The sequence below is a fragment of the Amblyomma maculatum genome, chromosome 2 (assembly GCF_055883805.1).
Source record: "Amblyomma maculatum isolate TAMU_Amacu chromosome 2, ASM5588380v1, whole genome shotgun sequence".
Classification (NCBI taxonomy): Eukaryota; Metazoa; Arthropoda; class Arachnida; order Ixodida; family Ixodidae; genus Amblyomma; species Amblyomma maculatum.
In genome coordinates this window covers 142200531-142344709 of record NC_139345.1, presented here as the reverse complement: position 1 = coordinate 142344709, position 144179 = coordinate 142200531, and the positions used below count along the sequence as shown (strand labels likewise).

The following is a 144179-nucleotide window of genomic DNA, read 5'->3' as shown; positions in this document are numbered from 1 at the left end:
TGATGCCCCACCAACATCGTGGTGGCCCATGATCCGGCGAGGTGGTACGGCTCCAGGAGTGGATCACCATGCCTTTAGGTTGCTTGAAACAGCACTGCTTTTGATAAAAACGTGAGCGGTAAACCAAAAAATGATTGTGTGCTTTATATAGCATAAGCCTCTTTACCGCTCTGGTCCATGTTACGGTGCTCGGTTCGCAGTTGTGAGGCCAAATTCTGGTGTTTTTGAAGGTATTTATTTTTCTTTATGTTGTGTAATCGTTGCTGTCATAAACTGTAGACAACGAAAATTAACCTAAATTCGCATTTTTTATTTGAAATGCCTTCTGGCGGCTTATCGGCGCCTCTCTAGGGGACGAGCAATTAAATCCCTCGCAGTTAGTCCCAAAAGGACACTTGTCAATGCCAGGTCAGTTATTCAATTAGCACGAACCTCTATGCCCCTTTTTGTACCTTTTTTTCAGCGTGACGTCGCACGATTGTTAAGACGTCGGCGTTAATTTCGTTGCACCAGCTAGTGTTTCATCCTAAGAGGCTGGTAGATGTAAATAAGATTAACCACGAATAAATCGATTCTCAACGAAATCATGGAAAATTTTAATTGAAGGCCTCACTTGAGGAGAATTTGCAGTTGAGTTCATGAGTTGTGTTCGACTCTCGAGTCAATTTAAGCAATATACCAAGCTGACGATACAAGAAATTGGCTCACTTGTACCAACGTCTGTCCTTGTCCTCGCTCGCATCCGGCAGTATGTCGTATGATGAAACACCACCTTGACGAATATGCTCCTGGCGGTAACTGTCCTGTTTCTAGCCGTTTCGAAGCGAAAGCTTCACTAGGTAGAGCCGATCTTCGCGTGACACGAAGTTTGATCTACAAGTGAACTTGAACTAATTGAGTGTGAGTGTCCACAACTTCATGGTGTCCAAGCAAAAGTATACTGCACCTTCCTTTCCCGAAACCTAAAGACAGAGAGGTAGCCCCGCCGCGGTGGTGCAGTAAAGATGTCCGGCCACCTGGGGGGCCTTTAACATGCGCCGCATCGCACAGCTTACGGCTGCCTCTCCGTTTAATAATAATTGGCTCGGAAGAGCGCTGTATCTGCCACACTCGTTCTATGGACACGTGAACTACAGGGAACTAGAATATATTCTAGTTCACTGTACCTGAACTATGCCGTGAGGGAAGGTAGGAGTCAAAGCGGAGAAAAAGAGTTGCCGTAATGGAGGACATCGGAGTAATTTCGACCACCTAGGGATCTTTAACGTGCACTGACATCGCACAACACATGGACGCCTCTGTGGTCGTTATCATACACGGGTACTCCGGCACCTAGTCGGGCATCTTAACCACTGCACCACCGCTGCGGGGCTGCCTCTCCGTTTATTAATGTTCATTATTAAATGGAGAGGCAGCCCCGTCGCAGTGGTGCAGCAGTTAAGAGGCCCAAACTTAGTTATTTCGACCACCTTGAGGATTTTTAACGTGCACTGACACCGCACAACACACGGACGCCTCTGTTTCGCCGCCAGCGGTCGGTATCAAACCTGGGTACTCCGGCACAGTGGTCGAGCATCTTAACCACTGCGCCACCACGGCGGGGCTGCTTCTCCGTTTAATAATTATCAATTATAAAACGGAGAGGCAACCCCGCCACTGTGACGCAGTGGTAAAGATTGATTGATATTTAGGGAGGGAAAGGCGTGGTAACTGTCTCACTTGTTTTCTTACGCCTCAACCGCGCCGTAAGGAAAGGGAGTGAAAGTGGAAAGAGAGATAGAGGAGCCGTAGTGGAGGGCTACGGAGTAATTTCAACCACCTGGGATCCTCTGGCTGGTTGTCAACGGACTTCAGCAAGGCCACGCCTCTTCCACAGCACAAAATATACACAGGCGACTACTACCGCGCAAAACACGTGCGCTGACATCGCACAGCACACGGGCGCCTCTTCTACTCCGGCACAGTGGTAAAGATGCCCGACTACTGGTTACGGCGCTCGACTACTGTTCCCAAAGACGCGGGATCGAATCCCGGCCTCGGCGGCAGCTTTTCGATGGAGGCGAAAGGCAAGGCGCCCGTGTGCTGTGCGATGTCAGTGTACGTTAAAGAACCCCAGGTGGTCGAAATTACCGGAGTCCTCCACTACGGCGTCTCTCATAGCCTGAGTTGCTTTGGGACGTTAAACCCCAGAGACCAACCAACCAACCAACTGTTGCGACTGTAGGAAGAAAGAAAATAAATGCACGGGCCTGCTACTGGCTCTGTAGCTGAGCCACCTCCGCTGCCTCGTGCCGACAGAAGAAAAAAAGAGGGCGAGAAAGACGCACCACAACAGCCTTCGTCCACCACCGAAGCGGCGGCGGGCGCAATGACGGCCCACAACACATAAAATTCAGTGACAGGCCAGTCTCCGCCGCAAGCGGCGGCGACACACCCGTCCCAGCCCTATGCTGTGCGATGTCAGCGCATGTTACAGGCCCCCAGGTGGTCGAAATTACTCCGTAGCCTCCACTACGGGACCTCTCGCTCTTTCCACTTTGCTCTTCAAGGCGCGGGTCAGGTGTCCACGAGAAGTCTGACAGATGCTGCGCCTCTCTTTTCTTTAAACGAGTTTAGAAAAAATAGCTGTGGAGGCGCGCGGCGCGCCTCTAAATATACTCGAGATTGATGTCAGCGACCTTGTATCTCGCCACGCAGCTGCTCATGCGGTAAGCTACTTCCCCTGTAAATTTATCTTTGAGCTTGGCCTCGAAGCTGTTTCAACGTCAACAGAAGCATAGGGATGGTGGCTGATCCTGGCCCTGGTGGAGATGGGACAGGCAGGTCACCGCCGCTTGCGGCGGGTGCTAGCCTGCCACCTAATTTTATCTGTTGTAGGCTGTCACTGCACCCGCCACCGCTTCGGTGGTGGACAACGGCTGCTGCGGCGCGCGTCTTTCTCTCCCTCTTCTTTTTTTTTTCTGTCCGCACGAGGCAGCGGAGGTGGCTCAGTTACAGAGCCAGTAGCAATCCCGTGCATTTTCTTTTCCTTCTTCCTACAGCCACAACAACAACAGAAACATCCGGGCTTACCTTCCACAGTGAGGAGGAGGAGGAGGAGGAGGAGGAGGAGGAGGAGGAGGAGGAGGAGGAGGAGGAGGAGGAGGAAACAACTTTATTTAACGCATTGCATTAAGCGTTAAGAATGTCCTGGGCCAGGGTCACCAAGGCCAACTGATCTTGCAGCTGGTCAGAGGCTAACCAAGCCCGCCACGTTGGGGGAGGAGGGTGTGGAAAGTGAGGAGATTGGAGGGCGACAGGGCATGAAAAGATGCAATGCTCCAAGTTTGCATAGTGATCTGGGCAATTCGGGCATGCAGGGGAATGTATGATTCTGTATAGAAAAGATCGGGCAGGAGTAAGCAGTGTGTTTAGTTGTATGTGTCTAAGAATGCGTATTTGCGTGGTTGTGAGAGATTTATCAGGAAGAGGAAGTGTACGGAGTGTTTCTCTAATGTTGTCGTAGTGAACGTTGATTTCTTTTTTGTAGTGAAGAGTAGTGTCCCACGTTGGTGGATAAGGCCAGGGAATCCCAGGCGCCCGGTGTTGAAGTTCGCGGGCGAGGCGATGCACTACCTCATTGCCTGGGATTCCAGCGTGACCAGCGTGACCTCAGTGTTACAGTGTGGGGACGTAGTTTAGTAAGAGCTCTGTGTAGATCATCGTGTAGTTCTTCAGGAATGCGACCCGTGTGAATGGCGCGTATAGCTTGTATTGAATCAGTGTATATGGTATATCCTGAAGGGTTAGGGGGTGCTTGTGCGAGGTCTTGAATACTGGTAACTATTGGTAGGGTCTCGAGAGTCGCTGTAGGAGGAGGATCTATGTAAGGACCGAGGGTATGCGTCACTACATCGCTACAGCTCTGAATTGAGTAAGCAGCCGCTCCGACGTTAGTTCGTGATGCATCTGTGTAGATGATCGTGGAATCTGTCGGGTGAACATAGTTGGAAACGCGAGCGGAACGTCTGCCTGTGTTAGTGTCGGTTGCAACGTTTTTTGGAATGGGAGTTATTCTGAGGTTATCCGGGAGCGAAGAAGGAAGGGTAATTATAGGGAGGTCTATAGGTTTGAGTGCAACCTGCTGTAGTATCCAATGTCCTTGTTTGGTGCTAGAAAGACGTGACATTTGCCGGTAGCGATGTTGTTGTATGAGGTCTCCCAGGGGCAAGAACAGCCCCGTAGAGTATAGGCGCTCCGTGGACGTATGTACAGGACGTTAAGGGCGGCCTTGTACAATATGTGAAGCGCAACCTCAATCTGATGTCTTTGGCGACAAGTTAGTGTAAGGTAAGGAATCGTATATAAAATTTTGCTAAGTGCTAATGCATGGACAAGCTGCCTGACTTGACCCTCTCGTAGCCCGGCGTGCTTATTGACTATGCGGCGAACTAGATGCGTAAGCTGATTGCAAACTTTAACGGTTGTAGATACATTGGCCTGATTGGTTGACTCATGGATATGAAGTCCGAGGATCCGGCAGGATGATATACGAGGGATGGGGTGACCTGCCATTGTGAGATTGATCAGCTGGTTATGTTGGCGTTGATAGCGAGTTTTTGCAATCAGCAGCGATTCGGATTTTTCAGGTGCGGGAGATAGCCCTACTTTATCAAGGTAACTAACGACTGCATCGATACCTTGCTGTAGGGTCTCCTCTACTGCTCCAGGAGACCCAGAAGTGCACTAAAGAGTAAGGTCGTCTGCATAGAATGTGTGTTTTAGGTTTGGGATAGACGCTAAAGTACGAGATAGGGGAGCCATTGCAAGGTTAAAAAGGGTGGGTGACAGAATAGCGCCCTGAGGAGTACCACGTGTGAGGGGGAAAGGATCAGATATCGAATCGGGGAGACGGAACTTGGCCGCACGGTCGCGGAGAAATGATGTGAGGTAGCCATATATCTTTAGACCACAGCCAGTAGAGGCAAGGATGTTTAATAGAGGATCGTGGGTAAGTTTATCGAAAGCTTTTCGCACATCAAGGGCCACTATGGCTTGGATCTGGGAAGTGGGCGGAGGGTCAAATTCGTGCATGAGGAGAAAAAATAGGTCCTGAGTAGACACACCTTTTCGGAAGCCAATTTGTTGAGGGGGAAAGAAATCTATGGATTCAAGATGAGTCTCGAGCCGATTGAGCACCATCCGCTCCATGGTTTTTCCCAGGCATGATGTTAAAGAAACTGGGCGGAGGTTTTGAAGCGCAGGTTTTTTGCCTGGCTTTGGAAGTAGGGTTATAAGTGATTGTTTCCAAGATGCTGGGAGTGTGCTTTCTTCCCAATGTAAGTTTATAATGCTCAGAAAATGTTCTTTGTCCTTGTCAGAGAGATTTCGAATGAGTGAGTATGTAATCTGGTCTTCACCTGGGACTGACTTCCGCTTTAGCTGTTCTAGCGCCCAGTCGAGATCCCAGAGGGTAAACAGCTGATCGAGTTCTACATTGGAAGCACCAGTGTACGGAGTATCAAGGCTGGGTAGGGGAGGAGGAATGTAGAGATCGCGGAGTTGGGCTGTTAAGGCATCCGCGCCTATTTGAGAATAGTGCTTCTCGAGAGTGGGAACAGGCGCCGGTTGAGGCCCGAGTAGTTCTCGGAGTAAATGCCAGGTTCTTTTTTGATTTAGTGTGCCGTTAATGGTGTTACAAATTTTGTTCCATTGATTGGTGTCAAGTGTAACGCAGTGTTCTTTAACCTGTCGCGTCAATTCGGTGACTCGGTCGGAGAGGCGAGCATTGTTGGGCTGAGTGCGAAGAGTGCGCAAGAGTCGTTTCCGCCTCTTCCAGATGCGTAAAAGGTAAGGGTCCGGATTATCTGACGGGGCTGAAGTGGAACTCTCCTGCGTAGCTTGTTTCTGAGCATGTTTGAGTGTTTTTGTCCAGCTCTGAAGACTGCCAGTAGTATGAGAGGTGTCGCGTATAGTGCGAAAGGTATTCCAGTTTGTGTGAGAAATTTTACGTTTACGCGGACGGGTACGGCTAGGGACAGTGATGTTAATAATGTAATGGTCGCTGAGCAATTTTTCATCTGTAACTTGCCAGGTGACCTCTCGCAGTCCGCGGCCCACTGTGAGGTCTGGCATGGTGGATTGTTGGTTCCTGTAACCTTCCCGGGTAATAATGGAGTTTGGGGTGTTATAAACAGTTAATTGAGCTCCGTTTAATGCGTCGTTGAGTATACGGCCAGGTCGGAAGGTGTGTGGGTAACCCCAGATAACGTGCGGGGCATTAAAATCACCACCTATCAAGAAGTCGGAGTCTCGAAACAATCTTGAAGTGCATTAGCGGTTTGAAAAACGTGTACTCTGTAGGAGGGTTATAAAAATTTAGAATGGATAAAGGGCGAGATAAGTGATCAGAATACAGTGTAAATGCAATAAGGTGACGTTCAAGACGACTGGGGACTTCAATGGCCTCAAATCGGATGTCCCGACGAATATAAATGCTCACTAATGGGGCACAGTCGCTGTCATGCGCTGTATGCAGGGCACGGTAGCCCGGAATACCTTTAAGAGCACGCGATTCTTGAATGAGAATGACGTGGCTGCGAGGGTAAAGTCAGGAGCCATTGGATAAAGAGTGTTCGATTGGTACGCAGGTTTCTGCTATTCCACTGTACAATGTGTATGTGATTGTTCCCTGCCATTCTTAAGCTACGTTAGCGCGCTTCTCGGGAGGGACAGAAGAGGATGCAGCAGTTGCTTCAGTGGATATAGATGGACGGGGCCGTTTAAGAGAATGATTTAGGAAATCCATGCGTTCGTCATCCTGCAGGAGATTGCTAAGGAGGGTATGCATGAGTTCGAATGCTTGGCGAATGGCGGAAATTTCTTCTGCAAGGTACCAGATAATAGGGTCATTTCGATCTTTTATCTGCCGCATATAATTCTCAGATGTGATAACTGGTGTGGAATCGGAAGATGTATAAGAGAAAGGTTTGGGAGGGGAAATGGGAAGTGGCGGGCTCGGCTTACCCGGTGGTGGGAGCGTAGCTGGCTTGAGAAGCGGACGTGGGACAGCTGGCAGTTCTTGAACTTCTTGATGCCAGACATTGGTCCGAGGGGGTGGTGCCGTCTCTTGATTTGCATGTGACAGAGGGGGGAAGTCCTCGCGAGTCGGAGGATGATGGGGTGGCGTATTCTTCTTGTCAGGGTGACCAGACATTTTTTGTCGCGTAGTCAATAGTCGCTTTGTAGTGGGACGCTGGGAATTAGATGGCTTTTTCTGTTCTTGGACAGAAGGTTCCAGCTGTTCCCTGAGACTCTTCCTTCGGTCATATGCAGCCTTGTGGCTCTTTTGGTCTCGTTGTTTTTGTACAGGGCAGGTGAGGTCAAAAGTTGGGTGGGTTCCACCGCAGTGGAAGCAATAGGCGGAGCAACGATGTGGTTCATCTTGTTGGCTGAGCTGGGCTGAGCAGGTGGGGCAGCGTTGATATGTCGGAGGGTGAGGGCAGTTCAGCAGCCGATGACCATATTCACGGCATCTGCTGCACTTCAAAGCATTTGGTCTTTCAGGCTTGCATCTGTACAAGACGCGGCGGAACAGAATTTGTCGAGGTACATGGGTGCCTTCAAAAGTTAATACAGACTCGGTCTGTCCCATCATACGAGCGGACAGGATCGTCGCATGCCACGATTCAAGGCTTTCTAATGAAAGACCTTTCTCGATTCCATGAATTACGCCCCGGCACGATGCCACCGGGGCCGTCATGTAAGATTGGATGTTATGAGTTTTGGCTCGGATGGATAACGAGGAAAGTGCTGCTACTTTTCGGGCGGTCAATTCGTTGGTGGTCTTCACAAGGATGACATTCTGGTGGTATTTGATTTGTAGAGTCAGAGCCTGTCGCTCATGTGACGCCAAGTCTGCTGCTGAGGAAATTTCTTGAAGAATTTCGTAGGGTTTAACCTGGGAGATATTGAGTGTACTTGGTGCCCTGATTACGACAGTTTTCAGCGTTGAGAAATGTGTCGCTGGAATCTTTTGTTTGCCTTTCCTCTTTGGGGTAATCCAGTCAGACGCATCGAAATCTTCAGAGGTATGAGCGCGTTTTTCTCTGGCGTCTGAGGCATTGGCGCGTGCTTCGGCAGCGTGGACACGTGTTTCTCCAGGAAATTCATCGACGGCACGTGGCGGCGGCGGTGTCGTTGCCATGGTAACACAATCGAGATCCGTGGCAAGGCTTAGCGAGCCTCGGGCATCATCGGAACCTATATATGGTCGGTTCTTAGCCAAAAAGCTATCAAATTAAGCACATGAGGAGTCAGAATGATCCCAGGTACTTGCCGAATGACGTGAGTTGGGCGATGGAGGTCCCAGGGTTGATGGTCTGGCAAAAAGAAGGTAAATTCAGTGAGGTTATCTCATCAAAATATGAAAACATGACCTCGATTGGGTAGGTGTAGGTGTCCACTGTTCCGTGCTAACCACCCAAAGGTATACGGCGTCTTTCATTACTCAAAATCAAACAAAAAATTCGGCTGAAGGCGTAGCTTGGTTAAGCCTGGTGATTGCGAAAGCAATACCGTAGCTACGCTTAGTTCAGCTGGTAGTGTTGCTGGTGGTGGTGCTTGTGATTGGACTTGTGGTTATGCAGTGATATAACCTGGTTATTTTTTGTACAACTAGTAGCGATGCGAGAATTTCTGTGGCTGCAATGATATACTTGGTTGTAGGCGAGGTTAATGCAGAATGCACAACTGCTGCTCCGGCACAAACAGGTTATTCGTGAAACGTCTATTAAAGTCCCTCGTGGCTGACTCAAACTTAAACACACGTCGTTGGTACTCTTCTCGACGCTCTTGTTCAACATCACCGCTAGCTTGCATCAGACTAGCCTTGGTCAAAGCCTTCTCCCTTTGCTTCATCCGACGTTCTTCTCGTTGTTTAGCAGTTTGTTCTGCACGTCGTTTTCTTCGGCTTTCATTTCCCCTGTCCCGAAACGCACGTTCTTTATCGAGTTGCTCCTGTCGCTGTGCCCCAATCCCGAAAAACATGCATCCAGACTTTAACGCGGGCCGACAGCAGGCCCGTGTACGGGCACTTCAACGTACATTAAGAAATAAATTCGTATTATACACCGACGCAACAAGCTACTCCGGCAAACCTGCTGCGAGCCTGGCCATAACGAACGATGACGGTCAGGTACAAATAACAGGCTCCATCCTCACGACCTCGATCAGAACGGCGGAAAAGACAGCCACAGCCCCCGCCATCCGATACATCTCATCCAACCCCCTGGACAAACACTTGAAAACCTGCACTGTTGTCACAGACTCACAGACAGCATACCGAGCCTTATAAACCAGTATGCTGTCACCCAAAACTCACCAAATCCTTCGTCAGTGCAAAGAAAACACGCACACGCCGCTTATTCGAATATTTTGGTCCCCAGGTCACGCATTTCTTTCTGGCAATGAGCGCGCCCACGCGCTCGTCCGCAAACTAACTTGCCGGGCACCAGGAGGGAAGACTGAACACGGCCGATTACCAGCTAATACGGAAACCGGAGAGGAAGATATTCCGTGGCCATCATCAAGCTCTCAGCTATCAGCCACCACAGAACCACTCACGTACACACTTACCCTCGAATACTACAGACAACGAAGAACACTTCCCGCACCGCAGAAATCCCTCTCCAGAGCAGATGCCACTACCTGCCGACAACTTCAAACGCACACATTCCCGAACCTCTACCACAAACACATTTTCTTTCCCTCGCGGTACCCTTCGATCTGCCAATCATGCGCCAGCACCAAACCAACACTTTAACACTCTGTATGGGCGTGTCCAAAGCCGCAAGGCCTCCCGCCCATTCCCCACCCCACTATCTTCTCTTGGGAAGCTGCTCTGTCTAGCTTACACCTGCAAGATCAGCAACGGCTGATCGAGCGGGCGCGCGGGATATCAGCAGCTGCCGACATCCTGGACTGAGGAGGCCGCCTGAAATGGACTCGACCACCTAATCACCAGTGCCTAGTTATTGGGTTTAAATAAATGTTTTTTTCCTCCTCCTCCTGTCGCTGTTCCGGAGTTTCTTGGGCACGTCTCTGCCGTTTTGTCGCGTTCCGGCGTTCGGTCCTCGAGAGAGATACGCTACACATTGCAGTATTGCTATCCATGGCGTTTAGCATACTCATAAAGTCAGGACGCTCGTCCATAGATTCTTCAGTAGATTCTGCTGTCGAGGCTGCATGTTGAGCTAGAGATGCGCTGCTCCTTTCTGTACTGTATCGTCATCCATGTTGTTGAGCATACTCATAAGAGTAACTTCCGTAGAGGGTTGCCGTTGAGCTAGAGATGTGCTGCTCGCTTCTGTATCGTCATCCATGGCGTACGCATACTCATAAACGGAACTCCCGTAAAGGCTGCATGTTGTGGCCGAGCGGCATACTGGGTACGCCGCTTAGGAAGTCTCTGCTCACGCTCTTCTTCGGTCTCCGTAGCTCGCCGCTCTTTTCTCTTCGCATTCTGCCGAGGGGCTTTCGTGGTAGGCGGCATCGCAGCGTCTGGCCGGCGGTTGTTGTTGTTGTGGTTGTAGGAAGAAGGAAAAGAAAATGCACGGGCCTGCTACTGGCTCTGTAGCTGAGCCACCTCCGCTGCCTCGTGCAGACAGAGGAGAAAATAGAGAAGAAAGAAAAGGGAGAGGGAGAGAAAGACGCGCGCCGCAACAACAACCGTCGTCCACCACCGAAGCGGTGGCGGGTGCAATGACGGCCTACAACAGATAAAAATTCGGTGGCAGGCAAGCCCCCTCCGCAAGCGGCGGTGACCTACCTGTCCCAGCCCCATCAGGGGAGTGCCATCCTATGTCGGCGCGGCGCGTACCCGGTTTTACAGCAGATGGCATGACGTCACACCGCTAGGCGAACCGTGCGCGGCGGGCGCAGGAGTTAGGCAGCAGCCACCACGCGCGGCCTCGCCTCGCGAGGGCATAGAAGAGGTCAAGCTAAATGTCAATGGTAGCTACCGCGGCTTCGCCACGCAAGGAGCTGAAAGTGAAAGTAGTATTGCTTTCGCAGTAAAAATTGGCAGTGGTGTAGCTTCGGTTAAACCTAGTTGCGAAAGCAACGGCTGCATGGCTACACTCAGGATAGCTAGGATAGGCCCTGAGCAGCAGCCGGGCTTTTCTCCTTAATTGGTGAATTCTGGCCGCGCGACCTTAGCTATATATACACCACGCACACCTCTTCTCCGCAGAACCAACGGCAAGAGTGATGCACAGTTGTCGCCGGCTGTGGTTATGACGTCACTTCTCCGGCACCAGCGGCCGCATGAGGGAAGTTGCTGGAGCACGTAGTTCAGACGAGATTAACGTGCTTCATGGAGCAAAACGACTCGTGGCCGCACGAAATGGTCGGTTTCCGACCACACTTGTGCACGCAGGACGTAATGCTCCGACTAAAGCATATCATAGACTCGCGATCGAAAGACGCCAAAGTGATCCTGGGCCTAGACCTCACCAAGGCCTTCGACAATGTCAGGCTCGAGGCTATCCTCGAAGGGCTCGAAGTGCTCGTAGTTGGGGAGCGAACGTACAACTACATAAAAGACTTCTTATCAAACAGAAAAGCCTGCATAATATTTCAAAATTTGGAATCTCCCATGAAAGAGTTAGGAAGCAAAGGCACGCCGCAGGGCTCAGTGCTATCGCCTTTCCTATTCGACGTGGCGATAAGAGGCCTCCCGGGTAAACTTAACTACATCAAGAAGCTAAATTTTAGCATTTATGCGGACGATATCAACTTCTGAATTAGCCAAGGGAGCGATGCTAATATCATTGTCGATTACGCGGCTGAATTCTTTCGGGCTCCCAGCAAAAATCTAAGTTGTTCGTATATAACCCAAAGTACCTCCGCTGCAAGAATAGTGGGGAGTTGCATATTCAGGTAGAGGGCAAACCGGTGCCAAAGGTAGATCAGATCAGGATTCTGGGGATGGTCATCCAATCTCATGGCCATAACGGAGAGATCCTGAAGAAATGAGAAAATTACGCGATTCAAACCGTCGGGCTCAGGAGAAGGGTCGCCGCTAAAAGAAGAGGTCTCAAGGAGAGAAATTTACTAAAACTAATCCAGGCGTACGTAATAAGCAGAATCAGTTACGCCACACCCTACCTGGACATTAAGGCAGAAGAAAAATAGAAATTAGACTGCTTGATCCGAAGATCAGTTAAAAAGGCGCTAGGACTGCCCATGCCTACCTCAAGCGAACGACTGCTCGACTTCGGGATGCATAATACGTGGGAAGAATTGGCGGAGGCAGTGCGAGTCTCCCAGTTAGAGAGACTAAGCACGACCGAGACGGGCAGGGTAATCCTTGCAAAAGTAGGCCTCAACCCAGACAGAGGAGTAAAATAAAAGTCACAATTAGAAGGGAAAGCAGGAACGCTTTAGTAGTTCTCCCCTTCCCTAGAAACATGCATCCAGAATTTAATGTCAAAAGAAGGGCCAAACGAGCCGAAGCTCTGGAGGGACGGTTCAAGAAAATGGGAGCGAAGGAAGTAGTCTATGTTGATGCGGCAAGTGGCAGAACAGGTGCGGTGGTAGCCTCGGTAGTCGATGGCCGAGGGGCGCCGGTATCCGTGGCAGCCATCAGAGGCCGCAACATAGAGACAGCGGAGGAAGTTGCGATAGCGCTAGCTTGCGTAGGAACGGAAGCCAAGCTCATAATTAGCGACAGCGAAATTTTAGAAAAGGGAGGATATTGCCGGAGGCAGCCGAAATCCTCACCCAAAGAACGCTGAATACGAAAATTCAGTTAATTTGGATACCCGCACACGCTGCTGTCCCTGGTAACGAGACGGCTCAAGAGCTAGCCCGAGCTCTCTACTTCCGGGTAACCGTCGAGCCCCCCCGAACACTGGACGTACGACGAGTGTCTTCAAAATTGCGTGGAAATCATCGACCATTATAAATTTGGACGTAGTCTCGTACCCCCGCCAGATGTTAACCTAAATAATAGAGAATTGATCTGTCGTGTGGAGGCGGTTACAAACTAATACGTTCATGAACCCGGCCTGGGCGTTTCACGGACAATGATCTGTGTAAACACTGTGGGGCGAGAGGCTCTCGACCGCATAATTTGGGAGTGCCCACAATCGTCATGGATAGGACAAAATATTACAAGTAGAGAAGCCTGGGATACCCTGCTGCGGAGCGAGGACCCTGCGATCCGGCACCGCCAACCAACCAACCAACCAACCAACCAACCGACCGACCCCTTCCCCGAGCATTTCACTCCAGAAGAGCCGAGCATCAGGCCGGGGGAAAGCTTCTACCCATTGAAAGACCGGTGGGTAATCGGCGGCACCAGGGATCGAACCCGGTACATCCCGAATGCGAGGCGGATGCTCTACCACAAGGCCATCGCTTCGGTAAAGGGCCACATAATGGGCTTTTGCCGCGCGAGGCGGACTTATTGTTGTCCGATAGCGAAACGAATCACTACCACATCGGCGCAACTATTTGGGCCGTGACCCCTTTTCCAAGCATTCCACTCCAGAAGATCTGGGCACCAGGCCGGGGGAAAGCTTGTACCCATTGAAAAACCGGTGGGTAACCGGCGGCACCAGGGATCGAGCCCCGGTACCTCCCGAATGCGTGGCGGATGCTCTACCACAAGGCCACCGCTTCGGTAAAAAAGGCCACATAATGGGCTTTTGCCGCACGAGGCGGACTTATCGTTGTCCGATGGCGGAACGAATCACTGCCTCATCGGCGCAACTATTTGGGCCGTGACCCCTTTCCCAAGCATTTCACTCCAGAAGAGCCGAGCACCAGGCCGGGGGAAGCTTGTACGCATTGAAAAACCGGTGGGTAACCGGCGGCACCAGGTATTGAACCCGGTACCTCCCGAATGCGAGGCGGATGCTCTACCACAAGGCCACCGACCGACCGACCGACCGACCGACCGACCGACCGACCGACCGACCAGTGGCGTCCGCCGCCGCTCGGGCTCGCCCGACTAAGGCCCGTTGGATCTGCAGGTCAGCCGAGAAGGGTCGCCACCAAGTCTTCCCGAATTGGGTTGGGGTGAGGGGGGGGGAGGGAAGCGAGATTAAAGGGGCAGACCCACACTATATGTGGTAGATGTCCGAACTCACCGCCCCACAGTGCGGACAGGGAAAGCAGGTTCGAAATGTTTGAGCTGCCAGGTACAACAGTGTGCTGGTATATAGACGGAGTAGGAGCCGCTCATCCGCCTTTGAAAGGCCTTTACATGGGCGGGGGTAAAGGCTGTAGCCAGACTGGTAGTAATTTACGATATACTTGAATGATTGACTGGGCACGGCAGTACCACAAGCGTGCGGACCACTAATCCGTTCACCTTCCTCGTGCAGCTCGTCCTCGCTCCATTGTTGTTCCCGGCTGAATATGAGCGGCTAGCCTGTACACCGGCAATCAACTTCACGATTGTTATTATGAGAAATGGACAATCGCTACACTGCCAACCTTCTCGAATACATAAGCGCTACTGGACTTCACTCCTTCTTTTAACTTTCTATCTCTTGCATCCCATTCCCCCTTTCTCAACTTATGCCTTGTGGCAAACTTCTGGAAAAAAAAAAAAGAAACTTCACCGATCCAGTCTTCGACCACAGCTACCACGTGTCTACTGCGGCGATAAACAGGTGCGGCGTCAGTCAGCGTGGAACACCGAAATGGACTGCGCACTACGTTGGCGCAGGATTCAGCGCTACCCTGGCGGCAGAGTGGACACCCAGAGCTAGAAAATGAGTTCACCTTTCTCGTGCAGGTAAGCAAGCGGTACACGAAATGTTTGCGTTCGAACACGCTTTATAGTGCTGCCGTGCTCAAGACTTCTCTTTCCTAAGTTGTAAGAATTTGCATGTTTCGCTATGAATGTACTACTACAAGCTGGAGACGTCGGAATCAATCCCGGTCCAGACATGGACCAGTTTTTAAAACAATTGGAAGTCATTGCAAAACACATCAAGGAAATCAAGGAGGAACGACTAGCTTCTATTGACAAAAAGCTGAACAGTCTTACAGTCACTGAAATAAAATCGCATCTTGTGTGGATGAATTTACAAACCTACAAAACATTGTAGTATGCACATTTGAGCAAAAAGTAGGCGATCTCGAAAATCGATTTCATAGATCGAACTTATTTATTATACTACAGAGGACCCGATATAAAACGATGCGTCACTCGAGGCAGTTATGAACAAAGTAATCATGTTTTAGGAAATCCTCTTGAGTTAAAGTTCAGCGCACCTACGTGATTACCGAAAACAAACTAGCCGCCATTACAGCATTGCTTAAAGAAATCACGGAAATTCTGAAGTCCGAATGTGTGGCGATTGAACGGATTCACAGACTAGGAAAACCGACAGAAGAAAAAACTAGGCTAGTAATTATGAAGGTCCTTGATTTCCGAGACAAGGCAAGAGTACCTAAACACTGTAACACGCTTAAAAACACGAACTACGTAGTCAGCGAACATTTCTCAGTCCGTGTATGAGATATCAGAAGAAAAAAGCTGTGGGATTTTGCCAAACACTTAGTCTATAATATGCTGCTCATAAACGAAATTATACCGCTGGGGTGGTATAGAAAGAAACATTAACATCCCTGCGGATCCTGACACAAGGACCTCTATATACTCTAAAAAACCAACTACGCAATTCGCATGCATTACGCCCTCGTCGCGGCGCACAACGTCAGAAATAGCTTTTACAAATATAAATGCCCGCAGCATCGTCAACAAGACTGATTCTCATCACTGCTTCTTGGTATCGAACCAGATTTCGTGGGTATAATTGAAACATGGCTAACAGGTAACAGAAGTGATGCCGAAATAATCCCACCAAGCTACAAATTTGTTCGAAAAGACACACTAACATGAGGAGGAGGAGTGGCCATCCTAATAAAATAGGGTATTCATTTCGTGAATATGCCTCCAGTTGGAGATGCTGAGGCAGAGTTTTGTAAATTAATCTTGGGTCACTCACTTTCATTGTAGGGTGTATACATCGTAGTCCTGCATGAGATGGCGACGCCTTACACCACCACGATCGGGGCGCATTAATGCGTTAGTCACGTGATATTTTTTTTTTTGCATTTTGCGGGCTTTCTTAGGAGCTTAGAAACACGAAACACATGAGGCTTTCTTTATTGGAAATAAATAGAATGGGGGTTTCAGAAGGTGCTCTCCAACTTTGCAAATTACATTTATTCCCTAAAAGCAATACTTAGCAAGTTAGAAAAATTATCTCAATACTAATTAGGTAGTTGCAAAATAAAAATTGCCTGTGGTGCGCCTGATGGCTAGCAGCTGTATACAAGGGGTTTCTCTGGCCCATCTTACATGTTTAATTTTTTAACCGTTGCACACCTGGTATATAATCCTTAAGCATATAACAACGTTCTCGAACGCAAGCACATTTTCTCACCCTTCCAGCATGGATTTCGAAAAGGACTTTCAGCAGTCACTCAGATACTTGAATTAATACACGACATATCCTTCTGCACAGACAATCAGAAACAAGTCGACCTCATATTTTGGAGTTTTCAAAAGCTCTCGGCCGGATATCGCACAAAACCTTATTCACAAGCTAAGGTACATTTAGGTAACAATTTAGCTGCCACCTGGATAGAGCACTTCCTAACTAACCGATCACAGTTCGATCGCAGTTCGTAGCTATTCAACGAAGTTTCTGCTTCAGTACCCGTCACGTCCGGCGTTCCCCGGGGGTCTGTCCTGGCTCCTATACTATTTTATGCGAAGCATACTAGCCGCACAACCGAGCTCTTCCTTGCTGCGCCGCGCGCGGCCGCGTAGCTACCACTTGACCTACATCGGCGCACCACGTGATATGACGTCACAACAGCTGGGCTCAACTCGTGCGCTCGCTTGCGGACGCGCAGCCTCCGCCGGCGGCCTAACTCCCGCCCCTTTACAGCGCGAGCGCATGGGCGCTGCCATATTTGATCATGTGACCCTTCCGCCATCGCTGGCCTTCGGGCCTTCTGGTTTGACGGCTTTCGGCGCGCTAGTACTCGGCTGCACGGTGCGGCGTACCCGCTATCGCTGGGGACAACGAGCTTGTAGACAGGCAATAAACTTCATGTGAATGCCTATAGTATGTGTAGGTGCTAAAAAAAATGTTTAATTTAACCACGTAGTTCATTTATTGCGTCCTCCTAAATGTCTGCATTGGCTAGAACGTTTCGACAAACCCGTCGACTCTTTTTTTTTTTTGCTTTTTTTTATCAATTCCCTCTCTAGTGCTCTTTGTAGAAAACGTGACTTTCTGTAAAACTGAATAGATTACAAACTGATTATTCCCTCAAACCTTTTTTTTTTTTTTTAATTTTCTTGCGCAAAGGGCGAACGCATGCTGCAGACTATGCTGGCTGAGACGCATTATGAATGTTCATTTAACATTGTGCACAATACTTACTGCTCAATATGGACGCGCGTGTAATCCCCGACAATTGATAAGATATAATTTTATCTCCTGTAAACGTCCTGGCTTCAAAAAACTATTACGCTGCTTGAAGGCCGCATCAGGCGCTCAGCGGCGTTCACCTGCGCTCGGGCGAAGGTGACTGGAAACTGCACCGGAATTCAGAACGCACGGTACGCAGCCCAAGCAAGCGGGGATATAAAAAAATCTTATCATGGTAAATTTCATCATTGGCCCGTGCATTAGTTTCATAAAAGCAGCAGTTATATTGCATGTATTTCAGCAGTACTTGTCTAATTAAAGTTTGGTTTTGTTTTGTTTGTGTGGTGTTACGTCCCAAAGCGACTCAGGCTATGAGTGGAGGACTGCGGAAATTACCATCCCTTTGGGGTTCTTTAATGTGCACTGATATCGCACAACACACGGGCGCCTGGGTTTTTGGCTCCAGCGAAAAGCAGCCGCCGAGGCCGAGATTCGATCCCGCATATCCTAGGAAATAGTACCTAATTAAAGTAAACAGATTCACTTAAATGCCCACACTAACTTTCCTTCTCTGCGCAATCAATTCGTATAACTGCATAGACATTAATAGCAACGTCAAGGTACCTCTTAACGCCCTGCGAAAAAAACTCGGCAGCAGTGCAAAGACTCAATATCCAATTCCTGAGAAAACGTCAGAGTCGTTCTCGCATTGTCATGGCTACTGCCGGTGCTAAAACGAGCTGGGGCGGGAGGTATAGCCATTCTCTTCAATTCCCAGGCGCTTTCTTGTCCCAGAAAGGAACATGAGCTTGATACATCTCCCAGAAAAACGGTTGCCTAGGCCATAATGTGCACCTTACCGTCTTCTGTTCTTCCGCCATTAAACAACAGGGTCATTAGCTCTACTTCCTCGCAGAATAATTCGATAATACAGATGACACCTGCATCAAAGCAGCGCTGTTTAAAAGTCAACTGGCATTCTTAGACAAGATACACAGCAGCAGTTAGCACTGCGCGCCGATGCGTTCCGAAGGCCAGCAATGACGGTCGTCCTAGTGGCGCCACCTGTTAGGGAAGAGTTGAACTACTCGCTGTAAACGGTCTATACCGCTAGGAGATACTGACGTCACGCAATTGTATAAAAGGCGACGCACTCGTTAAGTCAGTTGAGCAGCGAGATGTCGGCCAGGGAGAGGGTGGCTGGCCAGACCGCAAAGCGCAAGTTATAAACAGCCACGGAAACGGGAGAAGAAAAGAGCCATTACTTTACTGATCATAATAGTGCATTTATTGGTTTGAGAAAAATAAAGGAAGCAGAGTAACACATGAGTTGTTCTTGTCTATGAAATGGCTAACCAGGTATAGCCAGGCAATGTCTTGTCTATGAATGGCTAACCAGGTATAGCCAGGTAATGTTTAATTTTTTAGGCTAGTATGCTTCGCATTATAGGCTTAACCATAAGCTAAGCCAGACCAATTTTTAATCTTCATTAATGATCCGGCTTCCTGCATCGGTGTAGACATTAGACGCTTTGCTGATCACTCTGTACTATATCGTCAAATTCACTCTTTTCAAACCATAAGCTAAGCCAGACCCATTTTAATCTTCATTAATGATTTGAAGTGGAACTCAAGAGACTTCTGATGCGCGTACAAGAAGAGAGTGAGAAGTTTGGGCTTAAACTGAACATTAAAAAGACGAAGATCATGGCGTCTTGCCCTATCAAGTCCTGGAGCATCAATGGACAAGAAGTGGAAGCTGTGACAGATTTTCTGTTCTTGGGCGCCAAGATTACCTCGGAAGGAGACTGCAGCCATGAAATTAGGAGACGCCTGCTTCTGGGAAAGAGAGCAATGGTTAGCCTTGACCGCCTAGTAAAGAGCAGAGACATTGGTCTGCCAACCAAGATCCGTATAACCCGTGCTATGGTCTTTCCAGTTGTGATGTATGGATGCGAGAGTTGGACTGTGAAAAAGGCTGACCGCCGAAGAATTGACGCGTTTGAATTGTGGTGCTGGCGAAGACTCTTAAGAGTTCCTTGGACTGCCAGAAGGTCAAATCAGTCGATATTGTCGACCATAAACCCTGACTGCTCATTGGAGGGTCAAATTCTAAAGTTAAAGCTCAGCTACTTTGGTCATCTGATGAGAAGAGAGGAGTCGCTGGAGAAAGATTTGATGTTTGGAAAGGTTGAGGGTCGCCGGAGAAGGGGTAGGCAGCGAACGCGATGGTTAGATGGCATTCTCGAGGCATTGCAGATGAAGCTATGTGATGTTAAGAAGATAGTGAGAGACCGGAAAGCGTGGCGTGACATGGTCCATAGGGTCACGAAGAGTCGGACACGACTGAACGCCTGAACTGAACTGAATGATTTGGCTTCCTGCATCGGTGTCGACATTAGACGCTTTGCTGATGACTCTGTACTATATCGTCAAATTCACTCTTTTCAAGACAATTTAGCACTGAATGGCTCCTTGCAGATCGTGTCAAAATGGTGCACTTACTGGAAAATGATACTTAATGTAAAAATATGAGCTGTATTAACAATAGCAAGAAAACGAGAACGTTCACATTTACAATACAGTATCAATATCACCCTACTGAATGCAGTTCACGAATACAAATGTCTTGGTGTGATTATATCGTAAGACTTCAGGTTGGGCTTTCATATAAGTAGCATGACATCAAGCGCCCTAAAACGACTGTTATTCTTTAAAAGACGCCTTCTATAGGCACCGTCTGATACAAAACTATTAGCTTACAACACGCTCGTCTGATCCACGCTAGGGTACGCTAACATAACCTGGTTATCGTTTACTAAAGAACACATTCACAAACTAAAGCGAGTGAAAAGAAAGGCAGTAAGTTTCATCTTTAATAAATTTAACTGACTCTCCTACTGAGCTACTCAAGAACGCTAACATTCTAACCCAAGAAAGCAGAGCCAATTTAGCGCGCTCAACTAATTCACGAGCAGACAAACATAGATACTTCGAGGTACGCCCCGCCGGGGTGGCGCTCGACTACTGTGCCCGAGGATGCGGGATCGAATCCTGGCCTCGGCGGCCGCTTTTCGATGGAGTCAAAAAGCAAGGCGCCCGTGTGCTGTGCGATGTCAGTGCACGTTAAAGAACCCCAAATGGTCGAAATTTCCGGAGTCCTCCACTACGGCGTCTCTCAAAGCTTGAGTCTCTTTGGGACGTTAAGCCCCACAAACCAACCAACTTCCGAGGTACCTTTGCTGTGATACAACAAGAACCACAAGACATAGGCATTCACAAACACTAACCGAACAACCTTTTCCGATTGCTTCAAATTTTCATATTTTCTAAGAGCCATAAGAGAATTGAATAGCCTAGATATATTAATTCTTACCAGTCTATCACTTGATACCTTTGTTTCAGTGCTTGTGAATAATTTATAAGAAACATCGCTACAAAACCCAATGCAATTGTTATTTTAATTTTCTCGGTGTTTTTCCTGTGATCTAGTTATGCTTATCTGTTTTTTCTCACATTGTATAAATAATACGATTATATACATCTGTAAAGCCATCCTCCCTTTTTGTGCTTTATTACGACGTAGTGCAAACCGCTACAATTGCCAAACCTGGCCCATTCCTATAGGCAACATGTACTTGCCAATCTTATATGTGTCCTTCCTGCAGTAATTCCGGATGGGATTGGCACTATCTGTAAATAAAATATGCCGGATTAGTATCAGCGTCCTTACCGAAGCAGGAGGAAACTTCCCGGAGAGAGAGAGCGAGTGGGCAGCAGCGTCGGCAGCCTCTTTTCCGGCCAGCCCCTGGTGAGCAGGATCCCAAAATAATATATCGGCGAGCGGGATACCCAATGTAGCAGCTATTAAGGGTTTGATCGGCTTGGTAAGGGGTCCTGCTCTGTTCGATCCGTTCCGACAGGCCCTTCACGAGTCGGAATTTCGATTGCAAAACCTCTTTTCGTCGCTCAAGCAGGTCCAAGGGAGACGTCCTAGATGGCCGCTACTCGATGGCTGGCGGCGACCTCATTAGCCCGCTCGATGGCCTGCTGTTGGATCTTCGGGTCTGAGCTGACCAGCACGGCTTCCCACCGCTCGGGAGAAGGGAGCTGTATTAATTCCGCCGCAGGCGGATCATTTAGGCAGTTCCAGAGAAGGTGGTCGTATGTCGCTCTTTCGCCATATTTATTGCAGTTTGGGTTCTACTGGCCAGGGTACATGAGAGCAAGCATCGCCGAATTTAGGAAGGAGAATGTTTGTAGTCGGTGCCAGGTAACTTCATGTGCCTTCTTTAAGGATTTACGGGGAGGGGGATACGTGCGCCTTTCCAATCTGAAGTGCTGGTTAATATCATGAAGAGAAATTAATCCGTCCCTCGTGAAATTCGGGCCGGAGGGCGCACTCACTGCCCGGTCGACGAAACCTCGGGCTTGCGCGTGAGCCGCCTCGTTCCTCGGATTAGACGAGTGGGCCGGTATCCAGATTAGTTCGAATTCTCTAATTGGAACAGGGGTGTTTTGGAGAATGCGGATGGAGGTAGATGTGATGCGGCCCCTCGCGAAATTGCGAATGGCTATTTTAGAGTCACTGAATGTATAATCAGCGGACGTGTTTGCTATAGCTAAGGCTATGACCGCTTCCTCCGCCGTCTCGGAGGAAGAGGTTGCGATCGATGCTGCCGCCAACGGAGAACCTTTCCCATTCACCGCGACCAGTGCGAACGCTTGTCTCGGGGCTTGCCGATATTCCGCCGCGTCCACATCTGCTGCATTGGCGTTTCCGCCGTACTTGGCAGGTAGAGCGCGAGCCCTCTCCATGTGTCGACCTTCGTGGTGCGCGGGGTGCATATTCTTGGGCAAGGGTTTAATCAAGATCTGTCCTAATGTGTGTAGGTAACTGTGGTTTCGTATCCGTGTCAGGAGGAGGAGGAGGAAACATTTATTGACAATGAAAGGATTTGGTTTGGTTTGGTTTGGTTTGTGGGGTTTAACGTCCCAAAGCGGCTATGAGAGACGCCGTAGTGGAGGGCTCCGGAAATTTCGACCACCTGGGGATCTTTAACGTACACTGACATCGCACAGCACAAGGGGACCTTGCTTTTCGCCTCCATAGAAAAGTGGCCGCCGAGGCCGGGATTCGATCCCACATCCTTGGGAACAGTATAGTCGTGCGCCGTAACCACTGCGCCACCCCGATTTGTAAGTTGCTCGCACATGTGTAGTCTGTATAAGATGGCCCTTTCCGCGTTCGTGCGAGTGAGACGTCCGAGCTGGGATACAAGGTGCGCCTCGCACAGCTCCGAGAGCGTGTTGTGAACCCCAAGGGCCAGCAACCTTTCCGTAGATGTGCTGAGCGGGACCCCAAGGGCAGCTTTGTAGGCCTGCCGGATTAGGTCCTCTATCTTCATTCTCTCAGCGAATTGCAGTTACAGGTACGGAAGGGAGTAGACAATCCTGCTCCGTACAAAGGCCTGGACTAATCGACAAAGATGTTTTTCTTTCATGCCTTCTCGTTTGTTGGCGATCTGTCTGATGAGCCGTACAGTCTGACGGTGGCCGTGAGTGCGTTGATTGTTTTGGTGTTTTTACGATTGCTTTGTATGTAAATGCCCAGTATGGGTATGGTTTGGACCTCCCTGACTGGTAGTCCTCTCACACATACATTAAGGGTGTCGGCGGGATATGGTTTGCGTTTCTTCCGCGCAGCTTGGCCCTGAAAACCAGCTGTTCTGATTTCGGGTGCGAGCATTCAAGGCCCGCTCCTGACGCGTAAGTTTCGATTATATTGACTGCCTGCCGCAGCGTATCCTCTATTTGATCGTCATTCCCCGGGGTTACCCACAGGGTGATGTCGTCCGCGCAGGAAGTGTGCTGCAGCCCCGGCAGGGCAGCGAGCTTGGGGGGTAGTGTAGTGATTGCAAGGTTAATGAGGAAAGGCGAGAGCATCGAGCCTTGTGGCGTGCCGCGGCTTCCCACAGGAATGGGATCCGATTTGAGGCCAGTGAGCCCTGCTGTCCACTTAGATAGGAATGATCGGACATAATTAAATGTCCGTTCTCCCGGATACAATTTTGAAAGGTTAGTGAGGATTGCCTCGTGCTAGACGTTGTCTAAGGCTTTGCTCAGGTCTAGCCCGAGCACCGCCTTCGTCCCAGTTCCATGTTGAGGCTCCAGAACGCCCTTCCTAAGGTGGAGAATCACGTCCTGCGTGGACAAGTTCGCCCTAAAGCCAAGCATTGTTGGAGAAAGTAGGTTGCGGTCTTCCGCGCAATTCTGAGGTCGTTAAGAATAACATGTTTCATTGGCTTTCCGATGGAAGGCGTGAGGGAGATGGGCCGCAGGTTCTCGATTGAGAGTTTCTTGCCCGGTTTAGGAATGAAGGTGACCCGCGCGTGCCTCCATTCCTGAGGAATTTCGCCTTTCCTCCAGTAGGTGTTCATTAGTGCCGTCAGGGCCGCGACAGACGTGTGGTCTAGGTTTCTGAGCGTTTGGTCGACACTACGTCAGGTCCCGCCTTGGTGGTGGTACGGAGCTAACCCAAAGTAAACCTTTGGGTTCACTTTGGGTTAGCTCTGTAAAAGCGGGCCCTTGAACTTAATAGGTCTATGTGCGCCGGCACAGGTAGTAATTTACCTCTGCATTGCAAGAGCTGCGGATGTGACCCCTGTCTGAATAGAACCACCTTTCTCGGTAGGGCAAGGGACAAAACTGAAAGGGAGGTCATCGCGGCCTTCCTAATCGCCAAAAAGAGTGACGACTGCATCAGTTCGCCGTCAGTATCGCTATCAAGACAGGAGATATAGTATATGGAAGGGCATGTTCGGGTTCCACAGTCGTTTTGATTCTACTATAATGTGCTGTTGTAACTGTCGAGCGTTTTTGTTTTTCTCGATAGTGTTTTTGTCTTGTTGAGAGGCTATTTAAGCCAGCTGTTTCTTGAATAAAACTAGTTGGAAGTCTGCGCCTTGTTTGTGCCTGTATGTTTCTTACGTCCCGTCTTTTTCGCACAGTTTTACTCGTTCAGGTAGCCGAAGTAGTTACGCATGCCCGTTATACTCGGCTGTGCTCAATTTGAAATCGGTGAATGATAAACTAACTCTGATAAAGCGGCCAAACAAAACCACCACAGTTTGGAACAGCATGGTAGCAGATCGCGCTTTGTTGCAATTATTCGAGATAAATATCTTCCCACCTTTCAATACTATAAGAAATGGGCAAATAAAGCTGCCTCTCGGCGGCTCTGAGCACGAACAAAGAGCACGCAGTTCCTCTGAGTGCTACAAGCAAAATGACAATGCTGCATGCCAGTAGCAACAAATAAGATTCCATTATTTATCGGTAATTTACACAGCAACGATCTTGTATGCGCACTGTCGCAGATCATGTCAGTACTGTTCTCTTTCAGGGGATTTGTAAGTGTCAAACCTTCAGGACATTTGACTTTGAGGTCGACTCCCGCCCTACTGTTCATCTCTGCTTGTTCTTCCATAGCTTTTACCGCGCACAGCTCGTCACGTGATTCAAAGCGATTCTTGTGCTTACGGCAAATGCGTTGTACAGAACACTTTTGATGCATTTTACCACCTGTCTCATCATTGAATAGCTCAAGCCAAAAGCTTGATGCACCCATCGTGTTAATAGTATACGCGCGTTAAAGAGAGAGAATAAACTTTAATTGGTTCACGGAAGTGCTTGCGTGATTTTTTCGGGGCAACCTCTACGCAGTTATTGGTCTTGGCCGATGAGCTGCTCACCTCTCTTCCGTCGTGGTCCACTGCACAGCGCGTTAAAGAAAACACTTGACAGCTCTTAATCTCTTGACATGTGATTAGTACTCTATTTCGTCCTGTATCCAGGTGACTAAATCATCATCATCATCAGCCTGACTATACCCACTGCAAGGTGAAGGTCTCTCCCATAATCCTCCTATTAACCCGGTTCGAACTGCATCCACTTAACCCCTGCGAACTTCTTAACCTCATCCGCCTACCTAGTTTTCTGCCGCCCCCTGCTACGCTTTCCTTCCTTGGAATCCAGTTTGCTGCCTTAAGAAACCATCGGTTATCCTTTCTTCGCGCTACATGTCCTGCCCATGCCCATTTTTTCTTGATTTTGCACTAGAATGTCGGTAACTTGAGTTATTTCTCTTACCCACTGTGCACGCTTCCTATCTTATAACGTTATCCCGACCAGTTTTCTTTTCATAGCCCTCTGAGTTGTCCTTAACTTAAATAGAACCCTCTTTGTTAGCTTCCACGTTTCAGCCCCATAGGTAAGTACAGATAAGATGCAACTTTTGTATACTTTCCTCTTGAGCGATACCGGTAAGCTGCTAGTCATAATCTGGGAGTGCTTGCCAAATGCGCTCCACCCTAGTCCTATTCTCGTTGTTATATTCCTTGTAATTATTATCCTTGCTGTGATGTAGGGGGACTAAATAGTCACCCTATATCACGTATCCAGGTGAACACCTGGACACGGAACGAACTTGATTTCCATGAAGGTACGTGAATGTTTTTCAGAATTTCTTTCGGATTTTTGTTACCTTTTGGAGCGTTTAGTGACACTTCTTGCGGCTGTTCTGATTTTCATTTCTGTTTTTGCATTATTTGCTTTTCTTTAGCCTATATACTATATACACCCGCATTTCCGAATAAACATGAATAACCGTCAAGCGCTTGTGCTGTTGTAGTTGGCCTCTGTTGTTGTCTTCGTTTTTTGTGCTTGTTAATAATGCATGGATGTGCACGTGAGTGCCACTGACAAGCGTTGGACTGCTGTGGAAGGAGGGCATAGCGTATGTATACGTTTAACAACGGTGAAGTGCTGTGTGAGTGCGCCGCCGGTGGCGTAAAATTGCGATTTTATTCTTTATTTTATTGCGAAAGCAATACTGCTATCACTTTGAGCCTTTGGCGTGTCGTGGCGCCTCCATACATGACCTTTCACGTGACCGTGTGATGTCACACCAGACCGAGAGACGGGGCTCCAGCTCGCGCCATCGGATGGTGGCGGTGAGTCCTTACAGGAGCCCCAGCGGAGTCGTCACGCCATTTTCACGTGACCGTGTGACGTCAAGCCAGACCGAGAGACGGGGCCTCAGCCAATAGGAAGGTGTTGCCCCAGCTCGCGCCATCGGATGGTGGCGGCGAGTCCGTACACGGCGCTGTGTCGCAGCCGAGAGAGGGTGCTCGCTGTTTGTGACGTCACGCTAGGAGGATAAATGGGGCTGTGGCTCGGCTCATCGCAGTAGTCTGGGCGCAGCCGCCGAACAAGGCGCAGCCAAGAGTATTGCTTTCGCAATCTTCCAGGCTTAACCAAGCTAAACCTTCAGCCAACTTTTTTTGGGAAATTTTGTCGGGATGCATGATTCGCTTATGAATTTTCAAGTTGAGCCAGAAGGCAGATAAATTGAAGTAGTCCCTTTCAAATGCCTCGTACATGTACATCCTTCAAAACAATTATTAATATCAAGTGTGGTATCGCCAAATGCAGCTTGTAAAATGCTTTCCTGCATCGCTTGTTTGATCATGCTGTAATTTGACGCGTGACGTGGCAATTGATGGTCTTTTTTCTCTGTTATGCTGCTTGCCTGTTCAGTCAGAAAAAAAGGAAGAAAAAATCGCATCGCCCGCTGCTACAAAAAGGCAGACAAAATCAGTACACACCGGAACGATTCTTGCGGCGCATCTTCCTCAGGAGAATTCACCCTGAAAGAAATTTATTTCTACTTTAGGGCGGTCGTTTACCCAGAGGAAGCAAGGTGGACCAGTACCACTGCTGCTTATGCTGTGTGATCTGGGTCTTTTTCACTGAAACGGATGCAAGTTTTAGTTATTTCTGGCTGAATTAAGCAGCCATTCAACCCTAACGTGTCCTTAGAGAAAAGGGCCATTAATTATCACATTATTGCTGAACGGCTGCACTAACACGCGACCTGTGCAACGGAAACATTTTACATGTGTCGTGTTTAGGGATGCGAAACGTGACATTTACAAAAATTTGGAGACGTGCATACACCTAACTCCCCTCCCCCCTTTCCTTTCGCCCACTTGTCAGTTTTTACTTGACCAATTTAGCTGACATGATTACAAGTGTTTCGTCGCCTTTTAAACGCACTCTACTCCAAGCCAACTAGTGCAGTGGAGGAAACCATTTTACTCTGCGCAGCTCGTGATATCATCAAAAATTTGGAAAAGCATAGACATAACGTATCCTCTCTCTTTGAACCCCTTGTCCATTTTATCTGACGCCTTTACAGGAACATGACTGAAAGCGTTGCATCGCCTTTTAAGCGCTCTTTACCTCAAGTCAACCTCTTGACATGCCATGTCAAATATAGTTTCACTTATTTCGTGTGTTCATAACCCTGTTTAATGCGCACACTTACGATGACAGAGGAAGCAAATACCTCTCCCCATTTTTAGGTTTCCTATTAGAGTTCAAATAGCAGCGTTCTGGATGCACAATGAGTCATCATCGTACGGGGGACTGAGATAGGACAGAAAGAAAACTCATACTCCTGTTATACTAGATGAACGTTCAGGAGCATTCCTCAATAATGTAGCACATCGACGCCGTCTCTGTCCACAAATTACAATATCAAGAGCTAGAACCATGTTCTCATGACCTCAAACCTATACATATTAATCTGAAAACGAATGTCCCGCGCCGAATGACCCCGGCCCGATCGGACGTGTCAGCGCGGCCAGACAATAAAAATGACGTGCACCCTCAAGGCAAGTACTTCTGTTAATCCCAACCACCTACAACCTGAGCTTCCCCGCGGTGCCCAAGTTCTCGTACATAGGTCTCGCCTAATATACGCACTCGCTGCAGATGTGATTGCCAAATGGCTGTCTAGTAAGCAATCCAGAGGAGGAGAAGAATAAGAAGGAGGAGGGAGAAAGACAGGGAAAGAAACCCAGGCTTCATGACCTTGCAGCTGAGGCAGACGATCGCCAAGGATACGATGACGAATAAGTGGTAACAGTTGCATGTAGAAAATGCAACATGGACGGTCGCCCAACGGTGCAATACATTTTGCGGGACTGCCCTGGTTACCACGACGTCATAAGAAAATGCTTTCGAGGCCATGTCACCACATTCAGTGCTTGGGCTACACCGAGAAACGACGTCGCTCGGGCCCGACCCATGCTGCTATCCCTCTGGGAGTTTGCATTTGAGGCAGACATTGAAGCCAAAATGTGATCTCCCTGTCCCTAACCCCCTCCCCTTCTATCTTGAATAGACCTTCGGGCCAGCTCCACTTAAAGATTACTCAGTCACTCACTCCCAAAACGAGCATGAGAAGGCAATGCATGCACACAGAAGGAGCCTTAAAAGAAAGACAAACTGGCAGGAAATACACAGAACGGTGTTAAAGTGTCCTTTCTTGCTGTTTATAATTACACTGCGCGCTTTATTAACTATTTATTCCTTTCTCATGACCAAGGAAAGTACAGTATCACGAGTACATCGTCTCAGGAGAGAAAGAGAGGAAGTAATTTATTGAAGAAGAAATGTGCAGGAGAAAGGAGAATGTGCAGGATCGCATTTGGCCACACCCCTCTCTTTGTACCTTATATATGTGTCCTGCTTCGGAATAAAATTTCAGTTGTTAGTCAGCGCCTGTGTCTTTGTCTCCCTTCCTTCGTATTTCGTCCCGTTCCTTGCGCTGTTTTATTTCATTATGCAGTACCAACTAGCCCGGCATCTTGCACTTCTGAGAAATCGACATTATCAAAAATATGTCACCTGCAACGAATTCTGGCCAATCCCCCACTGTGGGTATGTGCCATTACAACGAGGGAGAAGAAGAAGAAGAAGAATTGAGTACAGTGTGCCATCTACGAAAATTTAATGAAATTGACCCGTCTCCGCCGAAAGCGTAGGCGATAGCTAATCGGCAGAAGAAGAGAAAGAAAGAAGCGTTCTCAAGCTCGTTTCCGTCGAGGAGGGAACGAGGTCGTTCTGAAAGGTAGGCTTGCAAGCTGTATGCTGGGTAGCAGGCCTTGAAATATCCTGCAGATCTTGCCTTCACAAGCCAGGAGTAGTTTGTGAGTACGCCAGAGCTTTCATGTGTCCTTGCTCTGCCAGCGCAGCGTTTGCGTTGCTTCTGTTCAGCGGAAACGTGCCAATCTTTTTTATAATGTTTTCGTTGTTGGAACTCTATACTGATTGCTCCGTGGTCTTGAAACCGAGGCATTGATAAGTTTCCACGTCAAATGAAGAGAGAGAGATCAGTGCTTTGTGGGCTCTGTGTTTTCTAACAGTGCGGATGTAAGTGCAGATCTCAGAGGTGCAGATTTTGACGAAGCAGTTTTTAACATTCAAGACAAAGGAGATTTGACTGTTGTCAAGATAGCGATCCGTTAACGGAACGCTGCCTGCAATCTTTTCAACCACAGGAAGGTACTCAAACTAAAGAAAAAAAAAAAAGAAAAAAAAAGCCGACAATACCATCCCATTTGCCTATTTTACTGTTTTACAGACACATCTCTTCTTATCAGCTGGATTTTATGCGGGGCGTGCTTTACAAACACAACTGATAGGCAGATGTATTGCGATAGTAGTAAGGATAGCGACACGCACGCTAAATTTTCCGCTGAGTGCTTGTTTCTATGTTTACACCTGAGCAACTATGGCTATCATGCACCAAACCTATCAGTGTTGCAATGTTTGCGTGGTGGTGATGTGCCGTTTTTCTTTTTCAAAAGAGTAGAGGGGCGGTATTATAATTTTTATAGCGTTCTATTTTCCCTTTTGCATCCACTTCATTGTTAACAGCAATGGTTAAGTGACAACGCCATAGCCTTCAAACGGTGTGAGTATACCTAGATGGACCATTGGCTCGATCGTTAGCGACCACACCTCATCACTGGCTTCGATGTACGCTGCCGTTCACTCTAAACATAATGACCCCATGAGAAAATAGAAAAAAAAGTGGTAGCATGTTTTCTAACGCGCTCCTTTGTAGGGCCACGACATGCCCTCCAAGTTCTGGGGTAGATTTTATCGATAGAAATGCACAGGATACCTATGGTCGGCACTGAAATCCGATTTTCACTTCAAGACTCGCGAATCTTTCGCAGTTATCAGGATTTTAAACAATGTTTTAATACCTTCTAATTGTTAACCTCAAAATTCTTGGTACAGCCGTTAAAAGTCTCCTGCCAAAGCTAATTGCCTGAAATAAATTTTTTCTCGGGAGGGAATATCTCTGTGTTGCCAAAGGTATAGCATTCCGTGCATTTAGTGGTAAAAGTTTGCGCCCGGGCTTGGAGAAAAGATCTTGCCCCTACAAGGCAACGTGGACATGTTACCCTCTTTTTACTCTCTTTAGGGTTTTTTTGCGTTTAGATCGAATTGGAGCCTGTGACGAGTGGCGATGGCTTCTGCTGACGGCAAGACCCTCTGCCTTGTCATTTCTTTGACTGGCCGCTCGGTTCTTTCGTCTGATGCTGCCGTAAGACCAAGTGAAATGAAAAAGGAAGGTTTATGAAATACGACCCCAGATGTAGAGTTTTTTTTTTTTTTTCGTGATGTCACTGGTCATGTCACTGGCCGATGTCATTGGACGGTGTTTTTTTTTTTTTTCTGTACCAATGGAAGCATGGACTGAAAAAATTGTTTCCATACTTTCAGTTTCATTTTAAGACCAACGAAAACTTTGAGCGGAGTACTCTTACGACTTAGTCCATTTCACATTCCCCCTCTTTCCCTCCTGGTAGTTGACTCCAAATATGTTTATACGGATGATACAAAAGCTGCGATCAGCCCCTTTGACAGTAAAACACTGACACTACTTTCTTTACTGGCAGTGATACCAACCTTAGGGATTTGCATGCTGATTTTTTTTTTTCATTTTTTTCAGAGGAGTCCCCACGTGCCGGTTAATTGTGTGTGTATGTGATACCATACCAGGCTGCACGTAATTGTTAGACGCAATACACGTACAGTTCTCCTCGAGAATATACAGCTCAAGAGCTCCACTTCTATAAGGTATTTGACGGGTATCCCTGATTCACACATGGAATACCCGAGCTCGAGAAAGATGAGTACGAGCTTACTCGTCACCTGCGAGATGACGAGCGATTCAAATGAGCGACGAGCCCCGTTAAAGGACTTAGGATCCATCCTGTTCGATTTTATACTTGTGAGAAAGTCTGTACACTCACACTATCGGAAAGTGCTTGAACACATGTGAGCAGATCTTTTTTTTTCTTTTTTCTTTTTTTTTTTGCACCACTGGAACAGTTTCGCGTTTCGTTGATTTTCAGTGAGACATTTTCGATGGTAATCGATTTGCTTAGTGCAGCCGACGTATACAACAGGCATGCAGAGAAATGGAAAGTGAGTTGAGGGGACTGAAATCGCCAGGCATATCGCTCTTCTGGTGATGGTCAAGGGTTGCGAAAAAATTGCAAAGTCACGATCGAACGGCCGGTAGTGTTGTACGTCTGTGGTGTGCATGACGGGAGCGCGCGGTAGGCATCCAGATAAGGACATTTACTCGAACGAAGTAATGCTTCGTACTGCACCCAACTAACTGTAGCTCTTAACATAACGTACGTCTTGCTAGCCCATTGTTCAACACGTCACCGCTCAGCGAAATGTGCTGAAGCGTATTAAGTAGATTTTGTGATAAGGGAGCAACTGAATATTTGACCAAGTAGATTTTGCATGCTTGTGAATATGGGCAAGCTACGATGACGTTTTTGCCGCTGACTACATAGACAAATTTATTGGTTGACAGTTCCCTACCCTTTTCAGCGCATATTCTTGGGGCAGCCTACCGCACTTGAAACGATAGGTCCAGTGCTCAAGGCGGTCATACGAAAGACATCATGCGCTCATCGCCGTCGTTATTCCCGAGCCCGCGGTTTTCGCCAATATCGCCAGACTCTCCAAAGGTGGCCTTCGGAGGCACCGGGCCGGGCAGCATCTCCTCGCTGTCGTCACCTGTGCAGTCGCCGCTGCCTGAAGAGACGGAGAGCGCTGGGCCCAACGAGCCTAATCGTGAGTGCTGAAGTGTGTGGCTTGTCAGCCTCTCTTGGATATCAACCACTGCTTCTTAATTTGTTAGGTTTGGTTTGGTTTGTGGGGTTTAACACCCAAAGCAACTAAGGCTATGAGAGACGCCGTAGTGGAGGACTCCGAAAATTTCGACCACCTGGGGTTCATTAACGTGCACTGACATCGCACAGCCCACGGACGCCTTGCTGTTCCCCTCCATCGAAAAGCTGCCGCCGAAGCCGGGATTCGATCCCGCAACCTTGGGAACAGTAGTCGAGCGCCGTAACCACTGCGCCACCCCAGCGGGAAGGAAAAGCAGAATGATAATTTGTTAGAAGAATTATGATATGTGTATAGTGTAGTGTCCACATCTTAGCGTGGCTGCCAGCCATCATTGCGCATGCGCTGACAGCGCTGACGGGCCAGCTGCAGACTAGCTGCGGGTGCACATGGTGCCTTGGGACCACCTCCGTATGCTTGTGCTGTCGACAAGCGAGTTTGCTAAGTGGTGTCAGTAAACAATATTAGTTATGCTAAAGCTCTGTTAACGATGACCTACAGATTACGCGTGTTACTAAACAGTGTCATGGCGTGTCTTTCTACCTTGAATGAGGAAGAAAAATTAGTTGTATGAGGTTTTACGTCGCATAAGAATGGGAAGGAAAACTGCATATATCACTGTACTATGTTCCTGCATTCGCCAAATAAAGAAGCCTGAAGTTCAGTGCTCCGTTCTCCCAGCGCACCCGTGAGTAGGAAGTGTTAATGCATGCACGTGTCAACAACCTTAGGAAAAGTTCATTTTCATGTATCACAGGTATTCTGTGAAGTGAAAATAGACGGTTTGTGAGGATATGTGGTTGTCACGTAAACCATAGATACAAATGGACCTAATTTACTTTTGTCTACTTTCACCCGTTTGCGCGTCCGGCGGCCTTCAGAGGGGCTGTCAATCTCAATACCAAGCGGTTGAGGAACAAACCAAACTCCTGCCTCATAATATTGTTAGGTGGTGGCATGAGAAGCGATGGAACACGGCGACACAACAGAAACAGAATGACGTGATGACATAACGATGAAATATGCTTTAATGGCCAGCGGGCCTGGCGCGAGCGCTCCGCTCCGCGCCACTGCCCGCTCGCGTCATCTTCGTAGCAATATGACACAGCAGTAAAGCTTTTCCGATCGAAACTGGCATGACCGCATTTATCGCGATTCTCTGACATGTGGAGCAGAGTATATACCAATGTCGGCAAGAAAAGGCGTCGATCGCTTTTATCGATTCCCCGCTAACAGGGTTCGTAGGGCCATGCCAACTTTTTTTTTTCGGCCTGACACATGCGTGACCCCATTTTCTTGCTGAAGCCTCGCGTGATGCAAGCGAAGCCACAAACCGCGCTGTTTTTGTCACGGGAATCTGCCAGCTGCTCGGCAGCATCGAGGCGGTCCGCTGTTTTCAAGCGCCCACTGAATGCGCTGATACAGGTGCACGTGTTTACGTTTTCCTATGATTCTTTGCTTGGTCGGGTGGGCACAGAAAAATGCTCTACAAAATGGGTCGGATGAGGGGCGAGCGCGCGAGTTCCATGGTACGATATATGCTACTAATAAAATCAAAAAACAAAGAACAGAAAGAAGTCAATGCGAAGACGATGTAGACTCTTAACTGTTCCTTTATTTATAGAAAAAATAATTTTATACATGCTACCTGGTACCACGTGCTCCCCATTTTTATTAAGTTATCGTTAAGCACCACCATAGCCTTTTAAAGGAGGCTGTGGCATCACACGCTGTATATGTCATAATTCTGTTCTGAAATGTTGCTCAGTATGCGAGAATAAATGGCTCCTTGGCTTTGATTGCGCGAAGGGAATTGCGGTTGGCAACCGCTTATTTTTTTCCAAACATCCACCTGACGTTGGCAGTACGCGATAGCCAACGGGGCGAGCAGCAAGTGCTTAGCGTATGCGACATTCTTTGATGTGACAAAGTCTAGCATATTTCGGCCGGATTTCGGGTCATTATGTCCTAATGTCTCGCATCAGTGGCCATATAGTGTCAAAGCGGCATATAATGTCATGAAGGCGAGTAACTGTCCAGCATCGGCATCTGTATAAGGTCTCCAAAACGTGGCAGGCTGTGCTTAGGGGTGCCACCTGAACAGCTAATGAAGATTCGGCACAAATCATAGGAGGACTCAGCAAAAAAGTAAAAGAAGCTGTTGGGAATAGAGGTAGTAATATAAGAATTGGAATAAACTGCCGAGTGAAAGAAAAATATTCTCATTTTCCTTCGGCTCAGTCAAGTTGATCCCCCTAAATATTTTTTCCGTCTGCGCTGATGGGTACTTTGATAGCCCGTGCGTTCGATCTCTTCAGCTCAGTACCGAAGCGGGGCTTAAAATAGCTGTGTTTCGCTTGGTGCTTCGCAGAGATATAGTAGAATCGGTTGTAGGTACTAATCGTTAGGCTGTGAATTGGAGACGCCTGGACGAATCTGACCACCCCGCACATCTTGTGCGCCGTTTAATATTTAGACATATATAAAAAAAGCCGCAGAATGAAAAGTTGGTGTGAACTTGACCTAATTAAATGTAGGTGTCCTCCCAAAAGTGAGACAGATCATGGACCCTCCTTTCCTCAAGAACTAACTTTGAAAAAATATAAAAAAAAGCTGAATGAAAAGGTTTTGTTACAGGGACTATCGCGTCTACTCTCAGGGCGAAGCTTGGGCGTCCCTTACTTCAAATCATCAGCCTATGCACAACCTTACTATACCATACACAACCATGCTTAACACAGCTTTCCATCGCATCACTAAGCTAACCCATATTAAACCCCCGTAATTTTTTTATAATGGAGAATTGATGTGTGTAGCATACATACAAGTAGCCCGATGGTTGGAGACAGTACGTAATCGATGCTTGTTTCTTCAAGGGTTTCTTTGCTGCTTTCGTACACAGTTCCTATTAGATGCGACTCATATCGCATCATGTGCGTGGCGGCTGCGATGACGGACTCAATGAGACATCCTCAAGCTCGTATTGAGGGACAGGTATTGAGCTACTGAAAACCCTCAAGAAGTTCCTTTATCTGCATGCGTCTGGCTTCTTATCCGAGCACTTGTGCAAGCTGGGTGCATGGACCTGTAGCACAGACGTCCAGGCGAGTATAACAACGAGATTAACCGGTTAAAGAAAAAAAAAGAACGTCCGACACTCTCGAAGACAGCCGACGGCCACCCTTATGTTTCTTGAAGCTCCAACCTCGTTTGATGAGTGCACCAATAAAATTTCATTTTCAAACATTGCATTATATTGCGCCTTTCATGACGTAATTTAAGGCCCCCTGTTTCACAGGTTGTGCCGTTTAACAAATACAGTAACACCTCAAGGGAGCAATGTCATCTCGCTTACTTCTTCTGAGGGGTTTGACTTGGGCTTACTTATACGAACAAACTAAGCATGTCATCTTCAACGCAGCGCCAATTTTACGTCACGCTACTTTAAGAGATTTAGCTTAACACGTGCGCAGGGTCAAGCGTAATGAATAAAGCGCTCTAGGGAACTTGCTACAAAATGCAGGAAAGGGGTGACCAACGGGAAGAGAAGTCACATTTCTGCCTTGCACTTAAATAACCCCATATAGTGAATCGTAGTCTTCGCGACATTTGTGTGATGAGTGAGCATACGTGAGCAGTGAGCACCGAGCACTGACGTCCGTCTGCTTCATGCAATAAAGTGTCGCTTCCTTTGGGGCTCCGCACCTCCAGGCCAACTCCGCGCCCTCAAGTCCAGTATAAAGAGGATGCTGACGGCTTCGTCGAGAAAGCAGTACTCGGGGCTGGACTTCAAGAAACGAGAGCTGACCAAGCACAGATTCGTCTTTCACCCACGTTCCAGGTTCAGGTAGGTGAAAATATAACTGGGTCCAGGGTACACTGTTGTTCTGGAGGCAGCGTTTCGCACAAAAAAAAAAAAAAAAAAAAAAACCCGAGTCGAGATCTGGGGTAAAATAGTTACGGACGGACCAAGTGCGCCTTCGCGGCGTTGATTCCTTGTGAGTGGTAGCACAATTCTTGCCTTCGAGAGGGGAATGAAGCATCGTAGCGTCCTGAGGCTGATATAAGTGTTGTCTGGCGGGCTGCTTGGAACGTGAGCTAAAAATAACGCGACGTTCAAGACAGTCGAAGGAAAGGGCGCCGGCCTCTTCACGGGAGGTGATAATGATATTTTGAACGAGGGTCAGTAAGCGGGGTGTACTATAGACGGTTATTGTTTTAGAAGAAGTGTATAGAGATTATATGTTTGCCCTCAAAGTACGTGACCTTTTCTTGTTTCCTGTATTCGAGATCGGCAACCCTGAGATCAATGGCATCCTTTTAAGACCTCTGCCTTGGAGCTTACGGTGGATCGAGTATGGCTGCGGAACCGGGCGTCACATGACAACGCCGAGTATTACTCGAGTGCTTTACTGAGTGCTTTACCGAGTGCTTTACGCCGAGTATTACTCGAGTGCGCCAAAGTTGCTTTACTTTCAGGCTTCGAAAGCTCTGTTACTGAGATGCTCAATGTGAATATATATTAGAAGAAAGTGTCGTCTAGATGCTTTAGCTGTGGCGCTTGAAGCATACGAGGCCAATAAACCAATCAGGGCGAAGGAACGCTCATATAATATGAAAGCATGTACGTAATATAAACGCCCAGCACGCACTGGTATTGTCAGCCCCAACCAGATAGTAAACAAATGTCTGCGGTTGAAACCATTCAGTGAGTACCAAAAACGCGATCCCTTCAGCGCTGAGTTATATCTCTGTATGAATCGCGTTCACTACTAGAGCAAAAAGAAAACAAACACGAGGGTCACACACATCCCAACTTAAGCAAGGAAGAAAACTTCAAATGAACGCATGCGCAAAGCACGCAGCAGACGAAGCACAATTGTAGATGCACAACAATTCCGTTTTGTACTAAAAGCGCACTGACACGACAGCAAAGTCGTCATCCCTGCGGGTAGCAAGCCAACGAGTGGGCCCATAGGTTTGACAGGATCAAAAAGGAATGCTGAGAAACCAAGTATAACGTGTGAAAGAATGAGCTTGGTAGATGGTGTTGTCACTGTCATCTCGCCCGCTGTTGTACACGCCGCTTGGCACCCTGTGTCTCAGCCTCCGACAACTACCGCGAAGGACCAGGCTTGATATCCATTTCAAGGCAGACTGAGTTCACCTGGCTCACCGCGTGACTACGGCTGAACCACGTGACACACATGTGACACACAGAAACCACGTGACACACAGAAACTGTGGACCACTCAGTGTCTGTCCATGTCACCTGCCAGCTGGCTACCAACTGCCAAAGCCACCACGCTTGTGTGGAGGACAGTGGTGTAGGGTGCCCAAGATGCTAGGGTCTTAGGGATGATATAGATTTAACCGGTTTGTACAAATGTGCCCGCGTGACCTATCACTCGGGATCCAAGTGTCTTGGAAGGCTAGATTCGGATCTCATCTTCCCATATTACTGATGAAGTCCGAGTTGGCAGCGCCTGACATTTCGGCCATGACACGTGGCTTCATAGAAGCCACTGACCATCCACCTGCCACAGGCATCCTTAATGGTAGATGCTTCGCACGCATTCCTGAAAAATCCAGTCTGCCTCCAAAGGAGGGGACCATGAGCAGAACGAAATGGGAGGCAATGATTCTGATCCGGTCTGAGATTCGGCGCCGGCCGCTCAAAATCACTTAGAGGCGTGACGTTTGCCCCCACGTGATAGCGCTCCGCGCTGATAATGGCGCTGGAAATTCCTGGTCTGGTCCACCCGTTTGATCCCATCTTACAGCCAGCGTTTCATTGGTTCATTAAGCTTTGTGATAGTTCCTCTCCTCTATGTCATCAGCTGCCATGTTATAGTGCGAAAGCACTAATTCAGAGTGTAAGTCAGAAATTATGGGATATTTGTGAGGCCTCGATCTTCGAACATTAGAGATGCCTCTGGCAGATGACAGTTGACAGGTGGAACGGCAGGACGCTGATTGGTGGGCAGTTTCTGTGATGTTATCTCGCAAAGTTGTCTTCGCGTTTGCTTACCTTCAACGTCTGCGTGGCGTCAGCAGTGATGCACGCGTCAACAGCGGGTGAGAAGATAGCGACAACGTCATCTACATATATGGTCTCCCATTATCTTCTCAAGCCGCTACTAGGTTTAGACATGTTAAAATTCAGATTTTTGTTTTTTATAGGACTGTTTCTGAGCTTCTTGTGTAATCTCATTTTTTTTGAACAACTGAATTATCACATCAGAGCGTGCACGTACGGCATTGTTTGCTATCGGTAGCCGGTTATCAACGCTGGCATCACATGGAAAACTACCAAACTCAGAAGGGCAAAATAATGAGTTGAAAAATGAATCATTACAAAAAACGAGCCCTGGGGATTACACTCACCATAATGCATTGAATTTATTATATGAAATCTGCCATGATTGTTTTGTAGGCGCGAAACACAATATCTGCCCCTTCTCTTAGCGGTAGTGGTGCTTTTCTAAACGCGTATAGTAATGCGTGGTCGACATTTTCTTTGCGATTTCTCTATAGCGAAATAAAAATTACGGGAGACACTTAAGCTCTGCCTTTAAGGGTATAACGCAAGAGCGTAGGTTGCCAACGCACATATATAAAGCCCCACTTTAACCAAGCCGTATAAATGTGTCGACGTGGCCTGTAGGGTTAACGTGAATGCAACGGTCCTGGCAGGATGGTTCTGATATCATCCTCCCATAGCAAAGAGGCCCGAGTTGGCAGCTGCTGCCAAACGTTTCGTCACGGCGCAGCCGCGCTGATGACTCTAAAACCTGGCGTAATATAGCTCGCTACAAAAAGTGCAGACTCTCTCTGGGTTCCTGAGTGGCTACAGCTTGCCACGGAGGAGCGATGCCGTAAGGGACGCTCTCGCTGAAGACAATGCTGTGCCGAGTCCGTGTCTTACCGTTGTTTTTGTGGCAGTTGTTAACGTGATAGCGTTAAATGCCCCCTTCAAATATATGGAGTCGCGGTTGTGAAGTCAAGGGCATGCCTTTGACAGGTGGTAGGTGGCAGGTGGTTGACAGAGGACGGGCACAGACGGCTCGTCGAGTTGCGTGGCGTCGCAAGCCATTTCACGTGGCTGCATTGACAGGGCGCTGCGAACTCGAGCCTCCCCTTTGAGATGGGATCTCAATCCAGCCCTCCATGATCCTTGGATCCCAAGTTAGGCACGATGCCCCCCAAGCAACGCAAGCATGCTCGTAAGGCTTGGTTAAGGCGGGGCTTTAACACCAATCAAGCAGTCCAAGCCACCCGATACCGCTCCCTCTGACCCATTGCGGGATGATCAATTAAACCTCTCCGCTTTGCCCTCTCCTAGCCATGACAGGTACTGCTTGGCCCACCTGCCACGGCTGGCAGGTGGCGCATTACAGCTACTACGTCGACGTCGACTACAACGCGGAATCCATAAACGTGCGTCTGAGAGCTGCGCTCTCGTAAAGGCGGCGGAGCCCACTGTGAAGGTTGAGTGCGCTTTCTAATTGGCACATCACAGGCGCTGGTGGGATGGCTTCATAGTGCTGACGCTGCTGATGAACATGGTGCTGGTGCCGCTACAGCTGGGCTTCTTCCGCGTTCACGGTTACGCCTGGGCGCTCTACTCGCTCCTCTCGGACGCCGTGCTCTTCTCTGACTTGCTGCTCAATCTCACGACCGGTACACCTTTCTTTCTTTCTTTCTTTCTTTCTTTCTTTCTTTCTTTCTTTCTTTCTTTCTTTCTTTCTTTCTTTCTTTCTTTCTTTCTTTCTTTCTTTCTTTCTTTCTTTCTTTCTTTCTTTCTTTCTTTCTTTCTTTCTTTCTTTCTTTCTTTCTTTCTTTTTTTTCTCTTTCTTTCTTTCTTTCTTTCTTTCTTTCTTTCTTTCTTTCTTTCTTTCTTTCTTTCTTTCTTTCTTTCTTTCTTTCTTTCTTTCTTTCTTTCTTTCTTTCTTTCTTTCTTTCTTTCTTTCTTCGACAGTGCACTGCAGCGCTGACCTATCGCATCCCCTCGTACACGGCAGGAGCGGGTTCCATCTCCATAGCTGTACCAATCTGGCTACCGACCGGTTTTACAGTTTGTAAAGAGCTTGCGCATCCACCTGCTGCAGTGCTCGAGAAAATAGGTCTTCGACCCCACTTCGAGCAGTCCAAGAGCATTGGAGTCAGCGCGCTGCTTGGTCAGGCTGTTCTTGCTCTATTAAAATAATAATAATAATAATAATAATAATAATAATAATAATAATAATAATAATAATAATAATAATAATAATAATAATAATAATAATAATAATAATAATAATAATAATAATAATAATAATCGTCATCTGCCCGGGTGTCGCGCTCGCGCAGGCATCGACGATCGCAAGCAGGGCGTCGTCATCATGGATCCCGAGGAGATCACCGTGCGTTACCTCCGCGGCTGGTTCTCCTTGGACCTTGTGAGCAGCATGCCGCTGGACTTCATCGTCTGGATGGTAGCGGTGCTATTGGGGCGGGCCAACGAGTCCAGCTCCACTCTGTGGATCCTGGCCAAGCTCATGAGCCTCGTCAAGCTGGTCAAGATTAGCCGCCTGTTCCGATACGGAGGACGCACCGAACAGATGATGGTAGGGTGCGCACTTTTAGTCTGTGTCGCGCACATGCGAGTGCGAGCGTTAATTCTCTAGCGCTGTGTGGGGCTCCGCCGCAGTAATTTGGCAGCACTCGGCTGAGCTGCGGGCAGACGCGAGGCACGAGCAAGGGAGGATTGAGTCGAACAGCTGTTACAAATACAGCGTGTTTTAACGTTTCCAACGTGAGTTCTTAAGCAAATGTGCCTAACGTTGGGTTACTGGCCCGACATTTGCGTCGTCCAACTTTGTGTGAAAATCTTTTTCTCGTACGTTCTCTGTATATTATATATATATATATATATATATATATATATATATATATATATATATATATATATATATATATATATATGACTTTTAAAAGTGCTGAGTCATGACACACTAGGAGTTACTAAAGAGCAGCCAACGCACATGCTTTCGCATTTCTCCAATGCAGGTCTCAGCAGTGCAACAGTGTGTGTGTGTGTGTGTGTGTGTGTGTGTGTGTGTGTGTGTGTGTGTGTGTGTGTGTGTGTGTGTGTGTGTGTGTGTGTGTGTGTGTGTGTGTGTGTGTGTGTGTGTGTGTGTGTGTGTGTGTGTGTGTGTGTGTGTGTGTGTGTGTGTGTGTGTGTGTGTGTGTGTGTGTGTGTGTGTAGTGCGCTGTAAGCAGTAGTGGAGAGCCAACTGACAATGAGCTGTTTACCACTGCTAGACCTTATTTATAAGCCTATTGATAACTACCAATTATTATTGCATGACTTGTAATGTATGAAAAAAACAAATAGTTACGGAAGCCAATGAAAACACAATACAGTTTTGTTTTTCATTTGTCGCACTCAGGCTTGGGAGATTAGTCCGGCCGTTTTTTACGTGAAAGATAGTTTATGAGAAAATACACGAAAATTTAGCCATATTACGCCAGTAGGATCTGAATCCGCCGACTTGGCATATCGCGTGCAATGCAAAACCTGTGTTAGAATTAGACCCTGCGTATAAGCTCAACTGCGCTAACAGCAAACGACTAATGCCTGCAGTCTCTATGTCTTATTAAACGCGGAGAAACTAGTTCTTTTTTTTTCTTTCTTTGGAATAACACGTAGTAAAAATTACAAGGGTTCAACGCTGCGGAACCAAATATTGAGCGGAAGCATTGGCTGCGCGTGACCGAGCGTTCTTCTTCTTCTTCCTCAGCCCACATGTAAAGCACCGCTTTAACCAAGCCGCATGAACGTGCCTTAGTGGCCAGTAGGGGAAAGGTGAATGCCAGGGTTCTACCAGGCTGATTCTGACATAACCGTCCCATGTGAAACGAGATACCCAAGTTGGCAGCTCCTGCCGACCACTTGAGTTGGTAGCCCAGCTCTCACCCTAGTGTCACGTGGGGTGTGACGTCACAGCGTCTCGTGGGTAAGACGTGGCTACCGGCCGCGCTACGCTGAAGGCTCGAAACCTAGAGTAGTATTGCTTTCGCAATAAAAGGAAATATTCATCTGGACTTTGAGTGAGTGCGTTTTCGACCAACTGCTCATTGCAGTCCTTAATAGTTTAAGAAACCAGCAGCTCCGAGATGCATTAAAGCGTGACCTTGGGCGACGTCATTGTACGCTGTGAATGCATCGAGTCAAATCTGACGACGGCTGGAAAAGGCTCAAACGAATATCCAACAAACAACGTAAGACGTTCTCAGGATAGCGCTTTAAGGTCCTTTCCTGAGAACACCGTTTGAATTCAAGCGATGTTCTACGGATATGCATGCTCTTTATTTGTTTTTTTTTTTTTTTTTTGCTTAGCTTGCTACTTTTGGGGGTATGAGATACCATTTGCCACGGTGCATATGCCCCAGAGTCCAGCTGCCTGGTTTATGCGCATGCAGCGGTTATCGGTAGTGACACTTTGTTAATGTTAATATGTCATATAAGTACTGTCCTTCTGTAATAGTCTGCTCTGTCTGTACCGCGCGCTGCAGTTCTACCAGACGACGGGCGTGTACCTTCAGCTGGGCAATATCCTGGCGCTCATCTTCCTGGTTGTACACTGGCACGCCTGTCTGCAGTTCTTCGTCGGTTTCATGATGGGCTTCCCGCCGGAATCGTGGATCTCTATCGCCAATCTGCAGGTCTCTCGTTCCTGGGTGATTTTCGCCCACTTTAATTCATTCCCTCGCGGTCAGGGGAGGAATTGTTACTGCTTCTTTTCTTTCCTGATAGCGGCCGGTTTCACGTCTTGCTTGTATGCGAGCCGTGTATCGCTTGCAACCGTGCCGCGGCGACCGCGTTTCGATGGAGACGAAACACAAAACGAGCTATTGTGCTACAGCAGCCTTTTCTTCCTTCCTTCCACTCTCTCCTCCACCGCTTCCCTCACGGCAGTGTTGAGGTCTCTGTCAACTGAGATGCGAAGCAGTCACTATACTTTTCCTTTTCTGGAAGCGACTCTGCGTTTTTTTTCGAATGCAGGTAAAATCATAAATAGCGCTTCAGAGGAGGTGATCTGACCGACTTTCTCCGATAAAAATTCACGAGGACCAATATTAGTATTGTTACTCATTCTCGGCAAATGGCCTGGGGCATGTATTGTAACGAAATCGGGCCTGGAAAAATTTTTGTTTATAGCAACCAGTCTTATATTAAATTATTTGGCACTGCCCAGAGGAACCGCGCAAAGATGCAGAAAACCCTACACTTGTCAAAGCAATGGGATAGAGGCCGTGTTGCTCAGATCCGACCTAGTCCTGTAATGGTAGGCCATCGCACAAGAAAGTTACCCTCCAGGAAACGACGTCTCCTTAGCGCCTAATCAGTCACGCCTCATGACTATGAAATCTCCTTAAATAAACGTTCTTACTAACTCACGCACTCGGTAGATAGTTTGTCACGGCTGCTCGATACCCCTGCATGACACGTTCAGATTGGTGTTAAGTCTTCGGAGACGCAGTGCGGCGATACCGACTGGCCGTGTGGTGCGCGTCTGGGGTGCCGCAGAATGAGCCCTGGTGGGTGCAGTACTCGTGGGCGGTGCACAACACAGTGTCCCTGATGATGACCAACAGCTACGGGGTGGCCCAGAAGACGCAGCTGCTGGTCGAGGAGTGGATCCAGGTGATGGGCATGTTCTTCGGCGCCCTCTGGCAGGCCCTGCTCCTGGGGTACGGGGCCAACCTTCTTGCTCACAAGGACTACACCAAGAACGTGCAGAGAGAGAGGGTAAGTCGAGCTTCTCTTGTTCCTTTCTGCCCTCTTCACTGATTAAACGTTTGCGTCATGGCGTTGTAACACCAGCCTGTTTCTTGCGGAAGCCTCAGCCAGCGAGTAAACATCACTAAAGAACAGCAATTTATTGAAAAAAAAAAAGACAATAAAAGCGTTCATAGAAGACAAGGTGCGCGCTGAATGCTACATCAGCAAAGTGTGCAATTGGCAAAGAAATTTTACGGGATCCTGTTGTGCGAAAAAAAAAAAAACACACACACATAAAGCTTGGAGCAGTGACGCCAGCTAAGTCCACGAAATGTCCCCTATTAGTACGTAGGGGAAGCACAGGATACATCCGCTGATATGAATACAAATTACTGTGCTGCGAAGCAGCGTTTACATCAATTTATTCCCGGATACGCGCATCCCTTAAACTTCTTGTTGACGATCGCGCATAGCAGCGTTATAACTTATACCACATGATCACTGGTCATACAATTGATGGTGCAAACAATAAAAATAAAAATAAAATAAATCGGTCAGAACGAATTGCTCTGGGAGATAAGAAATGAACTACCTAAAACACGATAGCTTTTGCAGTGACACAACAGGACGTGCAAACAGAGTACGCCAACAGTAGTAAGCGCTAGAGCTTTTGCAGTGCAACACGTGTGCTCCAGAACCCATGCAAGGTTACACAGAAGGCAAGGAAGGCAAGGAAAAAGAAATTAACGTCAAAAAACTAAACTAATTTGTAACTGCATGAATGGTGGGCCAAATGGAACAAAGTGATCATAAAAGGCGTGTGCATCTGTGTTCACTTGTGTGCAAAAACCTTATTTGAGACAACACTTTTAGTGTCTAAAGTTGCCCAAGTGTTGTCTATGGCAACGTCTTTAACCTGAACCGCTGGTAATCCAGAATGTCTGACCTGCACTAAGCCGCCCAAATGAAAGAGTGAAGATAAGAGATGTGAGAGAATAAAGTTTACGCTATATTCTGAAAAAGACGGTGTTAAGTGTAGGTTTAAGAGCAGCACACTTGAATCGGGCGGAGATCGGAGCGAACGCGGTAGAGAGACGCGGGCAGCGTAAGAAATGTGTGGGGCTGGACTTTCTGCAAAAATGAGTTTGGGAAGTGTCCAGCTCTGATTATGGGAAGGAGGGTTAAATAACCCTAGAATGCACGATGCAGCCTTGACGATGGCAGGGGAGGGAGGGATGACAAAGGGCCGGCTGTATGCAAGTAAGGGAATGTGAGTGTGGAGGGTAGATGCACGGAACTTTCTGCTGCGCCGAGGTCTCTGAAAGCCGCAATTAGAGGTATTCGTGCACGCTACGGTCTAACAGTCTAAGCGAAATGGAAAAATTGAAAACAGTGAAACGATTAGAGGCAGAGTTAGTACAGAAATCCTTTTAATAGGCGACTGCGCTTTGCTAATTTTGCGTAGAAATGGATTTCGAATGACAAGACGGCACACAAATTAATTGAACACATTGTTAATGATCAGCATGACAGGCATACGGATAATGAATTGTGATTATGTAAATGCATACAAAACATAAGCGGACAGTTTTGATAAAACAGCGCTTTTCATAATGCGTGTGTTTGGGTCGGAAACATTTACTTGTGAGGCACTTCAGAATTTAGAACCTGCACTGCCTAGCCGTCGGTGCAGTTCTTCAAATTCACGCTAAAAAACCGCTATAGTCAATCGCTTGCATCGGGATAAGTGCGCAAGAACATTACTGAGGTTTAACCCTGCTAAACCTAGTTTGGCGAAGCGAAAGCGTCGTTTTGCTTTGGTTAGGTTTGTAGGTTTATTCATGGGCAGAATCGTTTTGCAGCAATTAAAATGGCGAGACAATGGAATCGAGGACGCGGTCATTTACAAGAAGGGACACATGATGCCATATCCGCCATCAAAAGTCGAGTTGTGGTACACCATAGGTGGTACCATAGGTGCACTGTGACCTCTGGCTCATTGAAGGTCAAGCTGCCGGACAGGTTGTCCTTGGCTGATACATGGCATAGTGAAGCTTTCAAGGTCAAAGACTAGGCGGCGGAACACCAAAGGTGGTGCCATGGTTATGCTATATAGCCACACTGGTCTCTGGCTCGTTGAAAGTCAAGCGGCCGGACAGATTGACCTTGGCTGATAAATGGCATAGTGAAACTTTCAAGGTCAAGGACCAAGCGGTGGTACATCATAGATGGCACCATGGTTAAGCTATATAACCACACTGTGATCTCTATATTGTTAATGGTCAAATAGCCGGCCAGGCTGAGCTTGGCTGATACATGGTGTAGTGAAGCTTTCGCTTCAATCGAAAATTCCGTCATAGGTGCGCGTTGGCCAATAGTCCTCGCTTATACACCATTTCGCAAGTTGATCCCAACGCTGCGGGGGGTATGGGAAACCTAGGCCAGTCGGAATGGCACCCGCAACACGAATCTGCTCTCACGCTTCTGTTACCAACGGTGTCACAGCAGGGTATGTAACACAACCGTGAAGTGCGCCTCATCATGATTGGTCCTGATCACCTTTATACCCTTCGTATAGCGCTGCAAACAGCTAGCAAAACTAAGTATAAATTAATTCTCTCGAGCCTCAGATAAACCCAATTAGCTGACGCACGCCACGTGTGGCTTCGACAGTGGGCACGAACTCACACCTGTAAACGCGAACAGGTGGCGTAAAAAAAAAGCACTATGGGCGTGCTCATAAAATGCATACTCGCCTCGCTTGGCTCTGTGTTGCGGTTATGCTATCCATGCGGCAATCTGCAGCGCAGGTTTCCTATGCTCAATATGTCAGGATGCGAAAGCAAGACAACGTCAACGTTTTCATGACGTCGCATTTTGTTTTCAGAATGAAATGACACACGAGAATGCAAACCACAGAAAGTAAATGTAAAGTTAACGAAAAAAAAAGTTTTTGTCAGATGGTCTGCATGCTTAATTACAATTGGTGACTGCTGATTTCGAAGCAGCAAAAAGCATGAATCACTTTACATGGTTCACTTTTTAGAACGTATTTTTTTTATTTTCCAAAATCGCGAGTTTGGTCCGTGAATCGATATGTAGGTAGGCGCTGCTTGCGGTGTTGTGAAACGGCACAGCCTTACATTCAAGATATTTTAGAATGAAAAACGCTAGCAAAACGATTAATTTTCGTTTAATTTCATCAACTTATTGAACGAGTAAAGCTGCGCGAAAAAGACGGGACGGAAGAAACACACAGGCACAGACAAGGCGCAGACTTCCAAGTAGTTTTATTCACGAGACAGCTGGCTTATATAGCCTCTAAACAAACCAAAAACACTATCGCGAAAAACGCTCGACAGTTACAGCACATTATGGCAGAATCAAAGCGACTGTGGAACCCGAACATGCCCTTCCAGATACTCTATCTCCTGTCTCGATAGCGATACTGACGGCCTTGTTTGTGCCCGTGTGTTTCTTACGTCCCGTCTTTTTCCCGCAGTTTTGCTCGTTCAATAAGTTGATAACGTTACCGCCAGCAGTATGCAGTATCACAGATATCTGATTTAATTACCATTGTCCACTCGATAAGCCATCCAAAGCAACGCCGAGGAAAGTGAGGCGCGTGGGGACACTGATTATGCTGGCGTTTACATAACAGCACAAAAAAGACGTGTTGCATAATTACGCGAGAACTACCATCACGCTCTCTGCTGTCATGTATTCTTCGGTATTCGCCCTTTGCCTTTTATAGAGAAAGCATCTTATCAGCTACTTGATAGCTGTGTTGGCTCTCTTCTTTGTTCTCACCGGAATAATCGAGGAGCGGCTGGATTATCCGAAATGAGTGCAATTTATTTCATTTTTGCGGCTGATCCTTCAACGATTTCGCCAGAACAGTCATAAGGAGAGCGCCGCGCTAATCAATCGCATACAAAATTGAGTAACCAGATACAAGTGCGGTCTTAGCTGAAAAAATAACTTTCATCGAACACTGCGAAGCCATCTTTGCACTTTTGCAAAACCAATATGTTAAATAATACATACTTGCTCGATTTCTTAAGGCGTGCATACGCACAAAAGCGGCGATGCACATGGACACGCTAGAAAGGCTACAAACTGTACAAAAAGCGCCAAACTTGTTGAAGCGAGAACAGCGTCACTTTTGCTCATGTTTGTTAGGCTTGATACGAATTGAAGAGAGCAAAAAAAAAAAAAAAATGACGAACATCGACATTTCGAAGAATCTGCAAGTCCCATACCCTGAGCCCTTTGTTGTGTCATTGTGTTTTTCGCTATATGTCTTCTAGAGGTCCTGTAGATGTATAAAATAAATTTTACAGTCGTCTACCGCTTTGACTCTTCCCTCTGGTTCTGGGGCAGTGTACCTGAATGAGCAGGTGTACCCTACACTATGCCTGAGACGCCCTGGCGCCATTAAAATCCACCATCATCATCATCATCATCATCAGCAGCAGCAGCAGTATGCACTAACACGTGCAAGAATTCTGAAATGATCAAATGAAACATTGGGCATGAAATTAAGACAGTTGTAGCCGTAAACTAAGCAATATGATCATGTGAGCTGTAATAAAACTTTATTCGTTGAAAACCGGCATCTAAAAAGTTTTATCTATTTGCAGGATCTTTGCAATCGGACCGTGCTTAACGCGCTCGCCATTTTCCTACTCAGTGTTCGCTTTGCCGATTAGTTTTTCTACCTATAGTGCGTTGCAAGCGATAGTGTGTAGCAAGGTATGCAGTGCTTTTAGCGATTTCCATAAGGCACTGAAAGTGGCAAAGGAACATTATGCGGTTTTGTACAGTACGCTAAAATACTCAATGCTCTAATAGAGAAATAGTGGCATTGAAGGAGCAAAAATTTGAGTTCCAAAGAGCAAGTAAGCAGAGCCTTATATATAAACCGGGGTGATTTAAGAACATGAAATGATCAATTAACTTCAGAGCTGCTTAAAAAGTTGCAGATATATTGTGCTAAGAAAACTTTCCTCTGTTTCTACACTGTCTCAGTCATAACCCAAAATGTACCAAGAGCATAGACGAATGCTCACTAAATATCAATCCTCAAAAGGAAGTTTGTTGAAAACGTCAAAAATTACTGACCCATATTTCCTTACGCTTCGTTGCTTGCAAGATCAGTGGTGTTACAAATCAGGAACTATTTAGTTTTCAAAAGTAATAGTAGAAAACGAACCACATTCTGATAAAAAGAAATACAATGACATTTATATTTTCATCGTGCCACGTCATGTTTATTCCCGTCAAGGTTTTTCGTGAAGGCGCTAGCATTGCATACGGGGTGCGTTGTAACCGGGGTGGTAGCCGCCTCTGCCTCATTTGAAAGGAGGCGCTATTATAAGACGCTCTCGATGCACAAGGGGAGACGAAGTTCGATACATATGGAGGGGCGGGGTAGCACAAGAAAGCACACAACTTGCAGTTTTACGCTATCTCCACCCTAATGTCAAAATAGCGCTTGTAGGCTGTTTATACGATTAAGCGATCATTATCCAGCAAGCATAGATATTTACTGTATTAGCGGACTAAACATGCACCGATTCACTATAAAAACATTTATAACGAATAGCTGTGCCGCTCCAATGAAAGTGCTCTCGAATGCATCCCAAACTCCTTTTTTTTTTTTTTTTTTTTTTTTTTTTGCGAAAAATAATGTTTCGCTTGCGCCTGTCTTCTAAAATTCTATGATTTTTATTTATTGGGGCTACACAAATCCGGGGAAACGTGCCAAATTCTGGGAATCGATCGCTTACCTGTCACAGTTCTCCTAAGACACGTATCGAGCCGTTTTGACCATCAAAAACAAGCTTCGAGTGGCGCATCAACGTCTGATAAACGCTACCGGACGGTCAGCCCGGCGACGAGAACACAGAGGTTCTTCTCGCTTGCAGCTTGATATCTGAGGACATGGTACGTGAGAAAGACTCGTGCTTTAGAGGGATGATATACTATGTACAGCAGAATGGGTAGGGCAGACAACAAAAAACACTGTTGGCATCACTGTTAGCCTGTTGTACCTGTGTCATGTTATCTTTTTTAGTCTTCCTGTTGTGAGCTCAGATCTTCACACAATGGGCTTAGGTCCCTTGTTAGCGTTTTTCCTCGGGGAGACATGAGGTGTTGGTGGCCTTATTGCAACGCAAGTGTTGTCAGCAGATAAATGCGGTTGTTGATAACCTCAGACAAATGACTGATGGGTCTGCCACACCTGTTACTAAGGTATGGCGCTATCTGTGCGCAATATGTTTTTAAAGAATGATTTGCATAACTGTCACGTTAGTAATTTTTCTGCGCAAGATTGTATGTGTGACACCTTGCCAATTTTTGAGCTGCTTTATTTTTTGAGCGCAGGGTAGCAGTGGGTCTCAGCAAGTCAGGCGGGCGGATGAGGCTATGGAGAACGCAAGGGTCAAGTTAATGAAGCTTGCATATGACTGGTCTAATTGGATGTATACATGGTATAGACTTTCGTCTTGCAGTGGGTATTGTCCGGCTGATGATGATGATAATTCTTTAAAAAAATATAAAATGCCATGATACAGCTGCGGAAACATAAGGGTTTCTAAACGGCGTGCATGGAGCTCTAGCCCGAAGGCAGATGTTTTAAAAATTATTTGTTATCTCGGACTCCGTTTTCTCTAAAGAAACTTTTGCACCTGGAAACGAGGGCAGTCATCATCATCATCATCAGCAGCAGCAGCCTGACTATACACACTGCAGGGCGAAGGCCTCTCCCATATTTCTCCACTTAACCCGGTTCAGAACGAAGGCAGTACTACTTTCTGAATGAACTCTGTTTAAATTAGACGCGTAGCTGGCTGCTTATGGCGCACACGATGCAGCCTTTCGGCGCCTGTGATTCGCCGCTTAGCATGTGCGCACGCACGCACGCACGCACGCACGCACGCACGCACGCACACACACACACACACACACACACGCACACACACACACACACACACACACACACACACACACACACACACACACACACACACACACACACACACACACACACACACACACACACACACACACACACACACACACACACACACACACACACACACACACACACACACACACACACACACACACACACACACACACACACACACACACACACACACACACACACACACACACACACACACACACACACACACACACACACACACACACACACACACACACACACACACACACACACACACACACACACACACACACACACACACACACACACACACACACACACACACACACACACACACACACACACACACACACACACACACACACACACACACACACACACACACACACACACACACACACACACACACACACACACACACACACACACACACAGCTTTGAGAGCACTGCTTAGTCCTGCATCGGAGAAATGCGAAAGCATGTGCGTTGGCTGCTCTTTAGTAACTCCTAGTGTGTCATGACTCAAAACTTTTAAAAGTCATGCCTGAACACTAGTCATGGTCATGACTTTGACTCCATAGTCATGTACATTGGCTCTCTCACCTGGCTGGCTTATGACAAGTGACTAAAATATTCTTACACCGTGCTAAAATATGACTCATATGACAAGAATAGGCATGACATGACATTTATATACCACTTGCCATTACATACATATTCATGAATACCAGCCTCATCTTAATTTGAAGTTACATCACGCGTTACATTTTGCTTCTATATTATGCATCTATGATTTTCTGCTACGTTTTGCGGACACATTTTCGTAAACATAGCCAAGTATGGCTTTCGCCTTAGCAAGGCATGGAAAGCCGTCCTTGTCAGCAAGTAGCGGAACACGTACTAAGCAGGTAAAACGTTCTATTCACAACTAAGATTTTAACGGATAATGAACAATATGCGTACAGTTGGCCGCGCGTATTACAAACATCAAGAAGCAAAAAAAAAAAAAAAACACGATACAGGACCTGCAGTCTGTGAAGTTGTCAAGGAACGCGTGCTCACGTGTGGTGCCAAGGACGACCTGCTTGTACGAATTTTCATTTTTTGTTCCTTCTGATATGTAGAGCCTGCTGATGAGTTAGGCTTGAACCAACAGCGACATTCTTAAAATTAATCGCGAGAGCTATCACGCAAGGTACACTCCGGTCTCCAGAGCAAGAACTACTTTTTCATTTCACAGACCGACGGTACTGCAGGGGCACTGAACAAGAGGACGGAAACGAGTCGTCTTCGCAAATTGTTGGTCAGCAAACTGAGACACCCCCTTTTTCTCCTCTCCTCTCTTTGCTGACTTTTGTTTTGCCGACAGCATATTCATGGGACTGTCGAAGGTCAGGGCCTTGTTGTTATAACAATGGCGTAGCCTCGCTGTGCTTGTTCCTTAAACGTGCAGTGCGTGCAGCGTGATGTGAGGATTCCCGGCTCATTCAGCAGAGAATATGTACTCCGTGGTGTGCTAGTGTAACGGCTGCCGGTTTCATGCACTAGAATCTTTCCCCGATCTCGCGTTGCCAAGAGCACTAAGCGTTGTTCGTCATCATCCGTCGGCCTGAATGGATGCAGTGCTCCTGTACCGACAGAGGCAGTAAGAAAAATCGTGGTGAACTGTCACGTGCAACATGTGAAGAGTCCACATGCAGAGCTCAAACTAGATATCATTGCTGTGAGCCACGCGCTATCAGTGTTTCCTGTGGTTAAACAAAAATGTCACGCATTGTTGTCGAGTATTGCTTCTTTTTCCTCTTCTCTCGGTCATGCGGTAACCGCTGGCGTATTGTCCGCCGAATGCGCGAAGTGTCAGCAATGTTTTATAACCTCTTCGGATACCGCTTGTCAATTATTTCAAAAATAATTTGTTTTTTCTATAAAGAATTTTCCGAAGAATTCCAGCTTGTAACGCATAACAGCAGCTGCTTTCTACGGGAATTTCCTTTGTGCAAGACTGCATATATGTTGTGAACTGGAACATCGGAACCACCACACGGTTTATCATTTGAGCGCTCGAGGAATAGTAGTCACTTATTTCTTTCTGAAGATGCATGTGCGATGCTATAGAAACCCAGTATGAATTGGTACTGTTGAGGATTGTGAAACCTGTCTGCACGACCATGTCGGGGGGCGCGATACCAGACCTATGCTCTTTTGAACATTGCGTACTGCCGTTCGATACAGATAACACTACGTTTACCCCAATAGAGGAGGGGTGCGAAGAGAGGGCGCTGTATTCGTCTAAAATAAGAGAATTCGCTCCTAGGCGTAGCGCATATTCTTTGGAAGTGCTGCGAATTCGCTAAATACACATATCTGCACATGGCGCCTGAGAAAGCTAAGCGTAGCGCTTTCCGCATTGGGATGTGCCTCAAAGTAACAGGTGCGCATGTGCGCTTTTCTGCATGCGCCTCTGACTCTTCACGGCTGCCGCTAACGCTCAACTCACCCAACACGCTATCGATCGAGGTCAGCGGAAATTGCCGAAAGTGTCATTGTAAAACAGCCGAACTTTAAGTGGCATTTTTAGGCAGCGCGCGCGAAAACACGGTTATGCCTCTACCCTGGATGTGCAAAGCCATGGATGCGGCTATCGAAAGACCGTATGTTTAGGTAGTTACATAACTGCAAATGCTTCTCAGAAAGTACTAGTTTCTGTTGGGCGAAACTCTCTGTTGAAAACTTGTGTACTATATAGTGCATGCCTCCGTGAAGTCGTAATTATCGGAACCCTTGCTAAGGTACAGAGCTGGGGGAAATGTCTCCGGGCTTGCTGAGTTTGCTTTTCAGCCGCGTTAACATAGCATTTGCGATGTCTCCGAAGCTTAGTGCCTGAGCAGGAGTCTCATCTTCAGCTCTGTCTTGCTAGCACCATAGGCGCCGAATATACCCAACTCTATTTTTGAAAAGCAAATCACGTGACCTGGTAACTTCTGATCTGTCCTCTAAATAATTTTCTTCCTGCTACTTTGAAGCAGGCTTTCTTATTTATGATCAGTGTGATCAGGAGCAGATCATTTTAAACAGACGCAGGTCGCTAGAGATCATAAGTCTATAGTTCATGCAAACGACGAGAAGGGGTAAAGGATAGGATTATTTTAGCACCTTTGATCTTAGATGGGCTACGCAGGAATTTATACTCCTTGATGAGAAAAGGATGACAATTGCATTTATATCCCCTGCCGTCGGCTTTAACTATGCACGTAGCTTCTGAAGGCCATAATATAGTTTTGCAGCCTCCAATTGTTAGACTATAGTAGAGTTACCGCAGTGAACGAGAAACGTGGCCATTCATTGGCTGTCATATGCTCCGCCCCCACAACGCAGTTGCAAGAAGTAGAGGAGTTCATGGCCTTCTACGATCTTCCCGAGAGGTTGCAGGCGCGCATCCGGTCGCACCTGACCGCTCAACAGATGTACCTGAACGACAAGGACATCCTCTCCTCGCTATCCGGCACACTGCGAGAGGTGAGCACAGCCGAAGCACAAGGGTCAAGCGGGAAGCCGCACGGGCCGATGAGAACGACTTCATGTTTTAATAACGTCCCAAAACAACTTAGGCAACGATTGTACGGAAGATGGAGGCGAAAAGCTAGGCGCCTGTGTGCTGTGCAATGTCAGTACATGTTAAAGAACCCAAAGAAGTCGAAATTTCTGGAGACCTTCACTACGGCGTCTCTCATAGCTTGAGTCGCTTCGGTAAAAAGTTTTTAAGTAACTGGTAACTATTTAACCGCTTGCCTTCCATTTGGAAAGAAAATACATCTATACTGTTATTTGAAAAAATGAAGGCTTTCTTTTTCGGTTTTAAGTGCCCTAAGTTAATGCTGACATCGCGTTCGTAGACCATGTGAATTCTGTGTGGGGACAGCGATAAATGAGCGGCCGATGCGACACGGCTTCGCCGTTATTAGTACGCATCTTAGGTGACTTGGCGTTCATCACTCATTCACAGAAGAGTGTGCGTTTTATGTTACACTCACACTATAGACGGTCGTTGGGCGATATCACCTTTTGAGTTGTCCGTTGTCTCCTGCCCAGCCTCACTTTGGTGCAATTTAGCGGTTCCTCTCACCCAACCTCGTGTTAATGCTGCGCTTTTCATGCATGCATTCGCGAGCCCTCCCTCACCTTTTTAGGTAACGCCCGCGCACGATGGCTTTAATTGGTATTGAGTGCTTAAAGCCTGGCTCCGTAGGAGAGAGGTCTCTAGTGACTCAAGCACAGGTGGAGAGGAAAGTAAAGAGAGAGAGATAGACAGAGAGAGAAAGCGGCTGGTGGCCTGCGTCACACACTTTTGTATATAAAGGAAAAATATCTTTCACCGTCTTAGGTTTCAGAAAATGTATTAATGGTTCGTATTAAAACTCACTGACAAGAAAGAATAAAAGATGACAACCACTGACAAGAATACGACATGACACACCCTGCTTCGTATTCATGCAGTCCTACGACATACACGATCACGGGAGGGGGGGGGGGGGGGTCAGACTCCTCTTAAATTCCGGTGGGAGGTCTCAGACACCTCGAAAACCCTCTGACTTTACGCCCTGTTGGTACTGTAATTAAAGCAACAAGCATATATAAACAGTGCTCATTGCAGTTCTTATACGTGGCCCCGAATCTACAGAGCGCCATTGCTCTAGTTCAGTCATGAATCCGTGCAGAATAGCGTACGAAAAGAGGGAACTATATAGTGCTGGCGCTTACTTTCACCTGCCACTTTGCTTGACTTTCTCACCGGCTTGGATGCAAAGATGCTCCGCATGTGTTCAGCCACACGGAGCCCTGTTAGAGATAAGTGACCCTGCATACCGCACGAGGTACAACGGGCGCCATAGTGCTGCGACACGTCATCAGCGGGCATTGTGTTTCCATTGAGGTTCCTACCAATGGTTTCCCTACGCACCCCTTAAGAGTGTGTACACTCTTGTTCTATTTTTTTTTTTCGCACTAGCTAAAGGTGAGTACTGCTTTAACTCTACGCTCAACACCCCCTTCACCAAATTGCAATTCCTGGGGAACCCCTTTTTTTCAAAGCCTCCAATGCGCTCTTTCGGAAAAATGCGCCTGGTTTTCTCATAACTACCACTGGCTATAATCGTCAAGCTGGGTTAATTATAAAGTTAACTGGTGATTTTATAAGCTAACTGCATATGTATGTATAGCAATCCTTACAGTAAACTATGTCTTCCGCGCAAGGAGTATGCTCTCGAAACCTTTTTTTTTTTGTTTATAACTCCCTTTTTGTTTTAGGTAGATTAAGCTTAGTTTGCTGAAAAATCTGGCGTAATTTATAGTGATTATTCTTATCCTTGTCCCCGCTTTGAACGAATGTCTTCGAAGGATCTTGCTGGTAATGTTATGGTCACCTACAATATCACTGCTTAAGACAAAGTTTTATGCAGCGACGATAAGTTAGAAGAAACCAAAGCGCTCTATTTTACTTGCAGCCAGAGGGTAAGCAACCCAAGTAGCCGGCCAATGGCGCGGACGCTTTCAATGGAACTTTGAGAAGCTCTTCTTGTTTCCTGTGAACCACAAAGCTTAAAGAAAACTGCGTACTTGTTTCTCGTGAGCGAAGTAGAAGTCATATATTCAAGTCGCGTTTGCAATAGCGATTTGGATAAAACAGTTTAATGAGATCAGAGCCCCTATTCGACAAGCTTATATTATCCAATCCGGATCTATCTGGTCCACTTAAATTGGTTGGGTAAGCTTGCAAGCGTCCGTTGGAAGCAAAGGAATCATTCGCTAATTAGGGATCCTACCTCAGCATTGGCTGCATCATGTAGCCAGTGGTTATCCGACGCGTGTGGCGAGTGGCGATGGTTGTCGCCGAAGGCGGAACCCGCTACCTTGTGATTTCTATGAATGGCAACTCGCTGTGTCATGTTGCCGTCATACTGATGTCCGGCCAAATGCAACGGAGGTGGGAAGCTTGTGGAATACTGCCCCTGGAAGTCGTCAGGGGCCCGTCTCTTTGGCATAGGTCGGCGGACTCACTCATGAGTCAACACACTCTGGCTCACTCAGGCTCACATTCAGATCGTGATCTGAGTCGTGAGTGAGTCCGGACTCGCATTTCAGATCATGATCTGAGTCGTGAGTGAGTCCGGACTCACACCCAGGACTCGCACTCAGATCATGATTTCCGGACTCACACTGAAATCGTGATCTGAGCCGTGAGTTCTGACTCACACTCAGATAATAATTTGAGTCGTGCTCAGTCCGACCTAGAAATTTCCTATGAAATCAAATGAATTCTTGCTCAGAGGTTGAAGAATCATGATCTGAAGTGATCGTGGGAGTAATGGGCACAAGTCGCTAATTAGATACCAGCGGACTCGAATTGCCTGTGTAATTCTAATAATGAATAACGTTTCTTGGTGAGCTGATGATGTAGAGCAATTTCTTTGTTTTTTGTTACGCAATAATTTTTACTATGGCGATTAATGCAGGTTAATTGAACATTTGTTCTCATTTGCGAGTTGTAGTGCGGTAGCTATATAGTTCTTCCCTTGCTGTTTATTCATTTCGGAATATATCGCAAATGATTTCACGGGTTGGCTGCTCATTGGTGCACAGCGATGCGAACGAGCCAGGCTAGCTGTGCATAGCTAATAATATCAGGCTAATGAATTTCGAAGACACCATTGTGTAACCACATTTTCTAATATTCTTTCTTATTGCGAGAGAAGTCATAGGCTGACCACCACAGACCAAGAATCTTGTCCGATATTTTTTTGTGTGTGACATTACTCTAATAGGGTAGGTTATTTGAGGTAGGGTAGGTTAATTTACCCACGTGGCTACGCACGTGGGTAAATTAAGCGCATTCCGATATAGCTGAAATTTTGCTTCGGTCGATTTGGTCCAAAATCTGTCCGACTTAATCCGCCTATGGCGACCACGATGGTGACCTCACCGGCCGCCTTAAAGTTTGCCCACCCACCGCCAAAATGTGACATCGACTGATTCAGGCAAAAATCTGTCCAATTTAATAGGACTGTGGCGAACAAAATGGTAATCTCCAAATTAGACCGGGCCCACCGTCAAATTTGGTCCACTCATCCTAGTATGGATTGACTTAGGCCGATTTTGGACCAAAATAAACGTGCAACATAATTCGTTTACGGCGAACACGATGGTGACCTACAAATTTTGGTTCGGGTCACACACGGTTACCAACTCTCGAAATTTGATTTTGGCCAATTTGCACCAAAAGTGATCAGTTCCTAATTGCATTGACCATACTCGACACTATATGGTTACCTATAAAGTTGGGAATGGACCATTTCCAGAATTTGGTCCAGGTCACCTTCGAAGTTTCACCTTTAAAATTCGTATCCAACCATTAATGACTGTGCCCGACAAGACGGCAACCACCAAATCGACTATAGCCATTTCCAAAATTTGACCCGTGCTGTAGCCAAAAAGGCCGTGCTTTCATACTTTAATCAGCTTAAAAGAGATAATCCCTACCATATTTTTTCCTTTTCCTGTAACCTTTCAACTCATTACTGAAGAAAAAAGTCTAATCATGTAATCATACACTATTTTTTTTTTTATTTATTTCCCGCGTTTTTCTCTGTACTGCCTTCCGCCTACCGCCTACCTATACGAGCTTTACGACCGTCACTCGTTGCTTGTCGAGAATGGAAATGAGTGAGTTCATGATGAGTGAGTCCCGATGAGTCTAAATGAGTGAGCTCAATGGGTGAGTGGAAATGAGTGAGTCGAGATGAGTCCGAGTTCAGGTGAATCATCAGTCGAAGTGAGTGAGCGCAGATGAATCGTGAGTCAAAAATGAGTGTGTCGAGATGAGTGAGTTCAAATGAGTCGTGAGTTGAAATGAGTGAGTGAGCCCAGATTAGTTATGAGTCTGAGCGAGGAGGCTATGGCCCGAGTGAGTCCTCATCATGCGTGAGTTTGAGTTCATGAGCCTGAGTGAGCCGGACTGAGTCGTCATCATGCGTGAGTTTGAGTTCATGAGTCTGAGTGAGCCCGAGTGAGTTGCCAGCTTGCGTGAGTTTGAGTTCATGAGTGTGAGTGAGTCTGAGTGAGAGTGAGCCCGCAGATGGACCAAATGTTTCTGAGTGAGCCTGAGTGAGCACACTGATTTTGCCGACCTATGCTCTTCGGCGGCCGGGTGACAAGAAGGCCTTGGTGGGAATAGCAGTTCACGTAGCACTTTAATGGCTGGCTTAAATGTTGGGGGCGCGTAATTTAGTTCCCAAGCTTCGTTACTCATGCTTATCCACCATCTGCACGAGTTGGGCCGTCTCGACTTAGTGACGTCATCAAGAGAGCGAAAAACACAGGGAATGTTATGGGTAAAAAGGTTTACAATTGGGCTGTGAGGCCCACTTGTTATTCCCGCAAAACGTCCGGAACCTTCCATCGTGCAGAGCACTCAAATTCTCACAGTGCTAAAGGGCAGATGTAACTAGCCTAAAACTATATTGTCATCAGCTTGCTCGTGATAAGCTTGCTCTATGATGAAGAGCGGCAAGTTAAGTGCCATAGCAGTGCACGAAAAATAAGCTGCACCGTGGTTGAAAAGAAGAGAGATATGCCTGCATCATTACGTGGCGGGTATCCGGACAGAGGCACTCGAAATACTCGTGAATGTTACAGGACGTCTGCGAAAAGGCAACGGCACAGCACAAATGTTTAGGACTATATTTACTACTTTCGCATGCTCTCGTTTCTTATCCCTCTTCGCGGTTACCGGAAACGAAATATGAGAGACGGTTTGGCTGCGCCAACCAACGTGTTATCGCGCGAGAGTGCATTCGAGAGACGTTTCAAGATTTTGGTAGGCAACTGAACCTCCGGAGCTGTGGCGAGAGGTTGAAGTGAGGAGGTGGGAGACAAGCATGGCATGCAAGCGTTATACGTTTTTGCTACGCTCTGAAACCCAAAGATAGCGAGGAAAGAGGGAACAAGCCAAGATAGAAACGTTGGACGATTTTGATGAGCTCTGACCGTCCAGATTAGTGTTTTTCACTTAAAGCCATGAGTGTATTTTAGTCCACTTGATACCGCAGTCAGCGCGCCTTATTGCTGAGGCCACTGGCAGACTTCCACAACTTTCACCTTCTTCATTTAGTGTGCATATTACTAAGACGAGTCAACGACAGCTGTAATAAAAACACCAGCTTGGAGTTGTATAAAAATATATATTCTGAGAGAATCATCACAGGCGCAGTAAGGCTCTTGCCACAATATCACATGACACAAGTACACATTTCACGCAAGTAAGCAACCTGCACTTCTCTCGAAAAAGTAGCGGAGGCGGGGGGGAGGGGGGGGGGAGCGACTTTTTCATATGCGTGTTAATGAAATCTTTAATGAGTTTGTGTATCTTTTTCGCACTACGCTTTGGATTCTCAGCCATTACGAAAAGCAGCCCGGAACCGTCTCAAGGGCATAGTAACTATGCTGCGATTAAAATTTCCTCAATTTGTCGCTGTTCATTTAATAACGGCAACTATGAATGCAATCGGTACATGGCGCGCTACAGTTAAGTACTGTATAATTTTGTAGTCACAAGCTGAAGGAACGAGGGGCGGGGGGAGGGTGCGCTGCGTCATGTCCTTCAGGAAGAGCTGGCAAAGGGCTTTGCACCTATCCCGTACTACGGATTTAAGCCATGACGTTGAAAGTTATGACCAAGAACTACGACTGCAATAACAAGATTACTGAAAGGCATTTCTATTGCCCAAAGAAGAAATTTTTTAACTACATCGATAGTGGTGAACCCGACTACATTTTTCATAGGACAGCAGTACAGTACACGCCGTGATCTTTATGTATGCCGTAACCACACAGATAAATTCAGACTTTATGACGAGATAAAAGCACACGTCATGATACAGAGCTCCAAATATCATGCTGTGGTCAGTCTTGCGGCTTTCATTACAGGTTTAAGAACCTTGAAGAGTTGCGTTTGGCATAGATGGGATAGTCTAGAAGTTACAAAGCGCTATCAATGGACGTTTCTCTAACAATGGGGTGATTTAGGGCTAATATAGTAAAAATTACCGCACGGAGAACATGTCTATCTTGCCTGGCAACCATTTAGGAGCCCTGCATGGTTGTTGTTGCACACATAATTCCGCACTTTTCACGATTGTCTCGAAGGAATGAATGTGTTCTGTAGCTGGTAGCTTCTACGAGACTGTCCAGTAGCCGTCCGTTCCTCGTAGCTGGAGCACCATGTCGGGCTCCCATCCTTCGATCTTGCGTTCGTAACTGATGACAGCTACATTGATTCCTCGTTTCTCACACTCTGCGTACAACGTGGATGCGAGCTCTGGGTCTATAGCGGCTGTAGCTTCATCCATCAAGGCGAGCTTGGGCCGCCGGTATAGCAGGCGAGCCCAGCTGAGCCGCTGCCTCTCTCCCGGAGACAGCGTGTCGTACCACGCGGCGTCCATTTCGCTGTCCAGATTGTTCGCGCTGTCCAGGAGATGCTTTAGGCCCGTGAGCTCCAGTAGCGAGACCATCACTGCTTCCTCTGCGTCTTCGTCAATGGTTCCATCGTGCATTTCATCGTAAGGATAGCGGATTTGCTTGCGTAGGCTGCCCGGAGTCAGCCACGGCGACTGCGGGAAGAACTCCAAGGAGTGTGCGTTCCTCACACGCACGCATCCGGAGTCGACGTTCCGCAGACCCTTGATGACTCTCAGCAGGGTGGTCTTACCGCTTCCGCTCGCGCCAGTGATGAGAGCCTTTCGTTTGTCGTCCAACATCCACGTCAGCTTCTCAACTAGAACGCTACCGTCTCGCGGTGAGCTGTAGGTCACGTCCTGGAGCTCGACGGTCGGCCTGTCGTCGTCGCTGTCATCTCCCGTCGGACGCCCGTTGCTTTCGCCGGAACCCTTTTGGTTGCTGGTATCGTCGCACTTCGTGTCACGCAGTTCTTCAGAGAGAGCTTGCAGTTTTTCCCGGAGAGCCATGATCCTGTGCGTGTTTCCTGCGATGACCGCCACGCTTCCGGACAGGTCTACTAGGCTGCTGTAGCAGCTTATGAGATAGATAGACACGAACGCATTTTTGCTGATGAGCTGCGACAGTTCACCTGGAGTGAGGGAGTCGTACACGCCGTTGAAAATGGGCACGGCAATGACTAACAAGCTCAGTATTGCTCCGGTGTAGTCGAAAAGATGAATACCGAAGTTCAACGGGAACTCCCTGTTCACAACGGATTGCTGAGCCTTGACCACGTCGCTCAGAATGGCGTCTGCATTTTCCTTCTCCACGGGTTCGCCGTCCAGAAAGGCGATCGACTCGGAGTTGTCCCTTATGCGCGCGTGGGTGTGCCTGAACTGCCCCTCTTGTTTCTGCTGCTGGTAAACGCGAGGGACGACCGGTGACAACAAGAACTTGTTGAGGACTGTGAACACGAGGAAGAAGACGATTGTGGACACTGGTCCTAACCAGCCGGTGGCCACGTACGCCTGGTAGTTGTAGTATGCCGCCGTGAAGGGAGCGATCAGCGCTGGCGGCATTGTCTCTGCCAGAGTCCTGCAGAAACGGTCAACGTCCTGCGTCATCCGTTGATCGGCATTGTCTAGTTCTCCCTCCACGACATTCACGTCGTAGTGGTTCTTCCCCGCAAAGTAGAGTCCGTGCAGATCTGTGGTGATGAGCTTGCGCCAGTGCACGCCGGCTGTAGATGCGAGGAAGGTCCGCAAGGCCCTAGTCTTGGATATGGCGAACACAAGACTGAGACCGAGAGCAGTTTGGATCCAGAAACCGTGCAGGTCTTTGTCCTGCAGCACCCGGTAATAACGACTGCTGATGAGACCCACCTGATACGAGATGAACTCGTAGGTGACTACGACGAACATTAAAGCAGCAAGGAGAAGTACCGCTTTCTTGCCCCTGAACAGGAGCGAGCACAGAGTCAGGAAGCGCCTCACGAGAAGCCCGTTGAAGCCCACGCTGTACATCGTGACGGGACGTCGACGGCGGCGAGCTGTCAGAGACTCGAGCTGTAATGCTTCGCTATTAGTCGAGTCAGTACTACTTGCGAGGGCGCTATCTTCCAACGGGGATAATGAGAGACAACGAACCATACTTGAATGTTTTCAGCGCGCATATCTTATCGCAGCTTAGAAGCCGCCGCGCGAAGTTAGCGGCGACCCAACCATCCTCAGTATGCTGTCTCCGTGGCTGCGGGCTGCTCTCGCTTTCCACACCGATCACGTTATCGGGCGCCTTTGTTTCCGAGCGGCGGATACGGTTGCAGCGTAGCAGGTCCGTCGAAAGTGCAGCGCGTCGCGTGCCTTCGCGTACGCCTCTTTCAGAACGCATCAAGGCTGGCTGCAGAGAGCAGGTGCTTACTTTGCGGCTGCGGTGGACTTCCATGCCGCTTTGCGGCGCTTCAGCTTGTAATGTTCACCAATGCGTGGTCAGGATAGCAGTTTCAGCTTACCGATCCAAAGGCTGCAGGCTTCTGCAGAAAAAGCATTTGCTTGGCGCAGCGCGCCATCGACGAGCATTGCAATCAAGACAAGCTTGCCGCGAGCGTCACATGCCAGCGAATGCGCAGCGCAGCACGCCGTCGAATAGGAAACCTGTTTTCCGCTGCTGGTTCCGCAGAAGCGCAATGAACGGCTATAAAGAAAGGCAGCGTGTCTACCTAGACACGGGATGGTAGGGGCATCTGTGGGCGCTTGTAAGAAAAGCGTTGTGACGCGCTTAGCTGGCGCGAATTTTGTACGTGGGCTCCAAGGCTGCTGAGTCTTCGCTCTTTCAGTGTCAGCTCAAAAATCGATATTTTCCCCCTGCTTTAAGCATAAAGCACCGGCAGGCGTGTCGTGCTGTTCCCCTCAAAAGCTTCGTCTGGTGATCACACCGATATTCCGCAGCGACGTTTATTTAAAAACATCCGCATGTGGCAATACAAACGACGGACAAGAGTTGGTGATGAAAAAAAAGCACACATTAAGCACGTCCTTCGAACTAAGTTTGGTCGGAAAACATCTGAAGTGGAGGGCTTCTGACAAATCCACAGGTTTTCTTCTATAAGACCCCACAGTAGGGAAATTCGTTGTTTCTTTTTTTTTTTCTTTTTGAGTCCAATGACGCTTTTTCTTGAGCAAAATTTGGAGTCCAAGTTCGATAAAAGTTTTTTTTTTTTTTAAACTCTGTTGAGACAAAAACTCTGGAGGTTAGTGATGACGCTGAGTGTCGTGTGTAATTTCTTTCAACTTTTTTCAGTTGTGAGATGAAAGTGCACTAACGGTAGCGATATTCGATTAATGAGGCGGTAATATCCGCCCTTGGTTCATTTCAACACGACATCTCTCCAGATGTCACTGCAACGTTCTTGTGGAAACAGGTGGTGTTGGCGGCACCTGCCTTTCGCCCCCCCCCCTCCCCCCCCCACCCCTCACCCCCGCCTTTCTTTACAGCTTAGAAAGCCCTGTTTTCTTCTTCATAAAGTGGTCGCTTTGTGTTTTAAATGATGCATCAGTTTACACCAGCTATACACTGGTGACGTCGCTGGCCTTTTAAACACTTTTACTTATCCTAACGGTACAACCACTTTCAACGAGAGCAGTTGTATTATACAAATGCAAACAGCAGAAATGATGACAGCAGCAAAAAAGCAAAGCGGGGGCGTCCACCCTAAAATCGCCCCCAAAAAGATCTTCCGTGCCCTTTGCTTTTTGGTGCATGGATACCCGCCGATATTAACTCTAACCACCTTAGTGCTTTGGCTCCTATATTGAAAGCAAGCATGAAGTGCTCGAAAGACTATCCTTGTGCTCAAATGCACGCACTTCACATAGCAGATTCATTTACACAATATACATGCGCAAAAAAAGAAAAAAAAAAAACAGAAAGAACGGAGAGTGTCGTGTTTGTTCATTTTCTCCGTTGTCCTTGCCTTTGCGCTGGTATTTCCAAAAATGACCTATTCCAACTAGCACAGCTCGCTGCTTGCTCATATTACAAGTACGCTCATTATACGCAATCACTGTCCACATCATTTTTGTCCCACTAATGGGCAGTCTTTATCGCTCTCACGTCATCGATGCGTCTTGTTGCGCCCGCAAAATATCAGCCAGTACCTTTGCACAGGTTTATTGAGTCCTCATTCTGAGGCATTATCGACTGAAGAACCCTGATAGACGATAACGTTCGTTCTACCTAATATTTCGTTCCACCAGTTTCTTTTTTGTTGCTGAAAACTGTAGACGACCTCGGCTCGCCTGACCACTTCAGTGCTAAGGGGAGCGGCGTACGATATGCTGGCATGTGCACGCAAGTATGGGCACGCTGAGAAGGATTTCCCACCAAATGTGTTGCATAATGTACATCACAAACATACGCACATCCTCGAGTACATGTAAACATCGACTAATGGAAGTGAATTGTCAATTTGCTCACGTAACTCGGTCAAATGCACAGAAAGCCTTGGCTCATTGAGCTTCATTTCGGCGTTTAAAGTGGGCATGGTGTAAGGACGGCAGCTCGAAAATTGTTGGCAAAGAAGGTGGGGCACAAGGAAGTACCTAAATGACGTGTCGTCAAATCGCATTGTCTGGTCTGGTTACAGGTGTCCTGCGGGAATTCGGGCCATGGCGCCTGTGGTAATCTTGTATTAACTACCGTTGTTTGGTTTGAAGGGACACAGAGATGTCTAAGGCTATAATGGTTGATTTTTTTTTTTTTTAGGCAGTAAACGATGGTATTTTCAATTGGAAATTTCGATTAAGCTCTGAATCATTGTTCTTCCTGCCACCCGATTCTTCAGTAACAAAATGAACTCTGCTATATCGTCTTTTGGATTTGAATGTTGGCGTAGCCTACCGTTACAGCGCCAACTTCAAATATAAGTCCTGTTTGCCCCTTTAAAGCTGGCATGTCTTTAACGGTCACGTTAACACAATTTTCGCTCGCTAAAATTCGGTGTGTTGACGAACTAGGTGGGCCTGGTAGCGCCTGAACTCGGAGAGTGCGGATGAGGTGTAGCACAACTATTAAGAGCATAACTGAATTGTAGAAACTAACAAACACTATTCGGCGGTAATTATGTATGTCGGGGCAATCGGACATGCTTCACCATAGAAAACTTCGTTGCGGACGTTGCATTTTTATTTTTGTGTTTCATGCATGTCGATAAGATGCTGCGTTACGCCTGGCTGGCTGAAGCCGTTGCTGTAATAATTATCTTCATGGCGTTGAAACTTTAGCTGCTCTACCGGCACGCAACGTTTGCTTTAAAACTATCGTTTAGTTGGGTACTTCAGGCGGTACGTAGATCGGGAACTCGAGTTTGAGAGCTATTAAGAGGTCGGCAAGGAGTCGGCTTTCAGATATGTGCTGCAGCCTAGATATAGTGGGTAGCGGCTTCCGTCACTCCTGGGAAATAATTTGGCTACTGCACAAGGAAAATTTGAATTAAAAGTGCTGTCGGTGTTCAACTTCTTGAAGAGGCGTATGAGCTGTTAGGAGCAGGCTCTGAATTTTTCTATTTAAAGAAAAAAACAACAACAAAACAACAAACAAACAAGCAAACAAACAAAAGATTAAAGTACAACAAATTCAATCTTTTAAATTTATTTTTTACCAAAAGTCTAGTATTCTTTATACCGGTACCGCTAGTGGCCTGCACTTCGGTGCTAAACTCACTTGTATACGAGAGAATTGAGTGTGGAAGCCAGGGTCTCGGTGTGACGTCATACCTTGTGATCGGGCAGCGCAGCTGTTCATCTTGGGGTATCAATCTGCTACCCCACATGCCTGTTCAAAGGCTGAATACAGTCTAGCGCTGTTCTTTACCACTGCCCGCCTAGGAAATTATGCATAATTGACGGGATTTAAGTGTCGTGTTTTGGCTACTACAACAGTTAAGCAGCAGTTTCATCGCCGTCGTCAACACGCAAACCAATTGCTCCTTTGATCACTGTCTAGCTAAAAAGCCCAGCGTTAACATGATAATCGACATTTTAGAAACAAAGTTTAGTCTTTTTGTTTTTGTGAAGGGATTTATCATTTAATAATACTACTAATAATAATTGTTTCGCAGGAAGAAAACGGCGCTGCATCTGTCTGACTTGTTTCTGTGGACACCTGAACCGCGCAGTAAATGAAAGCATTTAATCACAGTTACTTCCTTTATTGGCGAAACCATAAGTGCTTTGAGAGTTTCTAACCATTTGGGCTTTCATTACTGGTAGCTTGCACTCAGGCTCGCAAATAACACTAGCTGTACTTAGGGTAACTTTGTTCGTGCAGGAATAATTACAAAACACGCACATGCACACACAACACATACATAAAAACTGTACTTATGTTGCCAACTTAAATATTGTCTACCGCACAAAACCGAAAACAGTGTTTTGGAGAAAGCTCTCTAAAGGTCCGCCGAGTTTTCGAGAAATAAAAACCGAAAAGTTAAACCAAAAGTATAAAGGTCGCTACAGAACCTGCACTGGGAGAATGCGAATGCATTAGTGCTGCCGTGACGTTTTTACTATCTGACACTAACCACGCGCTGTAAGCTGGGGGACCGAGCCTTACTGGTAGTGCCAACAATAGCGCCGAAGGTCGATCACAACGAACTAACGCTGATGATGACCATACAAAAATGAGGATGTAATTCATGTCAAACGAAGGGTGATGATGGATAACCGCAGACTTTATAAAGTTCACGAAGAGGACTCGCAATATCACTAAATATCATCACTTATTAGCTTATCACTAATTATCATACTGTAATTATCTTACCACTAACTACCTATCACTTATTACTTAACACCAGCAGCATAGAATTATCTTATTAACTACCTATAAGTAATTAACTTCATTATTACTTGTTATCACTAATTATAATTTTTATATTTCTATGTTTATTATAATTAATTGTTACTATTAATGACCAATGACTCGGTGTGACATCACCAGGTGATGACGTCACATCCTGCGACACATTTTGTTGGCAAATTTTGCGGACACCTCATAACCTAGTAAGGATATTGCGTTAATAATTTTTAGGCAGACCATAGTGGGTGTCACTGTATTAGCTTAGATCGGGGTTCTTTAGTGTACGCTGACACAGCGCAGCACGCTATCAGACAGTTGGAAAACGCCTTGCGGAGTGAGCTCAAACGATCGATTGCCACGTCAGCAAATCTCAAAACGACCGCAGCGCCCCTCCACCCTTGTACAGTGGATGACTAAGGTGGTAATTTTAAATGCTACTAATCCTTTTCTTTCAGCGACGCAACGCATAATAATAATGCAATTGGCTCAGAGGAAGGGAAAGGCGCAGCATCTGTCACACTTGTCTCTGTGGACACCTTAACCGCGCCGTAAGGGAAGGGATGAAGGTAGGAGCGAAAGTGGAAAGAGAGAAAGAGGAGCCGTAGTGGAGGGCTACGGAGTAATTTCGACCACCTGGGGATGCTGACATCGCACAGCACACGGACGCCTCTTTGTTTCGCCTCCATCGAAACGCAGCCGCCGTGATCGGGTTCGAACCCGGGTACTCCGGCACAGCAGTCGGGCGTCTTACCACTGCACCACCCCGGCGGGGAAGGGAATAAAACTGCGTTTGCGTTTTTTAAACATAATTTTGTACGCATGAAAAGGCACCGCGTTTGCAGACGTATCTCAAGCAGCAGGCAGGCAGCAGACGACGAGCCGCATCTGCAACCTCATTGTTTCAGACGCGTCAGTAAACGCGATGGCTTTCAGGTGCGTACAAAAGTGCCCTTTTAAAATGTGCGCGGTGTTATTTTCCATTGCGTTGCTGAAAAAAGAGGGTTAGTAACATTTAAAATGTCCGCCTTACCCATTGATTGATTGATTGATTTATAGGAAGGTAAAGGCGCGGTAACTGTCTCGTTTTGTGCGGGCACCTCAACCGCGCCGTAAGGGAAGGGGATGAAGGTGGGAGTGAAAGTGGAAAGAGAGAAAGAGGAGCCGTAGTGGTGCGCTACGGAGTAATTTCGACCCCCTGGGGATCTTTAATCTGCGCTGACATGGCAGAGCACACGGACGCCTCCTCGTTTCGCCTCCATCGAAACGCAGCCGCCGAGGTCGGGTTCGAACCCGGGTACTCCGGCACAGTAGTCGGGCGGTCTTGCCACTGCACCACCCCGGTGGGGCAACCACCTTACCACTCCACCGCAGTGTGTGTGTGTGTGGGGGGGGGGGGGGGGAGGAGAAGGTGCGCTGCGGTCGTTTTGGGATTGGCTGTTGTCATAGGGGCGATTGCTTGGGCCCACTCGGTAGCGCTACACGTCAGCGCAGTTTTCTAAGAACGTTGTCTATGGCTGCGAATGACCGGGGGTTCAGCATCAGGCTTTCACTCCTTTTGATGCGATAACATCAGCTGGCATATTTCCGGAGCAACCCGGTGCCGTCTTGCGTTTGTAAAAAAAAAAGAAAAAAATCCTTATTTAGTGCTCACTCAAGTCACATGACCTATAGGAAGGAAAGAAGCCAACAGTCGGCGAGGCCAAGGAAAGCATTGGGAATTGTACTTTGTCTTTTTATTTTTAATTTTTAAAGTTATAAGCAGATAAATGAAGGGAAAAAGGGCACTCGTTATAATACATGAAGGAAAGAAGCCAACAGTCGGCGAGGCCAAGGAAAGCATTGGGGATTGTACTTCATGTATTTTTTTTATTAAAGTAAAAAAAAAAAAAAACATACATAAAGCACAATTCTCAATGCTTTCCTTGGCCTCGCCGATTGTTGGCTTCTTTCCTTCAAGAATTAAAAATAAATACATAAAGTACAATCCCCAATGTTTTCCTTGGCCTCGCCGACTGCTGGCTTCTTTCCTTCGTGTATAATAACGAGTGCCCTCATATCCCCTTCATTTATCTGCTTATGACCCTATAGGAGGTATTCACTGACGTGCCGTGCATTGCACGATGCATTGTGAGTAATTGTGGTGCTTTCGGCCATTTTTGTGTCCATAGAAAGAACAAGGCGAACGTACGCATCAATTGCTGTCGTTCGCGCGTGCGGTTTAATTCAGAAGCAGTGGTATCCGCAGCCATGGTTTATTAAGTTGTCATAGACTGTAATAGTCGTGCACGGTGCAAGCAACGGAAGGTGAAGAGCTGCGCGAACAGCTTTGGCTTTTTTAAGGTTCCGAAAGTACACACGAACCACACCGCCCGGACGAAACAACTCACCGAGATGCGACGTCACGTATGGCTGTCACTGCTCAACCGCACAATTGTAATGGAAAATACGAAATATGTGTCGAAAGTGGGCTGAGCTGGAATCTTCCGGATGTTCCCTGGCAGCCAGCTATTGCCACGATACGGGCACGGCTGCTCTTCACGCACTCGCAAGCCATATTTCAGGTAAAAAAAAAAAAATCAAGGCTACAACGTGACAACATGCATAACCATGTCCAGCCATACGCATGCAGTGCGCCGCCAACACCTCCTCGTCGTGTTTTGCGGCAATTCAAGCCTTCGGAGGGCTCGGCAAACTCTGCAGTGTGTGGCTATACCTACGTCATTTGATCAGAAGTGTGAGGTTCGCATCGTCTGGGTCGTCTGCGAAATCAATATTCGGCGAAAGAACGTAGGCTGGCAGAGTTGTTTTGCGGAAGGTTTGAAGAGCTTTATGAACTTATTTATAAATAATAACTAGCGAAACTTAGTTTAATCAAACCTGCACTGTATTTAAAGAGTTTTATTGCAAAAAATGACTTCGAGTCCGCAACGCGACGAGATTGTGCAACCGGGGCCATCGCTGTGGCAGCGGCTTGTTTTGCTTCGTTGCCGTCACAGATGATGTAATGCCATTTCTGTTCAAAATTTGAGCTACAAGGACTCAGCCGTTTAGCTGTGAAAAGCATTGTACGCACGCATGTAATTGCGCGAAGCGCTAGTTTGTCGGCTTCAACCGCGGCTCTTTATAACCAGCCGCTTGTAACATAGTTTTGTCCTTCGAATGGTCCGTAACTTTTTAATTGGTTTCTGTTGACGAACCTCGTCCGTAGCACAAGGAACTCATGAATGTCGCGCATATTTGTGTGCGGCCACAGGTCGACGGCATCGACGCAAACGGGTCTGTCTCACAGTTTTCTTTCTTTTTTTTTTGATGTACTGGTCTCTGTCCACATCGCGCACACTTTGCAGATAATTCAAACTGTCGCTCATAACGCCAATTGAATTTTTATTGCACCAGTGCTGGCATAAGGCAGAATGACAGAGAAAACGGACTCACACAAGCAGCTAAGCCACCGACCGTAGAAGAGGACGCAAAGATGGCGTCGGCTGCCTACTGACGTCAGCTTTGACTTCACGTGAATAACCCCCTATAGTGACGTCAACAACATCTCGGCCTACGAAGGAGCGTTGTAATCGAGGTCGGAGATAGCGTGACAAGTAGCGATCAGTGCTCGCAATGGCTCTACATAACTGAGGAGAGTCCTGTAAATGTCATAGTTTAGAGGCCGAAATTTCTGAAGCCCTCTGCAACGGCGCCCCCATAGCCCGAGTCGCTTTGGGTCACTTAACAAAACCAAATGAAACCAAACCACCCAGTTTAGATGTATGCAGCAGCTGCACATTGCACGACAGCAAACTTAGTTAAAATGAAGACCATTATATTCACCACTACTCGGCAGTCGCTCAGTACACGCAAAATTCGACGAATTCATTTAGAATTCTAGAGGCGCGGATATGTCGAACCATGATCGAGGCAAGATAACTTCTGCCAAAGACAAGTAGCTAGCAATAGGCAAATGTTCGAAACACCTCAGCTTGCGTACATGTAGCTGCTTTGCCTAGAAGGTTCACTCGCTAACTTTCGTTGTTTAGCACATCGCATACAAAACCCATTCCCTCGCTATATTGTCTGGTTGTATACCCTATTCGGGAAATCTTCTGTGCAGTGCTGATTGCTTGTTTTTTAGCAAACGTGAAAACATAGCTTTGAACACCTGTATAGCTTTCATCGTTCGCAAGGAGAATTCTGCTTAGTTGAAGCATCAGCAGTAACGTAGACATAGCGTAGGTTGGACGGGAAAGAATACAATAAAACAAAACATCTACAGGAGCCGCACAGGGACCATTGTTTTGAATCGAAAGGGTGAGGAAACACCGAGAAGAAAGAAAGGGTGTCAGACAGTGGGCCCGCCATCCCTTCGCTCCTATTCGCCGTGCCAGTTTCATAACCCGATATGTAAGAGACTGCGCACTGTGCAGCAAGTGCTTCGACACAACTACACGGCAACACTGACGCGGGTGGCCTTCTTCGCGGATGTGGACCCAGACTTCACCACGGCCATCGCGGAGCGGCTCAACGCCGAGTTCTACCAGCCGCGCGATGTGATCGCGCGACGCGGAGCCATGGGTCGCAAGGTGTACTTCATCCGCTCGGGAGTCGCCAACGTGGTCAGCGAGAAAGAGGAGTTGCTGGACACGCTCACCGAAGGAAATTACTTCGGCCGTGAGTATATTTGAGGCGAAAGGCTTGCTGGACTTGTGAGTGGAGCGGACAGGAAGTGTCTGCAGCAAGACGAAAAAAAAAAATTGGCAGTGGCTTAGCTCTGCTATGCCTGGATATGAGTAGCGTAAAGCATGCGCAGTAGCGCGCGGCGCAACTGTCATCAACACGGCTCCGGCTAAAGGTCACGCGCCCGAGAGGAGCGCAAGCCGGCGGCGAGGAGCCCGCACCGGCTACGGCGAGGAGGCGACGCACCTGCGCCTCTCGTGACGTCACGCAGCTCTCGCGCATGCACATAACGGGCGGCGCACACTCACGCGAAACTCGGCTCTGACCCGCGGAGTGTAGCTTTGCGCTACAAAAAATCCAGACGTGGCTGGCTCGCGTCACAGTTGCCGTAGAAATGTGACGCCAGACGTCGAGCCACCGAGCCGGCAAGTGGGACGACGGCATGCACATCACATATTACTCGGGCAAGGCTGGGTATAAACTTACTTAGACCGGTTTTACATGTTATGTAGGTTAGCCAGGAAGACGTTGAAACGAAAAGTTAGGCGAACATGTCTACAGCGTGGACAGCAGAAAAGACGCTTGAGTATTCATTGCTCATCTGTAAAGGAAAGTGTACTTGCTCTCCTGACTTTTTCTTTAGAAATGCGAAGTTTTTTTGAAGACCAAATGTAAAATCACGCTGGAAATTTTTGAAGTTTTTGTAAACAGCGCTAGCTGGGGAAGATGGTATATGTGATTTGATTCTACTGTCTGAAAAAGAAATACTTTTTCTTTCATCGGGATCTGGGGCTCTTCAAGAAGAGAAAAAGAAAGAAAAGAGGAAAAATCATTTGCCATCGCTTTGCAGTAGAAGCTTTATATTCATGCGCAGGTGAAAGCCCAAAGTATCACCTTCGGCTTCCTGCTTAACAAAACCAGTTGGAAGCGCACTGCTCGCCTGTCTTTTGCTGTGTCCTTGCCTTCTCAAGCGTTTTCAAAAACTTAACATGCTGTACTGATGCGTCGAGCTTCCTTCTCTAATGCTCCCTGGGCCCTAAAATAAATAAATACGTAGATGCACTGTCGTAAACCTTACGGGCACTGTTTCGACGAAACGATACAATAGGATTGTAGAATGCCATTGGTGTTAGCTTTCATTAGTATCTGTCACTGTTTCCTCCCTTCTCTATACTTTTTTCTGTTCCGTTACGGTCTGGTTGTAGATTCGTTTAAAGAATTAAAGGAAAGGCGCAGTAACTGTCACAATTCTCGGCGGACTCCTAAACCGCGCCGCAAGGAGAGAGTAAGATAGGATTGAAAGCGGAATTAGAGAAAAAAAGTGTCGTAGTGTAAGGCTGCCGAATAATTTCGACAACCTGGGGATCTTTAACGTCCACTGGCATCGAACAGCACACGGACGCCATTTTGTTTCCCCTCCCTTTATTCAGTCCTTGTGGTGATGCCGCAGAGTCGTGCCTGCTGGGCTCCAAGGTTCGCCAGGACAACGTGGTGGCGGTGAGCCACTGCAACATCCTGACGCTGCTGGCGACCGACTTCCACGAGGTGTTGGACCGTTTCCCGGCTGTACGGGGAGTGTTCCAGACACTTCTCTTCGAGATCAACTCTCAGGAGCGCGAGGATCGGAGATGGAGCGAGCGCAGGAAAGCGCTGATGCGCAGGCCCTCGTCCGTGCTTATGCTTCCCGAGTTGCGGCGCATGGGGGCCGTGACGCCGTCCTCGGAGGATCGGAGCAACAACGAGCCGTCACCCGCCGTCAGTGTCCTCGATGCCGGACCCACTGCTGGGACAAAGTAAGTGGTCCTCTCTCAAGCTGTAATGGCAGAGTGTCAGTGCGACGTTCAAGGTCACTTTGATATGGCCATGATGAACGGCCATGAACAGTGTTTGAAGCACACAGATCTCGCTGTGTCTTTAAGCGATAGCTTAACTGCTTGAGGTGAAGCCAAGGTCACCGTGCGCTTCCGATGACCTTCAAACAGCTTCGACTTCACCACTTTGGGAAGCTATGTCCCTCCAACAATCAAGGTCAGGGCCAAAGGTCAATATCAAAGGTCAAAAGCCAACTGACTTAGGAAGCAGTATAATGTGTGAGAAGCTTCGCGGCGAGACACATGAATCTCGAGTATATGTAGAGGAATTCCGCGCACTTCGGCTGGCGTTAATGAAGAACATCGGGTTGTGTCGAAGCGATCGCTATATCGCAAGAGCTGAGAACATTAACGTCTAATGAAGTAGACGAGGCAGGAAGAGTATTGACAAGTGCGGGATCAAGTTCTTGAATACGACCGAGACACTTTCTGCGTAGCAGGACGGACGGGCACGAAAAGGGATTTAAGACGTACATTGCCCTAAGGCCATCAGCTTAACCGCGAAGCTAAGCCACGGCACATTTTTTAAAGGCGAAATACTTTCTTGGCTCATGGTAAAAATCTCGCATGCGCCATATCTGTTCGCGAGATTTCGCGAGAAGTGTTCTTTTTTCTCTACGTGAACAATAAAGGAGAGGTTGGTGCCGCATCGCTGCATCGGCTACTTCTTTTCACCAAATTTATTAGAAACACCCGAGCTGACGATATACTGATTAACATAACATATACACAACGAAATAACAATACACAAATACAAACAGTGTACAACGTATAAAACAAAGTACAAGCGTCAGGAGAGGTAACACTAATGTGCAATATAAACACTTTAAATGTGTATGTGCAACTCACAGAGTACTACATACTATAATATACATAACAGATGTGAACAAACAAAGTGAATAACAAAGCTATTGAAAAACCCACTAACAGTAAAACAAGTCATAATGATCTTGCATGCGCTAACACAGGATAAGTAAAATAAGAATGGTAATAATTCATTGACTCACATGAAGGGAGGAGCTCTAATATTGACTGGGTCACATGTGGTAAATTAGTAGTTCCAAAGGATGCGTTGGTCCTCTTTGAATGTTACAAATGCCACAAGTGCTCGCTTCTGCAGTGCACATGTCGGCCTAATAGCTTTCGTAGTCTGAAAGTTCTTTTATCTAGAGTTTTCAAGTCTGTCTTCAATCGTAACCTGAAGTAATGCACACGGAAGTCCAATCACAGATAAGCCACATCCTCAATTTCGACCCCCCCCCTCCACACACACACACACACACACACACACACACACACACACACACACACACACACACACACACACACACACACACACACACACACACACACACACACACACACACACACACACACACACACACACACACACACACACACACACACACACACACACACACACACACACACACACACACACACACACACACACACACACACACACACACACACACACACACACACACACACACACACACACACACACACACACACACACACACACACACACACACACACACACACACACACACACACACACACACACACACACACACACACACACACACACACACACACACACACACACACACACACACACACACACACACACACACACACACACACACACACACACACACACACACACACACACACACACACACACACACACACACACACACACACACACACACACACACACACACACACACACACACACACACACACACACACACACACACACACACACACACACACACACACACACACACACACACACACACACACACACACACACTTCTAGGCCGTGAGCTGCTAGGCCAATTCTATGAAGGAAGGGCTTAGCGGTGCAGGAGCGTTTCTGAACTGCTAACAGAAATCGGTATATTCAGCCGCAACATAGGATCGATGAAATGTAGATCTGAATTTTTATTGGTTTGGTTCCAACCACATCCTTTCATTGATTTCATTACGCATGGACTTCAATAAGTAGCGCAATGCGCTTCTCGAGAACTGAAGGTCAGAAGAGAGGGCATTAGAGTGCGCTTGTCTAGGCGCCGCATCCGCCTTTCTGTTTCCAGCAGGAATGAGACATTGTCCGGGTGTCCACAGGAAAACTATAATACGCTTCTTTTTGGTAGCCTTGGAAAATTCTTTAAGAACTTCATGTTCCAGTCTAGCCTTCCATGGTATGGAACTAGCGCTGTCAAGAAATTTCAGTGCAGACTGAAAGTCGCAAAGGTTACCCACATATATACGCAGGTCGTGTACTGATGAGATGAGCTGGAGAGCCAAAGAAATAGCGTCAATCTCAGCATTCGTTGATTCTGTAGCGTGAACTAGTTTACATAACCGTCATTCATTCATGTGCGGAATCACAAATACAGACGTTGAGGGATTTTGAAGACTGGAACTGTCAGTATACACACGAATATAATCTGAATACTGCGTATCTGGTAAAGTGCTAAATGCTTAGCAGCAAATGTCATCACGTCACGCTTTCGAATTATCCCTTCGACACTGCAGGGGTAACTAAAAGCCATGGGGGATATTCTGTGTCTTGTTTCCGATATTCATAACTTGGAAGAAGCTGGTGATGCTGTTTAAAAACTTGAAGGGTACGACTTCCATCTCGTTCATCAAGCGCGGAAGGTAATTGGTGCCTTTCGGGCTTGGTTATCAGGCGGAAGATATGCCTGAAGATCTCTGTTGTCCGTAGCACTTCAAACGAAGGCTGCCTTGCCTCAGGAATTACCAAAACGCTGGAAGTTGCTTGAAGAACTCCCAAACACGCACGGAGACCCCTAGCTAACAATATTTGCAGGCGTTCCTCTGAGGTTCGGGACAGACATTGTAGGATCGGCAAGGAATACGCAATTTTTATATGAGTGCATTGTGAGCTGTGAGCAGTAATGACGAAGAACCGTGCCAACAAGCTGCAAGCCTGCGGAGGACGTTCACAACAGTGTTCATTTTGGTCTTCAATAAATTTTATATGAGGAGCCGAAGAGAGTAGTTTGTCAAGAACTACACCCATGAAAACGGTGCTGCTTAACCGGCATTAAGGGTTGACCGTTAATGCAGAGTCGGAAATTCTTCAGATTCTTTCGACTGAAAGGCAAAACTGTTTTTGCATGATAGAGCATCATCGCCATCTCTCTCTTAAAGTGCCGTCAATTGCATCTAAGCCTGCTTGCAAGGTAGGCTGAGTGAAGTTGGCCGTTTTGCCAGGAACCCAAATGCAGACTTCGTCATATAGTGAACAGCGTAAACCAGAAGGGAGAGTCCGTAGCAAGTCCGCCATCACACAGGTGAAAAGAAAACGGCTAAGCGCGCTGCCCTGCATGAGGCTATGTTCCATGCTTATTCCATCACTCGTGTGTGTGAATATTTCCCTGCCATCTAAAAAGCCAGAAATCCAACGTAGCGATCTTCCACTCACGACGAGGTCAAGTAAACTTCAGAGGACATGAATGTGGCTAACAATACCAAACGCACGCTTGATTCCCAAAAATACTGCAATGGTAATATTACATTTACTACGTTCATGCTCTACACATGTTACTACATTAGTGCACCTACGATGACGAAATCCACACGTGAACTGAGAAAAAAACTCCCGTTTCTTCACACCATCACTGTAGCCTGGCGTCAATCATCTTCTACATCACTTTGCATAAGCAGGTCGTTAGGCTTGCGGGGCGGGAGGAGTCAAGAAGCAAAAGGAATTTACAGCGCTTTAAAACGGGAATGACACGCGCAACCTTCCATGACTGGGGAACGAACTCATTAACCCACAAATTATTAAATATCCCCAAAAATACTGCGGTGTTCTTGGGTTCAAGATTTTGAAGCATTCCATAAGAAATGGAATCAGGCCCAGCAGCTGTCCTTGAACGGCACGACGCAAGAGAACTGAAAAGTTGACCGATTGTGACTACAGAATCCAAATATGCATGTTCAGATTGGGTTGTGGTTTGTAGGGTTTAACGTCCCAAAGCAACTCAGGCTATGAGAGACGCCGTAGTCGTGGCTGAGTGGTTTGGGCGTCCGTCTCGACTGCGGGAGGTGGTTGGTTTGAAACCCACCGCCGGACACCCACCGGCAGAAATTGGGTACAAGCGAACCCCTGGCCTGGCCTTGGCGCCCAGCTCCCTCAGAGGGTGAGCTTGGAAGAAGCTTCGCTAACTCCGCTGTGTCCTCCGGGACGGAATCAGTTTCGAACACTTCAACCTGTAAAGGTGGTTCGAGATTACCATCGGTTGGAACTTGCAGAGTTCGACGATGTGTTGTCTGTGACCCAATGTGGGGCTGTTGGAACTTTCGAGAAGTTCAGTGATGAGTTGACCCCAGGCTGACGGCAGCCCGACCTCGCGAGACGGGTGTTGACTCGAGACTTTGCGCAGTCGTCGAGTTGTTGACGGGCTCATGCAGACGCGTGCCGACTAAGCAAAATAGAAACAAAAGGGGCACATAATGGGCTTTTGTCGCGCGAGGCGGACCTATTGTTGTCCGATGGCGGAACGAATCACTGCCACATCGGCGCAGCTATTTGGGCCGCGACCCCTTTTCCCAAGCATTTCACCCCAGAAGAGCCGAGCACCAGGCCGGTGGAAAGCTTGTATCCATTGAAAAACCGGTGGGTAGCCGGCGGCACCAGGGATCGAACCCGGTACCTCCCGAATGCGAGGCGGATGCTCTACCACAAGGCCACCGAAGCGATGTAAAGGCCCATTATGTGGCCCTTTTTTTGCCGGAGCCCTCCAGGCTCCGGAAATTTTGACCACCTGGGGTTCTTTAACGTGCACTGACATCACACAGCACACGGGCGCCTTTCTTTTTGCCTCCGTCGAAAAGCAGCCGCCAAAGCCGGGATTCGATCCCGCACCCTTGGCAACAGTAGTCGAGCGCCGTAACCACTGCGCCACCCCGGTGGGGTGCATGTTCAGATTGAAGCATTCACTAATTTCTTGCTGCGCGTATGTAGTTTTAGGTTCCTCGCTTCCTTATTTCCTGGACTTCTTTATCTTTTTGTGCTTTTCTTTCGCTTTTTCACTCTTTCTTTATCCTTTTTACATTTCATATATCTGTCTATTGTAACTAGGCAGTTGTGATCTTTGTTTCTTTTTGTATCTTTAATGTACATTTTTTACATTTTTATGTCTATGTTTTTTTTTCATCTAAATTGTTTTTTTTTGTATTTTGGGCGTTTAGCTCCTTTTCTTTTATCTTAAATTGGATTAAGCCTGGCAAAGCTTTGCTGGTCCGGGCTCCCTCTCTCTTTCTTTTACATTTTTTTTCTTCATATTCTGAGAGGAATAATAAAAGGTAAAGGTTCCTCGCAGTCTAATGAAATGCCAGGAGAGAAACAAGCTGACAAAACTCATCAACCAGGACTGTTTCTACACTTTTCCGTGCCATTGCAAGAGCTCTGAAAGGGCTATTTTGAGCAACAGGCTGCTTACAGAGCGAACGATATTTCATATCCTTGGTACTGGATTGTGTGTGTATCAGTCGAGACGGGTCAGTGAACGAAAGGCGTTTATTGTCAATGCACAGCGCTTTTATACCCGAGGCAGGCGTGGCCGACTAAGACACTAATCTTGAACTTGGTAATGATGATGCACGGTCGCGGCGGGCTTGGCACGTGCGTCCTTACGATACAGTGTGGGGTCAATATACTGCAGAAGTCACACCATTTTGCCTTTTCTAATTGCTGTAGACTTTACGCATTAACCAATAGGTTTTTTAGCCTCAAAATAGGATTCTAAAGACGTGGATCTACGGTAATCTCTTTCCGCTTTCCTTCGAAGTGCCCTCAGTCGCTCATAATCTCCATCATTGCTTATGAACTCATCAGGTATGGGGACATTGTTGATGCCCCGACTCAGGCTATCTTGCACCAACAATGTGAAGTCGTCAATACTAATATCCAGGAAAACTTGTTGAGGTATGTTGTGATAAAAAGCTTCCTAATTGACCACCATTACGTTTAAGCTAGGATGATTTGTCAGAATGGGATAGTGATCACTTCCATGTGTCATTGTCTGTGGCCAACTTCACGTCAGACACCAGACCACGTGTGCACAGAGTCAGATCTGTACAAATCGAATAACGAAAACTTTGTAGAAAGGTCGGAGAACCATCGTCAAAAACATAAATTACATTTCTCTGCGGTGCACTCAACAACCCTTCCATGGTTGTCACAGTGGTCACAACCCCAAGCAGTATTATGAGCGTCTGCAAATCAGTAAATGAGAGCCTGCTATTTTAAAGATATTCAAAAGAGCATCGATGGAGACGGGACAAGATGCTTGCAAGTAAATACTTATAACAGTAGCACAGACCTTACCAAAGCACACTTTGCAAGCCACGAACACCGGGACGACAGAGTCACTTGACTGTATGAAATAGGAGAGAAGGTCCTTCCTTACACACAACACGGCCGTGCTGAAGCCAGAAGAACGGAGTGATTTGTATGACACGTAGTTTTAGTGGCGTAAATCGTCACTCACACCAGTTTCCTGTATGAATAATTCAGGAAAATTGTTTTGCTCAATAAGTCTTCGAAAGTCTGCACTTTTTGTTCTTAAGCTGTTTTGCAGTGAAAAACAGCAACATTGTGATAACGGTTATTCATAACAAGTTTCGCCAGTGGAGAACCGAGGAAGCTGAGCTAGCAGAGGCTCCACCGAAAGCAAAGCCTGTTCTTCTGGGAGGTTGCTTAAGGGATGGCCGTAAGAATAGCTCGAACTGCCGTAACCAGCATTGGCAGAATGAGCTGCAGCGTTGAAAATTAAGAATTGACTCCTGCAATTGGCGCTGAATCAGGTGCCACTTGTGTGGACATCTTTCAGTATTCTTTCTTGCGTATACGTGATGGACTATGCAGCGCCAGAAGTCGTCAGCAGTGGCACGTTGCAGCGGAACGAAGCGCTTTCTTCACGGCAATCAGATGGTAGAGGGGAGAGATAGAGATGCCCTCCATTCACATTTAGGGGAGAGTGAGGAGGTAGAAAGGGTGTGGGGCAGTTTACGTGGCTTAGTGGCTTATGCGTTATGGCGAGAGCGGAAGAAGGCGCATCTCGAATGTGGCTGCCACGGCAAGGAACTGCAGGGTGGCTACCGTGGAAGCAGGAGGTTATGATGAGCGCACGAAGAATGCACAACTTGAAGGCGACATGCAGTTAGTAACTCGATGGCTTTTATTTCCCCAGAAGAGGCTTTGACAGGTGGTGCAGTTGACATAACAGGGCACTGATATTTCGAAGGGTTGTGTTATGTAACGAGACCACATGATATAAGAAAGTATAGGGAGGAGCTGGCCGTATGATTTGGGAGGGCGGTATAGAGATCAATCTTCCAGTGCTCTTGGATGCTGAGTCAGGCATTAAGGCTGTCGCATCATTTCAAAAGAATCTCGCTCAGCTTTAGTGCGCTGATGCGTATTATGCCGAGATGTAATAAAATCGCTAGAGAAGCGTGTCCACGTTGCCCGCGCATGGTCGAGACGGGATCGACAGCTGTGACGACTTCGCGAAGTTATGCGCAGACATTACCTTTAAAAACTAGGCAGCACCTGGAAAACAGCTCCTGCTAGTAGGCATAGCACAATACCTCCTTTATAACTATCAAGAACAGCGAAGGAGGCGTCAGTTTAAGGATGATTATCGTTGAGAAACTGGAAGGTATTGTGTAAGGGCACATAAGGGTTTTCCAGCTATGTTGCCCCCCCCCCCCCCCCCCCAAAACAACAACAACAAACAAACCTTGAGCGTTCTTTGAAATTGAAATCAAGTCAGTGTTGTAAGGCCTTCTAAGGTGCCGTTAGCATTTTTTAGTTCCTCGTGCTTAAATAACTTTGCGACACTAATTAGCTTTTCAATATATCTTTAAACGCAGTGGTGCGAATAGACAAGTCGCTGAACGCGGCGAAAATAGTCCTATGCATATGCTTCCAAAGATATAATCTTGTCGTAGTCTCTTTTATTGGACAGAAATGAAAACCCGTGAAGCGTCAATAACACCAGTTTACAAAGCTCTCTCCCCCAAGTGCGCAGCCATTACAGCGCTTTCACAGGTGACTTGATGAGGCGCTGTCAGATGTGCGCCTTGAGCGCTGCCCAAGGTCCAGCACATGGTCGCGTTAATTGGTGTCAAGCACGCGCGAAACTGATTGTCAGCGGCATCAACTAAAACCGTTCGCTTGAAAGGACATCGATATAACGAGTTTTAAATATCGGAACTAATGCGCAAAAACAAATTTAAACATAGCCACGTGTTTTAATAAATGCGATTGAGTTTATTTATTAAAAAAGACGAGATATATTTCTTACAACAGTTACGCTCCAACTTGTTCTTGAACGGCGTATTTTCCTCTTGTAAACGCGTTGTAATCTACCCTAATTGTGCTTTGTGGTTGGGAAGCCGGCGGTTCAGCGGTGCCCTCGTCTTTCTATTGGCTGGGTGACAACTAGAATGACGTACACACCTAGGTGCCAGGCTTCGATGACGCGAGTTACTATCTATAATAACAAGTACGCGTAGCCGCCAGGAGATAAAAACAAACAGGAAGACAGTCTCAAAGTGGCAGCTCCATAAGGGTTGCACAGTGTCGCCGCGAGAGCTCTTGATGACGTAGTGCTATGTGTTGCATCACGGGATAGCCATGATCCGTTGCCATAGTTTCCGGTGGGCTCCTCCCTGATTGAGGGCGCGCGTTGCGCCAGGCTTTCACTGTTCCCTAACTCTGTTTTTCTCCTTTCTACGCGTTATGTCCCGTGATGCGGCATCGAGTCCACCGTTATAACCTCTATATTTGGTTCTTTAACAAGGTCACTTAAGCTTCCGCGTTAGTATTTACAGCTCATTTAGCTTAGCTGTGCGCTAGCACAGGGCACGCTTGTGGAGCTTATATTTCCTAAAGCGTGGCTCGTTGTTGAGGCGTTTCAGTTGTCGTAATAGTTCTCGTTGAATCAGCTCGAAGATGTCGTGTCCCCTGTTTTTATACCACCTGCGAACCTGCACCGCCTCTGGCGGCCGCCCCTACGTGTCATGCTGCTAGCTCTCTGATTGGCCACAGTTGTGCGACGGTGACGTACAGTGCACATTACGAGAAAGTGATAGTAAACAGGTGGGGTATTCGGCTATGGCAATGACACAGCAGTACAGTGACGAGCGAAGCCTATCTGTTCGCTCTGGCGTGGGATCAAACCCCAATTGCTGTGATATATCTATTCTATTTTACGTGAAGGTCGCTGAGGTACTCGCACATACTAATGAATGTGCGTTCTAGTGCTAGCACACACGGGTGCTTAAACGGCACAAGTTTCTGCAACTGACCGAAGCGACTTTGTCGACTTCATCGCAGCTTTGACTGCAAGTGAAATGAAATGTTGAGGATGGTTTTTTGCGTTTGGATAGAACGATGTCGATGAAGTTGATACTAATGTGGCGGACGGTGAGCTAGAAGACACGAAGATTTGACATCTCAAGGTATTACAGGAGGCGTTGGAGCAGACGCACAGTTTCAAGAAATGCAAGATGGCGCAACACGTCCATAGGGCACTGCTGGGGTAATGGTGAGGCGTCGGGAAAATTATATTCGCCGAGCAGGGTTGGTGCGTTTGAAGTGGTCGATAATCCCATCAATTGCTAGAAGTTGGTGTTCCACTCCTTGCTCTGCGTGCGTGCAGGTCTTCAGCGGCCCCCTCCCTCACTGGATCGAAGATCAGCCGTGCCTCGAGCACGTACCTGGTGACGGGTCAGTACGAGGAGTCGTCGCAACAGTCGGCAGGTTCGGCGCATGTCGCCGTTGCTGTCGAGGCCCCCGAGTCGGACCACGAAGGGCGGCGACCAGACACGGCACACTGCAAGCAGTCCTGAGGACGCCGCGCATGGTGTCACTCGTGTAATTGACCTCGTATCCGTTCGGAGAGCGCACAGATGTTTCACTATGGATGGCGACTTCTGTGTGCGCACTGGTACTTTCTAGCTTTCTAACTGCGATTAAAACATTCCAACGCTTTGCTGTTTCAAGGACACGCCCTACACCTTTTCACCTTTTAGTTCATTCTTGGCGGTGGATGTATTGTCGAGGAAGTACCGAGAACAAACGATCTGACCACCGATATTTTATTTTAGGCTTAACAAATTTGTTCAAAGGCAATATATAATGAAGTTTGCCTGCGTTAGGATGTTTGTAATAACGTCAGAACTCTGCTGCAGAAACCAGCAGAGACCTGTGGGAGCTTTGACGTATGGCTACGTCACGACCCCTCTGCGCTGCTCTCTAAAGTGTCCTTCGTGGTAATATGGCATCGTTGGCGTCATCACTGTCTAGACCAGTCAGGGAATTCCGTCTGAGATGGCGGCGGGAAGTCTTTGTCACAAAAATTTTAACGCTGTCTCATTAAAAGCGCGTCCATATGTGCTACGCGGTGTGTCTGCACCTTCTGGAATAAAGACTGCGCTGTTCGCTGCGGCTCCCTGCTCCAGCCCACGTCATGTGACATGGGCTGTGCCAAGTTCGTGTAAGACTTGCACGATGGAGTGGGGTCGTTCCTTTCAGTGTAAGTTTTGCGAAAGCCCACGTCTCTGGGTGCGAGAGAACCAATATTTGTTCAGTCAAAGTGGCGTGGGTAATCGCGTTTTCGAAGTTCTAAAAAAATCATATGCCTATTTCAAATTGCCGGCTACATACATTTAATTGCAATTAGATGTTCAACTTTTAGAGATATGTTATCCGAAATAGGCAAGCAGCTTACTAATTACCTTTCATTTGCTTTCAGGTGTGCTAAACACTTTTACAGTTGTGCCGCATAAGCCGTCTCCATATCTGAAATCTGTTTCTTAAAAATTAGTGCTAGGTTTCCTTGAATCAATTGGTATAAATTTTAGAGATTACAAAAAAGAACATTACGCTCAGTCGATTCCACGACAGTCTGCATGCATAGTGGAACAAGAGTGGAGTGTCGAAGGGTGTGTGGATACATAGATGTCTATAGCGACTGTAAACCACCACATTCCTCTATAAGTAAACAAACTTCCGATAAAGAAGGGTGTCAGGCAGAGGGTAGGGAGATTTAGAATAGGGTAATCCTATCAGTCAGGAAATAGGGTAATCACGGAGTAACAGTGAGCACGCGCAGATTGCTGCGATGAAAGGGCGGGGATTGTGGTAATCACTCTGAGCATGCGCACTCGCGCCCCGCTATTACCGTATTCCCTTAACCGATAGGGTCCCTCGATTCTTAAACTCCATAGTGACGACCTCTTCAGTGCTGTTCACTGCATGCTTATAGGTATTAAAAAATCTTGATTAGGAACAATTGGGAATGAGTGTTAATCTCAGTGATCTACTATTCGCTGATGATGCATTGTTAAGTAAATCATGGCACGAATTGCATTGCATGAAATATCTAGACAGACAGGGCTGAACGGGGCGCCTAAAAAAAAAATGCCGAAAACTAAAGCATTGTTCAAGAGTTTCGGGGAGGGAACAGCATTTTACGATAGACAGCCAAGCATGGAAGTAGAAAGAGAATGGGCCTGTTTAGTTAGGGCAGGTAATAATCAGTGAAATAACTACAAGAACATGACTGGCGGGAATCGAGCGCATTTGGCAGGCAGTCTCGTGTCATGAATGACAGTTTATTGGCATTCCGGAATTGATAATTGTTGAAGCCGTGTATGTACTCGGTAGTCACTGGTCGGCTACAGGACAGAAACTCGAATGGGTAGCGAAACGGTCTGAAAACAGTTCAAGACAACGTAGTGAGCAAGGATAGCAGACAGGATGGGAGCAGAGTGACGCCACAAAAGGAATTTAATGATATTGTAGTTGAAATTGAGAAGAGAAGAGGCATGGACACCACATGTAATGCGAAGAGAGGATAACCGATAGTCGCTGAGGGTAAAAAATTTGATTCCAAGGGTAGGAAAGCGTAAGAGGGGCTGCAGAAAGTTCTGTGGAGGGATGAGATTAAGAAGTTTGCGGGGAGCAGGTGGCTGTGTCGGGTACAAGACAGGGTCAATTGAAGAGGTATAGGAGTGGCTTTTGCCCTGAAATGGTTTTTGTTAGGCTGATAAGGGTGCATGGGCTACTTGACGTGAAGGAAACACGTGGGAAAGTGGGTGCGCCTGAAGAAAACTATCTTCGTTGGCAAAAGCTCCATTTCTGGTCCGACTTACCTGATCTACACGCATATCGCACAGCTCCTCTACGCTGTGTATTTTAAAGTGAAATTGTGCGTTATTGATAACGTCGAAGTACGCGGTACTCCAGACCTGTAAGCAACTGCCCAGTGGTGAAATAATCGCTCTAAGTCTTCTGCAAACGTTATTGCTCTCACGGACTACTTGAATCAGTGCTGGGAGACAGGTGCTTTGATTTTTGGGACAAAAATCAAGATTTTTGTCCCAAAACCCAACAAAGAGATTAACCTCAGTAACCTCAGGCCGATCTCGCTTATCTCCTGCTCAGACAAGCTAATGGAGTACGTTGTGCGTAATATACTGCAATATTATGACGAAGGCTGCACACTTCTACCGCACACCATGGTGGGCTTCAGAAGAGCACTTTCTACTCAGGATGTCATGCTTCAGCTGTCACATGCGATAACAGATCTAATAAGGCAAACACGCAATTGACACAACGAAAAACCTTTGATAATCTCTCCCATTATACTATACTAGAGCACCTAAGTGAAATTAACCCTGGACGAAAGGCTTACAATTATATCAGGGCCTTTCTCAATGAGCGCACGGTGGAGCTTCTGAGGCACCCCTCAAAGGCAGTCCTCTCTCTGTTCCTCTTTAATATGACACTATCCAAGATCCTGGATGGACTGGGAGATATCCGAAGCAACAACACAGCTTATACGCTTAGTATATTCGGTATGGGCAACGAAAGACCTTCAGGGCAAAATTGAGGCCGCTTTTAATGTGGCTGCAGACTTTCAGTGATGTAGAGACCAGGATAGAAGGTCTTGATTGATTGATTGATTGATGAATTAAAAAAAAAAATTTGCCATTAGAAAACGTTTATTATCCTTGCCTCTGCACGCAAGCCCGGGAGACCGGGGCTACCGCGTTAAATGGTGGCTGGCAGGCCTTGAACTATATATCTGCCTTTTCTGCCAGGTGGACGTTGTTTCACTGCTGCCGTCAAGGGCGCATTTATGATTTGCGGAAAACTATTTTCAAAGGAACATTCAAGACCTAGTTGCTTCCTTCGTGGACTCTACATTGCGTCCATGTAGGGTGTAGAATTCAGAGGTACAGAAGATTAGCTGCAAACAGACTCATGTAACGCAGCAATGCTCAACCGACTAAAATGGGCGGTACACCATACAGCCCACTAATAAATATGATTATCAAGAGAAGTAGATTCACGAAAGAGCAAGACCTGTTCGAAAACATAGACGCCTTCAGCATAAGCAGGATTACGTATTCTCTCCCATACTTTTTAAGTAAGGAGGGACGAGGTGGGTAGAGTCGACGCCATCATTAAAGTGGCTTACGAAGGAACCACAAACCGGACTCGCTCGACTCTTAACGAGGAGCTGAAATTCAGAGTCCACCATACATACGAGGAACTCAAAAAAGCAGAAAGAAGTGCCCAATTCAGGCGCCTGCCTATAGTGCTCCCGCAGGTAGGATCTAGAATACTCGACAGTCTAAGGATTGAGGGTGAACAAGATCTCTTTCACGCCTTCCCAAGCAACATACGAAAGAGCATCGCCGTCTAACCTCTCCCTTAGAATATGAACTGCCTCGTATCCTGTTCTCTTCCTTGTGTGTGTTTTTTATTAGGCTGTAGTTTCACATTTGAACCAACATGCTCAGATCTAGATCGTCCTGAATATGAAACCTCAGGTGCATCAAGGTCGAAGAGAAACTCAAGCCTGCGCTGCAGGATGTCTTCTACGTCGACGCCGCAGAAGATGCGCAGTACACTACTAAGTGTTTTTATGCGAAGTTACGCACCCGGACAGTCAACCAGCACCAGCCATTGTCTTTGCTTACGCTACTACCATAGTAAGCGACTCGAAGTGGACGGTCAGCAACTTCGCTAGAGGTCGGGTCTCCGATCCCGCCGCACAGATGCTCACAGATGTGAGAGAATCGCATCTCTTTAAAGCTCTCGAACTGATAAACTGCGGGCAATTCAGGAAATGAGGCTGCCAGCAATACACTTAAGAAATAGTAGCCCGAGAGGTGGCGCCGCCGGGAACCACAACCTTTCGATGAGGGAGATGAGTAGCGGGTCCCTAGTCCGGGACTCAAGCTGCTGCCGGTGCTCTTCCGAGCGCGTGTCACGAATGCCCGTTGGGCACCTACACATCCCTCTCCTTTATCTCTGTTCAATAAAGCTTGTTTCAATCATTCAGTTGGTGAGGCACTCACATTCTCTCAGGAGCTCACTGCATGTTGCGAAGTAATAAGAACACTCTACCTCATAAAACACTGACCAGACACCAGTAGGTCATATGGAAATAACTATATGTATACATACAAGGACCCTCCTCAACCGAAACTACATATCAAAATTCACAAACATATGAATCTTTTCTACCGCTTATATGGCGAGAAAGACAAGTTATAACACGTGATCTGGGTGCGAAAAGTTCAATAAGACCCTTAAAACTTTTACCTGATCACTCTGAAGAACCTTGGGATAAGCAAACGTCCAGCGATTACCTGGACGTTCAGTCGAAGGCCATGGAATGGGCCGGCGACGCCAAAGGCTTCCACGGCCTGTGTCACGCTAGCTAACTTGTTTCAATATTGTACCCCCTCAATAAAGCTTTATGAGTATTTTAGAAAATTTGCTTGTGTTCCGATGACAAGCTTGGCCCATAGAGTGTTGTTGTGGCTGTATGAAGAAGGGAAAGAAAATGCACGGACCTGCTACTGGCTCTGTAGCTGAGCCAGCTCCGCTGACTCGTGCGGACAGGAGAGAAAATAGAGAAGAAAGAAAAAGAAGAGGGAGAGAAATATGCGCGCCGCTACAGCCGTCGTTCACCACCGAAGCAGTGGCGGGTGCAATGACGGCCTACAACATAAAAATTCGGTGGCAGGCTGGCCCCCGCCGCAAGCGGCGGTGACATATATATCTATCCCAGCCCCATCAGGGCCAGGACCAGCCACCTTTCACCACCTTGTACCGACACTGAAATCTTATGCCTGTAGAAAACCCCATCTTTGCCCCCTACCCCAAACCCCACCCGAGAGAACTGGAAGGCTGCTGCACTCTAGAGGCCCAAAATGTCTTAAAGCAGTGCGCCCGGGCTGCGGCAAACGCCAATGGAGTGCCTGTCTAGGCATCCCACCTAGTGTATACACCTCTATGTATTATAATAAATGTTTTCACCACCACCACCACCTACCTGTTGCTTGAAACGCGTGCTGTAGGACACCATCTAAGTAAGTTAATTTAGTGCTTCAATGTGCATCAGTAAAAGCAGTTGTATGCAAACTTAGGTATAATTAAACGTGGTGTTTGTTACATTACATGCGTGATGTTCATGTAGTGCGCGATAATATTTAAGAACGCATTTAAAATATCCAAGCGAAATGGTTTTTCGGCACGTGCATGACAGCGCTTGATAGCGGTGTATGCTGTGATTCCGTGTAGGAATGAGGCTGTATGTACTGCAGCGACTCCTTGCGAGCTGTCTCGTGGCAGTCACCTATTGCACGCATTAACACGCCACCTCCGCCGTAAACAGTTAATTTTCCCTGATGCCATATAATTTAGGAACAGCCTTCCCAGTAACATAATTACAGGTCCCGACCACCATCTATTCCCGCAAAAACTGGCTTATCACTTTTCATAACTTCGGCAATCTTTACCACTGAACATTATAACACACATCAGACTTGTTAAACGCACACTGCAAGTGCTAGCTGTAGCGTTTTCCTCCCTCTTTCCTTCCTTAGGTTTTGCTCTTAGGTTGCATATTGTGTTCCTTTTGTCTCCGCTCCCCGTGTAATGCCTAGAGCTCATTAAGGGATATATGATAAAAAGCTAGAGCCTCGAAGACCACTTGCTACTCTGGAAACTAAATTTGTAACACATTCGGCGCTGCTACAACATCGAAACTATCACCGATACCTTAGCGAGCAGCAATGCATGCTGCTCGATAGCTATGGTCTAGGCAATATGTACAGTTAAGCTTGAGCTAAGGTACAGATGACACAAATCATAAAAATATCGAGAAATCGCTGCGCACGTTACTGCGCTGTATTTTTTCCTTGCCGTCCCGACCATATATATTCGCTTTCGCAGCCTACCCCAAGAAAGAGGGTTAAGAGTCCCGGCACGCACTTGAGGCACTCCAAATCCGTCTGTAACACGTCTGCTTGCCCATTGCAAGAGGCACGCCACGCCTATTCAGTCGGGGCGTCTTCTCAAACGTCTACTGTTGCTCCACCGCCGGCGGAGGCGGCACCTTGGTGAGCACCATGAGCGTGTACTTCTTGCTGGGCGAGATTACGATCTCGTGGCGGCGGGTCTTCACGTTGAAGAAAGTGGGCTCATCGGCGGATCCGTCGTCGCTCATGGCACTGCGGGCCTGCTCGCAAAGACCCACGCCCAGCTGCGCGTAGCGCTCGGCCACCTTGTCGTCCTCGAACGTCGACTTGATGAGCGATCCGTCGGCCGTGGTGGCGATCACGCCCATCACTCGGTCGTGGCCGCGCAGCGACCGGAACACCTCTTCGACCTCCGCGCTGGCGGCGACGGCGCCGCCGCTTCCGTCTCCGCTGCTGCGGGCGTTCTTCGGAGCCGACGCCATCACGGCGGCCACAAAGACGGTGCTTTATGGAATGTGCAGGAACTCTCGTCAGGCAGTGTTCTTATGGCGCCGCTGAGAGCAGCGCTTGGGTTGCGGCTGTAATGATGATGATAATTACAAAGGATCACAATGCCTGAGGAATGATCTTTCAGGTCTTGTGCCTTCGGCTGTAAACAGAAGAGAGAGGGGAAAAAAAAAGCGTCGCATTAGACTCGTGAATGCACTGGAACGCGGAGTGTCTCATGCTTGGGAGCTCTTTTGAGTTTTCGAAGTATGGCCACTGTTGCATGCGTCTTTAACTAAATTTGCACAGTATGGAGCAAAACCTGGAAACCGAGTAAAAGTTACAAGGAAAAAAATAATTTGGAAATAAGGGGCATACAAATTTTTTTTCTTGCTGCCTTCTTTTGAATGCATCCCCTTTCAGTTATTCACAGCCCTCCTTTTGTGATTTTTTACGTATTTGTGCGTCCGTGTGTTGTCTTCTTCTTTCAGGCTTATCCAGAACTATAGTGCCTAGTATACAAAAACCCTCTTTTTTGTATGTGCGTATCAATAACAACAACATGGGGCAACATGGGGCAACGGGGACAGCAATGGAACACAAGGCAACGCGGACAAGTAGGGAAAAAATACGCACGTAGCTGACTGTTGATCATATTGAACTTCAGCATTTTCTTTGGCTCTCTCGATTCTTGACCTCGTTTCCTTCATATTGCCCACTGGTTAATATTCTTAGCCAGTAAACGAGAAGCTTTCTCATCTTCAGAGAACTTCTTGTCGAGCTAGTTGGTAGCTGATTATTTTAAACGAGCGATCTGTCCCATTTTTCTTCGCTTGTCCGTGTGCGTGCGTGCGTGCGCGCGCGCGCGCGCTTGTGTATGTGTGTGTGTGCGCCCTGTGGTTTTGGCGCCTTTAAATTTAAAATTTCTCATCTTCATTTGCTGCACTACTATTTGCCACTCAAAGGCAATGACAGTATGTTTTGTGTGGGGAGCGAGTTCAACTACTGATGCAAATGAGTGGAAAATAGTTTCATAGAGAAGATGCTTATTTCTGTCTTCTCTTTCTCTCTACCGCACATACTTGTGTTGTGAAGCATACCTGAGAAGGGAAACAGATGACAACGAGCGCTGAGCTCAAACTCATCGTTATTTATCTGCATGCTGTGGTTTGACCTGAATCCGTGACCGTCACACGACACAAATCCTGCGTTCCTAGCAAGCGTTACATGCTGTATACCCAGTTCCGATGAACAGGAGGGCGATCGCACAAACTGAGGCACATGATTCTAAAAACTAAATGTAATGCTGGGCTCACCACTCCTACGCACGAGTTAAGCTTCGACAATAACGCCTTGGTCGGTAAGCCTGGCTGCTTATAAAATTGAATGCTTCTGTACAAGATAGAGTTCGACAACCTCACAGGGTAGGATGGAATGATGTGCGCGTGAGCACATTTAGACGGTAAGGCGTTCAATAATGTGGCGAGAACTTATAACTTGTTTTTGACGTCATCCCAGTTATTGTGCATATTGTGCGCCGTGTAAGATGTCCTTCGAGAATCCGTCATTCAGGCTTATTCGAAAGCCCGTGTTATGTATTTTTGTTTTTATTTTTCCTTTCCGGCTCGAGCCTCCTGTTGCTAGCACAACGGTACCATTTCATGCTTGCCTGTACGGGTTCTTCTCTTGTACATTATTGGGTCTTTTTATGCCCTGTCATGGTGATTCAGTGCTTAAACGTGCTTGACTAGTTATTTAAAGGACGCGAGTTTTCTGCATGCCGAGGCGCTGCGTTTCGATGGAGACGAAAAGCAAGGCGCCTGTGTACTGTGTGATGTCAGTCCATAATTAATAACCCTAGCCAATCGAAATTTCCGGTACCATTACGGCTACTCTCAAACCATGAGTCGCTTTGGGACGTTAAATAGAATAAAACGAATCAAACCCAGCCCTGCCATTCATAGATGTTTTTCAAAAGGGCGGGTATTTGATTGTCAAAAGCAAGCCGTTGTTATTTTCGTGCTAACTAGGGTGATCAGTGCTTATGAAGCAGCTGTGCTGGGCTGCTGCCTAGTTAATTTCGCCCCGAATACATCACATAGATAGATTGGGAGAGAAATCATCCTGATAATTATTACATTCAAATTATCATGCTTCTTATTACCTGCTCGCGGGAACCTTACACCCTGGCCGCCGTCAGTATTGAAATGGAAGAGCGTTCACTTTTGCCGTAGCATATGTCAAGGCAGCGCGATGCCACTTCACAATGAATCGCGTTTACGAAAAGTGAACTCATCACTACCTGGACATTGCCCGTCAGCATCTGCTCAGCAAACAGAAAAGAGAAACGGAAACCGCTACTTACGGGGTTTGTGCGACGATTGGCTTTCAAAATGCCGCTATTCTCTGCAGGATGAATAACGGCGAGAAACACCTTTTGCAGAATAGCGAACTCCTTCAAGCCAGAAACCGATGTAAGAGGGACAAGGTTTTGGCGAGGTGTCCCATCGGCGCCGCGAGGGGGGTTCCTGCGCGATCGAACTTCCTACTCTCACCGCTCGGCAGTCGCGCGCCTTTCCTGCTGGGTGTGGTGTGTGCAATTCTGTCCTCTCCGTGTTTTGACTGAGTATATACCTGAACAAAAATAAAAAAAAGAAGGAAAAGTAACTCCGGGAGACATTGCGAGTGCGCTGCAATCATGCATGCAGGGGAGGGCATGGCAAGAAGGACGGAGTGAGGAGGATCTGGTCTTCAATATACCGGTATCCTGCTGAACGCGACGACGCGTATACTCAGTGTACACGCGTGCACGCACGTACAAAATCGCGCACACATGCGTCTGGCGGATAGAGAGAGGCGCACACACGCCTCCCACGTTGTGCACGCGTACACACACACACATGCGGAGAGATGAAGGTAGAGGTGCGAGACTTGGAGCGCGCCGAGGATGCGCGTGGGACGGCTATCGGCCAGGGCGACAGGCATGCGAGGTGTGGGCGAGGTATGTATAGAAAAGTACGGATGGGAAGGGGGGGGGGGGGTAGTCAGCTACACGGCTCTAGAGGGAGGGACCAGCGCGGGCCTTCGTGTAGTGATCGATATATGGGACAGCACTGGTTGCTGCATATTTGAATAAAGGAAGAGCCTGCAGCCGTATCGCATAACCCTTGCTTCTAGAGGGTGAACAAACTAAAGTAACATAATTACTTTAATTTGACCTGGTAGTCATATGGCTACTATTTTCTCTACGAAATCACTATGCTTGTGCAACAGAGGCTATAGTTTAACACGGAAGGAAGCAGGTTTTCTCCATGAATTGAGAAAGTATTTCTGTACACGATATAAGCAATGTTGATTGTACATACCGCCTGGCATCCGAAGCAGCACTGGCTGTGAAAGGCGTCGTGGTGAAAGGCCTCAGAATAATTAAAACCGTCGTGGACCCTTGACCCGCACAGAGATAGCTGCGCACGGGCGTTCTTGCCTTCCGCCTATATTGTACCGTAAGCGACGCTACATTTTGCTTACTAGCCAAATGGCTTAGTCACTGCGCAGCCGTGGATGGTATTATGTTAGGTGTTCTAAACGTACCCGAAGTGGCAGTTTTGACAGCGAAGGATATTCCAGTTCAAAGAAATATTCCGATGATTGCAGTCCGCAACTAAGTAGAAGTTGTACCAGTTATCGATAATAAACAGCAATTATCTCGCGTAGTTGTATGAGAGCAAGGCGGGAATCACCGTGTGCTTGACAGTATAGGCTTTCTCTCATTCAGACTTCGAGACTACTTGATAACCATTGGCTCGCATGTTACAATTACTTCCGGTGCCTCGGTGTTCGAAGAAAAGGCAGGTGTGGGCATTTTCTCTTATTCCCTTGACGGGTCCTTTTCTCTCTGTCTCCAGATTTCACTCCTATTTATTTGGCTGAGTTCCTAGCGGTGGTTCTTGCTCTGCGCAAGCTGCCCAACTCTTTTTTCCACCGTAATGATAATAGCGAACTTATATTTAAGCACTTCCCTGTCCGCGTTGTTTGGATTTGGATTGTTTGAGTTCCTGGGTACAGCTGAGGGCGTTGATTTCAATGAACTAGCTGATGCTTTAGCGAAATCAACCCTAACTGATCCGATCGTTGACATCCTTCCAACCTGCGCGTTCATTACGGTGGCGCGGTTTCTTATGTATACTTTCATGCGAGAATTTGCCACCTCAGCGCTCACTTTTTCGGATGATTTTCAGCACCTTCTGTTTTCTCGCAGGAGTAAAGCCTAGCGGTTTTGCAAACTTGATGTATCCTTCATGTGACTCCGTTATCGTGTTTCGCAGCTCAATTTTTACCTCTACATGTGTGGTCTCGCTATCTCTCTTTTGTGTCCGTATTGCGCTGATTCAGAAAAAGTAGAACGTTTTCCTCCCTATTGTCGCCAACACACTTCGCTCATGGGCGACTGTTATTATTAACAACTGTTATCAGTAGCTGTTATCAACTCGTATCAGTAACAACTGTTATCAATAACGGCAGTTATTAATTAATTTTTGGCAACTAATGATCAATATTTATTAATATTGTAATATTAATTGATTACTTACCGGATTTTACTTTTAATATTACTTAATGTTATTTTAATTGAATAATTATTTTAAATATAATTGATTATATATTGAATAAATAGTCAATTGCTGGCTATTATTGATTCATTCTTAGCGCTATAATAAATTACTTTGTTATGAAATATGTTACTATTTCAGAAACTTAGTTTGTGCCTGTCTTCTGGCGTTAATCTGTTACTTGGCGCTTCTATCCTTGGACGTACCGATGAGAATTTTTGCTCCGCCGTTCGAAATTCTCTTCTAGAGTCAAAACGTCTTCCATCATAACCGTTTTCATAGCCCTTCTTCCTAATTTCGATATTCTCTTTTTGATAATACTGTATTTATGATTTTCTATTTTTTTCCCTTCTTACATCTCACAAATTAAAACTCATCAGGCCCCGTTACCACCCTGAACCATCTCTGTCACTGAAACGGAGTTGGTTAAATTTCTTATGTCATTACATTTCTGCCGTACACACATCCTACGAATCTGTAATCACCGCTTGGTTACGGCCAATTCTCCTTGTGGGCATGCGCCATATTTTTGAAGGCGACAATAAAAACAAGAATTAAATAAATAATAAGAATTAAAAATAAAACATCAGGAAACACAAGGGCCCTTAAAATCGCCGATGCAAAATACTACAACCACATTACGGGAGTGATAAAACCAAAAACAAGGTAAGCATCGCTGTCAGTTTAGTTTTTGAAAAGCCAATGGCAGTGAAGTTTAACCCATGAAAGCGTTCAGGTAATATGCTGTTCAGGTGTAAACGAATTAAAGTAGACGTTAGTTCTCTTACCGACCGCACGCTTTGTTCTTTTTATTTACAATTCATATTTTGCACAACGCCACAAAAGTCGCCGAACTCTTGCAGGTTGATTTCAAAAGTAAAGAAAAACAATTTTTTTTTTGTTAGAACTAGATTTCCATAGACTGCCTGAGGCAGACAGAATTGACCGGATAGAACTATTTGATTCTTGACTCTCTGATAGCCATACGTGCTTCCATCGTAATCACTGCACAGTGTACTTGTTCATTATAGTACTCAATGGGTTTCTTTTAGATTTTCATGCGAGACCAAATCAACCTTTGTAAATTTAGGTTGTTTTCGATATTAATTGGCTGTCCAATGGCCCGAGGAGTGCATTGCGATGTACCTTATACACAACACTATGCTCACGTTATGGAGCAATTTACTGTTAGGCAGTAGGTTCACGAACCAACGATACATTATTCTAAATTAAATGACAAATCAAATGCGCAACTATTACCAAACAACAGTAGCCGTAATATTTCTGTAAATGATCTCTTCATACTTCTTTCGAAAGGCCTGAAAGATTAGAGAGAGAAGATGATCGAAGCTATACTTTCCCACATATGAAATGCTGCCAGAAGAATTGAATTCAGATTTCTGACTCTGCTTAAAGAGATACTATTTGCAATTCTTGTAGTGTACGTCCAATCCCGCATACTATCGCCCAGCGTGCTCGAAATAAACCGTGGTGTAATCTCAAACTCGCTATCGTCCTCCGCCAGAAGAAATTGTATATGAAATGAAAGAAAAGGTTCTCCTGATTTTTTGCACTGCTTAAAATGCTAAAGCTACAATCTAAGTTACCTTGCCCAATTGAGAACAGTTTTTTTTTTTTTTTTGCATTGTAGTGGACTATATCTTATCTCATTCTAAAGAATTTCGAAAGCATGTTTGGCGGAATGGCAATGATGACAGCTATATATTCATTCCATCAAATATCATGAAATTACACAAGGGTGGTAAACTATTACTCACAATCATCATCGGCCAGACTATTCGCACAGCAAAGCGAAGGCTTCTCCCATATTACTCCAATCAATCCGGTCTGGCGCTAGCTGCATACACTTGACCCTAGTGAACTTAACCTCAGCCGCCCACCTAACTTTCTGCTTTCCTCCGCTAGGCGTTGCCTTCCCTTGGAGTCCAGTTTGTTACCCTAAGTTACCCATCGGTTATCCTCTCTTCACGTAATACGTACATGCCTTAAACCTGCTCATTTCTTCTTGATTTCACTAGATTCAGAATGTCACTAACTCGAGTTATTCCTCTGACCCACTAAGTTACACCTGACCGTTACATCTACCATTTTTCGTTCCATAGCCCTCTGCATTGTCCTCAACGGATGTAGAACCCTTTTCGCTCCTCCACGTTTCAGCCCCATAGGTGAGTACGGGTAAGATGCAAGTGATAAATACTTTCCTATTCAGCGGTACCGGTCATAACGTGCGATTACTTTCCAAATTAACTTTATCCCAATATCATTTTCTTAATTATTTCCATTTCGTGGTCCGGGTCTGCGGTTACTACCTGTCCTAAGAAGACATATGCGCCTACCACTTCCAGTGCTTCGCTACACGTTGTAAACTGTTGTTCCTTACCGAGGCTGTTGAACATTACCTTTGTCTTCTGCATATTAATTTTTAGGCCTAGCTTTCTGCATAGGTCACTAATCTGTTTATTTATTTATTCAGGTTACCCCTAAAGGCCCTCCAAAGGAGGGTATTACATAGGGGGGGGGGATACAATTGTAAAAAACACGATGCAATTAGCAACAATTGCAATAAGCACCATTAAATATAACATCAAAAGAGAAAAGAAAAACAACACCAAAATAGTCTACACATTTCCGTCACAGCGAAGTAGCTCTCGGAATTTTTTTATGTTAGTTTCTGTAGCAATGTGCGATGGCAAGTTATTCCATTCAATGATAGTATGAATGAATTGGCATATGATGATAAATGACACTTTGCGCGTTTAACTTTGAAGGCATGATCAAGTCGTGGAAAAATGACATCAGGTGACTGAAACAAATCACTGCGCAGTAGTGGATGGTGATAAAGCTATGGAAAAGTGTTAACCGAGCGTGTTTACGACGACATGATAAGTCTTCCAGTTCAGCACGTTGTTTTAACGCTGTGACGCTAGTGAAAGGTGAGTAGTCTGAAAAAATAAAACGCACAGCACGGTTCTGCAAGGATTCGATGTTGGTGATAACATAGGCTTGATCAGGATCCCAAATAGCCGCAGCATATTCAATTTTAGGGCGTATTAGAGTGATATAAGCAAGTTTTTTAACATGGATAGGAGCGTGTTTGAGAGTACGTTTAAGAAGACCAAGTGAACGGTTAGCAGCAGCTAGGGTGAGGTCAATATGGAGATGCCATGTTAGATCAAACTGAAGGTGCACGCCAAGGTATTTGTAAGTGTTTGTTAGTTCAACAGAATTGTCATTGAGCATGTAAGTGGCTGAAACGCGAGCTGTATGACGGGTGAAAGATATCTGTTTAGTTTTAGAAACGTTTAAAGTCATTAACCAGGATGAGCACCATGAGCTTACTGCGTTCAGGTTAGATTGTAGGAATTGGCGGTCACTGTCATTAATAATGTTACGGTAAATTACACAGTCATCTGCGAAAAGACGAACTCTAGATGTTACACAGGCAGGTAAATCATTAATATAGATTAGAAAAAGCAAAGGACCAAGCACGCTTCCTTGGGGTACACCAGATGTCACATAAGTCGAAGAAGAGTTAGCATTATTAACTGAGGTATACTGAGAACTAGAAGAAAGAAAGTCCTTAATCCAGGCGAGCACATTAGGGTGGATGTTAAGCTGTGTTAGTTTTAGTAAAAGTCTGTGATGAGGGACCCGATCGAATGCTTTTGAAAAATCCAGAAAAACTGCGTCGACCTGAAAGCCTGCGTTAAGTGACGATTGTAAGTCATTAACTAAGCCAGCTAGTTGAGTGTCACATGAAAAACCCTGCGAAAACCATGCTGATATTTGAAAATAATGTTATGATCTTCGAGGTAGTTAATGACTTGGCTATGAATGATATGCTCTAGAAGTTTGCAAAAGTTGCTGGGTAACGAGATGGGTCGATAGTTCAGTGGGGAGGAACGTTCACCTGATTTGAATATAGGTATTACCTTTGCTACACGCCAGTCATTAGGAATTAGTCCGCTCGACAACAACTGCGAGAATAAACAGGACAAGATAGCGGAGATGCTTCTGGATGTATTTTTTAGTATCTTATTGTTAAATCCAGGGTGATCCGAGCTACTTGTAATTTTGAGGTTGTTTAATAAAGCTGAAATACCTGCTTCGTTAATGACAATGTCAGGCATGCAGATGTCATGAAATGTATTTAAGATAGGAGATGAGCTAATGTCTTCGTTGGTAAAAACTGATGAGAAGGTAACGTTAAGAACCTGAGCACAATCGGATTCATTGATTATGACGCCATAGCAATTCATAGCAATTCGTCCCCTGAGTTACTAAGCAAGGTAATTTCATGAGCTAATCTGGTTATGGAGCATCCCCGATCAGCAGTCCCCGATTCGCCGAAGATTGCTGATACATTGTCCATTTACCTTGATCCCTATTATGCTATTTATCCAGATTGCCGAATCAAAAGCCCAGTGTTGCAGACATTAGTTGCCGTCCGTTATCTGTGCTGCTCCCTGGCGAACTATTGATGTCACATGGCTAATTAAAATTTAAGGTATGCCTGATGTCACCTTTTCTATTGTGAACATCCAAGCGCATGCTGTAGGTATTGATCAGGTCTGAAGTGCGGCATAGTAAAACGGTGCTTTACGCTGCCTCGTTACTTCCCTATGTAGATTCATGCAAAATTCTAGCGGTTTGAATGAACTATTCATTGCTGCGATTAAGTACCTTTATATTCTAAAATTGCGACAAAAGGAAGTTGTGGACGTATAGACAGGGTATCGCAAGTACGGATTCTGGTTTGGTTTGTTTTGTGGGGTTTGATGTCCCAAAGTGACTCAGGCTATGAGAGACGCCATAGTGGAGGTCTCCGGAAATTTCGACCAACTGGGGTTCTTTAGCGTGCACTGACATCGCACAGCACACGGACGCCACTCCGTTTCGCCTTCATCGAAGCGCAGCCGCCGAGGCCGGGATTCGATCCCGCTTCCTTGCAAAGTAGTCGAGCATCGTAACCACTGCGCCACCCCGGTGGGGCTGCGGGTTATTCTTTATTTTTTTTTCTTCATCCCATTCAGTACAGGTTTTAAAAATTAGCGATTTGCAACAATTAGCCCACCGGGAGACACGAGTTGACCTTATTTCTCTAAATATTGCCTCGAAGCTTCTTGCATTTGTGGATACTATATTGCGGGGGTCTTGCAGAGTCTGCAGTCCCATGGACCCCATCGATCAGCCATAGCTCAGTTAGGCGCCAGCTGGATAGCTTGGCTTCCCTCTGCCCCGTGTGGGACTTGCCATCATACGTACAGCGCTTTCTTTTTGGCAGCCCCATGTTGTACGACACAGAAATACTTTTTAACGAATGCAGATTAAGCGTTAAACATTTCCTGCATCTAATAGACGAAGGCAAGCTAGTCTTCCAGCTAGGCCGACGACAGCCACGTACTCCAGAAGGGGGTGGAAGAAAGGGGATGTAGGGATTGGACGAGGTTACAGGAGTGGAAAAGAGGCAGTGTTCTATATTGCTATTGGACGTACTCGCACATTGCCAGAAGCTTACTATATCACTCGAGCGGAAAGTGTATAACAATTGCATATCTTACCGATATTCACCTATGGGGCTAAAACGTGGAGCCTAACAAAAGGAGTTCTACTTAAGTTGAGAACAACACAGAGAAGCTATGCACGGAAAACAGTAGGTGTAACGTTAAGTGATAGTAAGCATGCAAATTGGGTCAGATAATAGCTCAGATTACTAATATTTTAGTCGAAACCAAGAAGAAATGGGCATGTGCGGGACATGTAGTGCGAAGAGAGGATAACAGGTTGTCGCCAGGAGTAACCAACTGGATTCCAAGGGAGGCATTCGTAGCAGGTTCGGCAGAAAATTAGGTGGGTTGATGTGGGGATGAAGTTCGCAGTGGTCAAATGGATGCTGCTAGCACAGGACCTGGTTAAATGAAGGAAAATAGGACAGCCCTTCCACTTGCAGTGCGCATAGTCTGGCTGATGATAAAGAGTCGAAATAGGAGAGGTCGGAACGGAGACAGTAATGAAATTGTCGGGATGGTGTAATGAGAGTTTAAATCCTGCGAGCTTTATCTACCTGTACTAATGTTGAGACGTGGATGGGAGGGAGATACATGACAATACGATGCTTTTAGTTGGCCGTAGTTCTTAATAACTATGATTTTGTTAGCCAGATTCCCCGACAAAGTCAGCACTCTTTCTACTCCGGCCGCGGCGTGTTCCTACCGCCCCCATAACAATTTATCTGCACGATACTCCCATACCACAAACCCCCAACCTCCGCATTCTTGGTCTGAACTTACAGGACACGGGGAAAAACGACCTTATCCTGAAGGCACTAAAACAGTCTACTTACTCCGTCATCCATCTTTTGAGAAGGGTTTCACACTCACGAGCCGGCCTAGATGAAGCTGACAATTTAAAGGTACTACATGCCTTTGTGCTCAGTCGCATTCTTTACACCTCTCCTTACCTGAACCTCTCCTGTGCAGACAAAGATAAAATCAACGCCTTAATCCGCATGGCTACTAAAGCAGCGCTCGACCTACCGAAGACCACTAGCACGGACAGGCTCTTAAAACTAGGAATGCACAACTATATACAAGAACTTATAGGGGCACATCGGTACACACAGTACCTTCGGTTGGCTGGCACGCAAACAGGACGACATATACTGGACACTCTCGGCATTCGTATACCCGCACATGCTGAAGAGTTAAACCCTCTCCCTCAGGTCGTGCATTCAGCGCTTATCCTCAAACCTCTTCCTAAGAACGTCCACCCAGAACACCATCAATCCCGCCGCGTCGCGCGAGCCAAAGCTCTCCATAAACACTATGGGACTGCAGAGGATGTCCGCTGGGTGGACGCCGCATGTGGTTCAGACCGTTCGGTAGCTGTGGCCTACAATCCAGCAGCCCCCCCCCCCCCCTCACTCACTCACTTCATAGACCCTCTTTGTAACTCGGAAGAAGCAGAGGAAGTGGCTATAGCCTTAGCAATCGCCCAAACAGATGCGGCTTACATACTTAGCGACTCCAAAACAGCCATACTTAACTTTGCCCGCGGACGCGTCCATCCTCCCGCGTGGCAAATATTGAGAATGTGCACCCTGAATTCTGACAGGCGTATTGAGCTTATATGGGTGCCGGCTCACTCTGGCAATCCCGGAAATGAGGCCGCCGATAACATAGCCCGATGACTTATTAGCCGGGCAAATGGCGACCCATGCCGGGATTTCTCCAGGGAGCGGGCACATACATTTTATGAGCTCACACAGCAAGCACGCCTTGCCCGTCGACTCTACCCCCCTTCCCACTCCCAGCTGTCTCACTCCCAACAAATCCTTTGGAGGCGTCTTCAAACCCGAACGCTTCTCACCCCTCAACGCCTATCCTACTACCGACCCGTTTCCCCTGAGTGCACTCTCTGTGGAGAGTTGCACGCCACCTTGGACCACATTCTTTTCGGCTGCCCTGCCGATCCTCCCCCGCAGGGACAGCCCGCCATCGGATCATGGGAGGAATGGGAGGCCCTCCTTACGTCGCAGGACCTGGACATACAACTTCGCTGTGTGGACCGGGGTGCCAGTGCCATGGCCCTACGTGACCTGGACACATGCGCGTAATGTGAGGGCCGTGCGGTGGCCCTGGGCCCTTGAAGGGTCCAAACTCGCTCGTTTAATAAAGTTTTTTCCTCCTCCTCCTCCTGTTTGCCAGAGCCTCAGGTCCGGCTGGAGGTCCTGACCAGGTGATCACAGGAGCCCAGATATGAATACCGCAGACTAGCTGATTAGCCAGCTTTTTTTTTCTGAACCCTGCATGGCCAGAGACCCACCATGTGGAGACTGACGACGGAGTCAAGGAGTGTAGAGTAGGGTGTATAGTTCTGCTCCTAGGTCAGAGGGAATCAGCTGACGCTGGGGGAAGCGAATGGTAGCTATTGTGTCGGTGTAAATGATGTTCAAAGAAGTGTGAGGACGATCATAAAAGAACATAATTGCATGAATGATAAGTACAATCAGGCCACATGTTTGAAAGGGTCTGCTTGCAAAATTGTGAAGGTTACGTATGCCACCCAACTTGTGCACAATATGGTGGCGTCAATATATATATATATATATATATATATATATATATATATATATATATATATATATATATATATATATATATATATATATATATGAAGGAAAGAAGCCAACAATCGGCGAGGCCAAGTAAAGCATTGGGAATTGTACTTTTTTTTTTTTTAAATTTTTACTTCGATGATCACATAAATTAGTAATGTAATCTGTTCAGGAGAAAGATATTTAAACTGAAAGTAGAAGAAAAAACAACGTGCCGATGGTGGGAACCGAACCCACGACCTCCGAATATCGCATCCGGTGCTCTTCCAACTGAGCTACATCGGCTGCTGTCCCCCCTGCTACTTTCTTCGGCACTAATGTTGTCTGTATATGAACCTTGAGAGTGTTCAGCAGCGCCACCCTCAACCATAGCGGCGGACGTGGATTGTCTTGTGTTACCGCCAGCGCCACGTAGAACGTGATCAAGAGCGAGGGCGAAAGCTGTGCTATAACTCTCTTACGCTACCTATGGCTTCAAGACTGCCAGAACCGAGACCCCCGTAAGCTACAAGCAGATAAATGAAGGGGAAATGAGGATGCTCGTTATAGTACATGAAGGAAAGAAGCCAACAGTCGGCGAGGCCAAGGAAAGCATTGAGGATGGTACTTTGTCTAGTAAAAATTAAAAAAAAAAGACAAAGTACAATCCCCAATGCTTTCCTTGGCCTCGCCGACTGCTGGCTTTTTTTCTTTCATGTATTATAACGAGCATCCTCATTTCCCCTTCATTTATCTGCTTGTAGCTTACGGGGGTCTCGGTTCTGGCAGTCTTGAAGCCATAGGTAGCGTAAGGGTTCTAGCACCGCTTTCGCCCTCGCTCTTGATCACGTTCTACGTGGCGCTGGCGGTAACACAAGACGTTCCACGTCCGCCGCTATGGTTGAGGGTGGCGCTGGTGAATACTCTCAAGGTTCATATACAGACAACATTAATACCGAAGAAAGTAGCAGGGGGGACAGCGGCCGATGTAGCTCAGTTGGAAGAGCACCGGACGCGATATTCGGAGGTCGTGGGTTCGGTTCCCACCATCGGCACGTTGTTTTTTCTTCTACTTTGAATTTAAATATCTTTCTCCTGAACAGATTACATTACTAATTTGTGTGATCATCGAAGTAAAAATAAAAAAACAGACAAAGTACAATCCCCAATGCTTTCCTTGGCCTCGCTGACTGTTGGCTTCTTTACTTCATATATTATAACGAGTATCCTCATTTCCCCTATATATATATATATATATATATATTGCAATTGTTGCGCCACGTAGCGGCACACTGAAAAACAGGAGAAGCAGAAGAAGAAGAAGCAGTGGAAGCGAGGCGCGAGCAGACTGATCCGGTATCTGAGCTGTGTGCGTTCGTTCTTCATACGACGTTCACTAGATGGGAGCGATTTGTTGACCATGCCCTCAAACTCAGCCCGATATTCAGACTTGTCTTTCGCGGCTCCTCTGCAAACGGAAATAATTCCAACGGTATGAGTCACATAATTCTCAAATCTCGCGAGTGTCAAACCAGAAGGAAGACGAACAGGCTCTTCTGACACGTTCACAGCCCAGAGGTATGCGCGACCATCCTCCGCCTCAACGACCGGAGCGTGGCACCAAAATATTTTTTTTCGCTCCATTCGAGATATCTGGCTCGACGACTATTGAATGTTTACCCATGAAGGATTCAGATGACTTCACGGGGAGAAAGGTCGCCGTCATCGTAGGCAGCAGCACATCTTCCTTCAAGGCGAGAACTCCTTGATGACTCTGAGACATGTTATCTACTAATGCGGGGATAATGTTCGGCTGCAAACAAATTTCACCGGCACTAAAGTCTAAAGTCGCACCACACTCGCGCAAAAAGTGAACACCCAAGATAACGTCATGCGTGGCACGTCTCAATACAACGAATTCTGTCCTATAGCACTCGTCACCAATTACAACTGAAACTGAGCACAGGCCAACCGGAACTAAAGTTTCATCCCCAACTCCACAAAACGTAGTGTTTTTGTCCCACACAAACATGACTTTCTGTCGAAGGCGGTTCTTAAATGAAAGACTCATAACTGACACAGCGGCACCAGTGTCAACCAAAGCTTCCGTTTTAACATTGTCTACACACACTGACACTTTGTTCTTTAGCATGACGATAGGTAGAGGTATGCGTGAAATTGACCGTCCGGCGACCTTACCTCCATCGGTCGCACCACCTAGTTTCCCAGCGGTGGAGAAACAAAGCGGCGATGTGGGGATGGCGAACGGGATATTCGCTGCGGTGGGGGAGTGATGCTGCGATCGGACATAGGAGAGTCATTCCGTGCATGGCGTTGAGGGGAAGAGGGCCGATAGAAGATAGCGGGTGGCTGCTGCTCCTACTGGGCACCATTCGTAAAGCGCGGTGCTCGTTGGACAGGGGGTCGGGTAAATTGACGACGTGGGAAAAGTGGAAGATATGTCCGCTGCCCCCACAGCCGTAACATACGGGTGGCTGGCGGCTCTGGTAGTTCACCTCAGGATCCGTTGGAGGCCGAGATGGGGCGACAGAAGCGCGACGAGGAGCACTACGAGGCACTTCATCCGGATGGGCTGGACGCTGCTGGAAATGAGGGTGCGATGTTGGTTGCAGGGTCCGCTCCGCGCCGTTGTTATAAGATGGTTCGCTGTTATTTTGTGCAGCCCATGGCGTGCGCTGTTCCCATGATGATACGGACCTCGATGTCGGGTGGTAAGGTACATCGAAATTTATACGTTGCTGCTGATTATCCAGCTCCTCGCGTATAATCCTTCTGACGATAGAAGCGATGTCTTCAGCCTCCGGAATGTCGATACCGGCAACAGTTGTCACATTAGAAAGACGGCCAAATTTGGGCGCTATCCGACGTGCCTTTAACGCCTCAAATGCCCGGCACTGCTTGATGACATCTGCTACTGTAGCAAGGGTGTCCCGCGAAATAAGGAAGTTGTAAACATCCTCACCAATCCCCTTAAGAAGGTGCCCTACCCTGTCTTCTTATGAGATCTGCCTGTTTACATTGCGACAAAGTTTCAATATTTCCTCGATGTAACGTGTGCATGTCTCACCGGGCAGCTGGACTCTCTTGGAAAGCTGATGCTCAGCGCGTTCCTTCTTCACAAGAGTATCCCCAAAGGACTTCGTAATTTCTTCAACGAATTGGTCCCAGGTCGTCAGGATTTCTTCGTGATTATCAAACCACGTCAAAGCCGTGCCAGCGAGGAAGAAATCAATATTGTACAGACGTGCGATTGAGTTCCAGCGGTTGTACTTGCTGCATCTTTCGTAATGTCGGAGCCATTGTTCAACGTCATCTTCGGGCTCATCGTGGAACGTACGCGGCTCTCGCTGGTGGTGAAAGGCCGTCGTGTCTTCAGGTCGCTGTTCATGAGTCTGCGTCGTGCGAGTGGTAGCCATTGAATGGTACTGTTGAGGAGATAAGGGTGGTAAACCTGCTACACGACGGCTGCGACGAGGTACTGGCGGATCCAGAACGTTTTCATCCAGCACCTCCACCAAATGTAACGTATGAAATGACTTTAATACAGGTGAACGTCGTATGAAGGACAAACGCACACGGCTCAGAAACCCGGATCAGTCTGCTCGCGCCTCGCTTCCCCTGCTTCTTCTTCTTATGCTCCTCCTATTTCTCAGTGTGCCGCTACGTGGCGTAAGAATATATATATATATATATATATATATATATATATATATATATATATATATATATATATATATATATATATATATATATATATATATATAGAGAGAGAGAGAGAGAGAGAGAGAGAGAGAGAGAGAGAAGGCAGAGAGGTTAACCAGGAAAGCTTCCGGTTTGCTACCCTGCACTGGGGAAGGGGAATGAGGAGTTTAAAGGAGAAATATAGAAGAGAATGATAGGAAAGGTGAGGCGGCGAGGAGCACAGTCACAGTTTCTCAATCAAGTTTGTGTCTCTCATAAAACACATAAGTGCTTTGAAGGCTTTACCGTTAGACGCCTTCTGTGGCCATGGGCCGAGGATTTTCTCCTCTGTGAAAGGACGGCTGTCAATATATAGAATAGGTAAGTAGAATCGAGGTGGGCTGCCTGGGCTTCTCTGCAGGCATTATTTGTACCAAGAGCCATATGACGGAGTAGAGGGGCGAAGCGCTTGTTGTCGGGAAGTAATGAAGAGGAGTCTTCTATGCTTATATTAAAAGAAGACGTATGTGCTCTTTCTAGAAGCCTGCTACCCTGATCAGTGGCGGACAGTTGATCCAGCTGCCTATCTCTGTGGAGGGAGAATAGTGCAGGCGAAGGAAGAGGCCCATGAAGCTATTTGCCAACTACTCCCTGTTGAGTTCTTTGTACGGAGAAATCAAGATTTGATGCGAAGAGCAAAGCACCTGACTGTTGTTATTGCTTTCCTCACAGCACGATGGCGCGTATCCACAAATGGAATTGGCCATTTTCTTGGGGTGAGTTCTTCTTCTTCTGCCTTGATATATGGCACATGCCCACGAAGGGGGATTGGCCAGGGTTCAGTGTGGACTGCCAAATGTCCTACACAAACTGAATTAGTGCATTAAAGTTATTAGCAACTAAAAAAACATAAGATTTAAAATCACAAAATTGATTGAAAGAAAAAATTCGAAGCAAAAATTTGGAATACAATTAGCAAGGGAATTTGTTCGTAGCTGTGATGTAGTCATGTAAGTACTGACAAATTTGAGGCAACGCAAATCCTTTCGCGCTCGCACCGAAGGAGAGTAGAAGCGGGACCGACAACGTAAATCCCAAGCGTGCAATTAGAGTTTCTAAATGCACCTTCCTCTGATGCAAAACCTTCGGCAAGCGAGAATGAAGGAGTGCTGAACAAACGCTTCACTTCGTCTTTGTCCTCTACTTACTTCTTGATCCTTGTCTGCTGCTTGTTTTTCTTCACTGCCATTTTTTCTCTATTAATCTTTCGTGGTGGGAATGTGCCATTACGTGTGTTAACAAAGAGAACAATGAAAATGTGAACCTCCGAGAACTATATGCGAGTTATTCCATAGCTATAATATTGCGACCGGAAGATTTGTTACCGCTACTTAGTCTGAATTATACTTAGCATATGCTTTAAATGTTCTTCTTTAATTAATTACTATTTCTATCACCTAAAGTTTTCCAAATCATTTTCGCCACACTAATTTCAAGTTATTAATTTACATACTATGCAGTCTAAGTCGGAATAATGTATTCGCTTCTTACACATGCACTGAACGTTGGCCAGACCCCACTGTTGGTATGTGCCATAAGCACTGAGGCGAGAACAAGATAAATGCGGATGTCGAGTGTTGCTGGTAAGCTCACCAGGTTGGATTAGTCATCTTAAACATGGAACTAAGATAATGGACTTTCATGCTGCTCAAAGTTTATCAACAAGACTTTTTTACACTGGCGACAGCGTAAATCGTTCTTACTGTGATGTTTGTTCGGTCCCAAGCATTAGCTCGTGCAATCAAGGTAGGATAGAAGATAAGAAAAAGAAGCACGCAGATGTAAGCGCAAGCGTCGAGTTCCCGGCAATGTTACTCACGTAATCATACTCTCTGACTGCCTGTCAGTGTTAGCAGCATTAGAAAGTCCGAAAATGCGTCTTTTGAAACAAACCCTGATGTTTTTCCTTCCGATACACTTACAAGAAGTACGTTTTCAGTGGGTTCCGGGACACTGCGGCATCGCTTCTAATACAATGGCGGATTATTTAGCAAATTCAGCTCTCAGTGGGCCTGTTGCCGATGTTGTACCCAATATTATCTTGCTAAATATATCCCGTTTTGAACGATTTCAAACGTTAAACTCCTTGAGCCATGAGCCACTCCTTGCGACTACGGATTTTAATCATTTAAATTTTCATTGGAATGTCCGATGTTGTACCTCGAGGCAATGTGAGGTTTCCATGACGCTCATGCGTTGTAGAATTCCTTCCCTCAATCTTTATGTCGCTCTGGATTCACGCCGTCCAATCTTTGTGCGTCATGTAATGACGTGGAAACAATTGAACATTACATCCTCTCCTGCCACAGGTATGCTACTCAGAGAAGACATTATCTAGAAATACCTCTTGCTCGCCTAGGACTGCCATTTACAGTTCCTGTCCTCCTCTCCTTTGGTGCAACCGTCAAAGGGTATGCCCTAAAACCGGTGTGTGAAGTACTTCATAATTATAATATTGCTACTGAAGATTTGTGTGTTAGCGCTGAGCTGTCTGAATTGTATTTTTTCTCCTTATTATTTTTAGTAATTTACAATTTTATTCCTTTTTTCATTGCTTTCTATTACATCGCCTCAAAATTTCAAATTTTTTCAGCAACACTAGCTCCTAATTATTAGGTTATTTATATCATATAGTCAAATCTTCATTATCAAAAATATTATGTCACCTACAACGAATTCTGGCCAATCCCCCACTGTGGGTATGTGCCATTACAACGGGGGAGAAGAAGAAGAAGAAGAGTGGCCTCAGTCTTGGCAGCCGCAGATTTGTGTTTTAAAAGGTGAGCATATATCACCCAGCCTTTCTACATCGTTTCTAGTTCAACCTCTACTTTCCTTCTATCGTATATAGAGGCCAATGTTCCAATATTTCACTCGCTTGAGTGTGATAAATGACAGCCTGTCTCTGCCGGCCATACGTGAACGCGACAAGACTATTTTATTTCTTGCTGAAACGCAATACCTTCGATTTGAGCTGCATTTTTTAGAACAGTTGCTTGTTGGGCTAGTGGGCGCATCATGTCTTTTATAGCAGCGTGAACAGTGTAGGGAAGGGACAACAGACTCTGTCTCTGCCTGTCGCCGACCTTTCCCTACACTGTTCACTATGTCTCCTTTCAACTGCAGTAAAAGAATAACCTCGGTGAGTTCGCGTTGGCTAATATATTCTTGTATTTTCAGCAAAGTTGCATTCCTTCGGTCATGACTTTCCTTTGTAACCCGCGAGTCCGTTCGTTTGGAAATACCTCAAAGAGCAGGGTGAGCCAACAAAGAGAAGGACGACAAAAGAAATGCTGTTGGTTTCGACTCTTCTTCTGAAATCGGTGAACACTTAAAGAAGCACAGAAAGTTGCAATTCAGCGCTTTGGTCCTTGTCCTAGCGGTGCTTCGCGGTACTACTAGTGTGATGCTTAGCCAACTATTTCGACTAGCCTAGCTGTTCTATTGCAAAGGACGAGATACTATCTGCTTTCAGTCAAGTGTCAGAGAAATAAAACTTACCGACTTTCTTTCCCTAATTGGAAGAAGAGGCAACAGTGATTGCTATACCACATTCTACCCCCGCCCCCAAGATTTCATTCACTCCCATTAAAATTATTTTGCTTTGGTTGGGAATAAACTATAAAGTAATGAACTGAATCCGCTTTCTCTGTTTTGTATACCTTTTATTATTAGAAATTCGATCGAAAATAGACAAGTGCTTTAGGTACAGTTTTAAATGCACTCATACTCAGAAGACGGCCAACGCCTTGGTATACATCTCGGCCTGCGCTTATACTTACTAAAAACTGAAAAGATATATGGGTCTGTCTATCAAATCGCCAGTCTGTCATCTCGAAGGGTTTTAAGTTAGTCACGGTGCCAAAGCAGCAGTGGCTCTAAGAGTCTATGCGAATCCCCGGGAAACATTAATGTCACTCATGATTGCTTTCGCGCCAAGGCAAAATATAGAACGCGTTTGTGTGAGCGCGGCAACCAGATGCACAAGTAGCTGCGTCTACCGAGAACCATTCCGAGCTCCCGTTACATTCTGGCAGATAGCTTTGCGGAGGAGAATGATATGCAGGCTTGGATTCGAGTTGTGTTGTGCGTTACTATATCGTACTCAGGTGAAACCGTCGTTGGAAGGGCCCTACAGGCGTAATTTTCCTACCTAAAGAACTGTTTACTGCCGCTGGCCGCCACCCAGAAGGACCGTGTCGTCTGCTATGGGGCGCAAAAAGAAGAGAACCCGCAGAAAACGCAAGCTCATACCTCAGAGCCCCAGTTACTCGTCGCTGCCGCAAGAAAGGACCCAGGAGCAGCTGACGACGGCCGAGGAGGGACAGATGCCGGAGTCGGTGTCTTTTGGGTCGGTTCGAGATCAGACCCGAGAGTATCTGACGGCGGTTAAAGAGGTGCACGTGGAAAAGTCCGCGACCTCTGCGTCGATTCAGGACAAGGCCCTGGAGCAACCGACCATGATCGCCGAAGAACACGCGACCACTGCGTCACTCCAGGACAAGGGACAGGAGCAGTCAACTGGGGTAGCTGAGGCAAACGCGCCAGGGTCTACGGCAGTAATGGCGTTCCAGGACAAGGCGCGGGTGGAAACGACGGTGATCGAAGACATGCAAGCGGCATCGGCCGCGGTAAATGCTTCGCGGGATACATCTCCCAAACCCAAAAAAGCAATCAAGAGCTCCCGCGTGTCCTGGGGTGCCGCGGCCCGCAGCGTGGCATCTGAAAGAGCTTCTCCTGATCACATCGCAGATGACGTTGCGTCAGCGGCACATGCGGCGGTGGGATGGGCACCAGCTGAAACTCTCGAGACATCGCTGCCTAGAGAGAATGTAAGCTCTTATTCGTTATGTGGTCGCATGACCTGCATCATGAGAGAACGTTAAGGAACCGTGGAAAGTCTTCATTTGCACTTACTTGCTCGCAGCTGGCAGGCGCGAACACAAAGTATAGATGAGGCAGCCATACCAACATGTAACGCTCGAGGCAGTAATTAAGCCCACTTGTCCAAGCGCCTGTTCCTGTGCCATGTAAGCATTGTGCATCGTATACTATTGGGTGTCAACCTTCAAGTGTGTGTCCTTCAACTCGTCCGCGCCGACGTATTCAGCAGTACATATACTTGTTAAATATTGTTTGCAGATGTAAAGGTTGAACTTATCAGTTTAAGACGAAAAAAAAAAGAAGATAAAAATGTTTTGAACTCAGTGTTCTAAATTCGGTTTTAACCAAGAAAGGCAAGGAGCTCGTTGAGTTACGAGTTGCCCTTAGAGTTGAAAATTTGGTGAGTAGAGAAGCCAGGGGCATGATGAGAGGATAGTGTGCCTTGATAAGCTGTGTAATTATGCGATTAGAGGTGTATTGTGTTGCTAGCCTAATTAAAAGCCTCTGCTGGCCTGGAAGCATCAGATCCTTGCCGCCTGCTAGCTAAACATTGTTTTCCACTATGGGCACCTGCTTAGAGCGGTTAGTTGATTATGCGGGTTTACCAACGGCATGTAGGACACTCACACAAAAATTTGCATAGGTGTCATGAAAAGGTATCACGTTCCTGTTGGTTGAGTGAGACAGGAAAAGTAGAAAAATAGGCTTGAAAATCAATATGCAGAAGACTAAGGTAATGTTCAACACCCTCGGGAAGGAACAGCAGTTTACATTAGGTAGCGAAGTACTGGAAGTAGTAGGCGAATATGTCTACTTAGGACAGGTAGTAACCGCAGATCCGGACCACGAAAAGGAAATAACAAGAAGAATAAGATTGGGATGGAGGGCATTTGGCAAGCACTCGCAGATTATGACTAGCAGCTTACCGGTATCGCTTAAGAAGAAAGTATACACATCTTGCCTGTACTCACCTATGGGGCTGAAACGTGGAGGCTAACCAAAAGGGTTCTACTTAAGTTGAGGACAACTGAGAGGGCTATGGAACGAAAAATGGTAGGGGTAACATTAAGAGATAGGAAGCGTGCAGAGTGGGTCAGAGAAATAACTCAAGTTACCGACATTCTAGTAGAAATTAAGAAGAAGAAATGGACATGGGCAGGACATGTAGTGCGAAGAGAAGATAACCGATGGTCGCTTAGGGTAACAAACTGGATTCCAATGGAAGGAAAGCGTAGCAGGGGGCGGCAGAAGGTTAGGTGGGCGGATGAGGTTAAGAAGTTCGCAGGGGTCAAGTGGATGCAGCTAGCACAGAACCGGGTTAAGTGAAGAAATATGGGAGAGGCCTTCGCCCTGCAGTGGGTATAGTCAGGATGATGATGATGATGATGATGATATGAGCTGAAGAATCGTCCAGCATGATGAGCTTTATCTGTGTCCTCTGGTCGGGACTGAGCAGTATAGCCTCCCAGGGATCAGAGTCGCGTTTTAAGGGGCTCTCAGGTAGGGACTGTGTGCATTTCTAGATCATTAGATTTAGATCCGCTTTGGCATCACAATTTTTGAAGCGAAAAACTTCACTACAGGGTCAGGGCCGAGCTCCGTGTATGCCGTATGTCGTGACGTCACAGCCAAAGCAAGCTGTGCAGCCCCCTCGCCAAGCCCTGCCAGCGTTACCTAGCAACGCTTAAGAGGTGTGCCACTCCTACTCCCTAAAAAAACAAAAAGTCTCAATCCGGGAGTCGTACCTCCATCCCTTGGATCCCGAGCCGAGCGCATTACCGCTGTGCCATGCCTTTATTTTCTTTATTGCCTGGTCTTGACACATTGCATTTCACGAGAACAAAATAACAAATATCACACAAATGCTATTTACGTACGCTATTTACAATATGGCACACTAAAATTCTTACATACACAAATGCTCTAGAACATTTGAGGAAGCCGCGTCTCTTCTCATTATGGTTTTGTTGACTCAGTGGTTAGCGCGCTTTGCTGGTGTGGCCGGCTGATCAGACGGATTCAGTTTGGCCGAGAGCCACTCGGGAGGTTCTGCTGCAGCTTTCTGGATTGCCAAAAACCTGTCCACGCTTTACTGAAAATAAATTCTGGCAGGCCATGCATTTTTATCACAATGGCAACCCGCCATTCTTGAGCGCCAGATACAGTGGAGGCCCATGAGCATAATTAAATAAAATCGCACACATCCTCAGTTTCTACGCATAAGTACCGGATGCCATGCGGGTCTAGCGGAAAATCTTTCATTAGCATTCTTTCAGTACGTCCCAAAAATATGCTCCTTCCTAACAGTGTAAAAAAACATGGGCCCGCTTGCACAAAACAGTCTTAAGACTGTCTTAGCTAAGTCCAGACTTAACTGGAGTCTAAAGAATAGGCCACTAGCATGGACGCTTAAGACTGGAGTCAAGACTGGGCTTCAATCCTGACTTGAATAAGTCGCTTGTATGATTACGACTCTAGTGTTGTCTTGGTTAAGACACAAGGACGCCAGGTGTCTAAGTAGAGAAATTAGGGAAATACAGGGATGCGCTGGCACTGTCCCTGCTGTAAGATGTACACATTCCGTCAATTTTGCGTCGTGTAAAATCCGTGCCATTGCTTTTTGCGGCTTAACATTGTGTTACGAGGAAAAATGCCCCAAGTGGTTGCTGAGGCCGTTCTGGGAAGCCACTCTGGCGAACATGAACCCGAAGCGTTCGACGTTCGGAACACGAGCCGTCTTAAATAAGCTTGGTGTTTCTAAAGACACCATTTAAGTCTGGACTTAGCTCGGACTTTATCGTGCAAGCCGGCCATGGTCTATTGTTTCTGGCTTCCTGCATATTAAACAGTGTGATCCCCGAAGTATAAATAATCCCTTTTCCTCCAAAATGCTTTTACCGGCAAGGTTCCGGTGTGCAATTAAAAAAAAAAAAGAAGCTTTTCATCCTTGCGTCACTTGCATTCCTTCTTTCCTTTTTAACACATCTTCACCTGAGCCTCCATTGCACAAGGCCCACAAAGACACAGGGAACATAATGTCACACAATGCACGGTACAATTTCTTTCGTTTTACTGTTGAGAAATAATCACTTGAAAACCGCGCTGAAAGAAGCCGAACACTTGCTACGATTTCTCTATAAAAGCCCTTATTACCCGTGGAAAATTCTTCAGATGAAAGAACGTATTCCGGTAGCAGCCGCCTCAGTCTGACTCGGCATACAGTGCGTTATAAAGGGTCCAGTTGTGTCTCTAAAAAACTAAAAATAACGACTGACCAGCTGTCGCAAAAACAGGTGGCCCAATCCTAGCCCACCATCTTTTACTCGTCTGAACAAGTTGGCCCGGCTGCAGCGCTCCCGTTCAGACGCCCGGAGAAATACGGCGAAATTCCTGTGCAGCTTCTGAATATTAAGGCGAGAAACTTTAATGGCTCATACTGTCATGGACAAACTGTGTCCCGCTTATGCGGCGGATGTCGCAGGAATGGCAGGAATGCCAGACAAGATGAGACTTTTGGAGGAAAGGTGCAGTATCTGTCAGACTTTCTCCGACAAGTGTGCTTGGATGGTACGCCATCGCTCCTGTCGCGTGGCGTTCCTTGGTGCGCGTTCAAGTGTGGGATTGCAGATGGCAGGAACGTTAGACAAGATGAGACTTCTCAGGCTGTCGCCTTTCACTACTTTAGTCGCGAAAGTAGTTTGTAATTTTTTTTAACCGTGAACAGTGCAACACCTGCATAACATACCAGAGCTTAGTGATAAAGAACAAGTTGGAAACTGTGGCCCTTGCAAAAATAGATAGGTTGGTTCCGCTCCATTTTTCAGCTTTGTCCATCTAATTAGCCTGCCCTCTCCAATACTGTTCACTGTCACGGTAAGCCATAAGCGGAACTACCAAGTACCTATCTGGTGTCGTCGTCCAAGGCACACTAGCAAACCGTTCAGGCGTAGATGGCCCCCTTCCATGCCAAGGTCCGAGGCATTTCGACCAGTTAACTCCATTACCAGTGACGCGACTGAATTGGCCCAAACTCTTCACAACTTGACATATGCCCCCCTCATCATAGGTAAAAACAGCGCACAACACACGGATGCCTCTGTTTTGCCTCCATCGAAACGCAGCCGCCGAGGTCGGGTTCGAACCCGGGCACTCGTGCAGACAGAAGAGAAAATAGAGAAGAAAGAAAAGGAAGAGGGGAAGAAAGACGCGCGCCGCAACAACAGCCGTCGTCCACCACCAGTGGTGGCGGGTGCAGTGACGGTCTACAACAGATAAAAATTCGGTGCCAGGCTAGCCCCCGCCGCAAGCGGCGGTGACCCACCTGTACCAGCCCCATCAGGGGAGATCCTAAGGTCTTCGTGGGGAGGTGGGTAGATCTTCCTTAAGGCTCTTTAATGTTCAAGGATGGCTCCAAAGCGTCGATGTGACAGCGTTCAGTTCTCCGTCGTTGTGCGCCTCCCGGTTGGCGTATGCTCGGGCATTGGCGTCGGCACGTTGGTTACCTTTGACAGTCTCGTGGCCTGGTGTCAGGAGTCCCTCAAAGACGCGTGCCATACGTGGTGTCGGCGATGCCGCCAGTCAGAGAGGTGATGTCCCAGGCTGCTATGCTAGCAGAGGGGAGTCTCAACTCGCTTGGCCGAGGCTGCGCTTCTTGGGTTAGCATAACACGGAGCCGTCCTGTTTATCGGATGAAAAGTGTCGTCGTTTTCGACTAAGGAAACAGTAAACGGGCAAGACGACAGCGAAGACACAACAAACATAACCACGAAAAAACGCAGCGCTACAGCATGACATTAGGCGATTAATGATTTAATTTGATTTGATTTGTGGGGTTGAACATCCCAAATCAACTCAGGCTATGGGAGACGCCTTAGTGGAGGACTCCTGAAATTTCGACCACCTGGGGTTCTTTAACGTGCACTGACATCGCACAGCACACGGGCGCCTTGCTTTTCGCCTCCATGTAAAAGCGGCCGCTGAGGCCGGGATTCGATCCCGCGTCCTTGGGAACAGTAGTCGAGCGCCGTAACCACTGCGCTACCCCGGCGGGGTAAGGCGATTAATGGTACCCGTCTGGTACCCGCCTGTATTTTGTTTAATGCGTCGACATCCGTTGGTAAGGAATACATGCCATCAACAGCGCGGGCGAACGTTGAGATCTTGTTCCACGCAGGACAAAGATGTCGAGCGGCGGCTGGTGGCGATGTTCAGGCGGCAGCTGAAGACATTCTTTTTCCCACCGAAGAAGCGGCGAGGCTTCGTTTACCCCGACGACGACATCCTTGACGGCCTACCCTGTCGCGAAGACGTGCCCGATACCTGGATGATACACCCCAAGGAGGCCTTCAGGTTGTGTATGCATGCTGAGTGCATGACATAACAAGGAGTATTCTGTTGGCTAAGGTCAAAGGAACTGCTTAACTTGACCGTTGTGGTGTTTCCACAACGTTCCGCGTAGGGGCTGAAGATTCAACTCTGCCAAAGGACGAAGTCCATTTTATTTTGGTCGGAAAATAACTAGAGCGAAAAGCTTTGTCCATGCAGAATGGGACAGTTACTGCGCTTCGCCTTTCTTTAAAACCGATTTATTTGTTCATTATATATCAAAATATATCCAGCTGCTCGTATCCACTAAACAGTCATCCGAATATGATGTGCGCAGGAACGCCTGGGACGTATGCATGGTAGTGATGAGCTTTGCCAATGTGATCCTTATGCCGCTGAATATGGCCTTTTTCGAGAGCGTGCGGGAGGAACAACCGGAGTGGCGGATTTTCAACCTTGTCTCGGATGCGCTGTTTTTCGTCGACGTCTTTTTGAACTTCAGAACAGGTAACGCTTGCTGAGCTGCCTGGCTATGCACTTGAGCTGCCTCCAGGTACGCTATGCATTCGGTTGGCATATAATGCTTTCAGCAGGGCTAAGCCTTGAAAGAACTGTCCGTAACTAATCTTCCCCTGTGTATTTTTACGACTATGTGCATTTGATGCCTCTCGTGGCCGTTTGTGGCGGTACAGCAGGCATGGGTGTCTGGAAAGGGGTGGGGGGGGGGGGGGGGGGGGCGATTGCCACCCCGCTTTGAAATTTGATAATTTTTTATGCAGTCACAAAAAACTATGCAGCTTGAATAGCATACTCATGTCCTGCATATTCGTAGCCGAGAAGCACGTTATACCAGCCCTGGTTGGTTTCAATCAGAGACCCTACGCGTGATTCATTGGCTCTGTTCGGAAAAAGAGGCTATGCATGGAATTCTCCTTGCATGAAATTAGACTGCAGCGGCAACGCCAAGAAAGTAATTGACGTGTCTTCAGAATATGACTTGGGAGCGTTTCTAGGCAAAGCCAAGCACACTGGCATCTCGGACTCTTTCAAGTTATGTGTTCTTACTAACCCGTGGTCGCCAGATGTTACATATACGACTTTATTAAAAAACGTTATAACACCTGACAAGAGGCCTTTTCGCTACTAATCGCTGCCCTTGGCTTGCTTACTTAGCTACAACAAAACGTCCTTAGTTGTTTCTGCGTTACGTTTCCTCGTAGTGCGTGCAAATAAGTTTGTCTTTTTTTTTTTTTTTTGCGCCAAACTACCCCCTCTCACTTTCCCGTGCACACCCGCCTATCACTTCTGCTCCCCCCCGCCCCCCCCCCCCCCCCCCCCTGAAATATTTTCACCGGACGCCCTTCACAGCATATATGCATTTCAGTATGGTAGTATTGGAGTGCAATACTGCCAAGGAACAAAAAATATAACTTTCTGCTAAATATAACTTTGTATTACAGCCCAGGTGACGATGGAGCTTGGTAGTTCATTAAATTCTGGTTTGTGTACTTAAATTCAGTTATCACACACATACGTTCCTTAATGAAGTGAGGTGAATCAGCAAATAACATCTTTCCTCTCTTGGGCTATTTTTCTGATCGATGAAGAGGCGGCTGTAATGCATCTGTGTCGGCAGCCAACACAAGCGCAATTTGTCCATTTGGGTTTACGATTTTATCTCAAAGCCTGGCGACTTCTTCTCGTAGGCGACTAGCACCGTATAAATGCAATGCTGGCACAAAAATAAACTGCCTACAGCGTCAGGGAGCTCCGCACTACTCGGCTGTCGTTGGAGTGCCCTTAGGCTGTCGACGCTGCTATTTGCAGTTTCTTGAGAATTCTCTTCACAGACCCCACTACTACGACTGCAATACTTTCTTGGCTGAAGCAGACAGTACGGCCGTTTCTCACTGTCAGCCTTTTTTCGCATTATGCCTGAAGTCGCCTCTGTTGAATACGCGTAAACGAGTAGAAGTACTCGTCTCAACACTTGTTGCTGGCGGTTGCAGTGGTAGAGCTCTAGTTTAGAGACTACTGTCTTGAAACGCGTTAAGCGTTGTCTACGATGTTGGTTAGACCCACCGTCGCAGGCCTAGCTGCGCGCTTTGAAAACTTTGGAATCACGCTATACATAGCCGCCAGACAGTAGATAAAAGTAATCGAATACGTGTGCTACCCGATACATATTCTAAAAACTGCTATTCAAATTTTTCGAACATTCGCCTCAAATAACCCACTGCATATTGTACTACAATGTATATGTATATCTCATTTTATCTTATTTTAACCTGTTCCTTCTTCCCGTCTACTTGACTGAAGATAAAGCGCACAGGAAGACACACACAGGAGAAAAAGACACAGGACACGCGCTAACTCTCATCTGGTTTATTTGCAGCAATAACAGCAAATATATAGTCAAGTTGCAATGCACCATCTAGCCCAACTTCAAGTTTTGTTAAACTTCTTCCTGTCGTTCACCTCTGATTTCCTCTACCGCTTTTTACTGTCCTGTATTTACGCCGCCCCAGTTCAGGTACGTCGTATTTCCTCGCCCTCTAAGCGCTCTAGAAAATGAGTAGTTTATTTCGAGGACTGGTATCACGTCGTTTTGTTTACAGCTTTAAACTCCAAATTGGGGCTAAACACACAAATGCGATAAAGAAAAGATAATTAGTAGCCCTGTTATAAGTTGGCAATGAGTAAACTACTGCAGCACATAGTGTCAGCCACTGCTAGGTGCTTGTCATATTTTGAGATATCTTTGAAAGTATTTGCTGAAACACCCTCTGTATATTTATATCTGTCTATACATCAACTAGATAACCCATTTTCCATAGGTGCTTCATATATTAGATATCAGGTACGGGGGCTGGTAAACATTTTTTCCTTCTGTTTTTTTTTTTTTATTGCTAATAAATAAACACATACATTACCGAATACACCGAACATTTTCGAATTCTCTGCAGTTTCACCACACGCTGCTTTTCGCCGCAATGCTTGACCGTATCAACTGTACAGTGAAGCATCTTCAAGATACGAAGGGGCCGTTTTGTGAAGAGGAACATTCCCTTTTGAAAAGAGGGCCTTTGGGACAGTGTGCGCTAAGCGAGGAACTTCACAAACAAAAACAAAAACTTCATTATCACTTATATGTCGTCTCATATGTAGACAACAATAATGCTGTAGTTAATCAGGTGAAATTACAGTGATGCAAATGGTTTGCGGTAGTTTATTTTCTCATCTCCATTCGATAATTCGAACTTTCAGCTTTTCGGGCTTTTTTTTTCTTCTATTTTATCAAAGGCCGAACTAAGAACAGTTTACTGTATTGAGCAACGCCACGAACGCTCTACCCAGTTTCGTGCAAGCCCTTTCCGTAAAAAATATGGTATATGTTATCCTGTTAAATATTTATGCTGGAATATTCAGTAGGGTATGCACTTCTGTGCAAATCTGGCTTATTTGCAAATACCATGTGAATTCTTTGAGTATCTTCGAATGATTCCTTGATGATTGAGGTCTTGATATAAATGTGTTGACTGCGGGCGCCTATTACGCGTGTAGTGCAGTGCACATAATCAGTGCTCCGCGTACTTCACAGGCGTACCCATGAAGGAAGACCACTGCCGCATCAACATGAACCCGGAGTACGTGGCGGTGCAGTACCGGAGCGGCTGGTTCTACGTGGACTCGTTCTGCTGCTTGCCCCTGGACTATATTGCCCTGGTGGTCATGCACACGGGCGACCAAGTTCCCGACGCGACGGAAACGTCCGCGTACCCGAGCCTGCTGCGTGTCAACAAGCTGCTTGCGCTGCCCAAGATCGGCCGCCTGACCACCGTCATCAGGAACCTGGCCGACGTCGAAGAGAACTTCGTGAGTGTGCTCTCACTCACTTGGACCTCGATTTGGATAAGACTTGGGCCTGAAATGTGGCTAAATGGCGCCTCAGCGTGTGAAACTTTTTTTTTTACCTCCTTCAGCAGGTACTTATATGAAAATTAATAGGAAATACGACTTCATTGGCACTAGTTTCTTCTTTAATGACTTTGGTATTTGCATGAAATTCATTCTAGCTGAGGTAGAAGTAGTGGATCCTGCCTCCAGGAATTCACGTAATTCGTTCTTGTCAGCATCTGTACTGCAAACCTTATCCTGCTTGCGTTTTTTTCCCCCGCAAATAACGCCGTGTTTCACGCTTTACAGGCAGATAATCCAGGATGATATGACAAGCGGGCGGACGAGCACTCACTCACTCACTCACTCACTCACTCACTCACTCACTCACTCACTCACTCACTCACTCACTCACTCACTCACTCACTCACTCACTCACTCACTCACTCACTCACTCACTCACTCACTCACTCACTCACTCACTCACTCACTCACTCACTCACTCACTCACTCACGCACGCACGCACGCACGCACGCACGCACGCACGCACGCACTGTAAAGCCCGCTTCAAACAGTACGTATGAATGACGTCAAAAGGGAAGGCATTGCGCGAAGCGTTAGCGGTTTGGGATGATCCCACTCTAGATATGCGCGAAAAAGAGAAACCTATTTTCGCTTTTTTTTTTTCCTGATCTTTTTCCTCCTACCTCCGCACTGCTCGCAGTTTGTGTACTCGACGGGCGTGTATGTGCGTCTACTGTTCAACCTCGGCCTGCTGTTCCTGCTGATACACTGGCACGGCTGCTTGCAGTACTACGTGGACCGCCTGGAGGGCTTCCCGGCCTCATCATGGGTGGCCAGGATGGAACTCCTGGTACGTGCGTCACGCATAGGGTGTGGGGAGACTGGGCGCTTCGGGAGAGTATCTCACAAAGCTTCCAGGCGTTTTACTTGCGCGGCTGTATGAGTTTACCAAAACGTAAAACGGTTACTCTTTGTGACAAAGGCCATTTCATGTGGTACATGTTCACAGGCAAGCTCGTCTGAAGTCACGCCGAACTTTGGAGGGACAGTAGAGACGAAAAGATATTGGCATTTCAGTGTTTTGAATTTTAATGTTTTTACCACAATAAAACTTGCGCGTAAGCATGATGGGAGTATTCACTTTTTTTTTTTACATATTAGCAAGCTGTACTTACTACTGTATTGAGCCGCAGTTCGTTCCCGTAGCAAGCGTTTGAACTGCTCTGTGGACTCCATGAATGCATAGACAACAATATTAATAGAAGGGAATAGGCTTGAACAGGTTGGTAAATCATCGTAACTTGGAAAGCATAGCGCGGGGAGAACGAAAGACGAGACAGGACAAGTGCACGAGATGGGACGTTTGGTCCATGACCCCCTCCAAGCATTTCCTCCCAGAAGAACCGAGCACCTAGCCGGGGGAGATCTTGTACCCCTTGGAAACTGATGGGTACCCGACGGCACCAGGTATCGAACCTGGTACCTCTCGAATGCGAGTCGAATGCTCTCCCACAAGACCACCGCGTCGATCCGAAGCGTTCGTCCAGCCTCGCACTCGTCCTCCGTTCTTGCGGTGCTATATGCTTCCTGAGTTACGGCAATATTGACTTTTATTTGAAAACAAGGCGTCAATTAAAAAATGTCCTTTAAGAATTACCTAGCGCTGTCAGTATTAGCACGAAAGCCTTTTTAGTTTATCACTGCTTGAAACCGAAGAGGCACGGGGTTTAGAGTGAGCTGTCAATAAACGTCTAGTCTTTCTTCACTCTTGTGGCAGTTGGGAAATTTCTCCTCGGCCTTGCGGTTTACCTCCCTCCTCCCTTCTTTTTTTCCCCATCGGACGACGTTTGAAGCCTATGCAGTGATTTTATAAACAAATAATCTTAGCAGATGGGCTTGCATGCTCCAAAAGATCAATCCTCCTCGGTTAACAATTTATCACAAGTGTTGAAGAGTATATAGAGTCGTCGTCTTTTTGAAACCCATAATCTATGAACGCATATTCTTTCCAACAACCCCTTAAAGAACTTGGTCGCTCATTATACCTTGAAATCGGCGAAGGAGACCAAATCCAAAAAGGAGAACCAGGTCTGTGCCATAACGTCTCGCCTTTATATGGTTTAGCGTGGAAATTTGGCAACTGGCTCCACGTAGTATGTGTTGGATGTGTAACACGGAATCGTGATTCTTTTTATAGGTGTGCAGGTATTGAGCTTGCCCTTGAGTTATTTAGTTCAGAATATAAGGTATGATACGTTTCACAGTGAAAAGGGCCACATTACCAGGAAAATGTTTCGCAAATATCGATAACAGAGAGCCTATAGTTTTATTTCAGCTCACACGAACAGTCTTTCTCGACGCCTTAATCTGTCAATCTTGCTTACCTGCATGAAGACCGAAAAACAAAACCTTGTCTGAGCTTAGAGCGCTTCAAAATTTACAAAGCTGTCTTTTGCGTTGCTCTAAAAGATACTGAAACCTGACAATGTTTCACCCTAAAATTGTTGCCGGATATTATTGCCATTGTAACAATCGTCGTGACTGCGTTCAACCCATTGCTTATAAAAATGTGCAGTGATATAAGTATCCGCAGAAATATATGTAAGGAGAAATGTGAAAAACGAGCTGGAACCAGATAAGTACCACCAAAAGCTCCTGGATTAAGAAAAGAGCGTCATAACTGCATCGAAACACAATCAGAAAATACCAACCTACTGGTGTTATGAAATATTTTGAAGCTTTGCAAACAAAAATACCTTCCCTTCGTGTTCACTGCTGTACACGTCTCAGCGAAGAGATTCAAGGATTCCTGAAAACAAACAAACAACAACAACAGTGAAACCAAAATAAAAACAAAACTTGTTTCAGACGCAAACTTTCAGCTGCGGTGGGCGTTAGTTGTAATATATTTTTTCAAATAATTAGGAAGATGAACAGAAAATCATTCACCTTTAATTTAGCACAGTATGGTGGTTAGTGCCAACGATAAGGTCGAAGTCATGGCGCCACATAGGAGCCCTCTTACACAATTAAGTGCATTGCGTTCTCCCGCACAATGCAGGATCTGAATGCATAAGGTCCGCATGAGGTTCAGTGCGAATGCAGCATCCGCTAATGGTTCGATCTGTCCTGTGTTGTTCCACGGCATACACATTCTTTTACCTCATGTTTTCGTACAAGAAAACAAGACACGTTGTGTTTAGTTTCACATAGGCACTAAGGCTATCATACGCCAAACGCAATGTTGCAAGAAAAAGCCATTCTCGATAGCGACTCACAAAGAAACTGCACGACAGCATGACTTGGTGCAATAAAAGTCACAGCTCGAATTTGGCGCGCTAATCAGTTCAATGCATAACCAGTAGACGTGAGCGACTCTTGTGCTCCTTTCCGGTATAGTACGGAAAAATAAGCCAGATCCTGTCGCAGAGTAGGGCTTCAATAACTGCTATCGCACTGTCTTATCAAGGATTATAAACTCGCCACTTCCACCATTCACCACAGTGCAGTAAATTTAAAAGTGAATTAGGGAATATTGGTTAATTAGTGAGCTAATTACTATGGCTTTTCAGAACTGACATCTGCCCTGGCTGACAGTATGTTCGTGAATAAAATTTCGCAGCTGCTTTAGCCGCCCTGCTTTTAGGTTCTTTTTTTTTTTTTTTTTTTTTGGAGTGCTTGCTGAAACATTCGGTATACCGCTTTAGTTCTTCAGCTGAGTATACCCTTTCATTATCAAAAAGGATCCTGCTACAAGTGGCACTTAAATATTATTAATTATATTGAATGAATATTATTAGCTAATAGATAGTGAGGATTTTGATGTTATGCCAGGAAACATCAATCGCAAGCTACTGCTCGATAGTTTCGGTAGTTTCGGGAACATTTTCAAAATACTTTAAAACACTATAGCGCGAGGAATATATAGGCTCACCGGAGTTCGAAAATAACAGGCATTCGATCTATCCCCGGGTACAGAAATGTTCTTTACGAGCAGTGTCCATGTATGTGGAAATGAATGTCACAAACTAATGGACTCTTGAACAAATGGCTCCAGAAGCACGGCCCAAGTTTGTGACACCGTGAAGGACTTTCAATTTTCGTTCGTACGCTCTAACACATGCGTCTCAGTACGTTATCATAACTGGATTAAAAACCTCAGTGAATTTATAATCCAATATATTGATAATGCATACACTGAGGTGTTTTTCTGGCTACAACAATTTGATGCTAAGCACGTGTTATAACGCATGAGGGAAAATTGACGTCAGCAAAAACGAAATAACAAACACTAAATTTCCTCGAGTGGCTAGTAACTGCAAAAGTAATTTGCAACATGTGCTTGGTTCCAATAATATATATGTCCTCTCCGCTGGGCCTTTCGAAAGAATAAATAAGAACTATTGTGAAGTGAGAAGCTGAAAATGTAAGCAAAAGAAAACAAGAAGCGATAAGCGTCAAAATGCCTGCGGATGGAATTCGAAAATTATGCCCTTCGCTCATTTGAGCCTCAAAGATGTGTCCACTGCGTTCCGATGGTTGTACATGAGCAGGAAACTGTCACCCATTGTCACGATACGAAACACCGGTCAAAAGAAGCTCCAATAAATTTCGAAAACGCCCGTTGTTCTATTGCATGTCACAACAATTAGTTTTGGGTCAAAGGAATGAAGCAGTTAATCCGTCAACACTAAAATCCAGCGAAGCTCTCTGCAGCTCCAATAATATGACTCATCGTAACCAATGGAAACAGAACACTGCTTTTCCTTCCACATCGCCCACTTTCCACCAGTGAGGATGGTCTATAGTTGCGGCAATCTTGCGGCAAGTGAGAATACTGGGGAGCTCCATAAACGAGGGTATGCGCACTCTGTGCTAACAAGGTGGGCTTAGCTCAGCAGGATAACTTAAGTATGGGTATTCATATTCAGAAAGTCTGAAGAAGCACTTTTATCCTTCAGCGTGAAGTTGTTTACGAAGGCATTTCTCTTTGCATATTTTAAGATATTGCGCCATAACAGAATGTATTCGCAAACCCTTTCTGGACGGTTGTAGTTCTCTGCATTAGCTGTCAAGTGTCAGAAAAGTGGTTTCAATCATCGGCGCAAGTGTTTCAAACCTTAAAATGAAGATTTTGCTATGCTTCTGAAGATTCGACTATTCTGCATAAGTATATTGAATTGCACAAAAAATATCTAACAACACTCTGTAGTTACAGAGCAGAAAATGACACCCATGAAAGCTGGCCTCGTTCAGTCGCATTTATTTCGTGGACGAACATTTGTTTCCGAGGAGGCCACTGCAGGCTTAACAGGACCAAGCGTCTGTTATTATGCAGAGCGATGGGGCCTTTAATGTTCTTGCGCGGTGGTCCAACACCTTGCCGTCTATCTTACGGTGCAGAACGCGTCGTGGGCGATCCAGTACTCGTGGTCAGTGTACGCGTCCACGTCCATGATGATGGGCGTCGGCATGGGCGCCGTGGAAGCCGATAACCCGACCGACTCGTGGCTGCGATGCGGCTGCATGGCGACGGGACACATCCTGCAGGCCCTTCTGGTCGGATCCTGCATCGACATGATCACATCCATGAATTTCACCCGGCTCAGGAACAGGCAGAAGGTCTGCAACCACACTCGGCCAGAGACATCTAACATTTAGTGACGCAAAACCATCTAGCTCAAAATCATGATCTGATAATCTATTTGTTTTGCAAGAGGGCTTTTTTGGGGTAAAAGATATCGGCGACACAGTCATCAGGGCATATTTTAAGGAGGGCAGATAACGAGACCCAGTCCTTTTCATTACATTTTTTTCTTCGGTGCATGTATCGAACTATGCTAGGGTGTTGATGTGCGTATGGAGGTGACTGAGCACAGGGAGCATGTAGCGGACTTCGATAGGAAGATTGCGCAGTTGATGGAGCAGATGCTAAAGTGCAACGGCAGTGAGTGGTATTGAGCGCGGATTTGGGTACTGGGGAGTATCATCATTATGATCAGTCTTACTGTATATGCCTGCTGCAGCACAAGTGCCTCTCTCATATTTATTTTATTAGCTCAGGAACGTAAAATATGTTAATTACAAGAAGACAACGATTCTTATTCGTTTTGGGAAAAAAATATTCCCCGATAATGCTTTGTCATTTCTTTTTTCATTTATGAATTTGATGAGAGCAGCAGCTGCAGTCGTTGAGTTATCCTGTAGTCTCTTGCACAACTCTCAGAATCTCTGAATTTCTTTTCTCATCCTCTTAAAGGTAACACCAACGCCAAAGCGCACAGAAACCAGGGACCGGGTGCTTAAACGCTGTAAAGCGTGCAAGCGAAAATGAACTTCGAAAGGATTATCGAAAACAGAATAATGAGGGATGCTGTTAAATGAGGATGCCATCATCATCATCATCATCATCATAATCAGCCTGGCTATACCCACTGCAGGGCGAAGGCCTCTCCCATATTTCTCCACTTAACCCGGTACTGTGCTAGCTGCATCCACTTGACCTCTGCAAACCTCTTAACCTCATCCGCCCACCTAACTTTCTGTCGCCCCCTGCTACGCTTTCCTTTCCTTGGATATCAGTTTGTAACCCTAAACAACCATCGGTTATCCTCTCTTCGCACTACATGTCCTGTCCATGCCTATTTCTTCTTAATTTCCTCTAGAATATCAGTTCAGTTCAGTTCAGTTCAGTTCAGGCGTTCAGTCGTGTCCGACTCTTCGTGACCCTATGGACCATGTCACGCCACGCTTTCTGGTCTCTCACTATCTTCTTAACATCACATAGCTTCATCTGCAATGCCTCGAGAATGCCATCTAACCATCGCGTTCGCTGCCTACACCTTCTCCGGCGACCCTCAACCTTTCCCAACATCAAATCTTTCTCCAGCGACTCCTCTCTTCTCATCAGATGACCAAAGTAGCTGAGCTTTAACTTTAGAATTTGACCCTCCAATGAGCAGTCAGGGTTTATGGTCGACAATATCGACTGATTTGATCTTCTGGCAGTCCAAGGAACTCTTAAGAGTCTTCGCCAGCACCACAATTCAAACGCGTCAATTCTTCGGCGGTCAGCCTTTTTCACAGTCCAACTCTCGCATCCATACATCACAACTGGAAAGACCATAGCACGGGTTATACGGATCTTGGTTGGCAGACTAATGTCTCTGCTCTTTACTAGGCGGTCAAGGCTAACCATTGCTCTCTTTCCCAGAAGCAGGCGTCTCCTAATTTCATGGCTGCAGTCTCCTTCCGAGGTAATCTTGGCGCCCAAGAACAGAAAATCTGTCACAGCTTCCACTTCTTGTCCATTGATGCTCCAGGACTTGATAGGGCAAGACGCCATGATCTTCGTCTTTTTAATGTTCAGTTTAAGCCCAAACTTCTCACTCTCTTCTTGTACGCGCATCAGAAGTCTCTTGAGTTCCACTTCACTTTCTGCCATTAAAGTGGTATCATCCGCATATCTAAGGTTGTTGATACGTTTTCCAGCAATCTTCACTCCAGCTGAAGACTCATCCAGACCGGCCTTCCTCATGATGCACTCTGCATATAGGTTAAATAGGCAGGGCGACAGTATGCAGCCTTGCCTCACCCCTTTCTCAATCGGAAACCAATCAGTAAGACCATGCCCAGTTCTGACTGTGGCCTCTTGCCCTTCATAAAGGTTCCTGAGGAGACAGATGAGGTGAATTGGAACTCCCATCTCTTGGAGAACTTGCCACAATCTGCTGTGATCTACGCAGTCAAACGCTTTCTCATAATCAATAAAGCAGAAGTAAATGGGCTTCTGGAACTCTCTTGCTTTTTCCATGATCCAGCGAAGGTTGGCAATTTGGTCTCTAGTTCCTCTGCCCTTGCGAAACCCAGCTTGCACGTCCGGAAGCTCCCGATCCACATACAGCTGCAGCCTACCTTGCAGGATTTTTAACATCACCTTGCTAGCTAGAATATCAGTACCTTGGGTTATTTATCTGACCCACTCTGCACGCTTCCTATCTCTTAATGTTACCCCTACAATTTTTCGTTCCATAGCCCTCTGGGTTGTCCTCAACTTAAATAGAACTATCTTGGTTAGCCTCCCCGTTTCAGCCCCATAGGTGAGTGCAGGTAAGATGCAACTGTTACATACTTTCCTCTTTCGATACCGGTAAGCTGCTAGTCATAATCTCTGAGTGCTTGCCAAATGCGCTCCATCCCAATCTTATTCTTATTTCTTTTTCATGGTCCGGATCTGCGGTTACTACCTGTCCTAAGTAGACATATTCGCCTACTACTTCCAGTACTTAGCTACCTAATGTAAACTGCTGTTCCTTCCCGAGGCTATTGAACATTACCTTAGTCTTCTGCATATTGATTTTCAAGCCTACCTTTCTTTTTTTCCTGTCTAGGTCACCAATCATTATTTGCAGTTCATCCCCCGAGTTGCTTAGCAAGGCAATATCATCAGCAAATCGCAGATTACTGAGGTATTCTCCATCTACCCTTATCCCTAACTGCTCCCATTACAAGTCTCTGAATACTTCCTGTAAGCAAGCTGTGAATAGTACTGGGGAGATCGTGTCTCCCTGCACATTTCTTTATGGGTATTTTGTTACTTTGTTTATGCAGAACTATGGTTGCTGTGCAGCCACTATATATATCTTCCAGCACTTCCACGTAAGGCTCGTCTACCCCCTGATTGCGCAATGCCTGCATCACCGCCGATGTTTCAACTGGGTCAAATGCTTTTTCGTAATCAATGAATGCTATGTATATATAAGGGCTGGTTATATTCCGAGCACTTTTCTATCACCTGATTGAGGCTATGGATATGATCGAGTACCGTTTCCGAAAACCTGCTTGGTCCTTTGCTTGATTGCAGTCTAAGGTTGTCCTGATTCTATTAGCGATTACCTTAGTAAATACCTTATACGTAACAGACAGTAAGCTGATTAGTCTTTAATTTTCAAGGTCCTTAGAGTCCCCTTTCTTATGAATGAGGATAATGTTTGCATTCTTCCATGCTTCCGGTACCGACGATGTCACCAGGCACTGCGTATAGAGGGTGGCCAGCTTTTCTAACACGACATCCCCTCCGTCCTTCAGCAAATCTGTAGTTATCTGATCCTCTCCAGCTGACTTCGCCCTTTTCATAGTTTCTAATGCTTTCCTGACCTCGTCCTTCGTAACTGGTGGAACGTCTGACTGTTTTTCCCTACCGTCCATCTCCTTACGGTCCTAACTACTTTGGTTACTGTAGTGATCTGTATAGATCTCCTCGGCTACTTTGACTATCTTGTCCATATTCGTGATGACGTTACCTTCCTTGTCCCTTATCGGTCAACTCAACTAGTAACTCCCCCCTGCTATTCCTAGAACCAATGCCATAGTCACCTACTGCCTTGTCTCCTGCCTGTTTTTTACCTACCTTGGCATTGAAGTCGCCCATTAGTACAGTATACTGCGTCTTTACTTTTCGCATTGCCGATTCTACATCTTCGTAGAAGCTTTCAACTGCTTGGTCATCATAACTACATGTAGGTGCGTAGGCCTGTACAACCTTCAGTGTATATCGCTTATTAGGCCTCATTACGATGCCTGCAACCCTCTCATTAATACTATAGAATTCATCTATATTACCCGCTGTATACTTATTGAGAAGGAAACCTACTCCTAGAATTGTCACCTCTCTGGTAAACCTCGATAACACAGTACATGCCCATCCTTCAGTACAGTATATGCCTCATTCGGCCTCCTAACCTCACTAAGCCCTATGATATCCCATTCGAACCCTCTAGTTCCTCTAACAGCACTGCTAAACTAGCTTCACTAGCTAGGGTTCTAGCGTGAAACGGGTCAGTTTCCAATGGCGGCCTGTCTAGCGGAGTATGTCGCCAAATTTTTGCCGATGAGCAACGCGACGGAGCAGAACCTATTTTCATCCCAAAAGTATTGTCATCTACGCCGTGATTTCTTCATCATGTTTAGGCTTTCAGAGTCACGACGGCTAGCGCCAGATTTCTAGCTAAGCACTTGGTAACTACATGGACGCACAGCGTCAAAATAGCAAACTTTCTGAGATAGGAAAAAATTCAGAACAATGCTGGCAGAACTGACACATGGCGCCATGATGACTGGCTCATGGACGCAGTGACTAAACGGAGAAATAATATGCAGGTGGCCGAGAACACTGACTGTACGCAGCAGACCCTTAAACGTACTAAACTCGACTGATCATAGCGCTGCCTTTGGTGTCCCGTCGATATTTTTGCGCACAAGAGATGTCGCACAGAACTACCACATCTCTCCAGAGACTCACTGATACTCTGGGGAGTCTGGTGCCTACAGTGCTAAGCACGAACGTGTGCCTTTTCAGATACGCGACCTGGACGACTACATGAATTACAAAATGCTGCCGCCGAAGCTACAACACAGGATACGTGACTACGCCGAGAACCGCTTCAAAGGGAGAGTGTTCGACGAAAGGCAGATCATCGATGCGCTTTCGGATCCACTGCGGCAGGTGCGCGCATGCATCCTTCGAAACTGCTTGCATTGCGTCGGTCTCTTGATTACAAAGTTGCCTTTCCAAGCTCGCTATAGGCGTCAAAACCCACACAACAAATTTTGCATCTGCAAGTGTACAACTTTCATGCACCAATTTTTTCCCCAAGCTTTTTGCACAAACGTCTATGGCAACCTGGCGCTCCATAAACGGGGTGTGGATATTCTGTGCTGGCTGCGAGGGCTTGCCTCTTCTGGAGAACTATAAGTATGCGTATTCATACTCAGAATGTCCGAAAAAGTGCTTTCTCTCAGCGTGAAATTGCTTACCAAGATCAAATAATAATAACAATAATATAATTATTATAACGGTAAATAAAATAAAACGAGACCAGGAAACAAATAAAAAATAAATCAAAAGTAAAAAAGTGAAAATAACAAAAACGTTGTGTAGCAATATAGAAAAAAAAGCATTTATTTGTCTAATTACAGAGCGGTGCGCAGGGGCAGGCCATTATCAGGAGGTTTACATGAACCCGACAAAGTCTGGTCGAGTCGGCCTGTCGGGCTCATGTACACGTAGGGTGTCGAGCTAAACGACCGTCGAGTGGGGTTGAGTCATTCAAACTGTAGGAGTTCGGTTAAGGGTACTGTGGTGGGGTGACTCAGGTTGGCTCGACCCGACTCACTGGGCGAGGAGCATGTATACGCTGTCTCGTCGGGCCAGCGCCTCCTCTCTTGCCCCCTTGCTGGTCGGACAGCGGCAGGGGACGGGACTCTGAGCTGCTTATCTGCGCATTCCTCCTCTACCACTTGCGACTGATTCGCTTGATCGACGCTAGACTTAGCAGCAATATCGGCCCTACTAAAGCCCATTAGGGGCTTAAGGTCCGACTATAGGGTCACTGTCCCGACAGAAGCGGGCTCATATAAACTGGGACCGCGGTAGATCGGGGTGACTCATCCCGACAACCGGCTGCCCCATCGGTTCGACCCGCTTGCGTCGGGCTTGTGTATACAAAGCTTATGTGGGTCTTGACCCACATAAGCCTTTTCTATCAACCAGGTGATAGAAAAATGCTCGCAATACAACCAGCACTTATACACAGCATTCATTGATTACGAGAAAGCATTTGACTCAGTTGCAACCTCTGCGGTGATGCAGGCATTGCGAAATCAGGGGGTAGACGAGCCGTACGTGAAAGTGCTGGAAGGTATATATATAGTAGCTGCACAGAGACCTTAGTTCTGCATAAAGAAAGTAACAAAATTCCCATAAAGAAAGGTGTTAGGCAAGGAGACACAATCTCCCCAGTGCTATTCACAGCTTGCTTACAGGAAGTATTCAGATACTTGGAATGGGAGCAGTTAGGGATAAGGGTAGATGGAGAATACCTCAGTAATCTGCGATTTGCTGATAACATTGCCTTGATAAGTAACTCGGGGGATTAACTGCAAATAATGATTGATGACCTAGACAGGAAAAGTAGAAAGGTAGGCTTAAAATCAATATGCAGCAGACTAAGGTAATGTTCAACAGCCTCGGCAAGGAACAGCAATTTACGTTAGATAGCGAAGCACTGGAAGTAGTAGGCGAATATGTCCACTTAGGACAGGTAGTAACCGCAGATCCGGACCGTGAAAAGGAAATAACAAGAAGGATAAGATTGGGATGGAGCGCATTTGGCAAGCACTCGCAGACTGACTAGCAGCTTACCGGTATCGCTGAAGAGGAAAGTATACAACAGTTGCATCTTACCTGTACTCACCTATGGGGCTGAAACGTAGAGGCTAACCAAGAGTGGTTTACTTAAGTTGAGGACAACGCAGAGGGCTATGGAACGAAAAATGGTAGGGGTAACATTAAGATATAGGAAGCGTGCAGAGTGGGTGGAGAGAAATAACTCAAGTTACTGACATTCTAGTGGAAATTAAGGAGGAGAAATGGGCATGGGCGGGACACGTAGTGCAAAGAGAGTATAACCGATGGTCGCTTAGGGTAACAAACTGGATTTCAAGGGAAGGAAAGCGTAGCAAGGGGGGGGGGGCAGAAAGTTAGGTGGGCGGATGAGGTTAAGAAGTTCGCAGGGGTGAAGTGGATGCAGCTAGCACAGAACCAGGTTAATTGGAGAAATATGGGAGAGGCCTTCGCCCTGCAGTGGGTATAGTCAGGCTGATGATGATGATGATGATGATGATGACGATGATGATGATGATGACCCTTACAATACCAGGCGGAGTCCCTTATTCCGGGATCCCTTTGCTCTGGACCTGTTCGCAGATCCGCCGAATATTTCAGCCGAGCAGGGCCGACTCTCAGTCCCCTCGGTTAGGCGAAGGGGATTAGGAGGAAAGGAAGATTTCGCCTTCATGTTCAAACCATGTGGATGGTGTTCACCATCTCTTCATAGAATGAGCATCGGTTGTCAAAAAGAAAATACTTAAAATTTTTGAGAACCGCCGGGAACGGCAGGGTGTTTGTAGAGACTAAGAGAGTTTGATCGCCAGATTTACGCAGCCTTTTCATAGGAACCGAGTAACGCTGATATTAGGAACGATAATGTTCAGTAATGCCTTTAAATGAAAAGAGATTTCTTATTATTGACCTTGATCCAGATCACAGCCCTTAAAGGCTGTGGTCTAGGTCAAGGTCCTCTCAAGTAACGCTTGGTGCCCGGTGCACGAGTGCGCGCGCAGCCTCATGGGCGACTGCGTTACCTGGCATGCCTTGGTGGCCGGGGACCACATATGATTGAGCGATGGGTTAGATCGCAGTCATAGGCATTGCGGCGAAGAATTTTCTAGGCGACCATAGCCCAGAAAATTCTGGGCAACTATTTCTGGGCAACCATAACAGCGGACGTGCCACGTCCGCTGCTATGGTTGAGTGTGGCGCTGGTGAACGCTCTCAAGGTTCGTATACGCACAGCATTAATACCCAAGAAAGTAGCAGGGGTGTAGCGGCCGATGTAGCTCAGTTGGATGAGCACCGGACGCGATATTCGGAGGTCGTGGGTTCGGTCCCCACCATCGGCACGTTGTTTTTTCTTCTACTTTGTGTTTGTTTATCTTTCCCCTAAAACAGATTACATTACTAATTTATGTGATTATCGAAGTAAAAATTAAAAAAAAAAAAGACAAAGTACAATTCCCAATGCTTTCCTTGGCCTCGCCGACTGTCGGCTTCTTCCCTTCCTGCGTACGCGTTTAATTTGTGCACGTTAGCGCGGTCTGGGATTCTCTCAGGGTTAAAAAGGCAAGACGCCCCACGTCCTCAAAAATCATTGCGCTTCCCTGTGGGGCTGAAACGTGGAGGCCAACCAAGAGAGTTCTGCTTAAGTTGAAGACAACGCAGAGGGCTATGGAACGAAAAATGGTAGGGGTAACATTAAGAGATAAAAAGTGTGCCGAGTGGGTCAGAGAAGTAACTCAAGTTACCGACAGTCTAGTGGAAATTCAGAAGAAGAAATGGACATGGGCAGGACATGTAGTGCGAAGAGAGGATAACGGATGGGCGCTGAGGGTAACAAACTGGATTCCAAGGGAAGGAAAGCGTAGCAGGGGGCGGCAGAAAGTTTGGTGGGCGGATGAGATTAAGAAGTTCGCAGGGGTCAAGTGGATGCAGCTAGCACAGAACCGGCCTAAGTGGAGAAATATGGGAGAGGCCTTCGACCTGCAGTGGGTATAATCAGGCTGATGATGATATATCCTCTGGGTCCTTAAATTAATACACCCTCTTAATCTTTACTACTGACCTTTCCATTTCTATTTGTGGAATAAAACGCTTTAAATCCTAGCTCTTGCCTTGGACATAAGTCGGTGTCATTGTTCAGGCGCTTTTTCACCCCTGCAATTGATGAAACTGTGTAGTTCTCCTTTCCCGAAGTTAGCTCGGAGGAAGCTGCGCACCAAAAAGATTTGTAATATCTTAAGGCCGCCTATTAATTCCCGACACAGTGCAGATAATGTTTTTTTTTTCTTAAACACCTACCATATATCAGAATGCAAGCCTCAATGTTAATCACCAGCGAATCCTCCAAGACATTCCAAAGGAACAGTGACTGCTTTCTTTCTGTGTATCTAAACATCCTGAGAGAAGATCAGAGCACCAAATGGCGCTGGGCCCGATTCTGGACTTCGCCCGGGAAATTCTGTATCCCTGTGACACTTCTTCATACTTATGACCCTAACGCCAGTATGCAAGACACAGCAAGGACTGTTTCCATGTTAGCCTTTCTTTTTTTCTTCACAAAGTAATTTGATCGCCAACAGCAGACATGCTTGGTCGTGCTTAGTGGCTAATAATTCTTTCGAGCCCCGTCCACGAGGAAGTTTCATACACATGGCGGAAATGGTGCGCAGCGCGTGATGTGGCACAACTGCCGGCGGGTGCTGCGCAACGTACCCTTCTTCGCGCGTGCCGAGCCGGACTTCCTGCGCGACCTGGTGGTGCACATGAGACCCGAGTTCTTCACACCGGGAGACGTGGTGGCTGCCGCGGGAACCATGGGCGACCGCCTCTACCTGCTGCAGTCCGGATGCGCTCGCGTCGTCAATCAAGTAGGCACCACCGTGGCTACCGTCTTGCCAGGAGACCGATTCGGCGGTAAGTCTGCACCACCACCAACCTCTCGTTTATTAAGACGAAAGCCTTTATTGGCTCATGCTGTCGTGGACAAAATGTGTCCCGCTTTTGCGGCGGCTCTGATTGGCCGAGGCGGGATGACGTCATAGAGGTATCGACTAATCACAGAGCACCACAACAATATGCGCGAATGCGTGCCTTATATGGCCATATGCCAAGCAATTATCAATTACAAATCATTGACTGAATAATTGAATAAATAATTATTAATGGGACCGCTAACTAATTCATCAATTAACTAATGAATTAAATAAATTAACGAACCACTAATTAATTGACCATGCATTATTAACTAATCAAATAAACATATAGTTGATACCTTCTTAGAAATTAATTCATTATTAATTAATTAGTGCCAGTTGCGTAGCAGAATGCGGCACTGAGGCTTTCGCCTTTCACTACTTTGGTCGCTAATGTCCCTCGTAATTTTTTATTCACTTTGCAGCAGCCATTTGTCTGCGCAACCTCTCGTACGTGCAAGACACTTCCCGATTTTTCTGGAATGTGGCATATTTCCCCACTCATTTCTCTGTCATCTTTCATAGAAAACCACGAAGCATCTACGTGTCAGAAATTTGAATGCAAAATCCTTTCTAGGCTCATGGAACGAAATCCCGTGCGCGATAGTTGTGTGCGAGATCTGTGCGTGGATCTGTTTTTGTTTGTAGCGTCTTGCCATCTGTAATCCCACACTTGAACACGGGCTGGCGAAAGCCACGCGACAGGAGCGATGGTGTACCGTCCACACTTGCCGGAGAAGTGTGACATACACTGCGCCTTTTCGTTTCTTTAAGCCAATTATAATTATATGTAGCACAGCAACGAACGCCTGTAAAATGCAAACGATGAGAGGCAAATGATAGGAGAGGAAGGGTAGGCTTTCGCTATTCTCCTCTGAAGAGATATTAAGAGACCCTCACAATACCACTACTCTCATCGTTTCTAGTGTTTTCACCATCGCAGCTCAAATATGCCATGCGTTAAATTCAGTAAATTCGATACTGCAAACCGTGTTGGTTACTGTGGTAACTTAGTGAAAAAGGCTTCGCTAATTAAAGGCAGTTTGATCGAGCCTTCATCAAATACATACTCGGTTACAAAACAAGCGCCGGACGGCAAAACGCCAGGTCTGTGGGGAATTATTTCAAGTATATGTTCCAGTAGTGCAATTTATACTCCTATGCTCTAAGCAATGTCCCCGGCCTGTTTTAACGATCCTGCGGTCAACTGCTTTGTGCGACACCGGAGGCTGGTGAAAGGCGGCCGACCACAACGTCACGACAAAAGACTGATGCCACTGGTTTTAGAACCCTTTTAGGTGCATTTTTAGCTGAGTTTTTGTGTTACCCAGCGGTTTCTCTCAATGGTACAACCCTTTCTCATGCGTCGTTTTTTTTTTTTTTTTTTTTTTTTTTTGGTTTAGCGAGCTGTGAATCGTCTTGCAAATTTTACGCCTAGTCCGAGACCGCCAGTGTGTATACGTATATCAATGGCAGACATGTTTACCAAGCACGTGCTAGCCAGCATCGTTGCCTTGTCACATTATGGAGGTTTAATGTGCAAAGTCTGGCACATTCGCGCGATGCTCAGGGCCACTTCGTCTGCTTCTGCGCAGAGGTGTGCCTGCTGCACGACGTGATGCGGCTTCGCACGGTGATCGCCGAACGCTACTGCCGCTTCTTCTCGCTGACCCGTCGAGACTTCAACGAGGTTCTGTCGCACCACCCGGATGTGAGCGACATCGTCAACGAGATTGTGCGGGAGCACAAAGTGCAGACCACTCCGCAGGGTTCGTCCGAGGTGACCCAGACGTCCTACTGACGATGACGTCATACTACGGCGTCCTATATAAGCGTTATTGGTAGCGGCACAATAGGAGCGTCACCAAGAGAACGCAAGAGTATACTCGACACGACTACTTTGACTCCTTTGATTTGCTCACATATCGGCTATAGCAGAAAGGTGACAATGTGCATTGTTGTATATGTTTCGAGTAAAAGAAACGAAGCCTTTTTGTTTTTTCAAAATAGCTAATTTTCTTGCTTCGGGTGGTCTCAGAATAACCTCGGGACGTGGCCTATACTTCAAGCTTTGTCATGCAGCTACTCTATGCGTTGTTGTTCGCGTTAAATCCTATTCGTGTTTCGTTTCCATGTATTGTTATTACAAACGTATAATTTCTACAATTTTAGCGTTTTATGATCTATAATATCTGCTATCATATAGCGTCTTAGTTAATTCGCTATGTTTGCTCTTAGGATTTGATGTTTAATTGATATTCCCCACTCATCCGGTAATTCTATGTTAAACGAACCTATGTGTTATTTGAGTAAATAAATTTAAATAAAAGTGCGCTCCTCCTATCTATTCTCTTCTGGTTTTCGGTTTGGTTTTGGTTTTCGATCATCATTGTCTCACAAATATTGTTTTGCGCTATGAGGGAGAGCCCGGTGACAGCCAGTCATGTGTCGCATTCACACGCCCATTAGCATGTAATTTTTTTTTTTTAATTACGCTAGCTTGCTTATAAGGGATACTATAGAAAGTCATGCAAATTGTTTTCTGTCAGAAACTGGAGAAAGCTTTTGCTTTTAGTGTTCTCCGTTAGCCACTTGGAGAAAATTTCCTCCATCGTCGCCGACAGTCCTACTGCCTGGAGAATCCGTGTCCTTGACCCCTTCGTTCCCGAACAAATCCGCAGCAGGTGGCGAACACCCACCTCTGTAGCCGGTGTAGAACATTTCGGACAAATGGTCGTTCCTATGTCTTGGGAGTCCTAGCGGCACGTGACCGACGGGGTAAGGGCCGCCTCAGCCGTTATCCTTCTAAGGGATACCTTCTCCAGTCTAGTAGCATGCAATAAGCTGGTCTCTTTTTCTTGGTAATGGTGCCTTTCATTGGCTAAGTATATTGCCCACGCTTAGTAATTGCTGCGCGAATGGGGATGGTTTCGTAGATTCAGTTCCTCATAAGCTGAGGACACTACTTGCCATAATCTAACACTGCACGGCTCGGGAGTTACGGGGAGTGCTGTCACTAATTAAAATTACAAGAGTTCAACGCTGCTGAATCAGGTATTGAGCGAAAGTATTAACTGCGGGTGACCGAGCGTTCGTATGAACGTGCCTTGGTTGCCTGTAAAAGTAACGTGAATGCCAGGGTCCTAGCAGGCTGATTCTGACATAACCGTCCCATGTGAAACGAGAGACCCAAGTTGGCAGCTCCTGCCAACTGAGCCGCGGCTCCGACCATGCCACGCCGACCGCTTGAGTTGAGAGTACATCTCTCGCTTTTGTGTCACGTGGGGTGTGACGTCACAGCGTCACGGGGGTAAGACGTGGCTACCACTGCGCTACGCCGACAGCTTGAGTTGATAGCCCAGCTCTCACCCTAGTGTCACGTGGGTAAGACGTGGCTACCGCAGCTCTACGCGGAAGGCTCGAAACCTAGAGTAGTGCTGCTTTCGCAATAAAATCATTTGTAACTAGTAGAATCAGATACGTGGTTATCCAAAGCAGAAAAGAACAACATTGAAATCCTAATCAGGAAAGGCGTCAAAATCGCCCTGTGCCCTCCCCGTACAACACACCAGGCACATTCTCAACATGGGGATTTCAAATACACTAAGCGAGCTCATAGAGGCTACCAGAGTAACGTAACAACGAGTCCTACGGAGCAGATCGGGGCTAAAAATGCTAGAAAAGCTAGGCTTCGAACCTCGAGCGAGACTCAAAGTCACGGAGAATATCCGAACAGACATAAGGGGCAAAATCAGAATCCCACCATTCCAAGGAATATTCACCCGGTACAACATGACGGTAGAAGAAATGAAAGCTCTACAGAAAAACAAAAGTGAAAAGTCGCAATCATGGATTTCGCCGATGTCTGCCCGAAGCCGCTTAATCTCTCTCTCTCTCTCTCTTCGTGAACTTGAAGTGGAAAAAGAGAAGGTGGTGATACGCGCGTCGCGAGGCTCAGCGTTTGTCAAACATGTCAGCAACACTTGCAATGACATGGCTGGCCATGCAGCGCCCGGTACACTTCCCTCAGGAGTGCGACCCCTTCAATGAGATGCTCACGACATAATTTTCCGTAAAATCATGAAAAGAGCACCGGTCCTCCCGGTCTCTATACCTCTGGCAGCCGCCTCATGGCGCTGGGTGTGGTGAATACTTTCAGGGAGCTTCGTGAGGCCCACGTCACCAACCATTGCATGCGCCTGACAAAGGCAAAGTCGGGTAGCAGCCTTCTGGCCCGACTTCACATCCAACACACCTAATTCACAGAGCAGAGATGTTGCATTCCTGGAAAATGGAGACGCACCCTCCACGTGCGGCCTCTCCCCGTCATCATGCCCAAAGAAGGCCATAATGGTCAGCGCCTAGCACAGGCGGAAGCCTTGGACCGTCATGGAAGCAAACCTGAAGTTTCCTATCTATACGTGGACGCCTCCGGTTCGAACCATAGGGGGTAGTACACTGCCGCGGTAATCCACGAAAGTAAAACAGTAGACGGCCTTACGTTCAAGGCCCAGTCTCCAACCCACGCAGAAGAGGTTGTCATCGCCTTCGCAGCCTCCGACTGCTCCTACAAATACATAATAACGGACTCGCGATGGGTTTGTCGGAACGTCCAACAAAGGTGGACTGCTCCCTTAGCTTACCTCATCTATCAACATTGTAGGCGAGACTCGGATCCTGTGTACCGATCACTCGTTTGGGCTCCAGGTCCCCAAGATCTTCATAGGAATGAGGCAGCCACGCTCTATCCCCGGTTATTTCCAACCGGACCCGGCACGGACCTGGATTGCGATTTTATTCCAGCTTACACATTTAAGAAAATATGTATCACAAAGGCACACACCGAACTCTCCCCACCTCATGCAAATGGCTGTAGACGGCTATAACGAGCGGGTGCTCCTGCGCCTACCACATGGCGTGGGCCAATCAGGAGAACCCATCCCTACCTCTTATATCCCCCCTCCCCCCACCCCCCCCCCCCCCCCCCCCCAAGAGACCTGGGAGGCGACCCTGTGCGGCTGCTGCACCCTAGAGGCCCAAAAGGTCTTAACGCAGCGCGCCCGGGCTGCGGCAAACTCCAAAGGAGTGGTCTAGCAATCCTAAATAGCAACTGCAAAAGGCGTGACCTTTCTGGTCACTACACTACATCTCTGTATATATAATAAATGTTTCATCAACACCACGGGTCGGTCTGACAATATCAGCATTGTTGAATTGTGTCCGATTTTAAGCGAGGCCAAGAAGCATGATAATGCCACAAGGGAATTCCTTCTTTAATGTCGTTTTAAGCACATCATAAAAGAAAATTGCACACCATCAGTCTAAAAACGCGTGACCTATAGTTCCATATTGTTTACACAGAAAGGAGCTTGTCGATCAAGGGTCAATCAGGCCTTAGTCGTGATGGTCCTGCCAAAACGAATGCAGGGCGTTATGAAGATTTTAGTAGGGAGCTACCAAAATTTCGGCATCAAAGGTCGGATCATTGCGACTAATATAAATACAGCACGAGGCGTGTTAGAATGCTGTGACGCACTACATGACAAGGTGGCAATGATGCATTTAGGCCTTGCAAAGACCTTCCATCGCGTGTCCCATCATGTTTTCTCATCTTGCTGGATCATGCTAATCTGGGTATAATAACGGAAGGCATACGAATGGCGCACTGAAAGCCTCCATAAGAGATCCTCAGTGAGGCAGGGATGTCCATTGTCGTCCCTATTGTTCGCACTTTACCCCTAGCCTCTGTGTTTGTCTTTTCTCAATTCTGATCGAATAATGAGCATTTAGGCTGCTCATAGCACAAGTGAAAATCTCGGTTTACGTTGACCACATCACCATTTTTTGCTCAAATAAAGATAGTGTTCGTGAGGTCACGGCAGTTGAAAAGTTTCACAAATGCACAAGGGAAAAAATAAATTGAGACAAGAGCTGTGGGCTCTGGCATGGTGACTGGCATGAGACAACAGACTATACAACTCCCGACTTCGGTGGTGTATACTGCGCCTAGTACGCACCTTGGCATGCCACTGGACGTTTACAGCAGCCCTGAATCATACTGTAATGAACAACTAGCAAAGATAAAAGAAAAGGAGAATGCATGGCAGTCAAGGTAGACAGTTGTCCATGTTCTCGCGCGTTACTGTGTGCAACCTATGTTTCGTCTCCAAGCTATGATATGATGAGTGCGTTTTGCGCCTCGCTTATGAATATTCAGAAGATACACCGGGTCTTCTGAGTATTTATTTTGGAATCGACATGAGAAAGGACCAGCCGAAGAAGCTTGTTCTTACCCTTGACGAAAAGGGACCTTGGTCTTGCACATTTATTTGTTAGAGGAATCGTGTCGCGGTTTGTTTCTTTGCGATCAAAGGTTTTCATCAAAAAGTTGTGCAAGTTCACTTATATCGATTGCTTCCATGCAGGATTCATTGTATGTTCGGTAGACATGAAATACGCGGTGCCCTGAGAGGTTATTTGCGTGAATTTGTGCTGGCGTACAGGATGATGTAGGTCCGGTCTTCCACGCAGTACCTTACCAATCCCTGTAAGCATTTACCGGTTGTCAAGCTGTGGAAGTCCAGGAGCAGATGTGCTCAAAAGGGTTAAAAGTATGTCACTGCAGCCACCTGCAAAAACCTTCTGCTTTCAACTTCACACACGTAAATTCACGAAAAACGCCACGCTGGGCACGTAACATACATCTTAGTTCTCCTTGTATATCGTTCCTGCTGTCGCCATGACAACGTATGGGCGAGACGATGCCCTCACCCCGGTCTCTAGGAGGGAGCGCGGCGCATGCCATTAGCCGCCAGCTACAAAGATCAAGCACTGCAACGAGCGCACGGTTCAAGAACATGGGAGCGAAGGAAGTAGTCTATGCTTATGCGGCAAGTGTCAGAACAGATGCGGCGGTAGCCTTGGTAGTCGATGGCCG

The 144179-nt window shown here is 46.7% G+C and overlaps 3 protein-coding genes and 1 pseudogene across 3 annotated transcripts; 2 read left to right on the top strand and 2 right to left on the bottom strand.

Annotated features, from left to right (window-relative positions):
- The first annotated feature begins 32112 nt into the window (after positions 1 to 32112).
- LOC146200087 (potassium/sodium hyperpolarization-activated cyclic nucleotide-gated channel 1-like) lies at positions 32113 to 85090 on the top strand. The gene is made up of 10 exons (XM_084592269.1): positions 32113 to 32468; positions 36237 to 36372; positions 40048 to 40208; positions 40878 to 41134; positions 43086 to 43235; positions 44101 to 44322; positions 54647 to 54787; positions 72529 to 72772; positions 74229 to 74571; positions 84366 to 85090. Exons 1-10 carry the CDS (start codon positions 32297 to 32299, stop codon positions 84553 to 84555), a joined length of 2016 nt encoding a protein of 671 aa, XP_084448395.1. The 5' UTR covers positions 32113 to 32296; the 3' UTR covers positions 84556 to 85090.
- LOC146200088 (lysosomal cobalamin transporter ABCD4 pseudogene) lies at positions 60485 to 63963 on the bottom strand (annotated as a pseudogene).
- A 4820-nt stretch (positions 85091 to 89910) lies between the features above and the next one.
- On the bottom strand, positions 89911 to 94087 carry LOC146200086 (dynein light chain roadblock-type 2-like). Its single transcript, XM_084595344.1, has 2 exons — positions 93842 to 94087; positions 89911 to 91639 (listed from the first exon to the last, which is right to left on the bottom strand). The coding sequence occupies exon 2, from the start codon at positions 91470 to 91472 to the stop codon at positions 91095 to 91097; it is 378 nt and encodes a 125-aa protein (XP_084451470.1). The 5' UTR covers positions 91473 to 91639; positions 93842 to 94087; the 3' UTR covers positions 89911 to 91094.
- An 18082-nt stretch (positions 94088 to 112169) lies between these two features.
- Positions 112170 to 139127, top strand: LOC146200085 (potassium/sodium hyperpolarization-activated cyclic nucleotide-gated channel 1-like). The gene is made up of 9 exons (XM_084592268.1): positions 112170 to 112793; positions 118019 to 118194; positions 118508 to 118677; positions 121772 to 122046; positions 122793 to 122942; positions 127496 to 127714; positions 132450 to 132596; positions 136940 to 137183; positions 138838 to 139127. The coding sequence occupies exons 1-9, from the start codon at positions 112170 to 112172 to the stop codon at positions 139041 to 139043; spliced, it is 2211 nt and encodes a 736-aa protein (XP_084448394.1). The 3' UTR covers positions 139044 to 139127.
- Positions 139128 to 144179: the final 5052 nt, after the last annotated feature.

What these genes read in the sequence shown, in the direction of transcription:
- LOC146200087 (XM_084592269.1), top strand. Translation starts at nt 32,297, where the DNA reads ATGCGCTCATCGCCGTCGTTATTCCCGAGCCCGCGGTTTTCGCCAATA. An exon ending in CACCCACGTTCCAGGTTCAG is followed by an intron (nt 36,373 to 40,047) that starts GTAGGTGAAAAT and finishes GGCACATCACAG; the next exon opens with GCGCTGGTGGGATGGCTTCA. An exon ending in GACGCACCGAACAGATGATG is followed by an intron (nt 41,135 to 43,085) that starts GTAGGGTGCGCA and finishes CGCGCGCTGCAG; the next exon opens with TTCTACCAGACGACGGGCGT.
- LOC146200086 (XM_084595344.1), bottom strand. Translation starts at nt 91,472, where the DNA reads ATGGCGTCGGCTCCGAAGAACGCCCGCAGCAGCGGAGACGGAAGCGGC.
- LOC146200085 (XM_084592268.1), top strand. Translation starts at nt 112,170, where the DNA reads ATGGGGCGCAAAAAGAAGAGAACCCGCAGAAAACGCAAGCTCATACCT. An exon ending in CACCCCAAGGAGGCCTTCAG is followed by an intron (nt 118,195 to 118,507) that starts GTTGTGTATGCA and finishes TGATGTGCGCAG; the next exon opens with GAACGCCTGGGACGTATGCA. An exon ending in TTTCGGATCCACTGCGGCAG is followed by an intron (nt 132,597 to 136,939) that starts GTGCGCGCATGC and finishes AATGGTGCGCAG; the next exon opens with CGCGTGATGTGGCACAACTG.